The following is a 144,179-nucleotide window of genomic DNA, read 5'->3' on the forward strand; positions in this document are numbered from 1 at the left end:
TTGAGTCCGCAGGCCAACGCTCTACCCACTGAGCCAAACCAGTCAGGGCTAGAAGATTCTTGAGTTACCTTATAACTGTGGTTTTGAACTCTATATCCAGTAGTTTGCTTTCATCAATTTCTTTCATTTGTGACATGTTTCTTTGTCTCCGCATTTTGGCTGCTCCCCTGTATTTGTTTCTATGTACTGGGTAGCTGCTAAGTCTCCTTGAGTTGATAGAGTGGCCTTTGTGTAGTAGGTGTCCAATAGGGCCCAGTCACCTGTGGTGGATGCTCTTGGTGCATTCCTTTGTGGGCTGTGTGCACAGTCTTGTAGTTAATCCATGATTGCTGTTGGTATCACTGCAAGGAATTGACCTCCAAGCCAACTGGCTGTGAGGACCAGCTGTGTCTATAATGGAAGAGCTGCTGTGCAGGAGACACCCTTATGGGGCAGGACTTGCTTCAGTGGGGCTTTGGTGCTGAGTCTGCCCCTTGAGTGTGTCACTTATGGATGTGAAGAGTTGTAATCTGGATGGTCTCACACTGACCACTGGGTACACTGGCTCTTGATCTCCAAGGAGGTGCAAAGTCAGCCACTGCCTGGGGCCACCCAGCAGGAGCTACAGAGAGATCTGTAGATTCCTCCTCTTTGTATGGGGTTTGGAAGTGCCCAGATGAGGCCCAGCTGTAAAGCAAGGCAGGCTGCTGCTGGTGCCGGCCTTGGGCCTTCTTTTGATAGCGTTGGGGCTCCCTGACCCAGCTGCAGCTTGTTTGACAGATTTTAGGCTGAGAAAGGACAGGCCATTCATATGCAAAAGCCACTACACACAGCTTGGGTGGCGTTTTAAATTGGGTTGGGCGGGGTCTCAGGGAATCTCTAGGGCGGAGCAAATAGCAATGGCTGCCAGTCAGCTCTGCACCAGGGAGGTCCCAGCACAGGAACAATGACCATTGTGAGCACCTCCATCTGGAAAAAAGCCATCCCCGAGTTCCTGTCCCAATGCCTCACAGTCCAGTTTCTCCCCGTATGTGTCTGGGTCCCCCAGAGGCTAGCTTGGCACTGGAGCTCAGAGCAAGTGGGCGCTTTTATCTCCCTCCTGATTAAAAAAGCTGCACACTTGGGTGCCAGCCCATTCTGCACCTCTGCACCTCCTACCAGTCTCAATGTGCTTTCTTCTTTAACTCTTTAGTTGTAGTACTTTCACTCAGCCAGCTTTCCTGTGGTTGTGGATGATAGTTATGTATTTTAGTTTTAATTTTAATGTGGTTGCGGGAGGCAGCAAATACAGATGTTTACCTATATCGCCATCTTGGTTCTCTCCGAGTTCCAAACTCTTACCATGTCCATCTTTCTGGAGCTCAGCCTGCATTTGGGCCAGCTCAGAGCCCACCTCCTGCAGGGATGTCTGGAAAAGGAGTGGTGGTGGTTGGTTCCTATCTTGGTCTAGTGTTTCCCTCAGGACATCACCCCATCCTGGTCTCAGAGCTCCATACCCACGGGGGCCTGCCTGGGACTATACCTTGACTCAAACAATGGGCATAATGGCTGGGAGATGCTGATGGAACAGCACTGGGGAAGGGAGCAAGATGCCTTATTGTTCCCCTCCAGACTGTACAGGTGACCAAAAATTTCCTGAATCCAAAAATATTGCTGGGTCATACTCCTTAGTGCTCTCTGTATGATGAGTATTGCCTAGTCTGAGGGCAGGCCCAGGTCTGCAACCCCCTCCATCTGTAGACCCTCCCCTCTGGCTGGGACCACAGGGCCTTGGCCCCCACCAGTGTTTGGTAATTAGTGGTTTCACAGCACAGTAACTACCATCAGTATTGTGGGTCTCCTGGGGCACACATTCAGAATTAGCAGAATTGTTGGGTCCCAGGGGAGGTGCATGTTCTACTTGAATGCCGGTGTTTTCCAAACTAGTTTGACTAATTTACACTCTCCAAGCAGTTCGAGTTCCCATTGCTCCTCATCCTCATCAAGACCTGGAATGTTAGCACTAAAGTTTGTGTTGATCTGCCGAAACCGGTTCGGCTCAGTGGATAGAGCGTCAGCCTGTGGACTGAAGGGTCCCAGGTTCGATTCCGGTCAGGGGCATGTACCTTGGTTGCAGGCACATCCCCAGTAGGAGGTGTGCAGGAGGCAGCTGATCGATGCTTCTCTCTCATCGATGTTTCTTTTTTTTTTTTTTTTTTAATATATATATTTTATTGATTTTTACAGAGAGGAAGGGAGAGGGATAGAGAGTTAGAAACATCGATGAGAGAGAAACATCGATCAGCTGCCTCCTGCACACCCCCCACAGGGGATGTGCCCGCAACCAAGGTACATGCCCTTGACCGGAATCGAACCCGGGACCCTTCAGTCCGCAGGCCGACGCTCTATCCACTGAGCCAAACCGGTTTCGGCTCATCAATGTTTCTAACTCTCTATCTCTCTCCCTTCCTCTCTGTAAAATATCAATAAAATGTATTTAAAATAAAAAATAAAAAAAAATAAAGTTTGTGTTGATCCAATGGTGTGGAATGGTTTTCTGTGTATTTACCTGATCACTAGTGAGGTCCAGCCATTTGTATTTCCTCTTCTGCACACACCTGTCCATAACTTTGCCCCATTCCCCCTTCTTTTTGCTTTTATCTTAATAAGCATTAAAAAGAATTCATTCTGGCTACGATGCCTTTGTTTGTTGCAAATATCTCTTCCCAGTTTGTCTTTTTTTTAAAAAAAATGTATTTTATTGATTTTTTACAGAAAGGAAGGGAGAGGGGTAGAGTTAGAAACATCGATGAGAGAGAAACATCGATCAGCTGCCTCCTGCACACCTACTGGGGATGTGCCCGCAACCAAGGTACATGCCCTTGACTGGAATCGAACCTGGTACCCTCCAGTCTGCAGGCCGACGCTCTATCCACTGAGCCAAACCGGTGAGGGCCCCAGTTTGTCTTTTTCATTTATGATATCTTTTGATGAACTTTTTGGGAGGGTCTAGTTTGAGAAATTTTTCTTTTTCTCAGTCTTTGAGATAATCTTCTATATTTTCTTTTGAGAGTTGAAATGGGATGGAGTTGCCGTGGCCTGGTGCCTTATTTTCCCTATTCTCTCACTAACCTGCCACTTATCTCTTAGCAATGCCTCCTGGTTCTTAGGTTGATTCTCAACCACTGAGCCACGCTCGCCGGGCCAAAAGATTTTTAAAAACCAGTGAGACGTTCAAGACTGTCCCATTGTCACCCTCCTTTTCTAGCACTTCAAAATGGCAGAGAAAGGGATCCCCACTTTGCAACCAGAGGGTTGAGACAAATGAGGTGCATGGTATGGGATGGAGGAGGGCAATTACAAATCTACCCAATCCTTTACCTCTGCTCATTTCTTTTGGTTTTGCCAAAACCAGGTTGGAACCATAAAATGTACATCATGGTAGCCCGGCTGGTATGACTCAGTGGTTGAACGTCAACCCATGCACCAAGAGGTTGCAGGTTCGATTTCTGGTCAGGGCACATGCCCCAACTGCTGGCTCGATCCCCAGCAGGGGGCATGCAGGAGGCAGCAAATCAATGTATTTCTCTCTCCCTCAATCTCTAAAAATCAATAAAAACGTATTTTAAAAAAGGAACATGGTAAAGAGCTCTATAAAAAAGTGTGCATTGGGGGAGGGGGGGTAAGAGATCAACCAAAGGACTTGTATGCATGCATATAAGCATAACCAATGGGCACAAGACACTGGGTGGGGGGTGAGGTGAGGGCATGTGCCGGGGGGTTGGGGAGGCCAGGGTAAGGTCAATGGGGAAAAAAAGGAGACATATGTACTACTATTTGTAATACTTTAAACAATAAAATAAAATTAAAAACAAAACAAAAAAGTGAGCATCATGGCAGAGAAAAGGACTAAGCACTGACTGAGTGCCAGGGGGTATTCCAGGTATTCACACTCAGAATGTCTCCCTGCTCCAGATCAACCTTCTAGAAAAGTGGCTTTCCTAAAAACACATTGGCTGTGACCTCCTCATGCTATGAGAATGGAGCCCAAATCCATTAGCTTGGGATACTCTATGGCCCCAGCAACACTTCTACCCCCTTCTCCTCCACTCCACCCACCAACCCCAGGACTGGCCAGGGCCACAATACCAGATCTTCTGAAGCCACCACGTTTCCATATATACATAGATATACATATACATCAGTTCCTCTGCTGAGACTTCTTCCTCATGTCTTCAGTTGGCAAATCTTATCTTTCCAGCTTAAACGTCACCACCTCTGAGAATCCCTAGTGAGCTGCCCCAGCATCTATCGGGCAGCTCGTCTACTTCAATTGTCTGTCTCAGTCATGCTATATTTTAAAGAATTGGTTGTGTATGCCTCCCAGATAAGATTGTGAGCTCCACATGCATGGGGACCCCTTATTCAGCAGGAGCTCAAAAGAGCTTTCCAGGTCCTGGAAGGGTAGTTCAGTTGGTTACAGCATCAGCCCAACACACCAATGTTGCAGGTTCAATCTCAGGGAACATATAAGAAAAAACGAATGAATGCATAAATCAATGCTTCTCTTCTGTCTTTCTAAAGTCAGTCAATATAATTGTTTTAAAAGGGGGGCTTGTTATATGGAGGCTACCCCACAGGCCTGTGCCTGCCAGGACACTGATGTGACACCATTGGAGTCAGTTTTGGTTATCAGGCATCGCCAGAGGTCCCTGCTGATACAGAAGACAGGTGAGTGAGTACTTAGGGGAAAGGATGGGTGAGCAGTGAAGGCGTAAGAGCTCAGGAAAAAGTGGATCGGAGGAGCAGTTCCCTCAGTCCCTTTTTATTCTGAAGGCTTTGGCCTCTCCCCTAGTACTGTCCATGGAAGAGTCACTGAGAACATCCACCTGCTTGTGTGAAGAGGTAGAGGTTTATTGAAATATAAACATTCAAGAACATGTAAGATAGAAAATAATCACAACATATACAGACACTTGCTGCAAGACGTCTGAGGTATTTATCCACTGCCTGGGCTACCCATGTGCTATCACGTTTTTCCTGGCTAGAACACACACAAGATGGTGAGGGCATGGGACAGAGCTGCGCGGGCTGCCTGCCTGTGGGGCCTTCAGGACGGCACCTTCAGGGTTCCTCGTGGCCCAGGCCCTGTTCCTAGAGACACCTACTGGTGCCCCTACTCCCAGGCTTTTAGGCTGAGACCGTGCTGTTGTCCTGAGGACAGCAAGGCTTCACTGAGAGGGGAGGCCGGGCCAGCTGCCTAAGGAATCGAATCCAATGACCAGAAAGACAGTGTGCTGTCCCTGTGTCCTCTGGGTGGGAAGAGTCCATCCTTCGTGACCAAACCCCTGAGAAACACACTGGCAAATGTCTGTAACACCTTCAGGTGGGCCCAGTGCCAGCCATTGGGCTCCTCCCGGGCACCAGGTTCCAGATCCCTTCTCTGCCCACACCCTGCACTTGTCTGGTAAGAGGGTCAGCTCTGGTGGAGGGCCAGGGGAGGGGTGAGAGAAGACAAGGTCCAGCAGAGCTGCCGCACATTTTGTGCTCAAGCTCTGGAATTCTCTTTCCTTTCGTAGACAGGACTGAATGTTAGCCAGGTGTGGGCTCGAGCCAATATGGGCTTGTACAGCCCAGCAACGTCACAGCGCATGTTGTCTATGGCATACCGTAGGGCTTATCCATTTCCAGGAGAGCCTTGTGTGAGAACCCCCAGCTCTTCCTTACTGGAGCAGCCTGCTCCACTCCAGGGTTCAAGAGAAGATAAAGCTCATCTTCTAAGGGCCATGGCCTGCCTGTCCTGAGGTGGGAGTGTGAAGTGGAGACATCCCACCCCCACTGGAGAGTAGGGGGTAAGGGTTGGGACTAGCCCTGCTATGGCAGGAATTGATTAGAGGACCATCTTCAGAACTGGTATGGTTTCAGGACCCAGCCCGGCTTCCACTCCACCTCCTCCCTGCCGCTCTGATCCCTGAGTCATCTCTCCTGCCTGCCTTCTGCTTCCTCACCAAGGTTGCAAGGAAGGGGCAGAGGGGCTGGGGTACCAAGTCATTTGTTTGGCTTTGGGGTGATCTGCTCTCCTATCTTTGGTGTTATAACAATAAAAAATTTTAAATAAAAAATCTGGTCAGCAAAACACATACAAAAAGACTTCAGAGATGCAAATACTTCTGAAGAATCAAACATCAACAATTACAAATCTGAGGTATTTCAATGAACCTGACGTTAGCAGGCTTGGGGATGTTAGGGCTAAGATGGCCCCAAGAGAAGACCGGCCAAGGGGCAAGTGGGCTATTCTTAGCATAGCTGACCAACAAGGGCAAGTGGGAAGCGTAGGGTCCAAGAAGGTCAGAAAAGGGTCAGTTTGAAGTGGGTGCTAGAGCCTGCCTGGGCAGCCCTCCAAGACTCTGCCTCTCAGCAGATGTCCAATGGGCCTTCAGACCTGAGGACTGCTTCAAGACCTGAATTGGAGGGACCCATGCCCCAGGAACCAATATGTTAGGTAAGGAAAGCCCAATCTCATGCTCAGCAGATAGGGATAGGAAGGCAAGCGCTTGGTTCCTAGCAGACCCACATGAGAGTTAAAGATTGGGGCACTGAGCAGGGGAAGGGACCAGTGACCCTGGGGTCATGGTAGAAGGCAGGGGAAGGAAAATAAATTAAAGGAGAAAGGATATGGAGGGCCTCCAGCCTTGTGTTGGCTTACAGATTGTCAATACACTGTGCCCAGGATGGGAGGTGGCCTGGGAATCCCAGGAAGCTGGCTGCCCACAGACCCCACCCATTTCTCCAGGACAATCCCTGATTGGACAACGCTGCCCTGTCCTGCCCCTCCAGCCTCTCTCTGTCCCCTGAGTACAGCAGGACCTGAATGAAGCCTGGACAAGTGAACATGTCCAAACTTGCAACATCTGGTATTTGACATGGGATCCGTGAGATGAGGTAAATTTTGTGCATCGACTTCCTTCACTCTCGACAGAAGAGTGGGGAGTGGAAGCTGGGTCCTGCCCCTCAGAGGGACCAACTGGTGGAGGGCTCTGCACTGGGGGTGCCCCGTGATGAGGTAGGACTTGGTGAGCAGTGAGAACTACTGCTGCTGCTGCTGCTGCTGATGCTCTGGGTTGCAGACCCTGCGATGAGGTGGACCACAGGCTTCTGGGCAAACAGCACACCTGGGGTGGGGAGGAGAAGCAAGTGTGAGCAGACCAAGAGAGAAGGGTGGTTCCATTGATTCCACTGATTTAACTGGGTGAGGCCCCACTCTGGACACCGTGCCGGGTACTAACAGAAGTCCCAAACACTGTCCTGCTTCCAGATGCTTACAGGCTGGTGGCAGAGACACAGGTGGGCAGAGTAACTTTGCTGAAATGTCACAAATGCTCCAAGGAAAGTGTCCCCAGGGTGCTGTGGGAACAAAAAGGTTTTGGACAGCAGGGGAAAATTGGTCAGGAAAGGCTCTAGGGGAAGGCTATGCCTGCACTATTAGAAAACGTGGCCAAATGAAGAAGGGAAGAAGAGATCTGAGAGAACAAAGAACAGAAAGAGGTGGCAATCGTGCTGGAGGCCACGCCATCGTGTGGTCTGGAGGCAGTGTGGAGGCAGATGAGACTAGAGAGATGGGAAGACAAAGTAGTGAGGTCTGTACACCCTAAGGAAGCCAGGTCCTACCCTGTAGGTGTCATGAAGCCCCTCAAAGTTTTAAGAAGGGAGGGGTCTCATGATATGTACGTTTTAGAATGCTCTCTGTGGGGTTGGGAGGAATATGGGTGATGGAGGTCTGCAAGAGAGCGGAGAGACTTGACCCAGGGCACTGGCAGTGAGGAGAGCAGGGGAGGAGAAGGAGAGCACAGAGTAGTGAGGTCTGCTCTGCTCTGGGGGACCAAGATGAGCATGAGGGGCTCTTGGGAACGACTTTCAGGTTCCTGGTCCGGGCGACTGCAAACCCACTGAGAAAGGGCACTGGTGAAACAGAAACTAAGGCAGGTGAAGTTTGGGGAACTTTCAACTCTCTTCTGAGTGCTCCTCATTTTGAGAGAAAAGCGTTACTTCTCCTTTCTCCCGAAAGAGGACAAAAAGATGTGGAGATCAGGCCCCAACATCCTCCTTCCCTGCTTTTTCCGTGAATCCTCTCTCCCAACCCCCAAACCTCCTAGAGCAGCAGTCGCCAACTTTCGGACCTCACGGACCACCAGTGTGGTCTGCAAACCATTGGTTGGCGACCGCTGTCCTAGACCATCACAGCACCACCAGAATGCAAAGAGCACCCCAGCCCTACCCACTGGCTTGCCCCGTCTCCTTGAGGGCCCCCCGTATCAGGCAGAGCCCTCTGAAACACTGTATGTGGTGATGGGGAGACAGCCTGTCATGGCTACCTCTCTGCAGGCTGCTCCCAGGAACTCTGTCCCTTTCCGGTGGACCCCGATGCCCGCAGTAGGTAGCCCAGTAGAGACCCAGAGCATGAGGCCTGCAGGGTGGTTCCCTGAGGGGGCCTTGTCCCTAGCATAGGAGAATTCAAAGGACTAAAAGCATGCCCTGAGGAAATACCCCCCTTTTTGATGTTAAGGACACCTCTCAAGCCCTCTCTAAAACAGGTGGCTGATGCTGGGGCTTCTGGCAGAAGGCCACTGGCCTGAATGTCTGAACTCTTTAGCCCCAACTCATCAAGCTGTGCTTAACAAGTCGGCTGGGTTTATTCCCAAACTCATCCGTAAACCAACAAAACAGGAGTGGAAAGAGGTTTGCTGCTATGAAAACTAAGTTGACGGCTTTGGGAAGACTGGTTAAACCAACCACTACTGCCAAATTAGACTAAGGGAGAGAAAACTGTAAGTGACAGGAAAAATCACAAACATATATAGGTCAATTCTGCACACTCAGATCCCTTTGCCTGTGTCTGTCCTTGATCCATTTTAAAGGAAAGGAATGACAGAGGTTTCGAAAGAGAACAGTTGAAGCACAAAGAAAGGAGGCCCGAATATTAGACCATGATGGTGGATTTAGAATATAATGTTTAAGGCATGGATATAGAATTGACTATGATTCTTCACATTAGATGATTTTTTTTTTTTCAATTAGCAAGCCAACCATTGTCCAAAAAGGTTCAGCGTAGGGTTTCTATCGTCTGTCAAAGGTGGAGGGGGATCTGTCATCATGTTAGCAATCCTCAGCCTTTGCTAGTCCAGAAGAACCACTTTACCTACGGAAGCCAGCCCCGGGAAGGTGTGCGACAGGAGGGTGACAAATGGGGCCCTTTGGGCAGCTGCACTGATGCTGGCCACCAAACGGCGCCTCCCTGGAGCTCCAAGGGCCTCACCTGCATAGGTGGTGCCATCGATATCCACAGACATGTTAATGCTCCCAATGCTGCCCGAGGTCAGATTCAGTGCTGTAGCCGAGGCCTCTGATCTGTCTTCTGCTGGGGACAAGGGAGAGAGGGCCTGGTCAAGCCTTCTGGCACTTCTGTTGTCCTTTCTGTGGCGCTCCCATGCCCCTGGTCTGGCCACAGCAGGCCAAGGCCCACTGTTAGAAAGCATTTACATAATCTTCTCCAAGGACTCAGACTTGCTAATGTCCTGTTGCTGCTTTCTCCACTGAGCCATTTCACCTCCCCAACTCTCTCTGATTGAAGAAAAAAGGGATCACCATCAGCAAGGAGGTTTCTCTTGGCTCACAACTGTGTGCTGGCGCTTTGAAAGAAATCTGGCAAACTTCCCTGAACACACTATCCATCAGCTGGGGAACTGGAGATCAGGAAGATCCAGTCTCTGCCTGAGGCCTCACCTTGCCGCCACCGCCTCCCCCTTCATGGGATGGGAGGTCCTCAAGGAGAGGGTCTACCTACCCAGTACTTGGTGTTTCATCTCAGCCTGGGCATCGGGGGCTTGCGGAAGGCCTCTGCCCAGCTCACTTCTGCCCGCTCACCATACACAGGGCCAAGAATTCCTCCAGGTAAGTTGCCTGTTCTGTTAGCCTCTGGCACGTGCAGGACCAGGGCACCTGGCCTTGAATGGGTAACAGCAGAGCCCTGCTGTCTGGGTTGTTACCCCAGCCTCCTTCTGCTCCTCAACCAGGGGAAGGTGGAAGAGGGACAGGCTGCCTGGGAATATGCACAGCTCCCTCCCTCCACACCTGGTTTCTTCCGCACACACACTTATTTCATGTTTGTTCTGAGACAGCATCAAGGGCAATAAATGGCAAAGAAAATGTGTGTGAGGAGAGAAGGGTGGGGAGAGGAACAAGGGACATGGAGTATGTGGTTCAGGGGATATGAAAGTGGGTCACCTGAAAAATGCAAAGAGGAAGGGAAAGGTTGTCAATTATGCTGCCAAACTTGTGCTTCCTGCTTCCCACTTGTTCTGAGGGACACTGGCAGCTTGGCCTGAGGCATCAGAGCCCCTCTAGAGTCTCAGGAACAGAGGTGCTGACTTTCTCCCAGATCTGCCTTGCACTTGCATACAATCCCTATATCTGGTAAGGTACTGGAGTGAAGGCTGAGCCCTTTAATTTAGACAGATCAAAAGGCTGGGGGTGGGGGTGGGAGGGAACGGACACACAGCTACTGTCCCTAAAGTTCTCTGGTTCCTCCTCTAGAAAGCACTGCTTCTTATTGCTAAAGAATAGGACACTGCCTGAGGCAATTTCTGCTCCTCTAGAAAATGACCTTGGCTTGGTGAACTGAGATCTATCTGGAGGAGCGCCACTCCAGTCCTATGGGATGCGATGGGCTCCTGAATGGGTCCAAGCCACACTCACCCTTGCCAGTGACCCGGATCTTCATGGGTAGCTGCCGGGCCATGCTGAAAAAGTTGCGCTGGAAGGCCTGCTGCACTAGGCGCTGCTCCTCCTCCGACAGCCTGGAAGCCTTCTTCTCAGGGGGCTCTCCTGACTCCAGCCGTTCCCGCAGCTGCTCCAGCGTGGCCATCCGGGTGCTAGCCTGCTGGCCTGTCAAGGTCATGGGCACAGCCAGACGATTTGGCACAGGTACTGTTGTCACCGGGACTCCATCACCTGGCAAAGGCACCAGAGCTAGACCGACCCACAATCCACCCTCCCACCCAGGTCCTACACACAGAAACTTGGCTCCATTTCTCCCTTCTTCCCCCTCCTTCAGAGCCCTGCAAACCTTTCCTGAGAGTAGTTGCTGGGGATATCCGAGGGCTGCTGCCACTGGTACCACTGCTGGAGCCCAGCCCAAGGACGGGGAAGCGGATCTTGGGTGTGGAGAGAAGGGCAGGGGCCCTGGTGGCAGCAGCTGTGGCAGTGGGCGAGTAGCTAAAGAGGGAGGAGCTGTAGCTGGGCCGGCGGCCCTCCCGCCGGTTGCCATCAATGGCTGCCTGGAGCTCAGCTGGGGAGCTCAAGGCTTTCTTCTCACACTCGTAAGCATAGAGGTACTTCATGTACCTGGAAGGAAGCAAGCAAGCAAGGGCAATCAAAACATGGCACCAGAGACCGTCCATCTGAGCTGTTTGGTCTGTGGGAACAGCCTCTAGGACAGAGGACCACCACCTGGAGCACCCAGTGGAAGAGAAAGCCGGGGACTGCTGACCGCCCTGGTCCAGGCCCGTCTAACTGCTACTCAGTTCTGAACACTGCTCAAAGTGGAGGCGTCATTGACGAAGGGAAATAAAGGAAAACTCCGCCGATGGTCATTTTGGCACCTTTTTAGAGCCCTGGCAGAAACCAAGCCCGTGCTGTGACATGACTGTCTTGCTTCTTATCTCCTAACCATCCCAAGTCAGGCTGGTCAGACAGGGGCAATTCTGCCCATTGTGTGTCAGATGTCCCAGGAGGCAATTCTCTACCCAAGAACCTTGAAAGAAGGCCTGCTTTACTGGTTCAGCGCTAATCACCACTTCTGCTGGAACAGTTCCAATAGATAAACCCTTTCAACTTTTCAACAAGGACATGACATGCTACCTAACTGGTATGTCAGTTACATATTCTTCACAGAGCAACTTCCAGAGTGTTATGAAAGCAACAGAATGCTGAAGCAGCAGCACGCAGGCCACTCGGGAAATGACAGCTCTCATCATTACTTTGGTCTAGTGAGGGATTGACCTCAGAAAGCTCCTGGCTGTCTCAGGAATCCCACACGTCTTGTTCACTGTACACTGGAATTTTCTTCCTTTCTCTCCTCTAAGTTAAAACATCCCCTTTCTCCAGTATCAGCCTCCTTTCCCCAAGGCCCTGGCCACTCACTGGGTCCTCAGGGTAAAGGCAGCACTGGTGATGGATGTGGGCAGGTTCAGGCCTTTGGTGATCTCCCTCCATATCTTCTTGTTGATGATCTCCACCAGGCCACCCTTCTCTGTCACCAGCTTGTACAGCATATACAGGTCTAGGATCTGCTTGGCCATGATAGGAATTCGGTTGATAGGGGTCCCTGTGATTGTCCAAAGAGAGAAACAGAGGGGTGCATCATCAAGCAAAGAAAAAAAGACACCTGTGGAGAGAACCAAGATGGCGGCATAGGTAATCACCTATACTTGCTGCCTCTCACAACCACATCAAAACCACAACTAAACAGCAGAACAACTACCATCCAGAACCACGGGAAAGCTGGCTGAGTGGAAGTCCCACAACTAGAGAGGTGAAGAAAGCGCTGGCATCTGGACGTGCTGCTCTTTTAACCAGAAGGGAGATACAAGCTCCCGCTTGCTCTGAACAGCCAGGCGAGACTCTGGGGGACCCAGACACATATGGGGAGAAACAGGACTGTCTGGCATCGGGACAGGAATGCGAGGGCGGCTTTCTCTCAGAGGTGCTCGCAGCGATCATTGTTCCTGCACTGGGACGCAGGATGCGGAGAACCGGGGACCTCTCCAGTTCAGGCTGACTGGCAGCCATTGCTGTTTGCTCCACCCTGGTGATTCCCAGAGACCCCACCCCACACAATTTACAACCCCACCCAAGCTGTGCCCACCAGCTTTTGCATATGAATGGCCTGTCCTTTGGCCTAAAACCTGTCAAACTGCAGCTGGGTCAGAGAGCCCCAGAGCTTCCAAAAGAAGGCCCAAGGCCTGGCACCAGCAGCAGCAGCCTGCCTTGCTTCACAGCTGGGCCTCATCTGGGCACTTCCAAACCCCATACAAAGAGGAGGAATCTGCAGATCTCTCTGTAGCTCCTGCTGGGTGGCCCCAGACAGTGGCTGACCTTACACCTCCTTGGAGATCCAAGAGCCAGTGTACCCCATGGTCAGAGTGAGTCCATACCAGATTACAACTCTTCACATCCATAAGAGAGACACTCAAGGAACAGACTCAGTGAGCACCAAAGCCCCACTGAAGCAAGTCCTGTCCCATAAGGGTGTCTCCTGTGTAACAGATCTTCCAGTGTAGACACAGCTGGTCATCGCAGCCAACTGGCCTGGAGGTCAATTACTGTCAGTGATACCAACAGCAATCAAGGGTTAACTACAAGACTGTGCAAACAGCCCACAAAGGAATGCACCAAGAGCGTCCACCTCAGGTGACTGGGGAGGCTGAGCCACTGGGCCCTATAGGACACCTAGCACACAAAGGCCACTCTATCAACTCAAGGAGACTTAGCAGCTACCCAGTACATAGAAACAAACACAGGGAAGCAGCCAAAATGCGGAGACAAAGAAACAAGTCACAAATGCAAGAAATGGATGAAAATACTGGACATAGAGTTCAAAAACACAGTTGTAAGGTTACTGAAGAATCTTCTAGGGTGGGGGGGGAGGGCAATGGTAAGATATGTACACATATAATACCTTAATAAAAAAAATTTAAAAAAAAAGAATCTTCTAGAAACCTGAGAAATTTAGTGAGACCCTCAAGAATATGAAAAAGGACCAATCAGAAATTAAGCATACAATGACTGAAATAAAGAATAATATACAGAGGTTCAACAGCAGACTAGAGGATCCCAAGAATCAAGTCAAAGATTTGAAATACGAAGAAGCAAAAAACACCCAACTGGAAAAGCAAAAAGCAAAAAGAATCCAAAAATATGAAGATAGTGTAAGGAGCCTCTGGGACAACTTCAAGCGTACCAACATCCGAATTATTGGGTGTGCCAGAAGAAGAGAGTGAGCAAGATATTGAAAACCTATTTGAAGAAATAATGACAGAAAACTTCCCTTACCTGGTGAAAGAAATAGACTTTCAAGTCCACGAAGCACAGAGAACCCCAAACAAGAGGAATCTAAAGAGGACCACACCAAGACACATCATAATTAAAATGCCAAGAGCAAAAGACAAAGAGAGAATCTTAAAAGCAGCAAGAGAAAAACAGTTAGTTACCTACAAGGGAGTACCCATATGACTGTCAGCTGATTTCTCAACAGAAACTATGCAGGCCAGAAGGGAGTGGCAAGAAATATACAAAGTGATGAATAGCAAGAATCTACAACCAAGATTACTCTACCCAGCAAAACTATCATTTAGAATTGAAGGTCAGATAAAGAGCTTCACAGACAAGAAAAAGCTAAAGGAGTTCATCACCACCAAACCAGTACTATATGAAATGCTGAAGTGTATTCTCTAAGAAGAGGAAGAAAAAGGTAAAGATAAAAATTATGAACAACAAAGTGACAACAAATACATATCTATCAACAAGTGAATCTAAAAGTGAATAAAAAATCTGATGAACAGAATCCACTGGTGAATATAATAGAATAAGGGGCACAGAAAGGTAGTGGACTGACAATTCTCGGGGGGAAGAGGGTGTGGGAGATGTGGGAAGAGATTGGACAAAAATCTTACTTCTATGGACGAGGACAGTGCCGGGGCGGGGGGTTGGGGGGGGGGAGTAAGGGCACAGGGTGGAGTGGGAACCAGGTGGAGGGGAGCTATGGGGGAAAATAAAAGAGGGACATCTGTAATAATCTGAACAATAAAGATTTATTTTTTAAAAAAGATACTATACAAAACATCCACAGGGGGGAAAAAGAAAAATAAAAAGACACCTGTGTATGCCCACTTTTTGCTCAGTTGGAAATATGTTCATGAATCTGCTTAGAAGTATAATTTAACTCAAACTCCCAAAGCCTGGAAGCTATCAGACTAGCTGCCACTTCTCTTGTGATGAACAGAAAGACAGGTCCTACTCACAGGCTGTGTGGCCTTGGGTAAAACACAGAACCTCTCTGGATCTGTTTTCCATCTATACTAATAATAGGGTAATATGCTAATTAGACCAGGAGACCTTCCGGGAGACCTTACAGATGTCCTTCTGGACAAAGCCATGGTGGCGGGGCCGAGGCAGAGGCGGTTAGGGGCAATCAGGCCAGGAGGGGAGGGCAGTTGGGGGTGATCAGGCCGGCAGTGGGGGGGGAGCAGTTGGGGGCGAGCAGGCTGGCATGGGGGGGGCAGTTGGGGGCAATCAGGCCGGCATGGGGGGGCAGTTGGGGGCGAGAAGGCAGGCAAGTGAGCAGTTAGGAGCCAGAGGTCCTGGATTGTGAGATGGATGTCCAACTGCCGGTTTAGCCCCTATCCCACAGGGATCGGGCCTAAACTGGCAGTCAGACATCCCCCGAGGGGTCCCAGATTGGAGAGGGTGCAGGCCATGCATGAATTTCATGCACCAGGCCACTAGTCTACAAATAAGAGGGTTGGACTGGATTTTTTAATTTTCCTAGCAGTACTGAGTCCAGATTCTTAATGATGTGGCAGCTCACTCCTGCCTTCACGTGCCAAATGGCAGCCTTCACATGCCAATCAGCTCCTTCTCAATTTGGATGTTGGTATGCTTGACAGGGGAGCTCCTGCCTGGTTCATCCCCCCGGATAACTGCTTCCTTCTTCCTCTCTTGCTGCACCACAGCGAAATGGGCTTTTGTCTCCTATATCCCCACCATATCAAAGGAGCTGCAGGAAACACAAGTTTCCAGGGCAGTGAAAAGCCACTCAACAATTCTCTCTTCACTAATCACTCCACCCCCTCTCTGGCCTTTGAAAGGGAGGGGCAGCTTCTGCCCCCTGGCCTCGAAGGGAAGTAAGAGGAGCCAGAGCTGTGACTAGGAAACCTGGCACTGAGCAGGAAGGCCCACTAATGAGCACCAGGAGATGCAGGGAGGGCGGAGCCAAGTGCCTTTCACAGGTACTAGTCAGGAGGCATGATAGATGACTGTCATTTGGCAGCCTTCAGATTAATGATCTGGAGGTCAGAGGGGAAAATTCCAAAGGGAAGGGTCACCGTCTAGGGCAGGGTATGAGACTTGTTGCCTATTAATGGCAAATTCCTTGTACTGTACAGGCTGCTCCTCCTCTGGCCCCTCCCATTGTCCCAACCTCACTGACTGCCTGGTAGATGTTAGGCCAGCCTGACTAGAGAAGGGCTGTTTGTTTCGGCTCCTCCTGCTTCTTATCCCTCAAGGAATGACATTCTCTTTTCAGCCCTGGAATGTTGGCCTCACCAACTCTTTTATAGGATAACTCAAGTCAGAGAACGGAGTGAATACTCCCACATTTATGAAGAAGCAGCATGAGCATGAACAAGTGGAACTGTTATGGCAAGACCAGGCCTCTTTCTCAGTGTGGGGAGGGAGTGAGAGGCCTCCAAGGCCTTTGTCTTGACCAAGCGGTCTTTGGAGGGTCAAGGACAAAGAGGTCATAGAATTAGATTCAAAGTCTCATAGGTAAGCTCTCAAGGATTGCCAGTACGTTCCTAAGATAGTTTGTATGTTAGTTAACTTTTTCTCTCTGCGGTTCTGGACAGTCAACCTTACTCCTGTCATAAGACAAGAGCCTGATGATGCATCAGAACTAGTCTCCTGGCAGCATAGGACCAAGGTCCATCTCCTTCTCGATGCCTGTCTGGCCTGAGCTCACTAAAGGCCTTGGCGAGTTCACACTGCGCCATAGCACTGCCTGGAGACCCAATGAAAACTACTCCCAAGGTCCCCTCACATAGGCCCCCTAAGCTCATATTTCCAGAAGCTTTCAGGACATCTTCACGTGTGACCTGCTCACTCCAAGTCAGAGTGTTCACAATGAGCTCACCTTTATCCTCTAAGCTAGTTCCCTTTTCCAATTGCTTCATTCTTCCAACAACACATCATTCTCTGAGGTTTTAGGCAGGAAGGTCAGAGGCTGCACTGACTCCTCTTCTCTCCTCTATCACCAACCTTTAGATTGTTAGGAAGCTCCACTGATTCTTCCATTGAGGTACCTTGCAAAGGTGTCTTCCTTTCCAGCCTGCAGCCACCACACTAGACCAGGCCCTCACTGGCTCACAATTAGATGTCTGCAGCAGCCTCTTATCCATGCACTCAACTTGCACACTTTCACCATATTACTCAACTCCTTGTTTCAAAACCTATAAAGACTCTTACTGCCTACCCATCCCACCCCACATGTTCAATCTCATGACCAAGTTCCCCGACACTCGGTAAAAGATCATGTAGGCAGTATTTCCAGCACATCCCAACTACTCACTCTCCAATTAGTTGGGTCTCCTCACTATTACCTCCAAAACCAAGTTCATTTCTCCTCTACCTTTTGTTTTGTGCTCTCCCTCTTCATCAAGGTTAAAGTGACCTGCTTTTGCTCAAAACCTTTCCACACTGGCCTTCAATGTTCACTGCATCCAGGAATAATTTTCTAACTACCCCAGTTTATGTGGATGCCTTCCCTTTTTGGAATTTCTATTAAAAATTTCAGCAAATAATTACTTTCTCATTGTTTTGTGTGTATTCATCAGGTATCCCAGGAGGACTGTAGCTCTCTGAAGACAGAGATTGTTTTTCCTTCACCATGGCTTGAACATTATAATGTTTACTAAACTAAACCACCATGCAGATTAAAAAATTTAAAAAGCTGCTCCTTGGTAACCCAATTGGGAATCTCTCCACCAGCTTTAAGTGCTTAATGCTGATAGCCCTGAAAGATGTCACCTTTCCCACTCAGGCCCTAGAGGGTTCATTATTAAACAGACTAGGGAACTAAGGCCCAGAGTGGTCAAGCTATTTGCATCCAAGTTCCATAACAAGATGATGAGCAGCAGAAGAAATGGCTCGAGAGTTGGGAGATTTTGAGAAGGTAAAGAAAGCATAACTTCGCTCAGTGGGGCCAAAGAGAAGGGGAAACAGCTGTTAAAGAGGGGAAAGTGGCCAGGTCTGTGATGTGTGCAGAACAGACGTGACCACCAAGCAGGGCTTTGTCCAGTTGATAGAGTGCCAGCTTGGAGAGCCAGCTACCACGAGGTTTTGGAGCTCCATTTGCGAATAGCTTTTAGAGTCTGCACTATTTTCTTTCTTTTTTTAAAAAAATATATTTTATTGATATTTCACAGAGATGAAGGGAGAGAGATAGAGAGCCAGAAACATCGATGAGAGAGAAACATCGATCAGCTGCCTCCTGCACACCTCCCACCGGGGATGTGCCCGCAACCAAGGTACATGCCCTTGACCGGAATCGAACCCGGGACCTTTCAGTCCGCAGGATGACGCTCTATCCACTGAGCCAAACCGGTTTCGGCGAGTCTGCACTATTTTCATCTGAGTCTCTCCAGTGGTGGTAAGTCAAATGTAAAGAGTGTAGAAGTGGTCATGCATGGAGGCAGCCCAGCAGAATAGGATGAAGTGATTTTTATACTGATTTTGTTTGGCCATAAATCAAGAGATTTTCTAGTGTGGCTCCATTGATTCTGCCATTGAGGTACCACACAAAGGTGTCTTCCTTTCCAGCCTGCAGCCACCACACTGGACCAGGCCCTCATTTGGCTCCCAATTAGATGTCTGCAGCAGCCTCTTATCCATGCACTCAACTGCCTCTGAAGGCCAGCTCCCAGAGATGAATTGTAAATTCACTCTGAATAGTCACTGCACTAAAAGTCTAGCCATCTGAGATGGCTTCTTTGAAAAACAACAATGTTATAGATGTAGAAATTTCATTAAAAATTCACCTTTTTATAGTCACATAGAGTGTGACTGCATTCGGGTGAGAACTGTTTGGGAGCAAAGGAAACGAAAGGTAGAGACAGGACCTGAGAAGGCAAGGAAGGGGCAAAGTGTCGTTTGAAGTCAAGGCCGTAAACCTAACCGAAGTGACCTCTTCCCAGCACCTTCAGAGAAACCACAGGCTAGGGTTGTACTGGAACCCTGCTGGAGGTCCTTGCAAACCTGCGCTGGCCCAGCCTTACTCTGGGCATACGAGGATCTTGTGTTTCCTCACACAGGCCCGTGTGTGGCCCCAGAGATTAGTGGATGAGGGGAAGGAGTGCATTCTTCATTGTGGTTGGCCCTTTGCAAAACAGCTAAAAGTAGCTCCCAGTGCAGGTGGATACCCTGGAACTGTGAGAAACAAAGCTGAGCCTACTCTAAGCACAAGCTCTTGGACGATGGTCTGGTTTTCTCACATTATCCAGATAATCCAGACACAAATCCTGTCCTGGCCTTATTCTCCTGACAATTAAGAGAGAAGCAAGATATTCAGGATAGTCTGTCTCTGCAGTCTGCTCTGTCCCTAATGGACCTGGTAGACATTTCCTTTGTCCCAAGGAGACTCAACTATAACAAGAGATGGGGAGGGGCCTTTTAGCTAAGTTTACCCTGCCTGAATGAAAAAGAGAACAATACATCATACTGGTGTGGGGGTGGGAGGGTGACATATTCATGCCTAATTTTCTCCATCTGTGAAATGAGGATTTTGGATTAGATGACTTTCAGCTCTGAAGTCCTATGAGACCATGAATAATTTTGTTTACTTAAAACAAAAATTGATAGTTGTGATTATTACCAAAGGGAGGGTGACCTGATTTTAGGAGTTTGCCTGAATTATGAAATAATGTTGCCAAGTGACCTTGAGATGCAGGGTTTGGGATCTTCTGTGCAGAGCTTTGGGTGGCTTAGGACCATCTGTGAAGTTCAAGGCCACAAGCAATGGTTCTTTCCCAGCCTTGAAGAGAAGGGGCAGTCTTAGGACTGCTCTCTGGGCTGGATTATAACTAAGGAGGCTCTTCACCTGAGAGGGAACAGGCCTCTTCCCATGACAAATACAAGAGCATCCTACCTAGAACCAGGAAAGAAGCAAACCACCACTGCAAAGAGCTTCTTGCAGGTCACTAGTGTTGGCCTAGCAGGAGGCTGAATCTCAGCCCCATCTAGCCTCAGAAGGGGCATGAGCACCTGATGGGGAAGCCTGTGAACTGTCAGTAACTGGTATCAAAGCAAGCGCCAGGATTCAGAGTAATTAATCATCCTCCCTCTGACAGGAATCCAGGGCCTTATCAGTATCCCAATCCCAAGAAATGTTGCTGTTCTCCAGTTCCCTCCTCAATAAAGGAGACTGACAGTCCCAACAAAGAGGACCCTTATCAGATTTCTGCCTGGGAGCCTGAGGCAGACCAGGGGCTGTGTAGAAAAGGTTTTTATGAGGCCCTGGATGCAGGGAAGCTTCAGGGCTCCTGGGCTTTAACCCTTGGTGGTGGGAATGCTGCTGGGCATTGCACCAGCAGACCAAAGCCATGATGGGGAGCTTCCCGCGCAGATGAGCCAAACACTGTCCCCTGGCACTTGGCACTCCTTCCTACCACTCAGACTATGAAGACAGAGCTGGGGAAAGAGGTGGGAAGAGACAGAAAACAGCCTCCTCTGGCTCTAGAGATAAAGATGGGGCTGGTGGGAGTGCTGGAGGGAGGGCCACTTCCTCCCCAGGAGAGAATGGGCACTTTCCAATGAAGACAGAGAAGCAATCACAGAGCAGGCCCAGGACCTAGGGTGTAGCCCTTCCAGGGACCCTCACTGCTTCTTCCTGGCTTTGTCATGTCCATAGCCCCATCAAGAGAGGCCAACTAGGAAGCCTGGAGAGTTAAGACCCATGTTAAGCAGGGAATGTGAGCAGGCAGACAAGCAGGCAGGCTTTCTACTGGTTCCTCTGCATATTAATTCTTACCATGCTCCAGTCCAGGAACAAGCAGAGAAATGACTGGTGATATCCGATTTGTTTATGTGTAGAAAATACCTGCCTCTGGGAAACTGAGCAGCAATGTCTGGCATGCACTGCAGTGAGAAGTTGACCATTCAGCAAGACAGGGCAGAGGCCAGGGTGCACAAATATCCTAGAAATGGAGTGATGCATACCCTAAACCTTCCACTTCTGATTTCCAGTGAATGGGTCTAACTGACATACAGTATAGTGATTGCACTTATCTTAAGTATACAGCTCACCTGTACTCTGTGTACACCCCATAACCATTTCTCAGATAAAACACAGAACATTTCCAGCACCCTAAACATCTCTCATTCCCAATCAATACACACTACCCCCACTAGCCCACCCAGTAGGTAACCACAGCTGATTTTCTAGAACTTTAAATAAATGAAATCATGTAGAAAATACACATCCTATGTAATAAAAACCTAATATGCTAAGTGTCTGGTTGTCCATTCAACCAAGCAAAGCGTAATATGCTAATGATATACTAAGGCCACTCAACCACTCGCTATGACATGCACTGACCACAAGGGAACAGATGCTTTGACCAGTAGGTTAGCTTGCTGCTGGGGTCCAGCTGATTGGGACTGAGTGAGATAGGCTGGACGTGCCCTGGAGCCCTCCCGCGGTCTCTCCTCAGCCCTGATCATGCACCGGTGGGGTCCCTCGGCCTGGCCTGCGCCCTCTCGCAATCCGGGACCCCTTGGGGGATGTCAGAGAGCTGGTTTCAGCCCAATCCTGCAAGCCAGGCTGAGGGACCCCATTGGTACACAAATTCGTGTACCGGACCACTAGTAGTATATAATCTTGTGTCTATGAGTGTCATCCCTGATGGGTACAAAAGTTCATTCTTTTTTACTGCTGTGTGGCTGATGCACCATTTATTTAACCACTCTATACTGGTGCACATCTGAGTTCTCTCCAGAGCTTGGCTATAATGACTATTCTTACATGTGTCTTTCACTGAACATAAGCACTCATTTCTGTTGGGGGTACACTTAGGAGCAGAATTGCTGGGAAATGGCATATGTTTAGCTTGTGTAAATACTACCAAACAGATTTCCAAAGTTATTATGCCCATTTATATTCCCACCAGCAATATGTGGAAATTCTGGAGGCATCACAACCCAAGAGGCTTATTTGAAATTCATCACCTTTTTTGATACTCTGGCTTAGATAAATTGCCTTAGATAAATGTGCAATGCTGTATTCTACTATGGCTGATAATAAAATTAGGGTTATGACTGTGCTATCTCCTTTAAAAACTGTGTTCTGACAAGTTGGCCAAGGAGTTAGAAGGACTACCAAGTCTTCTCTGTTTTGTTTGCTGCTGAACCACAGACCTAGCTGGTGCCTCTAGGAGAGAGTGGAAGGCTGGCAGGGGAGAGGCACAACTCCAGGGCCTTCTGGCCTGGGCACTGCATAGCTGTCTGAGCTTCCATTGCCAATCCATGCCATTATCCTCTCAAAACCCAACAGATTTTCTCAAAGTGTAAGTGAGCCAAATCCTTACTTCCAACTTTCCCCTACACCAGTGGTCGGCAAACTCATTAGTCAACAGAGCCAAATATCAACAGTACAACGATTGAAATTTCTTTTGAGAGCCGAAAACCGACTTCTGCGCATGGGCCATGAAGTTTCAATCGCACTGTACGTGCGCGTCCGCACGTGGTATTTTGTGGAAGAGCCACACTCAAGGGGCCAAAGAGCCGCATGTGGCTCGCGAGCCGCAGTTTGCCAACCACTGCCCTACACCAACCCTTGGACGATTTCTACTGAATATAAGCTCATCTTGGAACAAAGGAGACAAAACTACCAACCCAATTTTACCAAGTGCTAGAAGTATCAATAAAAGATATTGAAGGAGAAGATGCTGAATTTAATTATAAAAGTGGGCCTTTCAAAAACCAGGATCCCTCCCCACTATCATAAATAACTGGGTAGTTATAGAGTATTAAATAACTACTGAACCTGGAAAAGAGAGTCTATTTCCTTCTCCCTCTCTTCTCTCTCTCTCTCTCTCTCTCTCTCTCTCTCTCTCTCTCTCTCTCACCTATCCCGTTTCCCTTCTCTTCCCCCCAAGGTGCATTACCTTTACCCTTCTCTCTCCCAAGCTCCAAGGGCCCTTCTTTAACTTCTACAGAGCCCATTTCTTCTACAGCTCACTTCTTCTACCTCTGTGACTTTCTAAATAAACTTTCTCTTATTAAAAAAAATAAATGTGGAAAAAAGATAAATAGCATATCAACAGTACTTGGATCACCAGGGGAGAGAAAAAGATCAGGCCTCAGACAAAGGGCTAATCCTATGACAAAGATTTGCATTTTAGCCTGGCCAGCATGGCTCAGTGGTTGAATGTCTACCTATAAACTAGGTCACGGTTTGATTCCCAGTCAGGGCACATGCCCAAGTTGTGGGCTCGATCCCCAGTGTGGGGTGTGCAGGAGACAGCTGATCAATGATTCTCTCTCATCATTGATGTTTCTATCTTTCTTTCCATCTCTTTCTCTCTGAAAGCAATAAAAAAAAATATTTTTAAAGATTTGTATTTTAGACTTTCATTTGGGGATAAAGTTAGGAAATGAAGTCCCAAAGCCTATTTCATCTGACAAAACAACATATTTTAGTCTACCAGGATAGAGTGTCCACAGCACAGACCATTTACCGCAAGATACAAAGAATGAAAAAAACAAACCAAAAAAACCTGCCTCCACCAAAAGGCAAAGCAATATATGTCACGAACATTTCCTTGCCTAAGATGGATAGATAAGTATACAACAGAAGGAAAAACACTCAAATTGCACTTTGAGGTAGACCAAGCCCTTTTCCCACAGTAAATTCTTTGTATGTACACATCAAAAACAGATCCAACAATCCATTGGGAAAAGCAAGGTCAGTTTGCAGCCTTGAACAGAACTGGTGGAGGAGGGATGGAGGTCTTGACAAAACTTTTCTATATAACCAAGCAGTGCCTTAGCCTGTTGTACCCAGCTGGGGCAGCGTCTGGAGAGGATCCTGCTTGTGGGTGCTCCACGTGAGTGCAAGATCTTGCTGTTGGGGGTTCTGTCTCCTGTGCTAACTCTAACTCATTCCATCTTGCCTTGACAGATGGCAGCCTCTGTGCCACTGGGAATCTGCCCTTCCCTGAGAGATAGGCCTTGCACAAAGAGTTCCACCCTATGTTAATCAGCTAGATGTTATTAGATCCTACCGGATAGTGGCCTGTGGAGACAGACCAGCATTCTCTGTAGGAAGGCTGGAGAAACAAAGCTTATCCACTGCCCCAACAGGAAGTGATGGAGCTGCTGGTGCTAGGGCCCAGTTTCACAAAGGCAGTGCTGAGAAGAAAAGAGCACAGGCCTGGTAGTTAGGAAACCAAGTGCTAAATCTGCTCTGTGGCCTCAGGTAAGTTACTTAAGCCAATGATTCTTCACTGGATAAGTGATAACCTTTGGTCTCTACCCCAGAACTGGAGCTATGGGGAGTAGCAAGTCAAATAATGGGTTGAGAGGGTTCTGTAAAGTGCATGGGATGATAATAATAAAAACAACAGTAAAACCATTGTCCTCCTCCTCTTCAAATGACCACTGCCTAGGGAACAAGAGAACAAACCTTTCTTCCTCACTGATGAAGGAAGAGTGGAATTGTTTGTAAATGTTTGCTTATCAGACTTCCAAATTAGCACTCCCCACCCCCATTTCCTCCTGGAAAATCTACCAAGGAATGCCATCTCAGAAACCACACACAGTGAGTTCAATTAACCACAGAATTTTATCTACAACTGTTTCACTTTATTTTTGGCAGAGAAACGAGTGTACACATGCATGTGCACATGGCAAAAGGTGAGCAAAAAGGAGTACTAGAGTTCTGAAATCTAACCAATCATTCTAGAGACAACATTTGGGGGAACAGAACCAGGGCAAATTGTTTAATTCAATTTGGCTTCAGTCAGCAAAAGAAGAAATACAGTCAGCAAGAAAAGGGGAGAAGCATTTGGTCTTGGGGATCCTTGGTCTAGTTTTTACTAGGTGTACAGATTAATAATGCAGATTTTTTCAATAGACAGAGTTACACATATGTTGATATATATGCGATTTGATATGTATGCTATTTTGTTGTATTGACAAGCTTCAACACTTCATTTGTCAAATTTGCTGAAGGTGTTAACATCATAGATATTTTTACACTTAAAAATGTCGAATTTCGTACCCAAAAAAAGAGCATTTGCGGGAAGTTTTAATTCATTACTTTATTTTGAAAAAAACTGCTGCTGAATACTTTGGAAAGCTTATGGTGAACATGCTCCATCTCAAAATACTTTTGAACGCTGGTTTAAATGCTTTAAAAGTGATGATTTCAATGTGAAAGACAAAGAATGTCCAGGTCAACCGAAAAAGTTTGAAGACCAACAACTTACAAGCATTATTGGATGAAGATGCGTGTCAAACTCAAAAACAACTTGCAGAAAGATTAAATGTTGCTCAGCAAACTATTTCTCATTGTTTACAAGCAATGGGAAATATATATATTTTTAATATATTTTATTGATATATTACAGAGAGGAAGGGAGAGGGATAGAGAGCTAGAAACATCGATGAGAGAGAAACATCGATCAGCTGCCTCCTGCACACCTCCCACTGGGGATGTGCCCGCAACCAAGGTACATGCCCTTGACCGGAATCGAACCCGGGACCCTTCAGTCTGCAGGCCGACACTCTATCCACTGAGCCAAACCAGTTTCGGCCAATGGGAAAGATTTTAAAGGAATGAAAATGGGTGTCACACATCAAATGAACTAAAGACAAATAAATGGAAAACCGAAAAGTCATCAGTAAAATGTTGCTTCAACGGCACGAAAACAAGTCTTCTTTGCATTGAATGTGACTGGCGATGAAAAGTGGATTTATTTTGAGAATCCCAAATGCAAAAATCATGGGCTGATCCAGGTCAACCATCAACATCGACTGCAAGGCAAAATCGCTTCAGAAAGAAGACAATGCTCTGCGTTTGGTGGGATCAGGAAGGTGTGGTGTAGTATGAGCTTCTAAAACCAGGTGAAACCGTTAATACTGATTGCTACCGACAACAAATAATCAATTTGAACCACGTTTTGATCGTGAAATGACTAGAATGGGCCAGAAGACACGGCAAAGTAATTTTGCTTCATGATGACGCACCATCACACACTTCAAAACCAGTTAAAGACACATTAAAATATCTTGCCTGGGAAGTATTAACCCACCCACTGTATTCAACAGACCTTGCTCCTTCAGATTACCACTTGTTCCAATCGATGGCACACGCACTTTCTGAGCAGCACTTCAAAACATACAAAGAAGTGGAAAATTGGGTCTCTGAATGGTTTGCCTCAAAACAGAAAAGTTCTATTGGGACGGTATCCACAAATTACCTGAAAGGTGGGGGAAATGTGTAGCTAGTGTTGGACATTACTTTGAATAAAGCACTCTTGAAACCATCATGTTTTCTTTTGATTACAAAATCCGCCATTATTAACCGGTACACCTAGTACATAACTATTTTAATAGAAATTGCTTTTAAAGGCTTTTTTTTTGCTCTTCAAGCGTGAGTCTTCTCTTTTGTTAGCTCAACAGACACAACCATGGACACATACTAAAGAACACAGAACTTGGAAGAAACTTCCAGATTAACTCTAACTGAACCCTCTCATTTTATAGATCAACAAACCATGGCCCCAGAAAGGGAAGGATTTGCTAAAGATCATGGGGAAGAGTGGGATGACAGCCCTGACTTTATGTAGAGCCCTTTCCAGAGGCAGGCAGGAGATAGCTCGCCTGGGCACAGCCTGGGCCTCTTCTCAGGCTCCTCCTAGGACAGTCTGCTCTGTTGGTGGGGGAGGGTCACCAGGGTGCAAGTCACCCAAGTCTGGCCTAGAAACCAAGATGCCTGACAGGCTCATCTGTTATAGTCAATTTTGCCAAATGCATTAATAAGCAAAAGAGCCAGCACAAAGTAGCAGTTACAGCTGGCTACCTCCTACTGAACAGCAGGTTCATCACCTGCAGTTGTTTGGGGAAGTCTGCTGTGTGCTGCCTCGCAGGGAGCCCCGTCCACTTCCTCTGAGGTGCAGCCTGCCATGTCAAAGCTGCCCAGCCTCACTCACAGCCTACGTGGGCATCACCAGGCTTTTCAAACTCAGGCAGTTTTCAGTGGCTCCTGTGAAATCTACCACTTATCCTTCATAATAGCTCTGGAGGATGATCTGCTGCCAAGGTCTATGTAAGGCTTTTCCTTGGACCCAGCTAACAAGATTTGGCTCCTGAGTGCCTCACATACTCCAATTTGGGAGTGACAAATAAATCACAAATGTCTAGGAGCCCTTGTTTTCACCATTGTATGAAAAGCAAATGACAGGAAGCTTCACATTAAAAGTGCAATCTGCTCCCAACTCTCTTGAACCACCCACTCTAATTCAGATGATCAGACACGAGTTTGCCAAGGAGATCACTGAACTTAAGGGAACAGCCCACACTGTCCCCCTGCCTCAATCTCCCCTCTCCATCCCAACTATACACTGCTCACCACAGCAAGTGAACTAAAGGCACAGTTTTGGTCCGCCCACCCCCCTCACCCCCGCCCCATATTTTAACTTCAGTAACTCCACTATGTACATAGACAGGAGTGCTAACTTCTTGGCCAAATATGGCTCTTCACAGTTTGGTAACAAATGACATCCAAGATACAGACAAGGATTCTTCCAGCTGTGCCTGGGCCATGTACACTCCTGTATTTCTGCCTCCACTCCCATGACCCTGGAGCTCAGTTCCTCTCTGAGGCCTGCCTTACACTCCAGACCAGGATTGGGGGTCCAGCACCCTTGCCTTTGGCATTCAGCCACAGAAGGGGCACTCTCAATATGACTTGATACAGGCCTTGCCGCCAGAGGTGGAAGTAAGAATGTTTCCTAACAGTTTCTCTGCAGATGAAATTTTAGATCTTTACCCTCTTTCCCATCTGGTCTCATCAGGTGGGGGCAATTTTGTCCCACAGGGAAATTTACAATATCTGGAGACATTTTTGGTAACCACAACTAGGGGAGGGTACCCCCACAACAAAAGATTATCCAGTACCGAAAGTTATATGCTAAGGCTGAGAAATCTTGTATTAGAGTAATTAACAAATAGCAAAACTGACTCAACCAGTTCCCTTCTATTGGTGATGCCAGCAAATAGTGAAATATCTAATATAAGTGCTGAAGACAGGAAAAAGGTTTACTAAGGGCCTGAATAACCATAAATTGACACAATCAAAGGGAGTCACTTACTCCTACTTTGGATTCATCCAGAAATATACCAGATGGCAGTCTGGCAGCCCCCAGTGCTGCAGAGTAGCAGGAGACTTGGCACTCACTGCTCTCTACTGATGACCTCCAATTATGGCCTGAGCACCTCCCTGTCTAGCCCTGAGCTAGCAGTGGGGGCCCAAAGAAATGACAAACTGGCTGTCCTCACGTGGATGTGAGAGAGAAACATCAGTGTGTTACCTCCATACACATCCTAATCTAGTGGTGACATACAGTACTAAAGAAGCAATTATGAATTTTCATTCTTGGCTAGGCTGATATAAGTTCCATTATCCTCCAAAATTCCTTCACCCTGGCATGTGTGGATCAGTTGGTTGGAGCACTGTCCATGCACCAGACGGTTCAATTCCCAGTCAGAGCACATACCTGGATTGTGGGCTCCATCCCCAGACAGGGTGTGTATGGAGGTAACCCACTGATGTTTCTCTCTCACATCGATGTTCTCTCTCCTTCCCCTTCCTGTTCCTAAAATCAATTTTTAAAAAACCTCCTGGGAAGGGAGAAAACAATAAAATGGAAAATAAAGCAGTGGTAGCTACGGCGCCAATTATAATCTATATTACGCCCAGCCAGTGTGGTCCAGTGGTTGAGCGTTGATCTATGAACCTGGAGGTCACAGTTTGATTTGTGGTTGGGGCATGTGCCCGGGTTGCCGGCTCGATCCCCAGTAGGGGTACGGGGGGCAGCCAATCAATGATTCCCTTTCATCATTGATGTTTCTATCTCTCTCTCCCTCTCCCTTCCTCTCTGAAATCAATAAAAATATATTTTTAAAACTCTATATTGCTATATCAGCCCCTGAGATCAGCTCCTGGGTTTGCACCAGCTGGGCTTATGGAGCTTGTAAATAATTAAAACGCAACTGAAAGGGAAGATCAAAGTATTAAGTGGATTTCTCCCTCTCAGGGCAACCAGGGTGTTTCACTGCTGCTAGTCACATTATCTTTTAGGACTATTCTTGTTTTTCACTGACACAGGCAGCTCCAGACAACAGCTGGAGGAGTAAACTATGAAGGCTGCTTCAACTGTTTTGATATGCATGGAGATGGGGGACACACACCAAACCTCAAACTTTTGATTGTCTTTTGTGAACAAAGAAATGACAAAGTAAGTGATAGGCATGCTACTAAGAAGGTAATTTGGATTTGGAAGGTAAAGGAAGGGGAAGGAGAAGAAAAGACAGGGTGATGAGGGTGACTGGAGATGGAAGGAGGGAGAGTTCACTTAGAATATTTAGCAGCTGGGGCTGCCATTATAGCTCACCCTTGGATAAGAGGAGCATTTCATTGCCAGATCTCAATGAAGGAGCTGACACAAAAATCAAGGGATGCATAATCATAGGGAAGAGGCTAGTGGGAGTAGCATTCCTCCCATGGCTTTGTCCTGGGGAGCTACACAGGTTGCTGAGGACCTTCTCCTAGAGATGCTAGGGTTCTGGCCATGTTTCCTGAGTGCTGTCCCAGTTGGTGAACCCATTGCTATGAAAGGCTATAAAGACAGGAGGTTGAGTCACTGGGCTCAAGACTCAGTCATGCCATGGTCCATAGTGAGATGGATGGGGGTAGGTGAGGGAGAGTGAAAGGAGAGAAGTGAGAAGGTGTAATCAAGCAGACACCTATGTACCTACAGTTAAACTGCAGGAATGCCCCCACTAAGCCAGTGGATGCAAAAATCAAAGAGCTAATGGGTTAGAAAAAGAGTTAGCTTGTCCTTTTCATGGGTCATTTCCGACCCTCCCAACAAATCCTGAGGGGCCTCTATTCTCTCATTGGCCTTTTTCAGTCTCTCTAAGGCTAGATGTATCAGTAGGAAGCCTCACATACTAGTTTAAGTGATGTCCAAGGAAGCTATAAAGATAAGAAAAAAGTATATTTAAATTTGAAATGACTCCAGAGACCAGTTAATCAGAAGAGTGACAAAAATAAGACAGGATCAAGCCTGAACGATCAGTCCCTTCATTTTCTGCAAGGCCCTCTCTGCCCTCTTCAATCTGGTTGTCAATTGTTCAGCTAAGTTCATAACCAATAAATGCCTTGTCTTCCTGAGCTGACTCTGGCACTCTGTGGGGAGGAGTTAAGCCAAAGTGTGAATTGCACACGGTAGGCACTCAATAAATATTAACAGAATTGAAATAATGCACACTCACCCCTCTTCTGCATAAAGATGAAGAGGTCATCCAGGAATTCTTTCCTTTCCGGATCACCGTCCAGTTCATACAGCTGCAATCCCAGTCCCCCCACCCCCCAAAAAAAACACAATGAAAAAAATTCGTCTCATGCAGGAAGCCTTACACCAGAGATACACAACCATCTGAATGACTACAAATATGACTCATAGGCCACTCCTGTCCTATTCTTTGGGGATCAGATACAACAACCCACTGCAGAACTGCCCTTTTGTTATCACAAAGGAAACATTACAGACCTTGGCAAAATCTCGAGAGATCTCTCTTCCTCGGCCTCCATCTGCATCATCACTCCAAGCCAAACCACCATTCTAAAAAGGAACAAAGCACAGAATTCAGAATGAGTAGGAAGAGAGCATTAGAAAACAAGGCAATCATTTAGGAGGAAGATGAAGAGCATTAGCAATTGTGCTATCCTGGCTTACACTGCTCAGGTCCATATCTCTGCCACCCTTATAGGGAGAGCTTGCTGTTGTTTTTATTTCCAATTATGATTCCAAAATGAGGGGAAATCAGGTGGAATAATCATCTCCATTTGTTGAAGGAGGGTGGGCATTACTTATACCTAAGAATTCTGGAAGAGGAGGACACAAAGGCCCAATTTCCTGAGAACCTTCTCCTCCTTAGTTGATCTTCCGAAAGAAGCCACCACTTGAGATGCACCACTTTTCTGCAGGTTCTTTATGGTATACTAGTGTCCCAGTGCATGGATTCATACACATTGAAAGGAAGTTAATTAGAAGAAATATTTTAATGTTGCTATTTGCCCTTTCTCTATAATAGAAGTGTCAACCAAATTCACGATTGACAATGACAGATTGAAACACACGCGTGCAATAGGTGCCAGTGAGAGCTTTATATGTATTGCACATGCACAAGTCAACTTAGCCATACATACACACACACACACACTAGAGGCCTGGTGCACGAAATTCGTGTACTGGGGGGGGGGTCTCAGCCTGGCCTGTGCCCTCTTATAGTCCAGGACCCCCCAGGGATCAGGCTTAAGCTGGAACTCAGACATCCCTCTGCGAGGGGTCGTCTGCCTACTTGATCACCCCTAACCACTCTGCCTGCTTGCCTGATTGCCCCTAACCACTTGCTTGGAGGTGGGGCCAGCCCTGTGAGGGGCCGTCTGCCTACCTGATCACCCCTAACCGCTGGTCTGCCTACCTGATCACCCCTAACACCTCTGCCTGCCTGCCTGATTGCCCCTTACTGCTTCCTTGGGGGCGGGGCCAGCACTGACTTCTGGTTGGTCAGCCTCCGGTTGTTACTGGTCATTACGACCCAGGGTTTTTATATATGAGGATGTGTTTGTACATTTTATATAATGTTGTAAAGATAGCTAGCCTGGCTTTCCATACAACACTCTAAGTGGGGGTTAAAGGGTCAAAGGCAGCAGGCCACAGATACCACAGTTGTGGTATCTCAGCCAAGCCTCACTACTAGAAGCCCTAAGTCTAGTAATGAGAACTCCCTAGTGATGTAAGGATCCCCAGGGCCTGAAATTATTCCCAAGGTACAGAGACCCTATGCCACTTGGTTGATGTTCATTTTCTTTTTTTAATATTATATTTTTATTGATTTCCAGATTGTAAGGGAGAGAGAGAGAGAGAGATAGAAACATCAATGATGAGAGAGAATCATTGATTGGCTGCCTCCTGCATGCCCCCTACCAGGGATCAAGCCCGCAACCCAGGTTTGTGCCCTTAACCGGAATTGAACCCAGGACCCTTCAGTCCGCAGGCCAATGCTCTATCTATTGAGCCAAACCGGCTTGGGCAGTTGATGTTCATTTTCATTAGAGAAATAGCAAAAACCTAATTATGATTCAATTGATTAGGTTAAATACCACATAATGGAAGGAAGGAAACTGCAAATATAAATATGCCTTTATGTTCTTGAAATCTGCTTCTTAGCCTTATTCAGTTGGGTAACACTTATTCCTCAAATCAAGCATTGTTTTCTATGGGCAGCCTCCTCTTCACCCCAAGCTGTTCTAAGTACTCTGGAAACAATCTCTGTACATTTTGAGCTCAGAAATTAACATATTACAATTTTGAAACTATCCTATATAATAAAAGGGTAATATGCAAATTGACCTAACGGCAGAAAGACCAGTCGTTATGGTGCGCACTGACCACCAGGGGGCAGATGCTCAATGCAGGAGCTTCCCCCTGATGGTCAGTGCGCTCCCACAGGGGGAGTGCTGCTCAGCCACAAGCTGGGCTGATGGCTGGCGAGCGCAACAGTGGTGGCAGGAGCCTCTCCCGCCTCCATGGCAGCTCTAAGGATGTCCGATTGCAGCTTAAAGCCATCAGTCCGACATCCCCCGAGGGCTCCCGGACTGCTAAAGGGCACAGGCCAGGCTGAGGGACACCCCCCCCCCTCCGCCCAGTGCGCGAATGTCATGCACTGGGCCTCTAGTCTGTATTATAAGCTCCTTGAGAGCAAAGGTGTCTTATTCATCTTTGTATTGCAAGCACATAGCACATTGCTTGGCACTTCTTAGGCCCTAGTGCAGTGGTCGGCAAACTCATTAGTCAATAGACCCAAATATCAACAGTACAACGAATGAAATTTCTTTTGAGAGCCAAATTTTTTAAACTTAAACTTCTTCTAATGCCACTTCTTCAAAATAGACTCGCCCAGGCCGTGGTATTTTGTGGAAGAGCCACACTCAAGGGGCCAAAGAGCCTCATGTGGCTCGCGAGCCGCAGTTTGTCGACTGCGGCCCTAGTGAATGCTTAATGAACCACAATCATTGTTAAAAGGCTATTTGAGCCAATTGAACATCTTTTAAAAATATACAAACAAAACACATATACCATACAGGAGAGTAAAAACCACCCTCTGCTAGGGGATATATAAAATGTCCTTTTAGCCCTAGCTGGTTTGGCTCAGTGGATAGGGCAGTGGCCTGTGGACTGAAAGGTCCCCAGTTCCATTCTAGTCAAGGGCATGTAACTTGTTTGCAGGCTCCTCCCCGGCCCAGGCCCTGGAACATGCAGGAAGCAACCAATCGATGTGTTTCTCTCACATCAATATTTCTCTCTCTTTCTCTCTCTCTTCTACTCTCTAAAAAATTCAATGGAAAAATATCTTTGGGTGAGGATTTAAAAGGGGGGAAAAAAAAAGATTAAAAGACTGAATTTAAAAAAAAAAATTAAAAAGTCGTATTAGAAGCCTGCTGTTCACCCCTGATCCAGTGGATGGGATTGGACACAGTGAGTCCGTCACATTCTCTCATTTCTTCCCCAGGACCACAGGTGCATGCACTCACACAATGTGCACACATAGGCAAATGCCACCCAGCTGGCTGGGGTGTTTAAGAGGTTGGGGAGGGGCATATGGGAACAGAGAGCAGAGGTTTCTTGGAGGACAGTCTTTGGACTGCATAAGGATCTTGCTGTGAAGCTATGCCAATAAAACTGAAGCCTGGTCAAATTCCATTCTCTCTTTCCTCTCCCTTTAATAAAGCTTGCCTGAAAGCAGGAGATCTTATCGGTTATATTTGGGGGCCATCCTTTTCTTCTATTACTCCAAGTGGGATCTGAGGTGTAGACCTGCTTTCTGACAGCAACAATCTAGCACAAAGAGAGGTAAGCATAATCAAGAAGCGACACTCTGTCAGCTGAAATGAATAGGCTACACCGAATTGTTTCTCTGCTGGAAGTGCTCAGTAAATGCTATCTGACTATGCACTCCTCATGTCCCCAGCAGATGCGGTGGAAATCTGCCTACTGCACCTTCAGCTCAGGGAGTCAGATAACCAAGTTGGTGGAACACTATAAATAAAAAAATTTCAAAAGCCAAAACTTACCCCCACATTGTAATTACAGTCAACAGAAATCTGGCGGCAACTAGGATAATGAATAATCAAGATGAATAATGTCTGTCAGGTCAGCAAAACCAGACACAGTCCTCCTTTCAAAGGATGTAGCAGCTTCCCTAATGCCCAGTGATTTCATTTGAGCCATAAATTCCTGCTGGAAAGTCAATTATCCTGGGAGCTCCTATAGGCTGAAAGACATTTACTTAACCCGTGATCACTGCTGCTTCTGTTATGTCAGCTGTTTACTGTGGCAGCTGAATTCCGAACTCTCTCTCTAGCTGGAGATCTGAAGCTGGTTCTTCACAGGATTCTTTATCAGGAGGGATGAAAACACGGGGTTGTTTTTTTTGCTAATTACAGTAACTTCCAGCACTGTGTATACTCACTCAGAAACTATTTAACACTCAGGTGGAGAGGATGGAATCCTCAACCCAGAATCTCAGACAGGGTTTTCCAAAGCAGGAAAGGAGTGTAAAAGCAGGCAGGCCAGTCCAACCACTGTGCGCCTAGTATGACAATAAACACCTAAGTGTGAGAGCTCTCCGTTCTAGGAACAGAAGAGAATGCCTTGTAGGATGGGAGTTGGGGGTCACTTGCTTCAGCTCTGCCTACTAAGTGTGAACCACTTAGTTTAAAAACCTGCTTAGTGATGGGATTTTAGTCTGAAATGCCCCTACCTCTATGACCAGAAAGGTCAAGGAGACCTACCCAAACAGGAGAGAAATGGCACACTAAACTCTTTCAGCAATCCACTGTTTGACCCATTCTACAGATAGGACAGTCAGTTACTATTTAAAGAAATGCAGGGAAAACAGTTGGCCATAAGAGAGGTGTTCCCTGTTATCCAGTTCCAAAGCCAGGACAGTCCATTACTTAGTTTAAAATATTCAGTTGGGCCCATGGCCAGTGTGTTGAATGGTTAGAACATCGGCCCACACATCGAAGAGTATCAGGTTGGATTCCTGGCCCCGGTTGGGACATGTCGGGGAGGCAACTAATCAGTGTCTCTCTTTCTCTCTCTCCACCCCTCCCCGCTTAAAAATCAATGGGAAAAATATTCTCGGGGAGGACTAACAAAAAAAAAATTCAGTTGGGGCTGATGGGGAAATGTTTACTCTCTTCAAATTACTCTCTTTGTATTGGAGCAGTTAAACTTCCACCCTGCTTCACATGATTTTCTGGCTGAGGTGAGAGTAATTCCTAAACCCTGCTCACCCTTTACAGTCCAGTTGAAATGCTCTATGAAGCCTCCACCTCTGCCCACCAGGCAGAATTAACACTGTTCTCCTCTGGGCTGTGTCACTTGGGTTCTGGTTACCTGTGCCCCTGTCTATGTCCCCAGTCTATAAGTTGTCCTGTCCCACGCCCCAGCATATAGAAAGCATTGACACAGCTGCTGAAAGACCAGGATGGGCTCCCCCATGAGGGCTCAGACGCCACAGTTCTGCTCTTCCCTCCTTTCATTGGGAGAATTACAAGCTTCAGCAATTATTTTCTTGGTTCTTAACTGACCAACTGCTTGTGGTCAGCAGGTTTCTTGGCCTATCAACAGGGTATGAGTGTGACTGCTGGAAAGTTATCAGCCCAGAAATGATTTTTTTCTTGAATGCTCAGTGTGGCTGACTGAGACCCGAGCGTGGAGAAAAGCAGGGGGCAACAGAGGCAAGTTTGGAGAAAAAAAGCCCAAAAGAGCCAGCTCAACAGTTTAGGGATCAAGAGGGTGTCCCTGAGAAAAGCCTTCCAGTTGAAAGTCTGCATGCAAGTCTAATGGCCAGAGGACAGCCTCTGTCAGCCAATGGGCAGCATGCAGTGTTCAATAGCCTAGCAGCCAGAATGACACTTTATTTTACAACGTTCTCAGCTTCTCCTATTTGAGAAATCTCTTAACAGCTTTGATCTCACTAGGAGCTCACAAGAAAATGACAATTTGTTTCCAAATACCTGACCAAGTCAAGCTTTGGCTACTATACACACATTTAGCTCATCTTCCCTAGGAAGCCACATAGCATTTTGCCTTTAAATCCCTCAAAAATGGTGGTGAAAGAAGGTTGGGGAAGGAGAAAAGGGAGCAGGAAACTAGTGTTTATGCATCTTCTACATAGCAAGACTGGGAAAAAAGCTTACAAAATATTTTCTTACTTAATTCTATAATGTAGAGGTGGTGGTTTTAGAGATAGAAAAACAACAGCTCAAAAAGCTCAAGTAACTTTGCCCGAGCCTCAGAGTAAACCCAGGCCTATCTGGCTCTCTTTATTACATCATGCTGCCTGGTGGCTTAAAAGAACAGTAGAAAGTGTTCTGGGTTGGGATACCAGGAAAGGGAGGAAAAGAAGAACCAAATCCTCTGTCCATAGAATGCCTACAATGCCTAGTCATGGCCCTGGGCGGCTCCTATCAATGGGAGGTCTTTTATTCCGTAATTCATCTCATGGGCTTAAAAGTCAGTCCTAATACAACACTTGTCCAGGAGACTTCCCTGGGGTACTGGAATAAGAACTGCTAACCTCCAAAATACAACATCCTGGGTAGAATGGGCCCTCATCTTCCCCCTGGAGGATTAGAAGGTAGAGAGACAAGTGGTTACATCTCTGAGGGGACTGGAAGAATATGGCACCTAGCACTGTGACATGCACATAAAAGGCCTTCAAAAATAATGAATTAGAGTTTAAGCTGACTGCTACTCAAAATTAAAATACCTCAACACCTCAACGCTGGAAGATCGAAAACACAGGGGAAATGGATCACTGTCTTTAAAAATATAGGCGGCTGCCTTGTGGAAGAGGAAGCAGGTAGTTTTTTGTTTTTTTTTGTTTTCTCTAAAGCCCCAGAGGGCAGAACTACAATCACTGGGCAGAGTAACCAGGAAGAAGATTCCAGGTCAAAGAAGGACTTTTCTAGCAATCAAAACTGCCCAGTAATGGAGGTGGGCAGCTTCATGTCCCTAGATGACCATCTGTCTGGGATGTCATGGTGTGGAATCCAACATGAGATAGGGGTGGACAAGAGGGCCTCTAGAGGTCATTTCTGTCTTGAGAAGGGAAGATCCTTTGACAAATTCATTCAACACTGTTTTCCTGAGAACCCATCCCAGATAGAGAGCATTGTGCAAACTGCTGAGGAGAAAAGAAAAAAGCTGCCCTGTGTAGATGGAAAAACAAGCTGAGCAGACACAGCCATTTAATAGAGCAAGGCAACAAGAACCAAAACACAAAGTGCACAGGAAGGGGGCAGGGTGGGGGTGGGGAAGGATTAGAGGTGGAAAGAAAGCTGGCCTGGAAGAAAGGGTCCAGGGGAAGTTTACAGTTTAAATGAACATGGAGTGAAGGATAAACAAGGTATGTTTTGGCAGGGAGGATACAAGTCTGAATAGTTAAGGTGAAAACAGGTTGTGAGATACCTTGAATACCAGAAGGAAATTTAAATTCTGAACTGTGAACAACAAAACAAATGCTTAAACTAGCATTTCAGAAGATTTTTGTTGGAAAAAATATAATATACACATACAAATGTATGTAGACACCTAATTGGATTGAGATTATGGGGAACTTTCACTTTTCCTTTTTTTTCTTCATTATATTCATTCATGCCCAAACATTTGATCCCTTAGGATATACTAGATACTGTGAAAGGTTCTGAGGGAAAAAGAACACAGACAAGAGCCTCTGACCTCATGGAGCTTACAATTTAATGTAAAGAGACAATTTAAAAAACTGTTTATTTTTTCTAGATTTACTTTTGAATCTTTTGTCAAGACACATCACATGCTCTCACCCCAGACAAAGAAAATTTGGATTGCACTGAAATTATAGAATAATTTTAGCAAACTGATGACATCTCCACAATATTTAGTCTTTCTCTCTCTTTTTTAAATACTTTTATTGATTTCAGAGAGGAAGGGAGAAGGAGAGAGAGACAGAAACATCAGTGGTGAGAGAGAATCATTGATCAGCTGCCTCCTGCACTCCCCACACTGGGGATGGAGCCTGTAAATCAGGCATGTGCCCTGACCAGGAATAGAACCTCAACTGAGCACCTGGTTCATAGGTCAATGTTCAACCACTGAGCCATGGCAGCTGGGCTTAGTTTTTCAAATAACAGAGCAGTATTGAAGCATCCATCTTATATAAAAACTGCTGTTTGAAATTTTAACCCTGCTATTTGGCTTCTGTAATTGCTTGCTTAAATAATAAGGAAAATAAGACTACTTCCACTTCAGAGAGGCCATTAAACCTTCCATGGATGAAATTATCAGTGCTGGCACCAGGCCAAGCCTTTGGTTGAGGTCTCAAGGCCCCAGCACATAGGGGCTCTTTAAGAACTTGCAAAGGGGGCTGGAAACACCCCATATTTGGGAGACAAAGAAGGTAAAAACATATAAATAGGGAAAATTCCTCCATGTTGGGGCCCAGAATTTGAGAGACATTTTCCTCTGGACCCGCGCGTAATAAATGTAAGTAACTCCATCTCTCTAAGTATTGCTTGGTTCTTCTCCAGTTTTCTGTAACATTATTGGTTCCCTGAGATTCCGGGAAAACCAACCCATGCTTGGCTTTTTAGCCTCTGGTGAGTGGACTGGGTTTGGGGCCCGGGGGAGCTGGACAGGCCTCTGGGAGGTGCCGCTCTGCTGATTTAGCAGAATTGAACCGGGGGGACTCCCAGGTGCTCCTGGACCTCAGCCCAGGACCCGACCAGCATCTGGAGAGAGTGGATGGACACTTCTGGACCTGTCGACAGAATCAGTAAGGTAGGGGCCCTTATCAGTCAGGCCCACTCCAAGTGAGTGGAAGGGGGGAGCTTGATCACCTCCCCAGAAGTCAAGGACTTCCTCAGGCAAATAAACCAGGAATCAGGTGGACTGTTTAACCTCTGGGTAAATATCTGGTAAAATTTCTCTCTATGTTTGTATCTTGGACCCTGTTAACCCTGGTTGTGTGTCTTGTGTGGTCCGGTATCTTCGTGGTTGTGTGTTTTGTTTGACTTGCTGTTTTCAGTTATTTATTAGGATCCTCATAGAGGACATAACCTGGTCTTTCCCTTCCTCCCTCATCCTGATTCAGATAGCATCTGTAACTGGATTAAAGATCTTTTCTTTCAGGAGGCCCTCCAGGCTTTCAGTCCCTACACACCCTTATCCTCATCCGCTATCTTTCCAGACTGACTAAGAGTCATTTTTCTCCACAGGTCGGAACCCAGCATCCAGGAGGAAGGATTACTACAGCGGTATCTGTAGTTTTCTCCAAAACTCCCACTGTTTCTATTTCTCCCCTCTGAAGGAATTGTCTTCCTCTGACTCACAATCGGAAGGGAGACAAGCAACTGGACTAGGGGATGGGACGGGGCGGGGGGGGGGGGGGTAGCAGGAAGACGGGGATGGTCGGAGAAATCAAGAGTGGTAAAGGAGGAGGATTTAAGATACTCTAGGGCAGCCGTGGGCAAACTACGGCCCGTGGGCTGGATCCGGCTGTTCTATCCGGTTCTCTTGCTCTCCCCTCCACTCCTTTACTTTGAATTTATATTAGTTCACACAATCACTCCATCCATGCTTTTGTTCCGGCCCTCCGGTCCAGTTTAAGAACCCATTGTGGCCCTCGAGTCAAAAAGTTTGCCCACCCCTGCTCTAGGGGCTGCCGAAACCGGTTTGGCTCAGTGGATAGAGCGTCGGCCTGCGGACTGAAGGGTCCCGGGTTCGATTCCGGTCAAGGGCATGTACCTTGGTTGCGGGCACATCCCCAGTGGGAGGTGTGCAGGAGGCAGCTGATCGATGTTTCTCTCTCATTGATGTTTCTAGCTCTCTATCCCTCTCCCTTCCTCTCTGTAAAATATCAATAAAATATATTTTAAAAAAAATAAGATACTCTAGGGGCTTAGAGTAAAGAGTAAAAATCTATGAGGGAAAACAATGGTTATAGAAAGAAAAAAGTATCCTTAAATGTAAAAAGCCTAAATATACAGGATCTCAGACCATTTGCCTTGTTTCAGGACATAGTAAATGGTTAATGCAGAAAAAAGGGGGTGGTGGTGTCGGCAGTTAATTACAAAGCAGGGAGAGATAGGTTTTTACTGGCTGCAGACCGCTCTGCTGGCATAGGGGTCTGGTCCAGGTGTCTTATCAGAACTTCACTAGATTCAAGGTCGCAAGTTTTCTGCAAGCATAATTAATCTAGCTGCCCCGTTCTAATCTTTTTAACCCTTCCATTACTAAATTAGACCAATACAATATACTTGAAATTACATAAGGAAGAATATAGCAGTTTTTACTAGATACCTGCTCTTAGTTTTATTACTGAAGGTCTAGTTATATTTTCTTGAAAAAGTACATTTTAAATGTGTTCATAAATATTAATCTAAAAATGCTGACTGTTCACTTTTGGTAATCATTAAAGGATTGAGGTTTCTAAGGATAAAGAATTCTAATACATTAAAAAACTAAACTCCCAGGAGCCAAGCGGAGGAGAAACGGAGCTGAAGTCCCCGGCTGCCCTGGTGATTTAAAACTGGTTGCTAGGCAGACTCAGCCCCCGAGAGCCAGGTAAGAGAAGGGGGGCTGGATGCCCGAGCTGCCTGCAGTGGCCCTGGAAGAAGACGCAGCAGCGAGAAAAGCGGGGGACAGCAGATATTTACCTGACACTAGAGCTGCCCCGCTGCTGCCCAGTGAGTAATGAGCATTTTACAACAAGCAATACAAGACTTAGGCCTTTGGCTTACTGGCTACAAACCAGAAGCCAGTGACTGCTACTGGCCTTCCAGCAGCCCCAGGAATAGAGCAGCAAGCCCGGGATCTGTAAAAGCAGCAGACAGAGCTAGTGGAAGCTCCCTGTTTGCAAATGTACTGAAAGGGTTCAGTACCTGTTGCTGCTGGAAGAGGAGGAGTCTGACTGAGGGATGGCAGAGACCCTGTTGGGTTGGAAGGACCTAAGGCCGCATGTTAAACTTATAGATCACGGCTTTCTAGGCAGATGTCCAAGCCCAGTTATATAGGGGTTAACCTGCCTGTGTACAGCAAAACAACTTTCTCCCGTGCCAGAATAAAATTTAGGGAAATTAGACAGGCTGTGTTTGTGGCTACAAAGAACTGGCCACCATGCACAGCCCTGACAGTGGCCTGCAGAAAACTGTATAATAGGATACACCTATGGGAGAAACCAAGATGGCGGCATAGGTAAACACCTAAACTGCTGCCTCGCACAACAATTTCAAAACTACAACTAAAAGACAGAACGAACACCATCCAGAACCACAGGAAAGATGGCTGAGTGAAAATTCGACAACTAGAAGGAAAGAGAAAAGCTCACAGAGAATTGGAGGTACGGCAAAGGGTCTTCGTGCGCGCAGAGAAGAAGGGCAGCTGAGAGCCTGGCTGACTTTCTCTGGCGGAAGGGGAAAGGAAGCCCCCGACCGCACTGAACCCCAGTTCTGACTGCACTGAACCCCAGTTCCAGGCGAGCCCCTGGGGACCCACGCTCTTACAGAGGGAGTCTGGACTCTCGGGTGGAGACTCGGGAGCCGGGGAAGGCGGAGGACTGAAAGCGCGCGCGCGCCAGTGCGCACAAAGGCTGCGGAGGTTGCCACAGGCTTTCCCTAGTGGAAGGGAGTCAGAGGCTCCTGACTGCACTGAGCCCCAGTTCTGACTGCAGTGAACCCCAGTTCCAGTCGAGCCCCTGGGGACCCATGCTCTGTGGGGGGAGTCTGGACTCTCGGGCGGAGACTTGGGAGCCGGGAAGGCAGAGGTCTGAAGGCACGCACGTGCGCGCAAGGGCAAGGCTGACGGGAAGCCAAGACTGAGACTCCACCCCATCCAAGCTGAGCACAGAGGCTATTGCAATTTGGCAAGTCTAATCCTATAAGGCTGTCCCCAGCACCGAACTTCTCCCAGCATAGACACAGCTGATCCTTACAGCCAACTGGCCTGGAGGTCAATTCTTCCCAGTGATACCAACAACAATCAAGACTTAATTACAAAAAGGCTGTACACACAGTCTACAAAGGGGTACACCAAGAGTGTCCACCTCAGGTTAACTGGGGAGGCCGACCCACTGGGCCATATTGGAAACCTAGCACACAAATCTACCTTACCAACTCAGGGAATCAGTGAAAATGCGGCGTCAAAGAATCAGATCACAAACGAAAGAAATGGAGGAAAACAAACGACTGGATATAGAATTCAAAACCACGGTTATAAGGCTTTTTAAGAATATCCTAGAAAAGGCCGATAAATATAACGAGACCCTCGAAGATATGAAAAAGGACCAACTAGAAACTAAACATACACTGACTGAAATAAAAAATATTATACAGAGACCCAAAAACAGACAAGAGGAACACAAAAATCAAGTCAAAGAACTGAATTACAAAGAAGCAAAAAACACTCAACCGAAAAAGCAAAAAGCAAAAAAAAAATCCAAAAAGTTGAAGATAATGTAAGAAGACTCTGGGACAACTTCAAGCGTACCAACATCAGAATTATGGGGGTGCCAGAAGAAGAGAGAGAGCAAGATACTGAAAACCTATTTGAAGAAATAATGACCGAAAACTTCCCCCACCTGGTGAAAGAAATAGACTTACAAGTCCAGGAAGCCCACAAAACCCCAAACAAAAGGAATCCAAAGAGGACCACACCAAGACACATCATAATTAAAATGCCAAGAGCAAAAGACAAAGAGAGAATCTTAAAAGCAGCAAGAGAAAAACAGTTAATTACCTACAAGGGAGCACCCATACGATTGTCAGCTGACTTTTCAACAGAAACTATGCAGGCCAGACGGGAGTGGCAAGAAATTTTCAATGTGATGAATAGCAAGAACCTACGACCAAGATTACTCTACACAGCAAAGCTATCATTCAGAATTGAAGGGCAGATAAAGAGTTTCACAGACAAGAAAAAGCTAAAGGAGTTCATCACCACCAAACCAGTATTATATGAAATGCTGAAAGGTATTCTTAAAGAAGAGGAAGAAGAAAAAAGTAAAGATAAAAATTATGAACATCAAATACATATCTATCAACAAGTGAACCTAAAAATCAAGTGAATTAAAAACCTGAGGGACAGAATAATCTGGTGAATATAATAGAATCAGGGGCATAGAAAGGGAGTGGACTGATAATTCTCAGGGGGAACGGGGTATGGGGGGTTCATGAAGAGACTGGACAAAAATCATACACCTATGGATGAGGACAGTGGGGGGGAGGTAAGGGCAGAAGGTGGGGTGGGAAATGGGTGGAGGGGAGCTATGGGGGGAAAAAGGAGAAATAATTGTAATAATCTGAATAAAGATTTATTTAAAAAAAAAAAAAAAGAAAACTGTATAATAGACTTAGATGATGCCTGCATCTTCATGGACATGGCTCCAGAGAGACAAGGACAATTTTGCTTTGTGTAGAAGGTCAAGAATAGACTTTAGTCACCTCCCTAAGATATTTGTATAGCCCTACCATGTGTCATGTTGAGTAGCAAAAGATTTAGCTGTCACAAGTGGCTGCAGTGCCAATATTACTGGCTTGCAGGCCTGTGTGACCATACCCATATCAGGTGTGGCACAAACCTCAACTTTAGGAAACTGGGGGAGTCTTGTTTAGAACAGAGAAAAGTAGTGAAGTAGTGAGTACTAACCCCCTGCTTACAGGAATTACAGACCCCATGAGGTCCTGTGACACGTGAGACTACAAGTCAAGTAGGAGGAACCCTACTACAAGGACAATTGTAATTGTCTACTTGAATATAGATACATTTTGAATTTCTTCTTGCCATTTGAAGACATTTTTATGTTACTGTGAAGAATCCATAGAAAGGACAATGAAACTCAGAAGATCTTAAAGCAGGTCAATATATTTTTCTCCTTATACAATTCCTCTGAAATTTGGCAATTTTTTTAAATTTAATAAATCTTTATTGTTCAGATTATTACAATTGTTTCTCCGTTTTACCCCCATAGCTCCCCTCCACCCGGTTCCCACCCCACCTTCTGCCCTTACCTCCCCCGCACTGTCCTCATCCATAGGTGTACGATTTTTCTCCAGTCTCATCCTGAATTCCCCCATACCCCTTTCCCCCTGAGAATTATCAGTCCACTCCCTTTCTATGCCCCTGATTCTATTATATTCACCAGATTATTCTGTTCCTCAGGTTTTTAATTCACTTGATTTTTAGGTTCACTTGTTGATAGATATGTATTTGTTGTTCATAATTTTTATCTTTACTTTTTTCTTCTTCCTCTTCTTTAAGAATACCTTTCAGCATTTCATATAATACTGGTTTGGTGGTGATGAACTCCTTTAGCTTTTTCTTATCTGTGAAGCTCTTTATCTGCCCTTCAATTCTGAATGATAGCTTTGCTGGGTAGAGTAATCTTGGTTGTAGGTTCTTGCTATTCATCACTTTGAAAATTTCTTGCCACTCCCGTCTGGCCTGCATAGTTTCTGTTGAGAAATCAGCTGACAATCGTATGGGTGCTCCCTTGTAGGTAATTAACTGTTTTTCTCTTGCTGCTTTTAAGATTCTCTCTTTGTCTTTTGCTCTTGGCATTTTAATTATGTGTCTTGGTGTGGTCCTCTTTGGATTCCTTTTGTTTGGGGTTTTGTGGGCTTCCTGGACTTGTAAGTCTATTTCTTTCACCAGGTGGGGGAAGTTTTCTGTCATTATTTCTTCAAATAGGTTTTCAGTATCTTGCTCTCTCTCTTCTTCTGGCACCCCCATAATTCTGATGTTGGTACGCTTGAATTTGTCCCAGAATCTTCTTACACCATCTTCAACTTTTTGGATTTTTTTTTCTTTTTGCTTTTTCGGTTGAGTGTTTTTTGCTTCTTTGTATTTCAATTCTTTGACTTGATTCTTGTATTCCTCTAGTCTGTTGTTGGGTCTCTGTATAATATTTTTTATTTCAGTCAGTGTATGTTTAATTTCTAGTTGGTCCTTTTTCATATCTTTGAGGGTCTCGTTATATTTATCGGCCTTTTCTAGGATATTCTTGAAAAGCCTTATAACCGTGGTTTTGAATTCTATATCCAGTCGTTTGTTTTCCTCCATTTCTTACGTTTGTGATCTGTTTTTTTGCCACCGCATTTTCGCTGCTTCCCTGAGTTGGTAGGGTAGCTTTGTGTGCTAGGTTTCCTATATGGCCCAGTGGGTCGGCCTCCCCAGTTAACCTGAGGTGGACACTCTTGGTGCACCCCTTTGTGGACTGTGTGTACAACCTTGTTGTAGTTAAATCTTGATTGTTGTTGGTATCACTGGGAGGAATAGACCTCCAGGCCAGTTGGCTGTAAGGATCAGCTGTGTCTATGCTGGGAGAAGTTCGGTGCTGGGGACAGCCTTATAGGATTAGACTTGCCAAATTGCAAAAGCCTCTGTGCTCAGCTTGGATGGGGTGGAGTCTCAGGGCGGAGCAGACAGTCTTGGCTTCCCGTCAGCCCTGCCCTTGCGCGTGCACCTCCAGACCTCTGCCTTCCACACTCCCCTGAGTTTCCGCCTGACAGTCCAGATTCCCCCTGTAAGAGCGTGGGTCCCCAGGGGCTTGCCTGGAACTGGGGTTCAGTGCAGTCGGAACTAGGGTTCAGTGCAGTCAGGAGCTTCAGACTCCCTTCCGCTAGGGAATGCCTGCGGCAACCTCCACATTCAGCTTTCTCTGCGAGCACTCCTGTGTGGGCGTGCGCCTCCAGACCCGCCGCGGCTCCCCCGGGTCTCAGAGTCTGTGAGTCTCCATGTTACTTTCTCTCTACCTGACAGTCCAGATTCCCCCTGTATGAGCCTGGATCCACGGAGTTTCGCCCGGAACTGGGTTTCAGTGCAGTCGGAACTATGGTTCAGTGCAGTCGGGGGCTTCCTTCCCCCTCCCGCCAGAGAAAGTCAGCCAGGCACTCAGTCGCCCTTCCTCTCTGCGCGTGTCTCCATACCTCAGCCCTCCTTTGCCACTCCTCTGATTCTCCGTGAGCTTTCCTCTTTCCTTCTAGTTGTAGAATTTCCACTCAGCCAGCTTTCCTGTGGTTCTGGATGGTGTCCGTTCTGTCTTTTAGTTGTAGTTTTGAAATTGTTGTGCGAGGCAGCAGTTTAGGTGCTTACTTATGCTGCCATCTTGGTTTCTCTCTCTGTTGCTCTAAAGGACTCCGGAGGCCGCCATGCCAGGCCCGACAAGCAGCCTGGGCGGCAGTTGGGGACCCTCCCTGCGGTTAGCGCATGCGTGGCTCAAATTTGGCAATTCTTAATTAAGAAATCATGGCAATACATTTCTTTGCATAAATTCAATAAGACCGGTTTCTAATAGTGGTTTTAATAACTTAAAACTTTGACTGGAATATCATGTTTTAAAGACCCCTGTCTGAACTCGGAAGACTTGAAGCCAATAAGGGTGCCAAGGAAAAGCCTGGTATCCTGCTTGGGAGCCCTGAAAATGTGTGGCGCTGGAGCATCAGGCCCATACCCTATCATTACTGGCGGTTGGTCAGAGTAGAAGGGGAGCAATAAGGACACCTCTGCGTCCCTGGGGAACCCCCAAGCACTCTAGGCCGCGGCGAGTAGGAGGGCTACTGAGATGAACCTTAAAACCTAGGGCGTGGGCCCAGGTAGAGTCGCTGCAAGTGAGGACTTCACCTAATTCAGCAGATACTACAGGTAGGCCGGACGGCAGCTAGATGACTTGGCTTCCTGGCTCTACGGGGCACACTAAGATTCAATCATGAAATTCCAGCAAAGGTAGTTAGTTACCATTCTTGTTGTGTTTGTGCAAACAATCAGGCCAAATTGAATACAATAGATAAATTGGTCCTGATCTGGCTCTTTTGATAAACATAGAGGTAATTTTGATTTTAGGAGAAAAATTCTATTTCAATAGAGGTTATTAAAACTGAAATGTTTTCTTTCCCTTCCACGGGACCATTTGTTACAGTTTGTCTCTGTCAGGTCACAAGCCCACCTCCTTCTGTGCCCAGGCCTCATCGTCCCTCTGACAGACAGCAAGGATCTCTTGGCTCTGAGAGAAAACTCTGTCCCTCCTCAGCACGAAGCAGCTACAGAAGAAATTCAACGTCTATTTTCCCTAAAAGAATTCAGAGCCAGGATCCTTGAGGTAATATATTAGGCAGTTAGACAGACATGAGCAGAGCAAGGACAATGGGCCAACTAGCACTACCAGATGTAACTAGGTATTTCCACCTCTACGTATATGAGACAAGGGGCATAGCCAAAGAGGTATTCACCCCCTCTTTGAGTCTCAGCCCCTAGAAAAGGCTGGTAGCCTATTTGTCCAAAAGTCTCAGCCCCTAGAAAAGGCCAGTAGCCTATTTGTCCAAAAGACTTGACCCCTTTGCATTTGGGTGGCCTACCTGCCTCCAGGTGGTAGCAGCCACAGCTATACTTATTGAAAAAGCAAATAAGTTAACCCTAGGGTAGGAACTAATCCTAACTGTCCCACATGAGGTTGAGGCTTTACTCTGGAACACACTGGAGCGCTGGATGTCAAACACTCGAGTCACCCAGTTTCAGGCTCTCCGGTGGACAAAAGAAAAATCAGTAACAATTTATACTGATAGCAGGTACACATTTACAATAGCTCATATACATAGTGCTTTTTACAAGGTAAGGGGACTCCACAGAAGCAAGCGGGAACCGGGCCACAAATGAAGCTGCCCGGAAGACTGCCCTAAAACCAGTGGGGCCTCTACAGATTCTAGTGACTCTTCCAGACCCTGAACTACCCAATCTAGAAAAGCTGAAATCCATAACCAGCCTTTACTCAAGTTCTTACAGGCTTTACCGTCTACCCAGGAAGCAATCCAGAAGCATGTCCAAGACTCTCTGCCTGTACCAACTTCTGATCCAGTTCATCCCTTCCACCCTGGTGACTCTGTTTGGGTAAAGAAATTTGCCACCCAAGGACTGACTCCTACCTGGAAAGGAGCACCTCCACAGCAGTCAAGGTCGACGGAATCCCAACATGGCTTCATCACACCCGGCTTAAGACAGCCCAGGAAAAATAGAGAGTCCAGGACTTTTCGTATTCTCTAAAGATTACTCCAGGCCCTTATCTTATAAGCAGGCCACTAACTTTATTAGGCAGAAAATTAAGATTATAGTACTCAGGGGCAAATATAACTCCCTCCCTGACAATGACTAAACATCAATGATTTGACTCATGTACATAAAACCAGTGGGGAATGAAGCATCCATCTTATATAAAAACTGCTGTTTGAAATTTTAACCCTGCTATTTGGCTTCTGTAATTGCTTGCTTGCTTAAATAATAAGGAAAATAAGACTACTCCCACTTCAGAGAGGCCATTAAACCTTCCCCAGACAAAATTATCAGTGCTGGCACCAGGCCAAGCCTTTGGTTGAGGTCTCAAGGCCCTAGCACATAGGGGCTCTTTAAAAACTTGCAAAGGGGGCCGGAAACACCCCATATTTGGGAGACAAAGAAGGTAAAAACATATAAATAGGGAAAATTCCTCCATGTTGGGGCCCAGAATTTGAGAGACATTTTCCTCTGGACTCGCGTGTAATAAATGTAACTTCATCTCTCTAAGTATTGCTTGGTTCTTCTCTGGTTTTCTGTAACAGTATGACTCTTCATTTAAAAATATTTTTAGTGCTCCTCAGTAATGATTTACAATGTCAATATATTACTTATGCAAACAGTATTGAAGATCTGAGAGGGAAAGCTGGCACAGGGGCTGGCCAGCAGTGGTCAGCAGCCCACACAAAATCTGGGTGAGCAATGGGGGATGGAAGCAGAACCAGGGAGAAATGACTGTCTTAAGATGCAGCCAAGTCAGAGAATCAAGCGGATGGACTGAGGGCATGACAGAGAAAGAGAAGGATGAATCTGAATCTTTTTGTGAGAAAGGTATGTTCTGATGGAAATGGAGAGACACAGAGTAGGGGATCAAGCAAGAAGAAAGCCTTTGGTACTAATGAAAACAGACCACTGCCTCTGGATATTTGTGTGTGTGTGTGGCGGGGGGGGGGGGGGGGGGGGGGAAACGATGAAACTAATCCCACAGCCCTGGAGGAAGCCAAGTTATGCCAACTGGCAGCAGCAGGAGCCAAAGGCTTACTGCCAACCTTTCAATGAGGAGAAATTTAACCAGTGTCTCCTAACCCAAGAAGGCTGCCATGGGCCTTTCTTTTTTACTGGGATTTGGAAAAAAAGGCCAACTAGACCATGCTTCTAAGATCTTAGGAGCCAGCACTGCATTCCTTAGAACTGTACCTCTCCAGAGACAGGAGTGCCTGACTTTAAAAGCAATTAAGTATCCAGGTTATTTTAGGATTACTTCTTAGCCACCTGGAATATTTTATTAAAGCACAGTTCAGACATCCAAAGCAATTTTAGTTCCTATTCCTCACTCCTCCTCAGGGCAAGAGTTAACCCTTTCTTCAGGTATAAAGTACAGAGGCTAATGGATCAATGCACCACTTGGGCTCCCATATTCTGAAATACTGAAGAAATTGTCCTGTCCTTCGAACACCATCATACACTGACAACTTTTATAGAGATTCTTGAGTGTTCTCTGAAGACACAGAACAATAATGTTTTTCCTTCCTGTCTATTCTCTATAATCTAATAGATTCTGAACCTCAAAGTTAAGGATCTGGGCAAATCCTAGGACCTGCCTCAAAGCAGTCTTTAGCAAAATCACTAAACTTCTAAGGGGCAGATCCCAAGCCCACGGATACCAATTACTTTGACATACAAAATGTAACTAAAATATTTGGACTAACTATTATGTTGTTGTTGTTATGATTGTGTTTTTTAAATAAGAAATGCACAAACTATCTTCCCTTTGGCTAGACCAAGCATGTCAAACTCAAAGGCTAACACAGGCCAAATAAACAAGGTTTAAGTTTATGTGGGCTGCAAAAAAAGCTTCAATTATCATAGAAATGTAGGTTTATTTCAATACAGACATGCTGAATACAAAGGACTGAAATAAATGAGTAATCATTAACATAAAATAATAGAACATTTTAATAAAAATTAAATACTGAATACCTGCACAAATTAATAAGCATAACGCAAATAAACCTATTTTTCTTGTTCTCAAAAAGCGAAATATTTCCTGTTGCACACACCAAACAAGTCAGTACAAGACTAATGATGTGGCAATCTGCTGCTAATATATTTGCTGCTAGTATTAGTGGAGGGAAATGGTGCGCCTGCACATAAGGCGTATAAGGGAAATGAATGCAACACAATTATAGTAATCAGTCATTAGCGAACGTTGTAGTTCGTTATTAATAATTATGTGTAACAGGATACTGTAAAAATTAAGTCACAAAATTTTTATTGAAACGTTTCTTACATACTGTGTTATATTGGCTGGGGCACAAAAATATTCGCTGTGGGCCGTGCTTGGGCTATAGACCCAAGGCTTGTACCACACTTGTAACTGTTCCACTGCTGGCCGGGTTGATAATGTAATGTTAAAGTCCAATTCCTAGATCTTGATAGGAAGAAAAGAAAAATATATTTTTCCTTCCTTCCTCCCAGTTTTAACTGATTCCAAGAGGTAATGAGACATGCACAAGAGGATAATAGGCAAGATTATAGGAGAATCCTAAAAGGAGAAAGGAATCCCAGGAAGTAAAGCAGATACTGTTATAAGCAACACCATTGGACTATAAAACCCTCCTGATAAGATCAGGATTACTGCTCTTAACTAAATGGCTCAGGCCATGAAGGCACCAGAGTTATAATTATCAGATGCATACCTTCCGCAGTCAGGTAACCTTAGCAAGAACCAGAAAGCACCTCCCTCCCTCTTACTAGCAACAAAGATCAATTCAAACTTGGTGGCTTGGAAAAAGAGCTATGGGACACTTTTCTGATTAAGCTGTAGAAAGGAGAATGGGTGGGGGAGGGGAGAGAGGGTGCAGTTCTACCTTCCCACCTAGGCACACACTCACTCCATGCAATAAGCAAGAAGACAGCCCAGAAATGGGGTAGTCCTACAGAAGGAGGAAGAAAAACTAAAATGCAATGTTGGTGATTTAGCCACCTCTCTGCCAGAGTGAATGAACTGACCCAGTCAAGCCTGAGAGCGAGAGCCACAGAGGACAGCCCAGTGCCCTTTTTTTTGTAGAATATGAGTTGGCAGCACTGCTCATTTAACTCTATGAGCTACCTACCACTTAAAACTTCACAATGGTTGCTGACATACAGTCACACCACAAGGCTCAGGAAATCAGAACTGGAGAGCCAGGTGGCAGAGCCAAGTGGGAAAATGAGACCTGAAGAAGTCAAGAAACTTGCCCAACGTCAATACTTCAGAAAAGTTTCATAAGACTTATTTTTTTCAGTTCTGGCTGGGTAGTTCATCTGACTGGAGTATCGTCCGGATGTGCCAAGATTGCAGGTTCAATTCCCAGTCAGGGTCCATACAATAATCAACCAATGAATGCATAAATAAATGGAATAACAGATCAATGTTTCTCTCTCACTCTTTTCCTTCCTCTCTCTAAAATCATTAAGTAAATAAAAAAAATTTTAAAGACCTTTTTTTCAAACTACATATTTTAAATGTATAGAAAGAACACATTTATTTATTTGTTTGTTTCTTGTTTGTTAATCCTCACCCCAGGATATTTTTCCCATTGATTTTTAGAGAGAGTGGAAGGAAGGGAGGGGGGAGAGAGAGAAATATCGATGTGAGAGACACTTCAATTGGTTGCCTTCCGCACGTGACGAATTGGGACTGGGGATTGAACCTTGACTGAGAATGGAACCTGTGACCCTTTGGTGTGTGGGCCGGCACTCTAACCACTGAGCACATCAGCTAGGGTAGAACACATTTTTAAAAAAAATGCTGTGATGAATTATTATATAAAGTGAAAAAAAATCCCTCTTTAATGTTTCAGTTCAGGATTACACTGAGCAGGTTTCTTTGGGTAGAACAACAGCTGCATGCTGTGTTTCAGTCAGCCTCATCTGAGATCCTAAGAGCTCCTTCTAGGGCTTCTCCCAAGTCCACACCCCATTCGGGGGTTGGTATGGTAGTATACACATTCCAACTCTGATGCCAGCTGCCCCTGTGCTTCCTGCCACCTCTCCCCAGATATGAGTTTCTCTCTTATAGGAAGGCTTACTTACTCCTCTGCGAGGCTTGTGCACCTGGCAGAGGGGCTCAAATAAATGTCAGGACTTGAAGAATAAACCACAGGAGTAAACTTAGGAGAATCACCGCAGGCAGATTAAATGATGAATTTGGGGGAAATCACATAATTAAAAGAAGGTGGGTTTCATGTTCTAAAATACAAATCCATAAAAGGGAACAACTATTTCCTAAAGATAGCAGTTTAATTTTAAGGTTCAAGAAGATAAGAGGAGTATGCATTAAAAAAACAAAACAAAAACGAAGTCCATCCCTGGCTGGTGCAGTTCAGTTGGTTGGAGTACCGATTCCCCATCAGGGCACCTACCCAGGTTGTGGGTTCGATCCCTGGTTGGGATGTGTACTGGAGGCAATCGATCGATGTTTCTCTCAGCCCCCACCTCTAAAAGCAATTAAAAGATACATATAAAAAAAGTGTCCATTATTCAGATGAAAAATTAGCAAAGCTTTAAAAAATGATAATACTCGAGGGATTACAAGGGTTGGGACAATGGAGTCATCTATATTTCTATACTGGAAATATAAAAATGGCATAACCTTTCCAGAACATCACAATAAAAACAGCAGCAACAACTAATAATGATCGAGTACTTACTATGTGCCAGGCCCTATTCCAGGTTTTACGTGTATTAAACACTTAAATTTCAGCACAATGCTCTGAGGTAGGTACTATTATTACCCCCATTTTTCAGATGACAAAACCAAGGGACAAGGAAGTTGAGTGACCTGCAGAAGGTTGCAAAGCAACCAAAACAGTGCAGCTGAAAATCAAAAGTAGGCACTGCAGCCCTAACTGGTTTGGCTTAGTGGATAGAGTGCCGGCCTGCGGACTCAAGGGTCCCAGGTTCGATTCCAGTCAAGGGCATGTACCTTGGTTGCAGCCACATCCCCAGTAGGGGGTGTGCAGGAGGCAGCTGATTGATGTTTCTCTCTCATCGATGTTTCTAACTCTCTATCCCTCTCCCTTCCTCTTTGTAAAAAATCAATAAAATATATATATTTTAAAAAGTAAACACTGCAGCTTTTTTAAAAAAAATATATCTTATTGATTTTTATACAGAGAAGAAGGGAGAGGGATAGAGTTAGAAACATCGATGAGAGAGAAACATCGATCAGCTGCCTCCTGCACGCCCCCTACTGGGGATGTGCCCGCAACCAAGGTACATGCCCTTGACCGGAATCGAACCTGGGACCCTTGAGTCCGCAGGCCGACGCTCTATCCACTGAGCCAAACCGGTTTCGGCAACTCTGCAGCTTTAAGTCTCTGTTGGTAACTGTCTCACTTTCCTAGTCTTCTGATCTCATAATTCTGGTCTATGAATCTACCCTAAGGAAATAACTAGAAATACAGTACAACTTAACAGTAAAAAAAAATCAGAACTAGCCTAAATTTCTGACATTAAGGGAACAGGCAAAACACAAAGCTGCTGTCCATTTGCTAGAAAATAACACTGCTTTTTAAAAACGTTCAATCACGCTAGCCGGTTTGGCTCAGTAGATAGAGCATCGGCCTGCGGACTGAAGGGTCCCAGGTTCGATTCTGGTGAAGGGCACATGCCCAGGTTGCAGGCTTGATCCCCAGTAGGGGGGACTACAGGAGGCAGTCGATCAATGATTCTCTCTCATCACTGATGTTTCCCTCTCTATATCTCTCCCCCTCCCTTCTACTCTCTCTAAAAATCAATGGGAAAATATCCTTGGTTGAGAATTAACAACAACAACAAAAAGTTCAGTCCCTACTTCTCATCCTTCCCATTAATTCAAGGTGGAGTAAAGATCTACATATAAAAATACAACTACAAAATAATATGAATTTAAAAAAAATCCTAGAGAGGGAAGTATGACAGAAACCATAAAGGGAAAGATCAGTTTTTAGCTACATCAAAATTTTAAATTCCTACCTGATGAAAGAACTACAAATCAAGCTGAAAGACCAACAACTGTAAAAAATAGCAGAAACAATGACAAGAGACAATGCACAAGAGCAATAAAAACTGAGATCAACGTGAAAAAGAAAAACAGCATAGAAAAATGAGGAAAGGCAAAAAAATACAACATACCAAAACTCACAGAGTGCATCAAAAGCAGTTATTAAAAGGGAAATGATAAACACCTACATTACAAACAAAGATCTCAAATAAACTGGGAGGCAGGGGGTAAAAAACAAACAAAAAACTAAGCCCAAAGCTTGGCAGAAGGAAGGAAATAAAGATTAGAGCAGAAATAAAACAGAATAGAAAAACATCAACAAAACTAATAGTGGAGTTTTTCTTTTTTTTAAAGACCAACAAAATTGACACACCTTTAGCTAAACTAAGGGAAAAAAGAAAGGTGTCAAAATCAGAAATGAAAGAGGAGACATAACGATTGCCACAGAAATAAAAAGAACCTAAGAAATTACTATGAACAATTAGATGCCAACAATCTGGATAACCCAGAATAGCAATTTCACCCCTTCTCATCTCATGGCTCACATAAACTACTAAAATTCTGCAGCTGAAATGTATATATATTTTGCTGATCTGACAAAAAAAAAAAAAAAAAGGTTTAATTTTGATTTATTCACACCAAATGCCTATTGTTGTGTTGGCTGTTGTCATTTTTAAATTTTACAATCTAAGGAAAAAGAGGTCAGTGCCCCTGACTAGTCAGGTAGTATTGCATATTTTAAAAATTCTTGCAGCACTGAAGAAAAGGATAAATTCCTAGAACCTGACAACTTACCAAGACTGAGTCACGAAGAAAAAGAAAATCTGAACAGAACAATATACTGGTAAGGAGACTGAATCAGTAATCAACTGATTCAACCTTCCAACAAAGAAAAGCCCAGAGCCAGATGGCTTCACAGGTGAATTCTACTAATATTTAAAGAAGAATTAACACCAATCCTTCCCAAACTCTTCCAAAAAACTAAAGAGGACAGAATACTTCAAAACTCATTTTATGAGGCCAGCATTACCCTGATACCAAAAACAGAAAAAGATACTACAAGAAACTACCTGATGAATATAGATGCAAAATCCTTAATAAACTATTAGCAAACCACAGTTAACAGCAAACTAAGCCCTGGCCAGTGTGGCCCAGTTGGTTGAATGTCATCCCATGCACCAAAAGGTCGCTGGTTTGATTCCTGGTCAGGGAACATACTTACATTGCAGGTTGATCCCTGGTTGGGGTTGGGTCAATCCCTGGTCAGGGTGTGTACAGGAGGCAACAAATCAATGTTTCTCTTCCTCTCCCTGTCCTTCCTCTCTCTCTAAAATCAATAAAAACATCTTTCTTAAAAGGTTCATAAACCACGATCAAGCAGGATTTATCCCGGGAATGCAAGAATGGTTCAACATACAAAATCAATTAATGTGATACAATGTACATTAAAATGAAGGAAAAATCCTATGATTATGTCAATAGATGAAGAAACAGTATTTGACATAATTTAATATCCTTTCATGAGGAAAAAACACACAAACAAACTAGGAAAATAAGGAAAAAACCCTCAACATTATAAAGGCAATATATGAAAACCCCACAGCTAACATCATACTCAATGTTGAAAGACCAAAAGCTTCTCCTCTAAGAACAGGAACAAGGCAAGGATGCCTACTCTTACCACTTCTACTGACATAGTATAGAAGTCCAAACTAGAGCAATTGGGCAAGAGAAAGAAACAAAAAGCCTCTAAATTGGAAAGAAGTAAAATTATCTGTTTGCAGGTGATGTGATCTTACATGTAGCAAACTCCAAACATTCCACAAAAAATTTAGTTAGAACTAATAAATGAATTCTGGAAAGTTGCAGGATACAAAATCAAATCAGCTGTTTGTAGATAATAATAATAGCATCAAATAGAATAAAATACTTAGGAATAAACCTAGCCAAAGTGGCAAAAGACTTGCAACACTGAAAACTACAAAACATTGCTGAAAGAAATTAAAGACACAGATCAATGGAACGACATCCATGTTTATGGATTGGAAGAGTTAATATTGTTAGAATGTCCATGCTACCCAAAGCAATCTACAGATTCAATGTAATCACTAGCAAAATCCCAATAGCATTTAATTTTACGGAAATAGAAAAAGCAATTGTAAAATTCATACAGAACCACAAAGACACCCCAAACAGCCAAAACAATCTAGAGAAAGATGAACAAAGCTGGGGCTGCCCTAGTCGGTGTGACTCAGTTGGTTGCACATCATCCTATGCACCAATAGGTTGCCGGTTTAATTCCCAGTCAGGGCACATGCCGGGTTGTAGGCTCAATCCCCAGTATGCGGCATGCAGGAGGCAGCCGACTGATGCTTCACTCACGTTAATGTTTCTCTTTCTTCCACTCCCTTCCTCTTCCTCCAAAAATCAATAAAAAACCTTTTTTTAAAAAAAGAAGCTGAGGCCTCACACTTTCTTATTTTAAAATATTACAAAGCTACAGTAATAAAAAAGTATGGTACTGGCTATGAACATAGGGGTGCATACATTCTTTCTGACTGGTGTTTCAGGTTTCTTAGAATATACTCCTAGAAGTGGGATCAACTTGGTCAAACTGGGGAGCGGCAGTTGCTGGGTTAAGGGGGGGGGGGTCAATGGGAAAAAATCAAAGGGGACATCTATAATACTATCAACAATAAAAGATTTTTAAAATAAAAAATAAAAAATATATATATGGTGCTGGCACCCTTTCAGGGTGGCTCAGTTGGTCGGAGCATTGTCCTGATGCACCACGGTTGTGGGTTCCATTCCCAATACCATCCTATCTAATAAAAGAGTAATATGCAAATTAACCATCACTCCACTACACCCACCAGACACGCCCACCAGCCAATCAGGAGCAAATATGCAAATAAACCCAACCAAGATGGCTACGACCACAGAGAGCAGGAGGGAGGCTTGGGTTTCCCCGGCAATGGAGGAAGCCAAGCTTTCCACCTGCCCTTGCTGGCCTAGGCCTCCACTCAAGGCTACAAAGTTTCAATGATAGAAGATACATAAACTCAAACAGAAATGGCAGCAGCCATGGAGCTGGAAAGAGCAGGAGGCTAGGGTTGTCCCCGGTGATGGAGGAAGCCAAGCTTTCCGCACACCCTGGCCGGCCCAGGCCTCACTTAAGGCTACAAAGTTTCAATTATAAAAGATACATAAATCACAATAGAAATGGCTGCCGCCACGGAGCAAGCAGAAGGCTTGGCTCCGCTCCAGGCTACAAAGTTTCAATTGTAGAAGATAAATAAACCCCAGATCCCAGGGCCTCCACTTGGGTCACCGGGGGGCGTGGCTGGCCTGCAAACCACCACAGGCCCCTCGCCCAGGCCTCCCCATGCCCCAAGGGAACCCCCACCCTGATCCGGGACACCCTTCAGGGCAAACCAACTGGCCCCCACCCATGCACCAGGCCTCTATCCTATCTAATAAAAGAGTAATATGCAGATTGACCATCACTCCAACACACAAGATGGCTGCCCCCATGTGGTCAAAGATCCTGCCCCCATGTGGACACAAAATGGCTGCCACAAGATGGCCAGCAGGGAGGGCAGTGGGAGGGACCAGGCCTGCAAGGGAGGGCAGTTGGGGGTGATTAAGCCTGCAGGGGAGGGCAGTTAGGGGTGACCAAGCCAGCAGAGGAGGGAAGTTGGGGGCAACCAGGCCTACAGGGAAAGGCAGTTGGGGGCAACCCAGGTCTGCAGGGGAGAGCACTTGGGGGGGACCAGGCCTGCAGGGGAGGGCAGTTAGGAACAATCAGGCTGGCAGGGGAGCAGTTAGGCATCAATCAGGGTGGCAGGGGAGTGGTTAGGGGGTGATCAGGCTGGCAGGTAGAAGTGGTTAAGAGGCAATCAGGAAGGCAAGTAGGTGAGCAGTTGGGAGCCAGCAGTCCTGGATTGGGAGCGGGATGTCCAACTGCCCGTTTAGGCCCAATCCCTAAACAGGCAGTTGGACATTCCTCGAGGGGTCCCAGATTGGAGAGGGTGCAGGGTGGGCGGAGGGACACACACCCCCGTGCACGAATTTCGTGCACCGGGCCTCTAGTCCTATATAATAAAAGCTAATATGCAAATTGACCCTAATGGTGGAACGACCAGTCGCCATGACACGCACTGACCACCAGGGGCAGATGCTCAACGCAGGAGCTGCCCCCTGGTGGTCAGTGTGCTCCCACAGGGGGAGCTCTGCTCAGCCACAAGCTGGGCTGACGGCTGTGAGCACAGCGGCAGTGGCAGGAGCCTCTCCTGCCTCCTCCTGGGCTGCCAGAGGGATGTCTGACTGCCAGCAGGCCCGATCCACTGGGGAGTGGCTTAAGCCGGCAGGTGACATCCCGAGAGGTCCCAGACTGCAAGAGGGCACAGGCTGGGCTGAGGAACACCCCCTGATTGCACGAATTTTTGTGCACCGGGCCTCTAGTACTTAATATCCTATATAATAAAGAGCTAATATGCAAATGGTCATCATACTCTCATGCCCTCATGCCAGGGCCGAGGGACCTGAGGGCAGGCTGGGGGACCTGAGGCTGCGCCCTCTCTGCCTGGCGGGGTTTGACGGGGGACCTGAGGCTGTGTGCGCCCCCACCCCCACCCCCGCCTTGAGGGGCTTGACAGAGGTGGGGCCAGCCAGGTCTGGGATCTCACACGATTTCAAGGCACGAGCCGGTGGGCGGGGCCTTGACTCTGGGTCCCGTGATGCGCCCCAGACTCTGACAGGAGGGAGATTTTCATATACATTTCACTAATTTTCTTTCATCTCTGACACTTCTATTATAGAGAAAGGGCAAATGGCAATATTAAAATATTCCCTCTAATTCCCTTTTAATGTACACGAAGTTTGTGCACCAGGCCACTAATGTATATATATTAAGTATGGTACTGGCCTAAAGACAGACATATAGTACAATGGAACAGAATACAGAGCCCAGAAATAAATCCACACAGATACGGTTACCTGATCTTTGGTAGAGTGCCAAGAATACACAATGAAGAGAGGATAATCTCTTTGACAAATAGAGTTGGTAAAACTGGATATCCATGTGCAAAAGAATGAAACTGGATTATCTTACACCATACATAAAAATCAACTCCAAATAGAATTAAGAACTGAAACTGTAAAGCTCCTGGAAGCAAACATAGGGTGAAAGCTTTGTGAAGTTAGTCTTGGCAGTGATTTCTTGGATATGACACCAAAATCATAGGCAACAAAAGCAAAAATAGACAAATGGGACAAACTAAAATCAACAAAGGAAATAATCTCAACAAAGTGAAGGTAAAATATTTGCAAACCATATATCTGACAAGGGACTAATATCCAAAAGATATAAGGAACTCCTACAACTTAACAGCAAAAGTATATATAATCCAATTTAAAAATGAGCAAAAGACATGAATAGACATTTCTTAAAAGAAGACATATAGCTGGCCAACAAGTACTAGTATATGAAAAGATGCTAAAAATCACTAATCATCAGGGAAATGCAAATCAAAATCACACTGAGATATCATTTTACTTTTATTACAATGGTGATTATAAAAACAAACAAAAACAGAAAATAAGTGTTATAGAGATTGTGGAATCTTTGTGCACTATTGGTAGGAATATAAAATGGTTCAGCTGATATGGAGAACAGAATGCAGGTTTCTGAAAAAATAAAAAGTAGATCTACCATCTGATCCAGCAATCCCACTTCTAGATATTTATCCAAAAGAATTGAAATTAGGATCTTAAAGAGATATCTGCACTCCCACCCATGTTCACTGTAGCACTGCTCTCAATAACCAAGATATGGAATCAATCTAAGTGTCCATTTACAAATGAATAAAGAGTATCCTATACATCCTATATAATAAAAGGTAATATGCAAATTGACTGAACGGCGGAACAACTCGAACCGAACAACCAGTTGCTATGATGTGCGCTGACCATCAGGGGGCGTGTGTGGAACATGGTGGGCGTTGGCCGAGGTGGGATGGTGGAGCAGGTGAGTGGGCTGGAGCAGGTGAGTGGACTGGACCAAGATGGGCGCCGGTCGCTGTCACTGGGGCGAGCCTCTGGTGGTTACTGAAAATTCTTTGCTCCTGTGCACCGCGATCCTGCCCAGCACTCGCACTGCTGCCAGTGCCGGCCCCGCTCACACCCGCTGCCAGTGCCAGAGCCGCTGCTCGCACCCACTGCCAGTGCCGGCCCCGCTTGCACCCGCAGCCGGCACCGCCACTCTCACCCACTGCTGGTGCCAAATGGCAAAAACACCAGAACATCCGAACAACTGGTCGCTATGATGTGCACTGACCACTGGGGGGGCGTGTGCAGAACATGGTGGGCATTGGTCGAGGTGGGATGGTGGAGCAGGTGAGCGGGGGTGCCAGACCAAAGTGGGCACTGGTCGCTGTCATCTGCTGGTTACTGAAAACTCTTTGCTCCCGTGTGCCACGGTCCTGCCCGGCACTCGCACCTGTTGCCGATGCCAGAGCCACGCTTGCACCCGCTGCCGGTGCCCGGCGCCGGTCCCGATCACTTGGCGCCATCACTGGGTGCGAGTGGCAGCTGCCGGCCCTGATCACCCGAGGGCTTCTCCACCTCCCCCTGCTCCTGAGGAGTGATCGGGACAGCACCTGCTGCTGGCGCCAGCCCCAATCACTCCACGCTGTCAGCAGGATCGAGCGGGACCAGTGTCATCAGCATGTGGAAGTGGCGGCAGCAGGAGCAGGGCTGTCGGCAGACAGGGGACCGGAGACCGTGGCAGGAGGGGCCAGGCAGGGGTGTGAAGGATGGGTGCCCCTGTGTCTACCACAGCCTCGAGGCCCACAGTTCCTTTCAAAGTGCACAAATTCGTGCACTGGACCCCTAGTATATACATTAAATGGAATATTATTTAGTCATTAAAAATAAGAAATCCTACAATGTGTGATAACATTCATGAACCTGGAGGACATTATATTAAAAATGTAAATATTTAAACAAAAACTTAAATAAATGTAAATAAAGTGAACTAAGCCATGATTCCATTTATAGGAGGTATCTACAGTAGCCAAATTCACTGAAGCAGAAGGTAATTGCCAGAGGCTGGGGAGAGGGAGCTATGAGGAGTTACTGTTCAATGGGTAGAAGTTTCAGTCATGCAAACTCAGAAAGTTCTAGAGAGCTGCTGCACAACATTGTGCTTATAGTTAACAATGTGTACCATGCATTTAAAAATATGTTAAATGTGTTTTCTACAATAAAAAAAGAAAGAAAAATTGACAAAGCTACACAAGCAGATAACTCACAGAACAAATACAAAAGGCAAACCTATGAAAAGATAGTAACATGATGATACAGCAAATTCAACCTTCAGAATAATCTACCACAGAAATAGACACACAAAGGCATAGATAGGGTTACAAAGCATCTACAAAGATAGTCTGTATTTATGTTACACACACACACCACACACTGTGACTGCACACTTACAGGGGTAAATATACAGAAATAGCCCTAGAAAACTGATTCATGGTTAACTGTGGCCTCCTTCAGGAAGGAAGGGGGGAGAGTGGGAGAAAGCACTATAATATTTTTTTAAGTATACATTTATTACTTTTAATTTTTCATGAGCATCTATTCATCTTATATAATTGAGATAAGTTGTTATAAAAATATTAATACAGAGATCTTTATGAACACACATGGAAGAATAGCGGTTATCACTGAGTAAAAAAACTACTTGTAGAATAATACATAGTTTCAATATATGTTTGTGAAGAAAAAAAAGCTCTGAAAAGGTTTAGACCAAATTGTTAACAACAATGACTCATGGTTGACTTTTACCTTGTACATTTCTACATTTCTAAAATTATTTGAGTCAATATAACTTCTATATTATATTTTTAAAAAATTAAACTACTTAAAAATAATACTTCAAAATAAATTTTAATGATAAAAATTGCTTATGGTCTCTTAGGTGATAAAAGTTACACACAAAAGTAAAAAATATGCCGGTAAAAGGCATTTTTAAAAAAACACAAAGGGAAGTCCTGGCCGGTGTGGCTTAATTGATGAGAGGAAGGTTCGCAGGTTTGATTCCCAGTCAGGGCACATACTGGGGTTTTGGGTTCAATCCCCAGTTGGGGCGCATACGGGAGGCAAGTGATTGATGTTTCTCTCTCTAGAATCAATAAAAAACATGTCCTCTGGTGAGGATTAAAAATAATAACAACAACAACAATAACAGATTAATTTAAAAATCACGAAGGGGGAGAAGAAACCAAGATGGCGGCATAGGTAAACACCTGAAATTGCTGCCTCGCACAACCACTTCAAAACTACAACTAAAAGACAAAATGGACATCATCTAGAACCACAGGAAAGCTGGCTGAGTGGAAATTCTACAACTAGAAGGAAAGAGAAAAGCACACTGAGACTCAGAGGAGCTGCAGAAGGCAGAGGTACAGAGGCGCGTGCGGAGAGGGCTAGCAACTGAGTACACGGCTGGCTTTCTCAAGCGGGAGGGAGACAAAAGCTCCTGACTGCGCCTAACTCCAGTTCCGGGCGAGACTCTGGGGACCCAGACTCATTCGGGGAGAAACTGGACTGTCTGGTAGCGGGTGGAACTCGAGGGCGGCTTTCTCTCAGAGGTGCTTGCAGCGATTACGGAGGGACACTGAGACCTGGGGGCCTCTTCTGGGCAGGGCTGAGGATCAGCTATAGCTGTTTTCTCTGCCCTGTTGATTCCCTGAAACCCTGCCCCACCCAAGCTGTGCGCAGAGGCTTTTGCATATGAATCGCCTGGCCCTTTGCAATCTAAAATTACCTAACAAACTGCAGCTGAGTCAGAGAGCCCCAGAGCCTCCAAAAGAAGGCCCCAGGCCCCACAGCAGCTTGCATTGCTTCACAGCTGAGCCTCATCTGGGCACCTCCAAACCCCAAACAAAGAGGAGGAATCTGCAGATCTCTCCGTAGCTCCTGCTGGGTGGCCTCAGGCAAAGGCTAAATTAGTACCTCCTTAGAGATCCAAGAGCCAGTGTACCCCATGGTCAGAGTGGGACCATCCAGATTACAACTCCTCAGATCCATAAGGGACACACTCAGGGGGCAGACTCAGTGAGCACCAAAGCCCCACTGAAGCAAGTCTTGCCCCATAAGGGTGTCTCCAGCACATAAGTTCTCCCATCGTAGACACAGCTGATCCTCACAGCCAACTGGCCTGGAGGTCAATTCCTCCCAGTGATACCAACACAATCAAGGCTTAACTACAACAAGACTGTGCACACAGCCCAAAAAGGGTGCACCAAGAGTGTCCACCTCAGGTAATTAGAGAGGCTGAGCCATTGGGCCCTATAGGAGACCTAGCACACAAAGCCACTCTATCAACACAGGGAAGCAGCCAAAATGTGGAGACAAAGAAACAGGTCACAAATGAAAGAAACGGAGGAAAGCAAACTACTGGATATAGAGTTCAAAACCACGGTTATAAGATTTTCCAATAATCTTCTAGAAACTGCCAAGAAATTTAGTGAGACCCTCAAGGATATGTAAAAGGACCAACTAGAAATTAAGCATACACTGCCTGAAATAAAGAATAATATACAGAGATCCAACAGCAGACTTGAGGATCCCAAGAATCAAGTCAAAGATTTGAGATACGAAGAAGCAAAAAACACCCAACCAGAAAAGCAAAAAGAAAAAAAAATCCAAAAAGTTGAAGATAGTGTAAGGAGCCTCTGGGACAACTTCAAGTGTACCAACATCCGAATTATGGGGGTGCCAGAAGAAGAGAGCGAGCAAGATATTGATAACCTATTTGAAGAAATAATGACAGAAAACTTCCCCTACCTGGTGAAAGAAATACAAGTCCAGGAAGCGCAGAGAACCCCAAACCAAAGGAATCCAAAGAGGACCACACCAAGACACATCATAATTAAAATGCCAAGAGCAAAAGACAAAGAGAGAATCTTAAAAGCAGCAAGAGAAAAATAGTTAGTTACCTACAAGGGAGTACCCATACGACTGTCAGCTGATTTCTCAACAGGAACTATGCAGGCCAGAAGGGAGTGGCAAGAAATATCCAAAGTGATGAATAGCAAGAATCTATAACCAAGATTACTCTACCCAGCAAAGCTATCATTCAGAATTGAAGGTCAGATAAAGAACTTCACAGATAAGAAAAAGCTAAAGGAGTTCATCATTGCCAAACCAGTATTATATGAAATGTTGAAAGGTATTCTTTAAGAAGAGGAAGAAGAAGAAGAAAGTAAAGATAAAAATTATGAACAATAAATACTTATCTATCAACAAGTGAATCTAAAAATCCAGTGAATAAAAAATCTGATGAACAGAATAAACTGGTGAATATAATAGAATCAGGGGCATAGAAAGGGAGTGGACTGACAATTCTTGGGGGGAAAGGGGTGCGGGGGTGTGGGAAGAGACTGGACAAAAATCGTACACCTATGGATGAGGACAGTGGGGGTGGGGTAAGGGCAGAGGGTGGGGTGGGAATCAGGTGGAGGGGAGCTATGGGGGGAAAAAAGAAGAACAACTGTAATAATCTGAATAATAAAGATTTATTTAAAAAATCACGAAGGGAATAAAAGAAAATGTTTATAGTTATATATCTAAGTAACGTGGTTGTGGCAATTATATTTTCTTCTTTACAAATATTTACATTTTCCCTATTTTCTAAAGTGAGTCTGAATTACTTTGACAATCAGAAAAAATAAACCAGTACCTTTAAAGTAATGAAACCACTAAGAAAAGATTATCCTTGCTGTAGTCGGTTTGGCTCAATGAATAGAGTGTCTGCCTGCGGATTGAAAGGTCCCAGGTTCGATTTTGGTCAAGGGCACATGCCTGGGTTGCAGGCTCGATCCCCAGTAGGGGACGTGCAGGAGGCAGCTGGTCAATGATTATCTCTTATCATTGATGTTTCCATCTCTCTCTCCCTCACCCTTCCTCTCTGAAATCAATAAAAATACCAAAAAAAAAAGAAAAAAGAAAATATTATCCTTGCCCTGCTCTATCTGGAATAGAGTGAGAGGGAGTCTCAGATGAAGTGAGGCTGAAGTCAGACTGCATGGGTTCATAGCTCAACTTTCCAACTACAAGTAAAAGCAGCCTACTGTCACCTTCTTCCCTTACCTGTAAAAGAAAACAAACACATAAAGGGAGATAATATCAGGGCCTGCCTCACACAACCCAATGAAATAAGGCAAGTACCCGGCACACGAGAGGTCAAAAAGTCTTAAGTTATTAATCAAAATCGAAGCAAAAAAACCATGGATGAGGATAATCTCCAAAGAAAACCTCACTTAGAAATGCAAGATAAAATTTAACATTGCACACCTCCTAAGTTTAAAACCAAGAAAGAAAGCAGAGTGCACAGTGTAAGAAACAAAAAGGAAGAAAGCAGCGAGCAGTGAGCAGGCCATGAAGCTGAAAGGCTCAAGGCAGAATAGGACAGGGACAGAGTTTTTAAGAGCTGAGGGCTGAGGAATGGGGATTTAACCACCCACAGAGGAGAAGAGTCTAGGCTGAAGGTCCCCTGAACACCAGGAACCAGAACTTAGATGCATAAAGCAGAGGTCCATGAAGGACTACACTCCCATTCCCTGTAACTGGGGCCTAAAAAACTGCCCACCAGCCTGGAGAAGAAGCAAGGAACCTTGCCATCTGTCAGAGTCCTTATGGAAAAAGAGGATCTATAAGAAATGAAAACCCAGGCTCTCCCCAGGCACAGATGTGGACTCCAAATTCATATTACCCCAAACCCAGGACAGCCAGCTAATCTTGCTGGCACCAGCAGAAGAGAAAACAAACTCCCCTTAGGAATGCTTTTGTAATACAAAGCACATGAGACTCCCATGAAAACAAATTACAATTCAAAATGAGCTTACATTGGAAACAAAAATGAACCACAAGAGGAAACAAACCATCAGTAAGCTAGAGTAACATGATACAAAGAGAACTTTTATACTAATAAAACATCTGAAAGCATCTTTATAAGAATGTTTAAAGAATGGCAGAGCCCGGTTGAAGTAGCTCAGTGGTTGAGCTTCGACCTATGAACCAGGAGGTCACAGTTCGATTCCCAACTAGGGCACATGCCCAGGTTGTGAGCTTGATCCCCAATAGGCAACTGATCAATGATTCTCTCTCATCATTGATGTTTCTATCGCTCTCCTTCTCCCTTTTTCTCTGAAATGAATTAAAAAACATGTAAAGAATGGCAGAATGTTGGTAATTGTTGAGAAAGCTGGGTAAAGGACACAGATAATTCATTACCATTCTTCCTTTTTTGCATGCTTGAGATTTCCATAATGAAAAGTTTCAGGGAAAACAGAAGAGGATATAGGGGGTATAAATGGTGATGGAAGGAGACTTGACTGGAGGTGGTAAACACAATACACAGATGATGTATTATAGAACTGTACATCTGAAACCTATACGATTCTATTATCCAACTAGAGGCCTGGTGTTTGAAACTCGTACACAGGTAGGGTCTCTAGCAGCTGCAGGTTAGGGGCACTTCCCTTCCCCTGGCCACCTGCTGCCGCCGGCCCCGCCCCTGGTGGAACTCCTGGTCGAACTCCTGTTCAAACTCCCGGTCGAACTCCCAGTCGAGGGGACAATTTGCATATTAGGCTTTTATTATATAGGAGGATGTCACCCCAATAAATTTTTTAAAAAACCTTATTCACCTGTATGTTCTAATAGAGAAGACTCTAGAAAGGCAGGAGAGCTTCAAGGAAGTAGGAGGACGCTCCCACTTGCCCTTTCCAAAGTGATTCTTCTTTGTCAAGAAACTGATAGCCCTATTAATCCAAACCATCACAAGAACATAAGAAACTCGAATAAATGACTCTATGGAAAATGCTAACTTGCCTTTCCAAAAGGAGCCATTTCTTGGAGCTGAGAGTAAAGGATTTTAGTGGCATGAGTGCAGAGACAGGAAGATACTCTTTCCTTGCACCACTGTACCTTTAAATGCCACATTCTTAGAATTTTTGTGGATTTCCTTGCAGTTTTTAGCAGCTTGTATACAAAGAGTCCCTATTAGCATTCTCATTTTTGGCAAAAAAAAAAAAAAAGTTTCAACAGTTCCATAATATAAAGTTTTTTAACAGTTAAAGATGTTCAAAGAGCTAAAGGAAAAAATAGAAACCATGAGATAAGAACAGGCAGATTTTTGAAAGCCAAAAAATGTATACAAATTAGACACAATACTAAGATAAACAATTTTTAAAAAACATATAAAATAGAACAGACAGAACTGAAGATAATTAAAAATTGTAAAATAGAATGTGAATATATCCCCAAAATATGGGTGGATGACATCTATTATAATAAAAGTGTAAATGCTAATTAGACTGGACGACCTTCCAGACGAAGCCGGGGCTGTGAGGGAAGCCCAGGTCCTAGATGCCTGCCAGCAGTCAGAGGGAAGCCCGGGTCCCAGGTGCCAGAGGGAAGCCAGTGCCGGCAGCCGGGGGGAAGGAAAGCCTACTCTTCTGCAAATTTTGTGCATCGGGCCTCTAGTAAGGTTATAAAAGAAAAGGTACATAGAAGATTGAATGAGAAGGTTCAAATACTTCTATTAATGTAATGGTTAAAAAAAAACAGTCATGAAAGAACTACCCCCCTCCCCGCAACACACACAAACATATCAGGTTGAAGGAGCAGACCAAGGTCCAAGTGGGATAAATAAAATTAAGTCCAAACCTAAAATGCTGCAGTCGGTACAAAATAACAGAGTCAAAAATAAAATATTTTAAAGCTCCAAGACAGAAAAAGATTCACAAAGATGACAATTAGACTTACAATAAATAGACTTCTCAACAACAAAAATAGTTGCTGGAGATAATGGAATCTTATCCTTACAGTGTTAAGAAAACTAATGGTCAATCTAGAATCTAAAGCTGCAAATAATTGTACAAAATAAAAGTATAAATTTAAGTAAGAGCAAAATAAAGGTATATATTTTAAAAACTCTTTTCAGACATACCAAGACTGAGTTTACTACATACAAATCACTAAAAGAGTTAGTAAAAAAGGAAAAGACAGAGCCAGTCAAAAGGGAAACAGGGGCATGTAAGAAGTAATGATGAGTAAAGAAATGGATAAACTCCTGGGAAGTCTAAATAAATATTGACCATGGGGAAAGCAGAGGGACTAATTTGGAGGAGGGGTTAAAACAAATTGAAAGTAAAATGCTGGCAGAAAAACTAGAATTCCTAGCATTATTTGAAAGTAGTGTTAAAAAAATCAAGAATGCAAGTTAAAATATAAAAGTAACTAACAAATATATCATCAATCCTAACAATGAACCTAATTAAACCTAATTAAATTAACCTAATAAAAAAGACAGATTATAAGTCTTTTAAATGTGATCTCATAAAGACTGGAATGTGTAAGAAAAAATGTACATCAGAAGATGAGTTAAATACACTAATCAAAACAAGACCAGTCTTAAACTGGAGTATTTTGATTCACCTCTCCAAAACTGATCACACAAACAAAAGGATTAGGAAGATTTAAATAATAATAAGCTTGATCCAACACAGATTTACAACCCATATCTATCAAATACATTCTTTCCAAGCACACATGGAGAGTTTAAAGAAATTGATCATACAAAGGATATTATCATAAATTTCAGAAAACTGACACCATACCAGTTCTCTAAACTGACACCATACCAGAGAACTGAGCTTAAGATATCTTCTATACCTGTGGTTGGCAAGCTGCGGCTCTCGAGCCACATGCGGCTCTCTGGCCCCTTGAGTGTGGCTCTTCCACAAAATACCACGGCCTGGGCGAGTCTATTTTGAAGAAGTGGCGTTAGAAAAAGTTTAAGTTTAAAAAATGTTGCTCACAAAAGAAATTTCAATCGTTGTACTGTTGATATTTGGCTCTGTTGACTAATGAGTTTGCCGACCACTGTTCTATACTAATAAAAGGGTAATATGCTAATTAGACCGAGAGACCTTCCGGATGTCCTTCTGGACAAAGCCATGGTGGGGGGGCCAAGGCAGAGGCGGTTAGGAGCGATCAAGCCAGTGGCGGGGGGGAGGGGCCTGTTGGGGGCGAGCAGGCCAGCAGTGGGGGGCAGTTGGGGGCGATCAGGCTGGCAGGGGGAGCAGTTGGGGGTGAGCAGGCCGGTGGCGGGGGGGGGGGGCAGTTGGGGGCGAGAAGGCTGGCGGGGGAGCGGGGGGGCGAGCAGGCTGGCAGGCAGAGTAGTTAGGGGTGATCACGCACAGGCAGATGAGCAGTTAGGAGCTAGCAGTCCTGGATTGTGAGAGGGATGTCCCAGATTGGAGAGGGTAATATGCTAATTAGAGAACGCAGGAGCCGCCCAGAGGTTGGACAGGCCCTTCAGCTCCACTTCCAGCTCAGCGGCCTTGCGCTCCAGGGCCCTGCGCTCAAATCTCTCTAGCTCCAGGAGGGCCGGCCTCTCTGCAAAGCACTCCTGCCTCTGCATGGTGCGCTCCAGCTCCACCTTGAGCTGCGCCAGCCAGCAGCTTGGTCTTGGTCAGGGCCTCACAAAGTCTCTCATTCTCAACACAGCTCTGTGTAGAGCTTCCTGAAGCCTCCCTTGGACTCTTCCCATTCAGGCTGGGGTTCTGGGTTGAGGGCCAACTGCCTCCGGAGGGAAGGGCTGGATTCTGGGCTGATGTCTGCTGGCTTTGCCTCCTCCCTCTCTGCAGGCCCTCTCCTCTCCTTGCCAACTCTGCAGTGCGCCCTGGACACCTGTGGTCCCTGTCCCTGCCCATCAGGCGCCTCTACGCTCTGGGCAGGGCCATCAGAATTAACCCCAGGGACTTGGGGCTGCCAGGAAGGGTGCAGGCTTTGTGCAGCCCGCTCTTGATCGGGATAGGAGAGTCCAATCAGGGGCAGGCCGGCAGGGGGGAAGGGGCTGTGAGGTGCTCAATGCACTGCATAGTGACCGGTCATTTTGTCGTCCTGGTCATCATGAATACTGGCTTTTTATATATAGATAGATAACAAAAGCGTAATATGCAACTCAACCAAATGACCAAACAGCAGAACGACCATCCGGACGACCATGCTATGACATGCACTGGCGACAGGCCAGCCAAGGCAGGTGTGATGTGATTGGTCAGGGGCCCCACCATTGCCCCATGATAGTCCCGCAGAGGGAGGCCCAGGCCAGCCAAACGATTGCACCCCATGCCTGTTGCCCGCAGAGGGAACCAACCAGTGGCGGGGGAGGTAGGGGGCAGCGCCACACAGATGGCAAGCAGTGGCAGTGGCGGGGGCAGGGCCAGCTGCCAGCAGCCAGGGCAAGGAAAGCCCCAATAGGTCCTGATTGCTGCCCAGGCCTAGGGACCCTACCCGAGGTGTCCCGGATTGCAAGAGGATGCAGGCCGGGCTGAGGGACACCCCCCTCCCCCCGTGCACGAATTTTGTGCACTAGGGCCTCTGATAAAAGTATAATCCTATCTAATAAAGAGGGAATATGCAAATTGACCATCACACTGTAACAAAGATGGTGGGTCAACAGCAGAGGCAGGGGTTCTATAACACAAGATGGCTGCACCCACAGCAGAGGTGGGGATCCCGTAACACAAGATGGCTGTGCCCACAGCGGAGGCCGAGTTTCCGAAACGAGCCTTAACGAGCAATCAGCAGGGACCTGAAGCTGCATGGTGCTGGGCCAGGGCAGGGGACTGGAGGCTGTGTCCCCCACCTGGTAGGGCTTGACAGGGGACTTCAGGCTGCGCCCCCCTGCCCCAGCGCCAGGCTGGGGGACCTCAGGCCACACCCCCTAACCGGTAGGGTTTGATGGGGGACCTCAGGCTGTGCCCCCCACCTGGCAGGGCTTAACAGGGGACCTCAGGCTGTGACCCCCGCCCTGGCACCCGGCCAGGGGACCTGAGGCTGCACCCCATGCCCCGGTGCCGGGCTGGGGGACCTCAGGCCGCATCCCCTGTCCTGGTGCCAGGCTGGAGGACCTGAGGCTGTGCCCCCCGCCCTGGCACCAGGCCGGGGGACCTGAGGCTGCGCCCCCCGCCATGCGGGGCTTGACAGAGGACCTGAAGCTGCGCCCCCCCCCCCCCCACTCAATCCGGCAGGGCTTGACGGGGGTGGGGCCAGCCAGGTCTGGGATCTCACACAATTTCAAGGCACGAGCTGGTGGGTGGGGCCTTGACCATGGGTCCCGTGACACGCCCCAGACTCTGACAGGAGAGAGGGAGATTTTCAAATACATTTTACTAATTTTCTTTCATCTCTGACACTTCTATTATAGAGAAAGGGCAAATGGCAATATTAAAATATTTCCTCTAATTAATTCCCTTTTAATGTGCACAAATTTCATGCACCAGGTCACTAGTGTTCAATAACAGCATACAACCTGATCTACCCTAAAGGTAAAGACAGTGCCTCTGAAAAAGTAATTTTTTTAATTACTTTTAAAATTATTTTTTATTTTTCAATTACAGTTGACATACATTATTAGTCTCAGGTGTACACTCCAAGTATTTACCAAGTGTTCATCCCGATAAATCTAGTACCCCTCTGACACCATACATAGCTATTAGAATATTACTGACTATACTAGAAGCCCGGTGCACGAAATTCGTGCACTGGGGGGGGGGGGTGTCCCTCAGCCCAGCCTGCACGCTCTCCAATCTGGGACCCCTCGGGGGATGTCCGACTGCCCGTTTAGGCCTGATCCCACAGGCAGTCGGACATCCCTCTCACAATCTGGGACTGCTGGCTCCCAACTGCTCGCCTGCCTGCCTGCCTGATTGCCCCTAACTGCTTCTGCCTGCCAGCCTGATCACCCCCTAACCACTCCCCTACCAGCCTGATCAATGCCTAACTGCTCCCCTGCTGGCCTGATCGTCCCCAACTACCCTCTCTTGCCAGCCTGGTCTCCCCCAACTGCCCACCCCTGCATATTCCCTCTTTATTAGATAGGGTTTTTTCCTTAACATATTGGACAGCCCTAACCAGTTTGGCTCAGTAGATAGTGTCGGCCTGCAGACTCAAGGGCCCCAGGTTCGATTATGGTCAAGGGCATGTACCTCGGTTGCAGGCACATACCCAGTGGGGAGTGTGCAGGAGGCAGCTGATCGATGTTTCTCTCTCATTGATGTTTCTAGCTCTCTATCCCTCTCCCTCTCTGTAAAAAATCAATAAAATATATTTTTTAAAAAACATATTGGACACTGTACCTGCCGTGGTCTTGACAAACCAGTAAAAATGTAAACCCAAACTAAAAGTGTCATAAAATAAACTCCTTAAACAGGAATTTCATGAGACCTTGGAAAGGTGATATCATGTGGTTGTTTCTTCCTTTTTTCCTTCTCTTTTTCTTGATGTTTCATCTTTTGTCCTTTCTTTCTTTTCTCCTTTTCTGTCCTCTCTTTCTCTTAACTTTTCCGTTGGTAGAATTTTCAGTAATTGAATCTGTCTCGCTTCCAGAAGACGAAGAAGAGGGAAACACACCGTCATCTGAAGAAAAAGATGATCTATGTTGGGATCGGTGGTGTTTCTGGTTTTGCTCTTTTCCCTGTTTGTTTGTCATTTCTGCTGGCCCCGGCATCTTCAGGACTTGTGCGTGGACACTTCTTATTCATGTCTACAAAACCTCCCTGCCTTGGTGAAAACTGTAGGGGAAAAGGCCTTCCAGGGTGGGCTCAAACCCTGCCCGAGGTGCTGAGGAACCAGGGCAGGGAGCACCCACCACCGCCGCTGCAGAGCCCAACCTCCAAACCACTACATGTATCTACAATGTTGCAGTTTGCCTTCAGAAATTAGTTGTATGTTACTTCCGATGTGAAACCCTACCTCAGACATTTCCTTTGCGGTTTGTAAAGATTTTAAACAAAACCCATTTACCTCCCTAACCCAGTCAGAAGTTTCTATCCAATGGGAGAAGTTTGCTGGGCAGCATCGCCCAGATACCGCCCCCGCCCTCTAATCACTCGGCTGGGGTCAAGGGAAGTTCCAAGGCTGCCAGTGGGGCAGGATCACTCCGTGGGAATGTGCAAGGTTCCTAGGTTGAGACCCCAAGTCTACCGCTGCGAGGCGATCGCTCCGTGGGGGCACGGGCACTTTCGAGGCTGAGACCCTAAGGCTGCAGGTGTAGGGGTGTGTGTGTGTGGTGTGTGTGTGTGTGTGTGTGTGTGTGTGTGAGAGAGAGAGAGAGAGAGAGAGAGAGAGAGAGAGAGAGAGAGAGAGAGAGAGAGAGAGAGATCATTCCGTGGGGATGCGCAAGGATCCTAGGCTGAGACCCTGAGGCTGCTGCTGGGAGGGGATTGCTCCGTGGGGGCCCGAGCGCTTTTGAGGCTGAGACCCTAAGGCTGCAGGTGTGTGTGTGGGGGGGGATCACTCCATGGGGATGCGCAAGGTTCCTAGGCTGAGACCCCGAGGCTGCTGCTGGGAGGAGTTCGCTCTGTGGGGGCATGGTCACTTCTAAGGCTGAAACCCTGAGGCTGCAGGTGTGTGTGGGGGGGATCACTCCGTGGGGGTGTGGGCGCTTCCGAGGCTGAGACACTGAGGCTGCAGGTGTGTATGGGGGGATCACTCTGTGGGGGCGCGGGCGCTTCCGAGGCTGAGACCCCAAGGCTGCCGCTGGAAGGGGATCACTCTGTGGGGGTGCAGGCGCTTCCAAGGCTGAGACTCTGAGGCTGCAGGTGTGTGTGTGAGGGATCACTCTGTGAGGAGTGAATTTGTTTTTGTTTTTTATAAAGGATCAGGAGGGCCTCTGGGCAGCATTCCGCCAGGCCGCTCATGCTGCCCGCTCTCAGCGGCCACCCTCCCCAGGACTGGGGGACTCCGGCAGGGCTGAGAGGACTGGGCACTGCCATCTTGTGGCTATGGGCGCCACCATCTTGTGGCTATGGGTGCCGCCATTTTGTTGCGGAGTGATGGTTAATTTGCATATTACTCTTTCATTAGATAGGATTTGCTTTGCTGTACTTTACATCCCCATGACTCTTCTGTAACTACCAATTTGTATTTCTTCCTTTTTTTTTTTCTAAATATATTTTATTGATTTTTTACAGAGAGGAAGGGAGAGGGATAGAGAGTTAGAAACATCAATGAGAGAAGCATCCATCAGCTGCCTCCTGCACACCCCATACTGGGGATGTGCCCGCAACCAAGGTGCATGCCCTTGACCAGTATCGAACCCGGGACCCTTCAGTCCACAGGCCAACGCTCTATCCACTGAGCCAAACCGGTCAGGGCCCAATTTGTATTTCTTAATCCCTTTGCCTTTTCACTCATACCGCTAACCCCCTCCCATCTGGCAACCATCAAAATGTTCTCCCTACCTATGAGCCTGCTTCTTTTATGCTTCTTCAGTTATTTTGCTTTTTTAGATTCGTTTGATAGATATGTATTCATTGCCATTTTATTGTTCTATTTTCTTTTTTTTAATCCTCACCAGAGGATATGTTTTTACGGATTTTAGAAAGGGGGAGAGAGAGACAGAGACAGAGAGACAGAGAGAGAGAGAAAGAGAAAGAAAGAAAGAAAGAGAGAGAGAGAGAGAGAGAGAGAGAGAGAGAGAGAGAGAGAGGGAGAGACATTGATGTATGAGAGAAACATTGATCAGTTGCCTCCCATACACTCCCCCACTGGGGATTGAACCTACAACCTAGGTATATGCCTTGACCAGGAATTAAACTGGCAATCCTTTGGTGCACAAGACAATGTTCCCACCAACTAAGCCTCACTGGCCACGGTTTACTGTTCATATTTTTTATCTTTTTTTTTTCTTCTCCTTCTTAAAGAAGACACTTTAATATTTCATATAATGCTAGTTTGGTAATGATGAACTCTAGCTTTTTCTTACCTGTCCTTCAATTCTAAGTAAAAGCTTTGCTGGATAGAGTAATTTTGGTTGTAGGTCCTTGTTTTTCATCACTTTGAATACTTCTTGCCAATTCCTTCTGGCCTGCAAAGGTCCCTTGCAGGTAACCAATTGTTTTTCTTTTGCTGCTTTTAAGATTCTCTTTGTGTTTTACCTTTTGCATTTTAACTATGATGTGTCTTGGTGTGGGTCTCTTTGGGTTCATCTTGTTTGGGAATCTTCACACTTCCTGGACTTGTATGTCTATTTCCTTCACCAGGTTAGGGAAGTTTTCTATCATTATTTTTTCAAATAGGTTTTTAATATCTTGCTCTCTCTTCTTCCAGCAGTCCTATGATGCAAATGTTGGTATGCTTGAAGTTGTTCCATAGTTCCTTATACCATCATCATATTTTTGGATTCTATTTTCTTTTTGCTGCTCTGTTTGGGTGTTTTATGTTTCCTTATAATCCAAATTGCTGATCTGATTCTCAGCTTTATCTACTCTACTCTTGATTCCCTGTAAATTATTCTTCATTTCTGTTAGTGTATCCTTCATTTCTGACTGGTTTTTATGATTTCCATGTCCTTTCTTATGCTGTTGAAGTTCTAAGTTCAAGTACTCTTCCTTTAAATTCATTGAACATCCCTATAACCAGTGTTTAGAACTCTGAATGTGGTAAATTGCTGGTCTCCACTCTGTTTGGTTCTTTTCTTGAAGTTTTGTTCTGTTCTTTCATTTGGGATGTGTTTCTTTTTTTCCTCATTTTGGCAACCTCCCTGTGTTTGTTTCTATGTATTAGATAGAGCTGCTATATTCCCTGGACTTGGCCTAATGTAATAGGTGTCCTGTAGGGTCCAATGGCACAGCCATCCCCAGGCCAATCTGCTGCAAGGACTGTCTGTGACCACTGACCATCATGGAAGATCAACTGTGCAGAGGCCCACTCCACAGAGTAGGACTTACTTCAGAGGGGCTGTGGTGCCCACTTAAGTCTACCCCTTGAGTGTGTCACTGTGAAGGTGGTCAAGCAGTGTTTTGACATGGTCTGAAGCTGTCCACTGGGTGCACAGGCTGGCTCTGGGATCCTCCAGGAGTTGCAGTCCAAGGTTATCCACTGCCTGTATTCTGCCCAGGGCCACCAGGCTTGCGCTACAAAGTGATCTTTAGATGGCTGCCACTTGTGCTGGGCTTGGAGGTACCCAGGAGAGGCCAAGCCACAAACTGTGGCTGGCTGCTGCTAGTGCTGGGCCTGGGGCACTTACTTAGTGAGTGGTACAGGGAACAGTGTGGCTAGATGCTACTCATTTGAGAGATTTTAGGAAAGTGTGAAGTGCAAGCCAAGATGGGTAACTCATATGGAAAAGGCAGTGGGAACAACTTGGGTGGGCCCACAAATTTGGTGGGGCAGGGTCTCAGGGATTCACCAGGGCAAACAGTGATAGCCAGGTTGAGGAGACTCAGATATGGTGCCTGCCTACCACCTCTGTGGGGGAAGGACTCATCAAAGAAGCAATGGCCTCTGACACTACTTTTGTCTGGGAGAAAGCTGCCTCCCCCCAGCTCTCATCCTGATGCCAAACACTTCAGTTCCTCTCCATATGTCCCTGGTGCCTTTTAAGCTGCTATCCCAGCACTGGAGTTCAGAAAGAGTGAGTCAGAGTAAGTCCATGTGCAGATCCTTTAAGAGGAACATTCGCCCTGGCTGGTATTGCTCAGTTGGTCGGAGTACTGTCCTATACACCAAAAGGTGGTGAGTTCAATCCCCAGTCGGGGCAAGTATGGAAAGCAACCAATCAATGTTTCTCTCTCTTTCTCCCTTCCTCTCTCTAAAACCAATTTTTAAAAAAATTAAAGGGACTGTCTGGGACTCCAGCAGCCCTCTGTCTCACTTAACTTTAATTCCCACTGGCTTTTACAGACAGAAGTTATGAGGACTTCTCTTCCCAGCATTGGAACCCTGGGCTTGGGACCTGGTGTGGGGCTGGGACCTTTGCTCCTCAGGGGGTACCCCTTTATCCAAGATATACCTCCCAATTTTTATCCACCACACATGGGTGTGAAACCAGCCCATTTCTTGCATTTCCGCCCCTCCTACTAGTCTCGATGTGGCTTCTTCTTTAAATCCCTTGTTGTAGGACTTCTATTCAGCTAGATTTCACGCAGTTCTGAAATGATGGTTGTTCTATAGTTTATCTGTAATTTGACATGGTTGTGGGAGGATGCCAGTATCGCATGTACGTATCTGGCCATCTTGACAGGAAGTGAGAAAGTGATGTTAAAGTGAAAACTAAAGACTGGGTAAGAGGCTGGAGGAGTGTTCTAGGCAGAAGGAGTAGCATATACAAAGGCCAGGGTAGTTGGAGCACAGTGATATGTTCGGACATTGACAAAAATAAGGCTGGAGAAGCAGGCAGGGATCAGATTATGCAGATTTGGAGCCTTTACAATTAGAAGGGAGAGGGAAGACAAACTAGTTGATATCTATAGCAGTAGGTAGATAGCTTGGATTAAGTAGGTGACAGCGGGGACAAAAAAGTGGCAGGATTTTAGATATTTAGATGGAACAATTGATAAGACTTGGTGATGGATTGAACATCACCAGATGGAATAACAGAGTAAGAGGTATGAAATATAGTAAATACTAAGTTTTCTGATATGAATGACCAACTCAATAGAAACGTATTTGCAGAGAAGAAAAATAAAGGAGGAAATAATTGTGGGGGAGTAAGTCGGAAACCAAGTGTTCAATTTTATATGTGTTAAACTTGAGATGCCAATAAAATATTTAAGTGGAATGTCAAGAAAACAGGTGGGGCCTGGCCAGTGGGGCTCAGTGGTTGATCGTCAACCTATGAACCAGCAGGTCACAGTTTGATTCCTGGTCAGGGCACATGCCTAGGTTGCAGGCTCGATCCCCAGTAGAGGACGCGCAGGAGGTAGCCGATCAATGATTCTCTCTCATCATTGATGTTTCTAGCTCTCTCTCTTTCTCCCTTCCTCTCTGAAATCTATAAAAATATTTTTTAAAAATAAATAAATAAAATAGGTGGGAATATATATATACATTGGAACATGGGCTCAAACAATGTGTACAGGAATCAAAGGCTTGCAGACCAGTATTTAAAGCCATGAAAGTGAAAGGAATTGCCCCGGGGGAACATGAAAAGAAGGGAGTTTAAGACTGAGCCCTGGGGAACTTGGGAGTTCTAGGTCAGATGAAAAAGAAAGAGATAAGGGAAGAAAAAGAAAATAAGCTAATAGAGGGGCTCTAGAAAGCAAAAGGGAATGTTTTAAGGAGAGGGGTCGACTGTATCTGATAATGCTGAGAGATCAAATAAAGTGAGGGCAGGCTAGGCTTACCAACATGGTGGTCATTGGGCAGCCTTTCGAAATGTAACTTCAGGGACATGGGAGAATCCAGACTGAAGAATGTTGAAGAGTGAGTAGGAGGTGATAAAGTAAAGGTAAGGAGTGCAAGCAATTCCTCTGAGAAGCTTTGTTGTGAGGAATGGGTAGACAGGACTATAGAACAAGCTGGAAGGAAAAGGTTTTTAAGTGACCTCTCATTTCCTTAGAACAATCAAATCAGGCAGATTTATTAAGGAGTTATTTTGTTTTTTTAATTTGGGAAATAGTAGAACATTTGTGAATGTGGAAAGGGCTTCAGAAGAGAGTTAGTCCAAAGAGTCAGGGAAATGTAGGTTCACTAGTAGAGCAAGTCCCTAAAAATTAAGAAAGCATGAGATTTGGGACACGGGTGCAAGAATTAGGACCCAAATCACTGATCTTGTATTTATAAGACTTTAATATAAATAAAGTTTACCTCTACCTAAAGAAATATGCACACATCCTATTTTAATATTGAAGAAGCAGCTACAAAAGTGCAATGGATTCAGCTCACACAATCCTAAAATGTTTCAGAGAACTCTAGAATACTAGAATTTGGTCACAGCTGTAGAAAAAAGAAGTTGTTTTAGAGCAGTGTCTAGGATTTATGGAGCATCTAATCTACAAAGGTAATAAAGACTGAAAAGTTATAGCTCCAAAAAGTATTCAGATGCTAATGACAATTCAACCTAACTTTTGTATGACAGCGTTCATTTTAAAAAGATCTTTCACACTCATAATCTCTCTCTCTCTCTTTTTGTTAATCCTCACCCGAGGATATTTTTCCATTGATATTTTAGAGAGTGGTAGGGAGTGGGAGAGACTGAGAGAGAGTAACATCAATGTGAGAGAGACACATCCATTGGTTGCCTCCCACACTCATCCCAACCAGGGCTGGGGAATCAAGCCTGCATCAAAAGTACGTGCCCTTGACCAAAATCGAACCCACAACTCTTCAGTCCACAGCTGACATCTATCCACTGAGCCAAAGTGGCTAGGGCCACACTCATATTCTCCTTCCACCTTTGAAATTATCTTTATTTTTTAAACATAGGATCTAGAGCTTAATGAAAAAATACATGAAAATGTCTGATTCCAGATAATTTTGAACTCTTGGGGGAAAAGTCTAAATGGATCCAATACAGAAGAAATTTTAGGAAAATCTGAAATGACTCTGAGAGGGTGCAGATAAATGGCTTGGGTATTAGCAAATATAAAGAGAAATTATAATTTGTGTTTATAGGAAGATGGCTTTTAGTTGCTTGCTATACCTTGGGAGGAAGGGAGATAATAAAATAAATCAAAACAAATACACCACATCTGTGTAATATCTTTAAAATCAATCCCTGATTATGGTGGGAGAGGATTACCATTCTTTGGGACATTTTGGACCAGATAATTCTTGGTTGTGGGAGACTTTCCTGTGTATTGTAGGCTGCTTAATACTATCCCTGATCTCTAGCCACCATTGGCCAGTGGCACATCCCCCAATCCCAACCTCATCCCAGTAATGATAACCAAACATATTCCTGACATTGCCAAACAACCCCGGAGTCAGGAAGAGGTAGGGAATCGCCTTCAATTGAAAACTGTTGACCTAGATGGATTCACTGTGATTCTAGATGCTAGGACAGGCAAGATAATCCTACAAAGAAAGTGGGGAAAGCTTTGACCTTACTTTTTTCCAGGCAATAGTTGGCACAATCTTTACAAAAAGCATCTAATGTTCCAAAGACATGCATTGCAGAATGCACCAAGAAAAGCAGGCTGAACCCAAGAGAACACACCTTACTACTTAGAGGAACTCTTTGTAACAGGTTCTGGAGACCAAGCAGTCAGTCATCCTTTTTTCCCTCTACACTCAGTAACTGAAGTGACTGCCAAAAGTATGCAGAAAATCAGACCCATGCACTCTGGCTCCCACATGCCTATCAAGCTATCACTCATGTTTCTATTCTATGGGAGGGAGTCTGTGCTCCCTTTGGAAATTTGGCTCCACTAATGGGCTTAAGACAAACAATGCCTGAACTACCCTCTTTTCAGGAGGACAGAAAACCAACCCTAAGAAGGCCAGTAATACCCCCCCACAGTCAGTTGTATGCTGACAGGGCTCTTCTGATCTCCCTTGAGAGAAGAGCCACTCAGCTCTTTGTCTCTTGACTTGTTTTACAATTATTAACTCTGCCCACTGAAATCTGATTGGCTTTAGCACCCTGGGCTCAGTGGCATTATTCATCTTGCCATCACTCTGGTGCCAGAGAATCCTACACTCTTTCTAAAGATCCAGGCTTGAGAAGCAATTATTTTCTAAAAGTTTTTTCAAAGAGAATTCATTAAATTATTTTGACTTCACATGCTCTAAAAAAAGATTTCATTGATGTTTCTCTCTCTCCTTTCCTCTCTCTCTCTCTAAAATCAATAAAAACATATTTAAAAAATAAAAAATTATTTTAAAAATTAAAGTATCTGTAGTATAGCCCAGATTGAGCAGCTGGGCTTCAAGAAAGAGTGAAATTGTTGCAACCCAAAACCCATCCTCTCTTGAGGTTCCCACACTGCCTCTGCTAGACCATGATGAGGTCTTTGAGGGAGAAGCATGCCTTAGTCCATGAAGCACAGGCCTGGCCCAGAGAAGCCTCTCTAAAAGTTTGTTGTGTATAAAAGAACAAAATGAACACTGCAGCACATTAACAATAAGATCATTTGTGTCAATCTTTGTAATAATCACTGGAGCAAGAGATCCTTTATTTCTGTTCTCTACTAAGTAACTGCTTAAGAAACAAAAGACTTTGGACATTTAAAAAAACAAAAAACTAGTCTTCGTGGATCCTAATGGTTTCCATAGGCTCTCCCAATATTATCTTTATAGCCCCTCTTTCAAAGCACAACTTAAAAAAGGTTTTTAAATCCCCACATTGTTTACTGCTTCAAAAGCAGGATCAGAAAAAGAAGGAGGGCACAGACCAACTTGATTTGGTAAAACTAAATTCAGAAGGATAAAAAGGTATACGTTTAAGGTTTTAAGTCACTGTTACCCAATTCCTAATCTCCAAATCCAGGGGGAAGGTAAATTCAGGGGGCGAGATTAGGGCGGCTAAACTGGCATTTATAAAACATTTTGGCAGTGCTCTACCAGGCAGTCTATAATTAGTGAGTATGCATCAGAGACTTAAAATGAACTCAAGAGTTTCAGTAGCCAACAGCCAGTCCCTCTGAGCACTGAGCTGTGAGCCATGGGGCTACTGCTGTCTAGAAAACAGCACTGGGTGTCTGCCATTGAGTGCACATGTGTGCACGCACACGCCAGTTCTGAAGAGTCTCTTTTTTTCAAAGCTCTAATGGCTTGACCTCAACACCTGCCGCACTTCCTGGAGACAGACAGGCTCTGGAGCTCCACTTGTTCCTCGCACGCGGCTGCACTTTCTAAGAACAACTGCACACACGTAAAGGCTGGCCAGCTGCCAAGGCAGGGGCAGCCCAGCTGCTCTGGCCTGAACTTTCCCAGTGCTGTCAGGGCAGGATACCACTATGAGCTGACTCATCAGCCAGCATGGAACCCTGCCAACCACCCAGCAGTGGTGGGGGCTGCCGGCAACTCACAGATGTTTTGCTAAACCAGAGCAATCAGCTGGGAGGCAGGTCTGGGCTAGCGGCCAGGTTGCTGCTGTCGTGGAAGCTGGGCTTTTCTGATCCTTGTCCTATCTCTGTCACTACCTCCCTGGAGATCTGAGGGAAAACCTCTATGTGTCTCAGCATCTTCCCTCAGAGCAGGTCTGTACAGAATCAGCAGAGGTGGCACTGATTGCATTAAAGAGCACCTGGAACCCAGGCTGGTTGTTCAGTATTTAAAGCGTTGGCCTGCTGACAAAAGGGTTTGATTCCCAGTTAAGGGCACGTACTTCAGTTGCAGGCTCGATCCCTGGCCCCAGTAGCGGTGCCAATGGGAGGCAACCAATCAATGAGTTTCTCTCACACTGATGTTTCTCTTCCCCCCTTCCACTCTCTAAAAACAATTAATGGGGGAAATATACGCTGGTGAGGATTTAAAAAAAAAAAAGAGCCCCAGGAGCACTACTACCAACCACATGCTAGCTCAGTTAATCCTCATGACATACTCCTGTCCTCCTATTCCCCAGCAGGCCTGATAGAAGTCCTTCGCTTGAAAGAACTTTCAGTACAGACTCTCTCCGGCAGCCCATTCTAGGCTCCCTACAGACAGTATCAGAATAATACATGAAAATTCAAGTCTGTAAAACATGACAGTGTGCTGTCATAAGTCAGGAAAGAGAAGAGAGAAAGGACAGAAACCTTTATTTTATTAATATTTTTTTGCTATCTCTCTCATTTTACATTTCTTTTCAATTAACAAAGAAGGTGCCATCTTTCATGCATTAGACCTGTCAGGATGTGCTAATGTTCCCTGGTACACTCTGCACTCTCTTCTGCTTCAGTTCACTCACCTTTTCACAATGTGGCACTTCTTTACCAATGAGTTCAGCATTGGATCACACAAGAGAAAAGGTATGTCAACAGGAGAATGAAAACATGGAGCCATAAAATGCCTTTACTCCCCTTCTATTTTTTTTCTCCTGTTGGCAAGTAAATTCACAAAATATTTAAATATCTCTCTGTTAGCAAGTAAGTTTGATAACTTCTATAAATTTTTCATAAGGGTGTATTATGATTGCCATTTCACAACCAGTGATTACAATAAAATTTCCCTTTTAAGCCACTAAAAAATTTAAAAATCTGTGAGAAGACACAGGTTCAGAGAGATGTAGAGTCCTAGCCAGTGTGGCTCCGGAGTGGAGTGTCGACCTATGAACCAGGAGGTCACGGTTCAATTCCCAGTCAGGGCACATGCTTGGGTTTCAGGCTCAACGCAGGAGGCAACCAATCAATGATTCTCTCTCATCAATGATGTTTCTATCTCTCTCTTCCTCTCTGAAATCAATAAAAATGCACAGCTTTTCAAAACTGATTTCTAAACAGCACCATTGGACCACATGAAGAGTATGTGCTTTTGGGGAACATGCAGATATTACTAGCTTTATCATGAGCTCCCTGCCTAAGTACCAATAAGTCACTTTACCTGGAACAACTTAACTTTGCTCCCATTCTCCCATTCTTTGGGAGAGGAAAAATTGCTTTGAAGGTCAGAAAGAAAAGAGGAACTAGAATCAAAGGCTTGGTTGAGAACAGATTCCATAGGCTCCACCTCCAAATATAATTCATTAGGACCCTGCAATCTATATATATATATTTTTAAAAAAATATTTTTATTGGGATCAGAGAGGGAAGGAGAGGGAGAGAGAGATAGAAACATAAATGATGAGAATCACTGACTGGCTGCCTCCTGCACGCCCCACATTGGGGATTGAGCCCACAACCCGGCGTGTGCCCTTGACCAGAATTGAACCCAGGACCCTTGAGTCGGCAGGTCAACACTCTATCTACTGAGCTAAACTGGCTAGGGCTATATATTTTTTAAAGCTCCCTAGATGATACTAATGCTTAGTTATGTTTAAAAATCACAAGCTAGCCTTGGCTAAAATGGGAGTTTTGATGTCTGCCCTTTCCTGTGAAATGAAATCTTGTCTACAAGGCTCTTTGTTAGAAAACATACACAATGCAAGTTCTTCTTATCAGCTACATTTAGCAGCAAAACAACAAAACTGTCCTTAAAGAGCATGATCCCCCTCCCCCCCAAAAAAAAACAAAACACACACAAACACAAAAGAGCATGATCCTGGTTAGTCTGGAGCTAAGAAACTGTCTTAGGCAAGATTGTTCTTTTACATTATTACTAGAAAAACTGTAATTAGAGTTATGCATCTCATTTTTAGATATCCCTCTTAAGTGTTGCAACCTTATCCTTCCTTTAAAAAAAAAGATTCTATTGATAGTCTTTTACTTCAAACTTGGAACAATCTATATGAGTAGTAACTTACACATTTCTTTGCTTTAATCTAGAAAACAAGTATGACGAAAAAATTGAAAGTCAGATCATGCCTAGGCTACTGGTCACTGAAGTAGGGTGAGAAGGCATAGACTGGCACAGACCCTTGGCCCTGACAGTCCAGTATCCCTCTCTGACTAGCCTTTAGGAAGAACAAATGACCCCCACACCAGAAAGACTGACCTGCTTGAGATGCTCATCCTGATTCCAGCCTGGCTGCCCAGCTGTGGAGACTGAAGGTGGGGCCTTGGCAGCATCTTTGGTATGGTCTTCTTGAGCTTGCTGTCCATGTGGTAGGAGCCCTGGTGCTGGAAGGAGACCAGATTTGGGTGCCACTCTGGGGTCTTGGCGAGCAACTTTCTGCCCATGGAAATATTTTGAAGCGGCCTGGGCCTCTTGCTCAGCCACCTCTACAATGTCATCATCCCCATCCTCATCTTCCAAGCCTCCCTCCTCTTCCTTAGGCTCTGAGTTTGCGTTGCTCCGTTCAAAAACTCGGGTCATTGCTGTGGTTGGAGGAACTTTGGCTACGGGACCCTGGGAAGGGCTGCCAGAAGGCCGCCCAGATGTGGCAGAAAGGAGAGTCTGTGTGACCAGCTTCTGGGCAAATAAGAACTGGGCTTCTCTTATCTGCTGTCCCTGCTTCTCTCTGGCATCCATCCCCAGAGGAGCTAGGTTTGGTGGCTGCTGCTGCGGTGGCTGCTGCTGCAGCGGTTCCATCAGGGCCTCAAGTGCTTCACCCACCGATTGGCATGGCTCTGAACCTGGGCACAGCCCAGCAGGCACACTGGGTCTAAACCTTAAGTGATTAATAGAAACCACAAAGAAGGAGAAAAAAGGGGAAAAAAAACACAACTATGTAAAACAGGTATAAAAGGCTTTCTTTTCTCCAGTAAAGGGTATGAGTTCTGAACACTAAACATATGCTCCTAAACCTGAATTTTAAGATGAGTGAGTGGTGAGAGTTTCAGGGGTGGGTGGGTAAGTAGGGAGGCTGTGAAGAAGAGGAATAGAATTTAAGAGGGGAATATGGGATGAATCTCAGTAGTGATGTACTGCAGGTTTAAAAAGAAGTAAATCAAGACAAAATCAAGTCTATAAACATTTGTGTTCTGATCTCTCTCCTTCAGTATTACAAAACATTAATCTGTTTATTACTGGAAAGGCAACTGGTTCGCACTGTACAAAGGTTGTGTTTACCACCCTGGCCGGTGTGCTCAGTGGTTAGAGCATCAGCACACGCACTCAAGGGTCTCAGATTCATTTGATTCCCAGCCCTGATTGGGGTGTGTACAGGAGGCAACCAATCTATGTGTTTCTCTCACATCAATGTTTCTTTCTTTCTCTCTCTATCTCTCCCTCCCCCTTCCCATCTCTCCTTTCCACTCTCTCTACAAATCAATGGAAAAAATATCCTCAGGTGAAGATTAACAACAACAAAAAGGTTGTGTGTGTGAAAACCATAATAATAAAGGAAAAGAAGGGCTTGCTTACAAAAGAGAAAATACTGCTTATGTTCTCAGGCCCATTAGAGAAAGAAATTATCATCCAAGCTAGACACAGAGCTATCAGGCAGACAGAATGATTTCTTTCCATAGAAAAGAAGAATTAGCAAACTGCTCTTGAATCTAAACTTTTCAAATTTTCCAAATCAAACTGCCAGCCTGCTGTACAAGTGGGCTAGGCCATACCAACTGGACATTATAGCCTCAAAAAGTATCCAACTTCAACAACAAAAGAAAGTATGCCCCCCCCCCCCAAAGGAGGCAAGAACAAATGGGAGAATTCCTCTGGAGATTTTAAAGTTAATCAATTTAAAACAGATATCAATATTATATAAAGAAGTTAATGGTTCTTATTTATAAACAGCCAAGTAAATGCTTCACATCCCCTTTCCTTCTGATTCACTTCTACTATATTCTGTGACGAATACAAAAAGAAAAGGCTTTTAGGTCAAAAGTATTCTGGGGGCTGATTCATCGGCATTCTTACCAATCAGTCCCCAAATCACACCCCTTTCACAGGCTCTCTTCCTCTCACTCCCCAGTCCCTTCTCTCCAAGTTCCTACCCCCAATAATAGTCACTTGAGTTGTTTCGTCGGCAATGATCCATAACTGAATGGGGATTACTACTATGCCTGGGCAAAATTTAGGTGAACAGGGCTTGCAATATGGCGTACAATGTTATCATCACATGAAAGGAGAATGCACTGAACAAGTTGGGACTTGATATATGCATTGTTCCGTTGTTTTAGGATTGGGTAGAAAGGTTAAAAAAAACTAAATGCCTAGCATCTTCAAAAATTCATGGGGAAGTAATCACATCCCTAGCAATAAAAACTGCTTGCATTTATAAATATTTTAATGGGTTAAGGTCTAATTTTTAAAGCTAGGAAAAAAATAGAGATAAAAGCCGAATTTTCTGTTTATCTTAGAAGCACTGCCTTTGCCTTTTGTATTCTGAGAGTCAAATTCCAACTTGCCTCCTACTACCTTTAATTCTCTCTTAGCCCTTAGAAAGTGTGTTATGCCTGTAGCATAATTTTATTCCGCTTTAGCCCTTTTTATAGTGTAACAAAGCAGAAAAAGATTTACACCCACATTAAATCCAGTTAGCCAACGTGTTCATTTAAAACAAAAACAATTTGCATCAAAGAAAATTAAACAAAAAATAAAGGAAATAATTCGTTGACCATTTAAAATTTATTTATAATCGTTACAATCACGAGCAGGAATTTTTTCAACCAAGTCCTGCCAGTCACTGAACAAACTGCTTCTGGTGGCACCGTCTTTTCTGTATGCTGTTCCCAGCAGAGGAGGATGTCTCACAGCCTCTTTAGTAAGAATGAAATGATTCATTTCTACAACTCAATACACACCACCCCCCAAAAGCCCATCTTTTCCCGTTCCTAAGCAGCCAGTGGGTCCAAGCAACAATACCACCTACCTACATTTAGAAACTTGTCTCAGATACCTAAGCCACTTCATCCTTTCACACGGCCCCCTCCCCCATTTCCCCTAAAGTTCCCGGACCACCCGAACGAAGCAACGGACTGTTCGCAGCTTTGAACCCAGCCTCGCTTTGAACCATTCCCTCTACCTTCGCCGCTGATCTCTCCAGCCTCGGTCCCCTTCAAGGCCCATACCTCCCTCTCTGGTTACTCCCCCACCCCGGTTCTTTATTGCCCCCACCCAAGCCCTAACACTTTTACTTCTACCAAGCCTTCGTAGCCAATTCGCTGACTCTTCTCTGATCGCCCAATCCCACCTATCTTGCCTCCTCAGTTCCTGTGGGCCTTTACTCGGCTCATCCCTTTACCTCCAATCACCCTAATGGGCGCTGGGCGTCTCCGGTCTCTTCCCAGCACTCTCACTTTTCCTACGCAGCCCCGCAGCCCCCCGCGCTCCTCCGGCTGGCGCCTTCACATCTACCCCAGCACACCTGCCTCCCTTTCATCACTCCGTCCCACCTGCTACCGCCCTTGCTCCCGCGCGGCTGAGAGACCCGGGTCCGCGCGGCTTACCTCTGCCGGGCGCTCCAGGACCTGCAGCGGAGGAGGAGGCATCGGCTATGGCCACGGCGCGGCGGCAGCGTCTCGGACTGGTCCGCAGCCAGGACCACAGCCGGGGCGGGGCCCGCACCGGAAGCGGCGCCACGGGGCCCGCCTGTCGGCCCCGGGCGGGGGGAAGGGCGGGACCGCAGGGGATGGGATGCGGCCTAAAGCCCAAAGCCGCCAAAAAAGGGATTGAGGGGGCGGAGTCAGACGGAAGTGGCTTTTAAGGAAGGCTCCGCCCAACTAGGACGTGAGCGGAAGCGGGTCGGAGCTGGCGGAAGCTGCCGCCAATGGGAAAGCGCGGATACCGGAGAGAGCCTCTGAGAGCACTTCCGCGGGGAGTTGAAAAAGAAACGTATTTCTACAGTTTTCTCTGCGCGTTTTCTGGGTTGTGGAAGCTGGTGTGGCGCGGGCGCAGGTTGGGAGGAAGGTACATAAAGGACAAGGAGTGTCAGTGTTTTCTGTTGCTTCGGTCCCCTTTCGGTCTTCCTCTGAGATTTCCGCTTTCAGATCAACTTTTCTCTTGAGTTCCACTACGTGTACTGAGACCTGGCTGTCCTTTGAGGCATCCCTTGGAACCCCCTCACATGGATTAGTAGTCTCACTTCCCAGGTTCCAAAGGTGGGATTATGTGCCGAACACTGTCACCTTGTAAAAACCGTTACTTCTCCGACGCTTATTCTCAGGACTCTCCACCCACGTAACCGCCTCTGTCAAGAGCATCTGCTTATTCGTGCATCCTGCCCCTTACATTCTCTTCTGTTTCCCACCTTGATAATTTCATAGCCAATGTGTACAACCCATTTAACATCCGTGCGTCATCTCTAGCGGCTTATATCAGCCTCCCAACCCAGTAAAAAACCTGGACCTTATCACCAGAAACGCTATTACGTCAGGAATCAATAATTGGAACATCCCTCTGTCTAACCACAGCCTGATATCCTTTCACTTTGTTTGCTCAAGAACTTCACCAAATCCTTGGCAGGTGTGGCTCAGTGGTTGGACGTTCTCCCTCCCTCACCTCCCCTCCCCCGCAAACACAAGGGTCGTGGTGGGCTCGATTATCGGAACCGGTCATCTCCCCCCCACCCCGCACTCCCTTGCTCCCTCCCTTCCATTCCCTCTAAAAATCCAAGGAAATGAATATATCCTCAGGGGAGGATTAACAAGAAAAAAGAAGTTCACCGTAACTGGTTTCTTTTTTCGCTTTATCAGGACTGCCAATCTGTTGAAAGCCTGTACTTAAGCTTCACTCTTCACTTCCCTCCTTATCCATCTTAGATTCAATGCTACAGCATTACAATCCTGCTCTTATTTACCCTTAAGCCTGCCCAACACTCCTTTTTCCCCAACTAAGTCCTCTATCCTGGATGTACTAAAATGCTTCTCCATGCCTATGCCTTATCATAGAAAATTGTCCTGCTGAACAGATTGGCATCACTAAATTAATAATTTCAACCTTAAATGGACTGTGAACAGTGCCTGGAAATTTCATTATATTTTTCTAGTTAACTTGCTCTCCACTATCTCTGCAGATCTCTAACCCAACACTTACTGTACCCCTTCCTCTGATTATCTTACTGTACATATAAGTAACAGAAAATGTAGAATGCCCTAAAATCTAGAAATCTACATGTATTCCCATCCTGTCTTTTCTTCCTATAATTTATTCACGAAAAAAGGTTCAGTGAACTCCCACTATATGCCGGGAAAGGCATTCATGTAGGTGCTTGTTGAGTATTGAACAAAAAAGTTCCTTGTCCTAAAGCAGTGGTCGGCAAACTCATTAGTCAACAGAGCCAAATATCAATAGTACAATGATTGAAATTTCTTTTGAGAGCCAAATTTTTTTAACTTAAATTTCTTCTAACGCCACTTCTTCAAAATAGACTCACCCAGGCCGTGGTATTTTGTGGAAGAGCCACACTCAAGGGGCCAAAGAGCCGCATGTGGCTCGCGAGCCGCAGTTTGCCGACCACGGTCCTCAAGTATAGGAAGACAGAGAAATATATATCTGCTATGAAGGGATATGTGCTAAGAATAAGAACAAAGCATGGTAAAGTTTGACAGTGGTGTCAGGTAGCTGGCATTTTATTTATTTATTTTCAAATAAATCTTTATTCAGATTATTACAATTGTTTCTCCTTTCCCCCCCATAGCTCCCCTCCACCCGGTTCCCACCCCACCTTCTGCCCTTACCTCCCCCGCACTGTCCTCATCCATAGGTGTACGATTTTTCTCCAGTCTCTTCCTGAACCCCCCATACCCCTTTCCCCCTGAGAATTATCAGTCCACTCCCTTTCTATGCCCCTGATTCTATTATATTCACCAGATTATTCTGTTCCTCAGGTTTTTAATTCACTTGATTTTTAGATATGTTAATAGATATGTATTTGTTGTTCATAGTTTTTATCTTTACTTTTTTCTTCTTCCTCTTCTTTAAGAATACCTTTCAGCATTTCATATAATACTGGTTTGGTGGTGATGAACTCCTTTCGCTTTTTCTTATCTGTGAAGCTCTTTATCTGACCTTCAATTCTTTTTTTTTTTTTAATATATTTTATTGATTTTTCACAGAGAGGAAGGGAGAGGGATAGAGAGTCAGAAACATCGATGAGAGAGAAACATCGATCAGCTGCCTCCTGCACACCCCCCACTGGGGCCATGCCGGCAACCAAGGCACATGCACCAGACCGGAATCAAACCTGGGACCCTTCAGTTCGCAGGCTGACGCTCTATCCACTGAGCCAAACCGGTTTCGGCTGACCTTCAATTCTGAATGATAGCTTTGCTGGGTAGAGTAATCTTGGTTGTAGGTTCTTGCTATTCATCACATTGAATATTTCTTGCCACTCCCGTCTGGCCTGCATAGTTTCTGTTGAGAAATCAGCTGACAATCGTATGGGTGCTCCCTTGTAGGTAATTAACTGTTTTTCTCTTGCTGCTTTTAAGATTCTCTCTTTGTCTTTTGCTCTTGGCATTTTAATTATGATGTGTCTTGGTGTGGTCCTCTTTGGATTCCTTTTGTTTGGGGTTCTGTGCGCTTCCTGGACTTGTAAGTCTATTTCTTTCACCAGGTGGGGGAAGTTTTCAGTCATTATTTCTTCAAATAGGTTTTCAGTATCTTGCTCTCTCTCTTCTTCTGGCACCCCCATAATTCTGATGTTGGTACGCTTGAAGTTGTCCCAGAGGCTTCTTACACTATCTTCAACTTTTTGGATTTTTTTTTCTTTTTGCTTTTTCGGTTGAGTGTTTTTTGCTTCTTTGTATTTCAGTTCTTTGACTTGATTCTTGTATTCCTCTAGTCTGTTGTTGGGTCTCTGTATAATATTTTTTATTTCAGTCAGTGTATGTTTAATTTCTAGTTGGTCCTTTTTCATATCTTTGAGGGTCTCGTTATATTTATCGGCCTTTTCTAGGATATTCTTGAAAAGCCTTATAACCGTGGTTTTGAATTCTATATCCAGTCGTTTGTTTTCCTCCATTTCGTTCATTTGTGATCTGTTTCTTTGACGCTGCATTTTCACTGCTTCCCTGAGTTGGTAGGGTAGATTTGTGTGCTAGGTTTCCTATATGGCCCAGTGGGTCGGCCTCCCCAGTTAAGCTGAGGTGGATACTCTTGGTGCACCCCTTTGTGGACTGTGTGTACAGCCTTGTTGTAGTTAAGTCTTGATTGTTGTTGGTATCACTGGGAGGAATTGACCTCCAGGCCAGTTGGCTGTGAGGATCAGCTGTGTCTACGCTGGGAGAAGTTCGGTGCTGGAGACAGCCTTATAGGATTAGACTTGCCAAATTGCAAAAGCCTCTGTGCTCAGCTTGGATGGGGTGGAGTCTCAGGGCGGAGCAGACAGTCTTGGCTTTCAGTCAGCCTTGCCATTGCGTGCGCGCGCGGGGCTCCAGACCTCTGCCTTCCCCGGCTCCCGAGTCTCCACCCGAGAGTCCAGATTCCCCCCGCAAGAGCGTGGGTTCCCAGGGGCTCGCCTGGAACTGGGGTTCAGTACAGTCAGAACTGGGGCTCAGTGCAGTCAGGAGCTTCCGACTCCCTTCCACTAGGGAAAGCCTGTGGCAACCTCCGCAATCTTTGTGTGCACTGGCGTGCGCGCCTCCAGACCTCTGTCTTCCCCGGCTCCTGAGCCTCCGCCCAAGAGTCCAGATTCCCCCCCATAAGAGTGTGGGTCCCCGGGGCTCGCCTGGAACTGGGGTTCAGTGCAGTCAGAACTGGGGTTCAGTGCAGTCAGGAGCTTCCGACTCCCTTCTGCTAGGGAAAGCCTGTGGCAACCTCCGCAGTCTTTGTGCACACTGGAGCGCGCGCCTCCCGACCCCTGCCCACTGGGGCTCCCCTGGGTCTCTGAGTCTCCGGGTGCCTTTCTCTCTACCTGACAGTCCAGACTCCCCCTGTATGAGCCTGGTTCCACGGGGTTTTGCCCAGAACTGGGGTTCAGTGCAGTTGGAACTGGGGTTCAGTGCAGTTGGGGGCTTCCTTCCCCCTCCCGCCAGAGAAAGTCAGCCAGGCTCTCAGCCGCCCTTCCTCTCTGCGCGCACCAAGACCCTTTGCCGTACCTCCAATTCTCTGTGAGCTTTTCTCTTTCCTTCTAGTTGTAGAATTTCCACTCAGCCAGCTTTCCTGTGGTTCTGGATGGTGTCCGTTCTGTCTTTTAGTTGTAGTTTTGAAATTGTTGTGCGAGGCAGCAGTTTAGGTGCTTACCTATGCCGCCATCTTGGTTTCTCTCACCTCTATGTCATTCTTTATTTCATAGTTACTATATCTTTTCTCATGCTATTGAACATCTTTACCATCATTATTCTGAACTCTGTACCAGATACATTTCTTATCTCTATTTTGTTTATCTTCTTCTGGAGAAATCTCTTCTTTCTTTCTTTCTTTTTCTTTTTTTGTCTCCCCATTTTGGTTGCCTGTTTGCGTTTGTGTCTATGTATTTGGTAGATCTGCTATGACTCCCCATCTCTACTGTAAGACAATGTCAGACTCTTTTTCTGATTGGCCCCGAGTACCCTGTTTGGAGCTATCAGCAATCCACAGCTTGTGACTCCCTCTGCTGGGGCTGAGTGTCTTTGGAAAGAACCAAGATGTGCACTAGGATCTGCTTTTCCTAGCCCCAGGCCTGTAAGGAGATCCGGCAAAGACTCAAAGCCTCCAGAGATCCACCTCTGCCTTCAGTCTGATTTTATCCGGTCTTCCAACAGGGTGGGGCAACTGCCTTCTCCCCAAGCAAAAAGTGCCTGAATAGCAAAGGTCTGCAGAGAAAGATGTCCTCCACAGCATGAGGGAATGACTCAGCAAAGGACTCTGCGGTGCCTGCCCTCCAAGCTCCAACCCCAGAGGCCCCAGCCCTAGACTCTCCTCATACAGCACCAGTTCACTCTGCTCTCCCTCTGCCGGAGCCCAAGGTGAATGGCTACACACAAAATTTTGCATGTTGGCCCTTTAAGAGAGTGCCTGCATTTCCAGCCATCTCTAGCTGGCAGATAGCAACAGTGCTGTTTTTTACAGCCATATGTTCTGTGGCCACCTTTCTCAGTTTCAGTTCTGTGGGTTGGGGAGCCCAGCTTGAAGTTTAGACCCCAGGGTTCTCAGCGGAAACCCCCCACAGCTAAGACTTCCTACCAGTCTCTATGCAGTCTCAACTTTCCATCCTTGGTTTTCAGTGTTCTCTCCAGATAGTCTTCAGTTGATTTTTTCAGGGTGTTTTTTTTTTTTTTTTCTATATTTTAGTTGTAATTCCAGTTTGGTCCTGGGAGTGTGTCAGTGTAGCTTCTACTTACTCCACTGCCATTTTTAAGACCTGCAAATATTACTTTTACTGAACAAGTTGAAATGTGTTTCCTTTCAACAGACACAATGTGTATGATTATCCTTGTTATAAATAAGAAAAACTATGTATGATAAATCTGATGGGGGAACTTAAGGTAACATATGCCAATTATATGATGATGATGATGATGCATTGCGGTTCTCTTCTTTAGGTGCTCAGTGGCTCCAAGAAGTACACTCAAAGAAAACCAGCCCAATAGATGCAAAGAAATGTCTTGAGTATCAGTTATCTTTGATTTCAAAACAAATCACCTCAAAACTTACTGGTTTAACTTTAAAACAATAAACATTATTTGTCACTGTTCTGTGGGTTCTCTGGGGGTTTCTATTGTTCTGGGCCAGCCTAGCTGAGCCTAGATCCGTGGTAGGCAAACTGCGGCTCGCGAGCCACATGCGGCTCTTTGGCCCCTTGAGTGTGGCTCTTCCACAAAATACCACGGCCTGGGTGAGTCTATTTTGAAGAAGTGGCGTTAGAAGAAGTTTAAGTTTAAAAAATTTGGCTCTCAAAAGAAATTTCAATCGTTGTACTGTTGATATTTGGCTTTGTTGACTAATGAGTTTGCTGACCACTGGCCTAGATGATCTACAGTGGTCTGGTTCACATACCTGGTGGTTGGCAGGCTAGTTGATCAAAGGGGCCACACTCATCTGGCGGTTGGTTAGTCAGATGGGATGGTGACCACATGTGTCGCATCATCCATCAGGTTAGCAGAAGTTTTTCACAAGGTGGTGTAAGAGTTCCCAGCAGCATGAGAGAGCAAGTCATAAAGAGAGCAAGCACTTCTTAAGACTTTCCTCATATCAGATTTGCTAATATCCCATAGAACAAGCCAAGTAACATGGCCAAGCCTATATTCAGAGAATGGAGAAATAGATTCAACCTCTTGATGAAAAAAACTGAAAAATATAGTAAGTCCACACTTAATGTTGTTAATAGGTTGTGACTTTAAGCAAAACAACATATAACTAAACCAATTTTACCATAAGCTAATTAATATAAATAAGAGTTAAGTTCCCACAGCACCTCAACAACATTATAATGAAATGTCATTCAAAGACTTGCTGTACTGTGGTTATTCTGTTTAATCTACCATACCTTGGAAGCCAAAGTAGAGAGATTAAATGATATTCCTTGTGACCAGAATTGGTGCATGTCTCTGGTTGGAACATATTTCTCTGAAGGGGGTGGGGGCTCTTCTGCTTTAACTACTGAGTTCATCTAGTAAGGCTGCTCTCTTGGGTCTTCTATTATACTTTAGGCAAAGATAAAACTAGAGGTAGGCAGAAGCTTGGGCTCTATAGGCTACATGAAGAAATTTAGGTCTGGATCCCAAGAGCAATGGGAAGACATAGAACATTTTAGGAATGAGGGAGATAAGATTACCTGGGCTGCATTGAGAACAGTAATTCCAGAAGCTTTGCTAGGAAGGGGAATAGTGAAATAAGGCTTAAGTCACAGAATATGGGGTGAAGGGACAGGTGTTATTTTTATTATTCTTTAAAAATAGTTTATTGCTTTTTAGAGAGGGAGAGGAAGAGAGAGAGAAACATTGATGTGAAAGTGTAATATCAATCACTGCCTCCTGCACACCCCTGATAGGGTATGAAGCCCTCAACACCAGCATGTGCCCTGATTGGGAATCGAACCTGAAACTTTGGTGCACAGGACAATGCCCAACCAACTGAGCTACACTGGTCAAGACCAGGTGTTTTATTTAAAGTTGGGTTTTTGTTTGTTTGTTTGTTTGTTGTTTTTTCAGCAAAAGATGGTTTAAACTAGAGCTTGTTTGAATACTGATGAAAGGATCCAATATTGTAAAAGGTTAAATGAAAAGCCCAGAGAATTGGGAAGGGAAACTTCAGCATACATGGGAGTTGGCTAAAAACAAAAAATTTATCAGATAATAAAATTGATTGTATTTTTGTCATATAGTTCTATTGATTTTAACATGTGTAAATTCATGTAACTGTCAACAAAATCAGTGTACAGAAGTTTTCTGTTATAACCCTAAGTTGTTGGGTACATCAATACTTTCTTTTTATTCCATTGGGATCAGCTTCTTGATAGTATTTCCTGGGTCAATAAATGATATCACTATTCTACCAGTTACTTGGGACAAAATCCTTGGCATCATCCTTGACTCTTTTCTAACCTGTGCGTCCTGATGGCTTTATTTTCCAAACACACCTAGAATCTTCTTACCACTCCATTGCTGTCATCTAGTTCAGACTACCACCATCTTCTGTCAAGACTAGTGCTTCCACGCTTCCCCTCCGCACCCCCCCATTCACAGTCTATTCTCCATACAATAGAATTATTCTTTCAGAGACTTAAGTCTGATCAAGTTACTCTTATACTAAAAACTTTCAAGTGAGTTCAGTAGTAACAATCCAAAGACATCATCATGGGCTACAAGATGATTGGGCCCCTGGCTACCTCTCTGATTTCATCTCCTACCACTCTCCCTGTCACTCTCTATCAATTATAGTGGTCTCCTTGCTATTCCTATAGCATGTCAAGCATATTCCTGCCTCAGATCATTTGAATTTTCTATCACCTCTGTCTGGGACACTCTTTCCCTAGCTGTCCACAAAGCTCACTCCCATCAAGTCAATTCTAGTTTCTGCTTAAATTCCCTTACCAATGAGTTCTTCTCAAACATTTAAAATACCAGCTACCTGAGAAACCAAGATGGCGGCATAGGTAAGCACCTAAACTGCTGCCTCGCACAACAATTTCAAAACTACAACTAAAAGACAGAACGGACACCATCCAGAACCACAGGAAAGCTGGCTGAGTGGAAATTCTACAACTAGAAGGAAAGAGGAAAGCACACAGAGAATTGGAGGTACGTCAAAGGGTCTTTGTGTGCGCAGAGAGGAAGGGCGGCTGAGAGCCTGGCTGACTTTCTCTGGCGGAAGGGGAAAGGAAGCCCCCGACCGCACTGAACCCCAGTTCTGACTGCACTGAACCCCAGTCCCGGGCGAAACCCCGTGGAACCAGGCTCATACAGGGGGAGTCTGGACTGTCAGGTAGAGAGAAAGGCACCCGGAGACTCAGAGACCCGGGGGAGACCGGGGGGAGCCCCGGCGGGCAGGGGTCGGGAGGCGCGCGTGCCAGTGTGCACAAAGGCTGCGGAGGTTGCCACAGGCTTTCCCTAGCAGAAGGGAGTCGGAAGCTCCTAACTGCACTGAGCCCCAGTTCTGACTGCACTGAACCCCAGTTCTGACTGTACTGAACCCCAGTTCCAGGCGAGCCCCTGGGAACCCACGCTCTTGCGGGGGGAATCTGGACTCTCGGGTGGAGACTCGGGAGCCGGGGAAGGCAGAGGTCTGGAGCCCCGCGCGCGCACGCAATGGCAAGGCTGACTGAAAGCCAAGACTGTCTGCTCCGCCCTGAGACTCCACCCCATCCAAGCTGAGCACAGAGGCTTTTGCAATTTGGCAAGTCTAATCCTATAAGGCTGTCTCCAGCACCGAACTTCTCCCAGCGTAGACACAGCTGATCCTCACAGCCAACTGGCCTGGAGGTCAATTCCTCCCAGTGATACCAACAACAATCAAGACTTAACTACAACAAGGCTGTACACACAGTCCACAAAGGGGTGCACCAAGAGTATCCACCTCAGCTTAACTGGGGAGGCCGACCCACTGGGCCATATAGGAAACCTAGCACACAAATCTACCCTACCAACTCAGGGAAGCAGTGAAAATGCGGCGTCAAAGAAACAGATCACAAATGAACGAAATGGAGGAAAACAAACGACTGGATATAGAATTCAAAACCACGGTTATAAGGCTTTTCAAGAATATCCTAGAAAAGGCCGATAAATATAACGAGACCCTCAAAGATATGAAAAAGGACCAACTAGAAATTAAACATACACTGACTGAAATAAAAAATATTATACAGAGACCCAACAACAGACTAGAGGAATACAAGAATCAAGTCAAAGAACTGAAATACAAAGAAGCAAAAAACACTCAACTGAAAAAGCAAAAAGAAAAAAAAATCCAAAAAGTTGAAGATAGTGTAAGAAGCCTCTGGGACAACTTCAAGCGTACCAACATCAGAATTATGGGGGTGCCAGAAGAAGAGAGAGAGCAAGATACTGAAAACCTATTTGAAGAAATAATGACTGAAAACTTCCCCCACCTGGTGAAAGAAATAGACTTACAAGTCCAGGAAGCGCACAGAACCCCAAACAAAAGGAATCCAAAGAGGACCATACCAAGACACATCATAATTAAAATGCCAAGAGCAAAAGACAAAGAGAGAATCTTAAAAGCAGCAAGAGAAAAACAGTTAATTACCTACAAGGGAGCACCCATACGATTGTCAGCTGATTTCTCAACAGAAACTATGCAGGCCAGACGGGAGTGGCAAGAAATTTTCAAAGTGATGAACAGCAAGAACCTACAACCAAGATTACTCTACCCAGCAAAGCTATCATTCAGAATTGAAGGTCAGCCGAAACCGGTTTGGCTCAGTGGATAGAGCGTCAGCCTGCGAACTGAAGGGTCCCAGGTTTGATTCCGGTCTGGTGCATGTGCCTTGGTTGCGGGCATGGCCCCAGTGGGGGGTGTGCAGGAGGCAGCTGATCGATGTTTCTCTCTCATCGATGTTTCTGACTCTCTATCCCTCTCCCTTCCTCTCTGTGAAAAATCAATAAAATATATTTAAAAAAAAAAAGAATTGAAGGTCAGATAAAGAGCTTCACAGATAAGAAAAAGCGAAAGGAGTTCATCACCACCAAACCAGTATTATATGAAATGCTGAAAGGTATTCTTAAAGAAGAGGAAGAAGAAAAAAGTAAAGATAAAAACTATGAACAACAAATACATATCTATTAACATATCTAAAAATCAAGTGAATTAAAAACCTGAGGAACAGAATAATCTGGTGAATATAATAGAATCAGGGGCATAGAAAGGGAGTGGACTGACAATCCTTGGGGGGGAAGGGGTGTGGGGGGTTCAGGAAGAGACTGGACAAAAATCATACACCTATGGATGAGGACAGTGCGGGGAGGTAAGGGCATAAGGTGGGGTGGGCACTGGGTGGAGGGGAGCTATGGGGGGAAAAAGGAGAAACAATTGTAATAATCTGAATAAAGATTTATTTTTTAAAAAATAAAGAATGACATAGAACTAATAAAGAACACATTGAGGGGAAAAAGAACACATTGGAAGGAGTACACAACAGATTAGGGGAAGCCAAAGATCAGATCAGTGAATTAGAAGACAGGGTAGAAAAAAAATTTAATCAGAGAACCAAAAAGAAAAAAACAATTACAAAACAGGAGGACAGTTTAAGGGAGCTGTGGGACAACATGAAATATAACAATATTCACATAATAAGAGTGCCAGAAGGAGAAAAAAGTGAGTAAGGAATAGAGAACTGTTTGAAGAAAAAATGGCAGAAAACTACCCTAACCTGGTGAAGGAAAAAGTCACACAAGTCCAGGAGGCACAGAGAGTCGCAAGCATAAGAACCAAAACAGATCCATGCCCAGACACATCATACTTAAAATGCCAAAAATTAAAGACAGAGAATCTTAAAGGCAGCAAGAGAAAAGCAATTTGTTACCTACAATGGAGCTCTATAAGGCTGTCAGCTGATTTCATATTAGAAACTCTATAGGCCAGAAGAAATGGCATGAAGTATTCAAGGGAATAAAAAGCAAGGATCTGAAACCAAGATTACTATATCCAGCAAGGCTATCATTCAAAATAGATGGTGAAATAAAGAGCTTTCCAGACAAACAAAAAAACTAAAGGGATTTATCAGCACCAAACCAGCATTGCAAGAAATGCTAAAGGGACTGCTGTAATGAGAAGAAGAAATGGAGAGAGAAACCGAGGCATACAGAATAAAAATGGCAATAATTTTAAATGTAAATGGATTAAATGCATCAATCAAAAGACATAGGGTAGCTGAATGGATAAGAAATCAGGACCCATATATATGCTGTCTACAAGAGACCTACCTCAGGACAAAAGACTCACACAGGATGAGAGTGAAGGGATTGAAAAAAAAGTTTCCATGCAAATGGAAACAAAATTAAAAAGCTGGGGTAGCAATATTGATATCTGACAAAATGGACTTCAAAATGAAGGCCATCACAAGAGACAATCAAAGTCACTATATGTCCTAGATGGTTTGCTCAGTGGATAGAGCATTGGCCTGTGGACTAAAGGGTCCCAGGTTCAATTCTGGTCACGGGCACATGCCTTTGGGGGTGGCGGGCTCAATCCCCAGTGTGGGGCATGCAGGAGGCAGCCAATCAATGATTCTCTCTCATCATTGATGTTTCTATCTCTCTCTCCCTCTCCCTTCCTCTCTGAAGTAAATAAAAATATATTTTAAAAAAGGTCACTATATAATACTAAAGGGATCAATCCAACAAGAGGATATAACCCTGTAAGCATATTTGCACCCAATATAGGAGCACCTAAATATATTTTTAAAGTTCTAGAGGACTTTAAGGGGGAGATCGACAACAATACAGTCATGGTAGGAGACTTTAACAACCCTCTGACTTCAGTGGATTGACTTCCAAACAAAAAATTGATAAGGAAAGTGACCCTAAAGGACACACTGGATCAGATGGATTTAATTGGCATTTATAGAACATTTCACAACAAAGATGCAAAATACACATTCTTCTCCAATGCACATAGGTCGTTCACAAAGATAGACCACATGTTAGGACACAAAACAAGTCCCTACAAGTTCAAGAAGATTGAAATCATATCAAGAACTTTCTCAGATCACAGTGGAATGAAATTAGAAATCAACTACAGTAAAAACATCCAAACACATGGAGGCTAAATAGCATGTTATTAAACAATGAATACATTACCAATGAGATCAACAAAGAAATCAGAAAATTCCTGGAAACAAATGATAATGAGCACACAACAACCCCAAATCTCTGGGACACAGCAAAAGCAGTCCTGAGAGAGGAGTTCATAGCACTACAGACCTACCTCAAAAAATAATAATAATAATAATAAACTATTTAACCCTACAATTTAAAGAATTAGAAAGAGAACAACAAGAAAAGCCCAGAGTAAGTTGAAGGAAGGAAATAATAGATTAGAGCAGAAATAAATGAAATAGAGACTGAAAAAAAAAACAAACCACAATACAAAAGAATCAATGAAACCAAGAGCTGGTTCTTTGAAAAGGTAAACAATATTGATGAACCTTAAGCCAGACTCCTCCAGAAACAGAGGACACAAATAAATAGAATCAGAAATGAAAACGGTGATGTAACATCTGACACCACAGAAATACAAAGGATTGTAGAAAAAAATACTATGAAAAACTATATGCCAACAAGCTGGACAATATGAATGAAATGGACAAATTCCTAAAAAAAAATACACTCTACCAAAACTGAATCAGGAAGAATCAGAATAGGCAAATAATAACTGATGAAATAGAAGCAGAAATTAAAACACACACACACACACAAAAAAAAAACTCCCAGCAAACAAAAACCCTAATCCAGATGGCTTCATAGAGGAATTTTTGTTTTGTTTGTTTGCACAGTGATATTTCCATTTAACTTTTAGAAATAAAATTTTTCTATCTCATTCATGATTGAACACATATTGTGCTTTAAAATTAGCAGTCACAATTGAAGAAACAATGGTTTATTTTTCTAATCAAGTGACTAAGTTCATGAATCATAAGGCCTCAACAAATGTTGCATCTTACTATTTTGATTGGACAATAAGACCTTCTATTTTGATTATCCCTGGTAAATAGCAATTTTGTTTCTCCAGTGGTTTCCATTGCCAAACAGTCATGACAGATGGTAAACATGGTGGCTACTGCTTTCAGGGGATTCTATCAGATGAATCCTCACTTCCAGTGCAAAGCCATTGGCAATCTTTCAGGGAAAGTCCACCCATCAGGATGTCTCTATCATGGCTGGCCAAGGAGTCCTGCTTTGGCTGCCAGGGCTTCATTCTGTTGAATATGATATTCCTTTGCATCATTTTAAAATATTTCTGTTAGCAATGTTCTAAACAGGCGGTCTCTTCAGGTTTTACTTCTCTTGTTGTGAAGTCTTTAACACAGTCCAAAAAGCAGGTTTCTGTAAGTTTATTGTAGACTCCAAGAAATTCTTTAAGCTGTTTTATCAGATTCTGGAATTTGTGCAGCCATATTCTTTTGGTACCTTTATTAGTTACCTTTTCTGATACATGAGTTTCCGTTCTGTTCTGGAAAAGTAGTTGTCCAACTTTTGCTTGAATGTCTCCAGTGAGGCCTTATTTCTCATTTAAGCACAGGCTCCCACTTCCGACAGCAGTAAGAGGCTGGGGGGACTGCGCTGCCAGTCTGGTCTGGGTGCGGAGCGTCAGGATCTCAGCGGGTGCCGCCGCTGCTGGATCTTCATAGGGGAGTTTTACCAAACATTCAAAGAGGAACTAACACTGATACTCCTCAAACTGTTCCAAAAATTCCAAGAGGAAGGAAACTTCCAAGTGCTTTTTATGAGGCCAGCATTATTCTAATTCCAAAACCAGAAAAAGACACCACAAAGAAAGAGATTACAGGCCAATATCCCTGATGAACATAGATGCTAAAATCCTCAACAAAATATTAGCAAATTATATCTGACAATATATTAAAAAGATCATACACCATGACCAAGTGGGATTTATTCCAGGGATGCAAGGCTGGTACAATATTCGCAAATCAATAAACATGATACATCACATAAACAAACTGAAAGACAAAACTCACATGATCATATCAATAGATGCAGAAAAAGCATTCAACAAAATCCAACACCAATTTTTGATAAAAACTCTCAACAAAGTGGGTATAAAAGGATCATACCTCAACATAATAAAGGTCATATATGCCAAACCTTCAGCAAACATCATGCTCAATGGGCAAAAACTAAAATCATTTCCCCTAAGAGCATGAGCAAGACAGGGTTGTCCACTTTCACCACTCTTATTCAACATAGCACTGGAAGTCCTAGCCACAGCTATCAGACAAGAAGAAGAAATTAAAGCCATCCAAACTGGAAAAGAGGAAGTAAAACTCTCATTATGCACAGATGACATGATATTGTACATAGAAAACTCTAAGGACTCCACGAAAAAACTACCAGATTTAATAAATGAATTTGGCAGTGTATCAGGATACAAAATCAACCCCCAAATACCTATGGCTTTTTATACACCAATAATGAATTCTCAGAAAGAGAAACTTAACACACAATCCCATTTACCATTGCAACAACAACAACAAAAAACTAAGCAAGGAGGTAAAACATTTGTACTCAGAAAACTACAGGAATTGAAAAAGGAGATAGAAGAAGATATAAACAAGTGGAAGCATATACCATGTTCATGGATTGGTAGAATTGACATCATTAAAATGTACATACTACCCTAAGTGATCTACAGATTCAATGCAATCTCTATTAAAATACCCAACAACATTTTTCACAGGTCTAGGACAAATACTCCAAAAATTTATATGGAACCAAAAAAGACCCCGAATAGCTGCAGCAATCTTGAGAAAGAAAGTTGGAGGGTTCACAATATCAGATATCAAATTATACTACAAATCCACTGTACTCAAAACAGCCTGGTACTGGCACAAGAACAAGCATATAGATCAATGGAACAGAACAGAGACCCCAGAAATTGACTCAAACCATTACACTCAATTAATATTTGACAAAGGAGGCAAGAACATTCAATGGAGTCAAGACAGTCTCTTCAATAAATGGTGTTGGGAAAATTGGAGAAATACATGCAAAAAAATAAAACTAGGCCACCAACTTACACCATACCCAAGATTAAATTCAAAATGGATAAAAAGACTTAAATGTAAATCGTGAAACTATAAAAATCCTAGAAGAAACCATAGACAGCAAAATCTCAGATATCTCTCATATCAATATGTTTACAGATACATCTCCTAGGGCAAAGGAAACTAAGGAGAAAATAAACAAATGGGACTACATTAAAATAAAAAGCTTCTAGATTGCAAAAGAAACCATCAACAAAACGAAAAGGCAGCCTACTGTATGGGAGAACATATTTGGGAATAATACATCTGATAAGGGGTTAATATCCCAAAAAATATAAGGAACTCATGCAACTCAACAAAAGGAAGACAAACAGTCCAATTAAAAATTGGGCAGCCCTAGCAGGTTTTGCTCAGTGGATAGAGCACCGACCTTGTGGACTGAAGGATCCCAGGTTCGATTCCGGTCAAGGGCACATGCCCGGGCTGTGAGCTCAATTCCCAGTGTGGGGTGTGCAGGAGGCAGCCAATCAATGATTCTCTCTCATCGTTGATGTTTCTATCTCTCTCTTCCTTTCCTTTCCTCTCTGAAATCAATTAAAAATATATTTAAAAAAAATGTGCAGATGACATAGACATTTTTCCAAAGCAGATATACAGAAGGACAAGAGACATATGAAAAAATGCTCAAAGTCACTGATCATCAGAGAGATGCAAATTAAAATGACCATGAGGTATCATCTCACACCTGTCACAATGGCTACCACCAACAAATCAGCAAATGACAAGTGTTGGCAAGGTTGTGGAGAAAAGGGAACCCTCAGTACACTGCTGGTGGGAATGCAGACAGGTGCACCCATTATGGAAAACAGTATGGAGTTTCCTTAAATAATTGAAAATGGAATTGACATTTGACCCAGTGATCCCACTTCTAGGAATATATCCTAAGAAACCCGAAGCACCAATCAGAAAGAATGTATTCATTCCCTATCTTCATAGCAACACTATTTACAATAGCTAAGATCTGAAAACAGCCCAAGTGCCCATCAGTAGATGACTGGATAAAAATGTTGTGGTACATTTATACCATGGAATACTATGCATCAATAAAAAAGAAGAATCTCTTACCCTTTCAGACAGCATGGAGGGACCTGGACACTATTACGCTAAGTGAAATAAACCTGCCAGAGAAAGACGAGTATCACATGATCTCACTCATATGTGGAATCTAATGAACAAAATAAACGATGAATGGAGTGGATCCAGAGATATAGAACCATGGAACAGACTATGGAATCTCAGAGGGACGGCAGGGGAGGGTGGGTGTGTGGGAAGAGATCAACCAAGAACTTGTATGCATATATGCAAAGCCTATGGACATAGACAATGGGGTGGTGAAGGCCTGGGGTGGGGGGTTCTAGAATGGGTCAATGGGGGGAAAAAGGGACATATGTAACAGTTTCAACAATAAATAACTAAAAAAATAATATGTGCTTGATTTTCATTGATTTTATTTTTAATGTATTTTTATTCATTTCAGAGAAGAAGGGAGAGGAGAAGAAGGAAGAAGAGAGGTAAAATATGAATGAAGAGAGAGAATCATTGATTGGCTGCCTCCTGAATGCCCCCTACTGGGGGTCAAGCCCCCAACCCGGGTATGTGCATTTGACCGGAATTGAACCCAGGACCCTTGAGTCCATAGGCCAACGCTCTATCCACGGAGCCAAACCAGCTAGGGAATTGGTTTTATTTTTTTAAATAAATGTTGAATTATATAAATATTTGGTATCATTTGTATGTGTATTCTTATAAATTTAGTCTTTAATGTGTACATAAAAACTAAGAAACAACATGTAAATGGCCATATTATCCTATATAATAAAAGGCCAGAGGCATCACGACTGAAATGACCAGAGACCAGACCACCACAGCCCCTCATGGGCTGGCCCCGCCACCAAGCAAGTGGTTAGGGGCAATCAGGCAGGCAGGCAGAGTGGTTAGGGGTGATCATGTAGGCAGACCAGTGGTTAGGGGTGATCAGTAGGCAGGCAAATGGTTAGGGACGATCAGGTAGGCAGGCCAGAGGTTAGGGGAGATCAGGTAGACAGACGGCCCCTCTTGCAGGGCTGGCCCCACCCCACCCCAGCAAAGAAAGAGGGAGGCCCAGGGCAGCCAGGCCATCGCACCCCAGCCTGTCATCCGCAGAGGGAAGCCACTGGTGGTAGGGGAGGGGGGGCAGCACTGCACAGATGGCAAGCAGTGGCCGTGGCGGGGGTGGGGCCAGCTGCCTGCAGCCTGGGGAAGGAAAGCCCTGATAGGCCCTAATCTCAGGCCAGGCATAGGGACCCTACCCGAGGGGTCCTGGATTGTGAGAAGGTGCAGGCTGGGCTGAGGGACCACCCCCCTGCCCATCCCCGAGTGCACAAATTTTCATGCACCGGGTGTCTAGTTGAATCATAATATTAGTCATAACTAGTGAAGGGAAAATGCCCTTAGTTTGTGGTTATGATATCCAATGTTAATTATTGATGTAATTGTGCCCATCTTAATCATATTTAGTGTTTTAGCATGAAAGGGTATCAATTTTGGAACTCAGGGAACATATAAAATGTTTTTCTGTTGAAATGAACGATGATTACATTTTTAACTTGCATTGGCCTCACAAGATCTTTTTTAGAATTGATTACCCTGAGTAATGTCCTACAGTTACTTATGTTTTACTGTCATGGAAAATTAAAATGTAGCCTGATAAGTAAGGTTTCTTCTTGTCCATAGATTAAGGTTTAGCCTCAGGGAGCCTCAATTAGCTTGTGTAACTGTGCTGACCAAATGGTATTAGCAGGGTAAAGAAAAAATATGACAAACCAAAGGGAAGCCTGAAAGGGGGTGTATCAAATCTACACATTCCTGAGAGGACCTCTTTCAGTGTCCCGTGTATTTTCCTGGGGGATGGGGAAAGTGTGAGAAATGCTCACCTGTCCAAATTCAAATACTGGACTCGGAGACAGAAGAATGGCAAAAACGAGACTTTTAATACATTCTCGAGAGTGGGTGTCTGTTCAATTGTACTGGCACACCTGGGGTAGCAAACACAGCCGATTTATTCAGTCCCTCCTCTGGTTCCTCATTGGTTGAGTACTATGGGGTAACCTGTTACCTCATACTTCACCTAGGTCTTATTGTTTCCCATTGGGCCATTTAAAAAATTGGGCTGAGGGCTTTTCTAGTTGCATCTACCTCCCCCTGTCTAGTTGACGCAGGTGCTTGACGGGGAGGGGTTGGTTTCCACCCTGATGCTGGCCCATGTCCACAGTTCCTTGCTCTTACCTCCTTTTCCTTCCTACATTCTGTTTGCTCTGGGGGAATTCAGCAACAGTTTCCATCAAAAGCGGACTATGCTGGAGATGGATCATAGAGGCCCACTTCCTACAGGGAGGAGGGGAGATACGCCCATCAGTCTGACTCTTGGGTCCTTTCTTTCATATTTTGAATCAGGCAATTGGTATTTGGTGTCTGATGTCTTGAGTTACATGATGTGTCAGCCTCCACAAGCCAGTCAATCCTGGGGCCTCCTGACAGGCAGCCAACATTCCCCTGCAGGTGGCTGCTCTCATTGCAAAGGTCCTTTCCAATTCCATGACTCTGAGATTTGCCAACATTCTGAGAACTACCTTGACTATATTACTCTTTCCCTCACCTGGGAATGTAAGAGGTCAGACCTCTAAGGCAAGTACAAAGGCCAATCCCAAAGTGGCTCATCTTTGAAAACATTGGATCATTTCACTGTCCTTGATATTTAATTGAAAGCTGTCTTTGCAAAGCTCCACCCAGATTTCTGTGGTGGACCCAGCACTCAGCTCTCCTACAGACTGCCAGGACAAAAGGGAGCAGGAGGCAGTGTAAGCCTTTTGTCCCAGAGCAAGACATCTGCACAGGTTTGTGCCTCTAGTTGGGGCTCTTTGGGAGCCACCTGTCTGGCCCATCTGACAGAGCTGTTATAAACCAGACTTATAACAAGTGCTGGTGAGACTAAGGAGAGGGTGCCTGAGCAGTAAGCTTGGTTAGCTGGGAGAATCATGGGGACACATTGCTACAAATGTCTCCACAGACACCTCACATGCCCAGGGGCTTCACATCCTTCAAAAACCGTTACTTCCAAAACACCAATCAGAAAGGACATATGCACCCCTATATTCATAGCACAATTCACAATAGCTAAGATTTGGAAACAGCCTAAGTGCCCATCAGCAGATGAGTGGATCAAAAAACTGTGGTACATCTACACAATGGAATACTACGCTGCTATAAAAAAAAAAGGAACTTTTACCATTTGCAGGGCTGGATGGACCTGGAGAGCATGATGCTAAGCGAAATAAGCCAGTCGGAGAAAGATAAATATCACATGATCTCACTCATTTGTGGAATATAATGAACATCATAAACTGATGAACAAAAAATAGATCCAGGGATGGAGAAACACCAAATAGACTGTCAAACCTCAGAGGGAAGGCAGGAGAGGGCAAGGTGGTGTGTAAGAGAGCAACCAAAGGACTTGTATGCATGCATATTAGCATAACCAATGGACAGGACACTGGGGCCGTGGGGGCTTGTCCTGGAGGGTGGGAGTGGCCAGGGAGGGGTCGATGGGGGAAAAAGGAGACATATGTAATACTTTAAACAATAATTAACAACAACAAAAAACTGTTACTTTCACGCACCAACTCTGAATGTTGAGTTAACAAGGACGGTAATATGCAAAAACTTTGTCTTCTCTGAGTTAAACACACACACACACACACACACACACACACACACACACACACACACAACACAAAACTACGTCAATTTTAAGAGAAAAGCATAGAGAAGTTATGGAGATACCACACAAGTATTTGAAAATATGAGCTCAGAGGATGCACGGTGTCCTGGGAGAACTTAAGTGGAAAAAGTTTCTTAAATACAGGGTGGGAGCACTTGCTTCTGTTAGGTTTGCGGCGGTTTGGTCCCTGGCTCATAGTGTCTTTATTGCCCCCACATAGCACATGCCACACAGCTATGTTCCTATTGAAGCTTACTGCTGTTTTATCCCTGATTCTTAACTAAAGGAAACTGAATATGTATATGTATGTATGTATGTATGTATGTATATATATATATATATATATATATATATATATATATATATATATATAATGGGAGTTCCTGATATTTTATTAAGGTGAAATATATTCAGTGCCAGAGAGGTTGAAAAGGTTGTTTATATCCCAGGCCCTCATTTACTACTTTATAGCAAGAGCATATGTCGAATGCTTTGATTGATTCAAACCAATCTTAACACATGTTTTTAACCCTGCTGCAATTTCAGGAATTAACATATAACCTCATTTGAGAATCTGATTCAGAAATTTCATTGTTAAAAACTAAGCTGGGTGTTTTCAGTCTCTCCAATTAAGGTGAAAATTTGATTTTAGAGTGCTTATAACTGCCCTGAGATTATGTTGGAAGAGAATAGAGTGGATATAAAACTAACTGACCTATAATAATATCTTCCTGACAAATTCCCTTCCATGCTTCTCCTTACCCCCATCCCCGTCCACTGCCCTGCCCACTGTCGGAGGTGGGGAGGAGGGCAAAATACTTAGTTTAACACTGTGGTTATCAAACAACCAGTTATTTCCTAATATGGACAGTTCAGCCCTCCAGTTTCACTTCTGGAATTTAAGTGTTAGGAGAATGGCATTTACATTTGTGTGTTTTCTACAACCCCTTCCCTCCCACTCTCTAAGGCTAATGAAGCCTCTGTGTTTGCTTTAACATTGATTATGGCATGCGCAGTGCCTGAATTTCCTGCATCTACAATGTAGGATCAGCCCTGACCCAAAACTAACCCCAATAGTTTGATACAAAATTAAAATGGTCCTAGCTGGTTTGGCTCAGTGGATAGAGTGTCAGCCTGTGGACCAAAGTGTTCTGGGTTTGATTTTGGTTAAGGGCACATACCTTGATTGCAGAAGGCAACCAATAGATGTATTTCTCTCATGTTGATGTTTCTCTCTGTCTTTCCCTTTTCCACTCTCCCTAAAAAAAAAAAAAAAAAGAAAGAAAAAGAAAAACAATGGAAAAATATACTCTGGTGAAGATTAACAACAACAAAAAAAAAAAGCAAACAAAAATATTAAAATAAATTATCACAAAATTAGAGAGCTCTCTTTTTTAAAAAATGAAAAAAATTGAATGATTTAATCTTTTGAAAAACATTTTCCCATCTTGACAATATAGTTATAATACATATCCTAACCATAGACTCAAATTTAATTTTTGCTTTATTTGATAACTAGAAAAAGATATATATTAAAGAAAAATCTAGGGGATTGGGAGTGACCAGAGAGAGGTCAATGGGGGGAAATGGAGACATAGTAATACTTTAAATAATAAAGAATTTAAATTTAAAAATCTACAGTACTTATTAACTGGTAGTTGTCATGCACTAAGCACTTCACTTAAATTTTTATTATTTAATCCTCACAATATCCCCATTTTACAGGTGAGAAAACTAATACAGGAGTTAAGTAACTTGCCCAAGATTAAGCTATATGTGATAGGTAGCAGAGCTGAGATTTGAACCCAGGGCTGTCTGACTGCAATTCATGCTTTTAACCACCATGTTATATTTCTCTTATCAATGTAAATATTTTACGTGTAACCATTTGAGTTTATTTTTCAATATACACTTTACAATAGTGGGCCACAGAGAATGGATATGGTTGCATATTAGCTTTGTGATTTGGCTGAAAGAAGCTATATGAAGTCCTACACTGAGTGGCCAGATTATTATGATCTCTGAATGCATAATAATCTGCCCACTCAATGTATATCCTCTATAATAAAAGGCTAATATGCAAATTGTCCCCTTGACAAGGAGTTTGACCAGCAGGCAGGCTGGCCAACCGTCTATGTCCCCTCCCCTTGGCCAGACTGGCCAGACCCCAGCCATGCATGAATTCATGCACTGGGCCTCTAATATATATATATATATATATATATATATATATATATATATATATATATACACACACACACACACTGAGTGGCCAGATTATTATGAGTTCAGAGATCATAATCTGGCCCCTCAGTGTAAATTAGAGAGTAAAACCAGATCATGCTGGACATAAAGCTGACCTGTACCTTGCATTTGCAGAGTACCAACTGAAAGAACTGGAACACAGGACACTAGCAAAAAATTAGGAACAGCTGGATTATTCCCATCGAGGGCATGCTTCCCACTTCACTATAGCCAAGGAGAACAATGGCTGAGAAAGGACTTGCCAGAGGGCAGAACCAAGGAATAAAGAGAACAATGACAAGATAATTTTTCCTAAAGAGCAAAATTGGATTTAATCTAGGAACTTTCCAGGAAAGGGAGTCTTCATAATGTACATCTACCAGGATTCCATAATTGCTTTGGACATGACTTGGTCGTGTTTCCCATTCTCCCCTTTCCATTTCTTTCTCTTTTTTAATGTTTTTTTTTTAAATTGATTTTAGAGAGAGAGGAAGGGAGAGGGAAAGAGAGAAACATCAATCAGCTGCCTTCTGCACATCCCCTACTTGGGACTGAGCCCACAACCTGCAACCAGGGCATGTGCCCTGACTAGGAATCTACCTGGTGACGTCTCAGTGCACAGGAGGACACTCAACCAACTGAGTTACACAGTCCAGGGCTTTCATTTATTTCTTTATTTCTTTACTCCATGCCTGCCTCTCTCTTCCAACTTCATGGAAGTTATAGTGAAGCCACATGAAAGCCTTTAAACTGTTATTTGCAATAGTGCTGAATTCCTCTGATTAACTGAAATATCTTAGTGTATCTTTGTTTCTCAAAGCCTTTTCTGTCTTTTTTCCTGCTGTTGGGGTTCAGTGTCTACTCCAATCTTTCAAGGCCCCACTTCTGGACTCCTATTTCTTTTCATTTCTGCTTGCAAACCAGTATGTTCTTGCCTGAGCTTATCTCTTACAATATCTTGTTAAACACAGTTAAGGAACAATCAACACACTCTAACATTCTGACTCGTAGTCCATAATTTCAGAATATCATGGAAAGAAAGAGTTGTGTGTGTGTTTTTAACCTTCTCAAGTATCGCTATTAAAAATGGACACCAAATAAATGAGTTTCCTGATATCTTGGAAATTGCTGTCATTAAGTAGAGGTTCATATTAAAAAGAATTAGAGGAAACACTGTAGCAGAATATTATGCTAACAAGCTGCTGTCTGAAATCTTTAAACAGTGACTTCTTTTATTTGTTTGAAATTTTTTAAAAAAGGAAGTTTAAGCCCGGCTGCCGGTGTATCTCAGTGGTTGAGCGTTGACCCATAACAAGCCCTGGTTGCCGGCTCAATTGCCAGTAGGGGGTGTGCAGGAGGCAGCCAATTGATTGACAATGTTTCTATCTCTCTATCCTTCTCCCTTCCTTTCTTTCTAAAAAATCAATTTTAAAAAAGTAAAAATCAAAGACATTTTCTTATATAACCACAATGCAAATGCATCAAAATTAGGAAATTGACCTTGATAAAACACTGTTATTCAGCCAACAGACTATTCAGATTTCACCCATTGTCCTACTTGTCCTCTGCAATAAATATTTTTCAGGTCCAGGATCCTATCCAGGGTCACCTGTTGCATTTCAGCTGTCATGTCTCCTTAGCCTTCTTTCATCTGGATCAGTCTAGTCTTTTTTTGTCCTCTTAACTTTGATATTTTGAAGAGTTGGGGCCAGTTATTTTGTAGAATGCCCCTCAATTTGGGTTTGTCTGATACTTCATTAGCTTCAGGTTATGTATGGGTGGCAGGAATACCCCAGAAGACACTGTGTTCTCATTGATCCTATTGGCAGGATATTGTGGCTTGTTCCCATATTAGTGATGTTAACTTTGATCACCAAGTCCTAGACATGTCCTCTAAGTTTCTCTACTGTAAAGTTACTATTTTCCCCTTTGTAATAAATAATCTGTGGAGAGATTATTTGACATTTTTTTAATATCCTGTTCCTTACAGTACTTTGATGGTTCTTGCTAGAATCAAATTACCATATGATTGTCATATAATTATTTTTAAACTCTATCATCCCTTCTGCATTTATTACTTAACATTTACTATAGGGTCTTTCCTTCTTCCTCATAGTGACTGGTCTACCGGTCATTTCAGTCATTCTGGTCGTTCAGTCATAACAATTGCTTAGGCTTTTATATATATAGATGCTCCTATATTTGGTTTTTATGTATCAGAGTTATAGCCTCTTGTTGTATTGATCCCTCTAATATTATGAAGTGGCCTTCCTTATCTTTTGTTATGAGTTTCATTTTGAGGTGTATTTTGTTAGATATAAGTATTGCTACCCCAGCTTTTTTTTTTATTTCTATTTGCCTGAAAAAATTTTTTTCCATCCCCTCACTTTCAGTATATGTAGGTCATTTGTTCTAAGGTGGGTCTCTTGTAGACATCATATATATGGGTCATGTTTTCTTATCCATTCAGCTACCCTATGTCTTTTCATTGGAGCATTTAATCCATTTACATTTAAGCTTGTTATTGACTAGAGGCCTGGTGCATGAAAATTCATGCACTGGAGGGGGGTCCCTCAGCCCAGCCTGCCCCCTCTCACAGTCTGGGAGACCTCAGGGGTGGGAGGCGACCCGGCGATCAGGGGAGGGCAATGCCCCATCACACCTCTGCTGCTGCCACTGCCGGCAGTGCAAGCCTCGGCCGGCCCTTGTTACCTGAGCCTCAGGCGGCCCTGGGCAGCTGGGCAGCTGCCATCCAAGGCTTGCCTGTTGGGGTTGAGGGGACTGGGTGCCACCATCTTGTGGCTGTGGGCACCGCCATTTTTGAGGGTGTGACAGTCAATTAGCATATTCCCTCCTTATTGGCTGTGGGCACTGCCATCTTTGAGATGGCGTGAGGGTCAATTAGCAAATTCCCTCTTTATTAGATAGGATAGGTACTTATTTGTTGCCATTTTTATTCTTTTTTTTTTTGCTTTTAACAAATTTATTTTCATTTCAATTTTCATGATATATAAAATATTTTCTAATTATCAAAATAAGCATCTCTATGGTACAGGTATATACCATGTGTTATCTTTAACTTTAAAAAATTAATCAAGCACTATGAGTTAATATGCAAAACAAAACTATATGCCCATCCATTTGTCCCCTTTCATGGCCCCATTGTGGAGTTTTAAAATACAGTTTTGTACACATCTCCATAACTACAAAGAATACGTTGCTGTATCAAAGATGTCCAGCGTTATATAGTAGAGAATTAGTGGGCTTAATCATTGACATATGATATAAACCATCAGAGAGAGAGAGTGAAAAGCAACATAAGACACAGGACAAGTAAAATAGAACATTTTCAATAAAGTCAAATAATATGAAAATAATCACATCATTTAAATTTGATGCATTAAAAACAAAGTAACTTCTTTAAAATTATTATATTTAGAACTAAGAATTATTATTTACAAAGCTCCAAAAGTAATAGTACAGAGCCATAATTGTGGTAAGGCACTTTAAAGAGAACAGTCAAAGACCTAACAACATGGAATGCAAGAATTATCTGTAGAAGCAATTAATCTTAGAAATAATATGAGGGGAAATATTCTTTCTATACATACTTTCATTTTCTGAAGTAAAAGCTTTTTAAAAAAGCACCCTAGAGGGAAAAAATATTTAGCATATATTTTAAAAAGCTGTCATCAGTAAAAGTTCAAATCTCCATTAAAAAAAATGTTTTCCTTCAAGTCAATGAGGCTGACTCTTTTATGTGACACTATCCTAGGTGCTGGGGGTTGGTCTAGAGAAGTTAGCCTAATGGAGCTGGATCTAACATTACTAACCTTAAAGTTACCTTCTTTGGTAACTTTAAACTCTGCCATTCTTGGCATCTTCTTGCAAGTCAAATAAAATAATGTTCTACCTCGTTTGCTCCTGGTAACACTGTGGTTTTTTTGTCTACTGATGAAATTAACTTTCATAAAAGATTCTATGAAAGTTTAGTCAGAAGATTAAACAAATACTAGCCAGCATGAAAAATAACATCAGGAGAGGAACCAAGATGGCAGCATAGGTAAACACCTGAACTTGCTGCCTCGAACAACCACTTCAAAACTACAACTAAAAGACAAAACAGATAGCATCCAGAACCATGGGAAGGCTGGCTGAGTGGAAATTATACAACCTGAAGGAAAGAAAAGCACACAGAGACTGGGAGGAGGTGTGGAGGTGCGGAAGTGAAGTGCAGAGGTATGGAGAGGCGCGCGAAAAGGGGCTGGCAACTGGGTACGCTGTTGTCTTTTTCAATGGGGAGGGAGATACAAGCTCCCAACTGCTCTGAACTCCAGTTCCAGGCAAGACTCTGGGGACCCAGATTCATATGGGGAGAAACTGGACTGTCTGGCATCAGGCCAGAACACGAGGGCGGCTTTCTCTCAGAGGTGCTTGCAGTGATCATTGTTCCTGCACAGTGCCTCGGGACACAGAGACCCGGGGGCCTCTTTGGGGCAGGGCTGATGGGCAGCCATTGCTGTTTGCTCCACCCTGGTGATTCCCTGAGACCCCACCCCACCCAATTTACAACCCCACCCAAGCTGTGTGCAGAGGCTTTTGCATATGAATGGCCTGGCCTTTTGTAATCTAAAACCTAACATACTGCAGCTGGGTCAGAGAGCCCCAGAGCCTCCAAAAGAAGGCCCAAAGCTGGATAGAAGTTTGCATTGCTTCACAGCTGGGCCTCATCTGGGCACCTCCAAACCTCAAACAAAGAGGAGGAATCTGCAGATCTCTCTGTAGCTCCTGCTGGGTGGCCTCAAGCTGTGGCTGACTTTGCACCTCCTTGGAGATCCAAGAGACAGTGTACCCAGTAGTCAGAGTGAGACCATCCAGATTACAACTCTTCACATCCATAAGAGACACACTCAGGGGGCAGACTCAGTGAGCACCAAAGCCCCACTGAAGCAAGTCTTGTCCCATAAGGGTGTCTCCAGCACAGAAGTTCTCCCATTGGCCTGGAGGTCAATTCCTCCCAGTGATACCAACAACAATCAAGACTTAACTACAACAAGGCTGTAAACACAGCTCACAAAGGGGTGCACCAAGAGTGTCCACCTCAGGTAATTAGGGAGGCTGAGCCACTGAGCCCTATAGGACACCTAGCACACAAAGCCACTCTATCAACGCAGGGAAGCAGCCAAAATGCAGAGACAAAGAAACAGGTCACAAATGAAAGAAACGGAGGAAAGCAAACTACTGGATATAGAGTTGGAAACCACGGTTATAAGGTTACTCAATAATCTTCTAGAAATCCCCAAGAAATTTAGTGAGACCCTCGAGGATATGAAAAAGGACCAACTAGAAATTAAGCATACAGTGACTGAAATAAAGAATAATATACAGAGATCCAACAGCAGACTAGGGGATCCCAAGAATTGAGTCAAAGATTTGAAATATGAAGAAGCAAAAAACACCCAACTGGAAAAGCAAAAAGAAAAAAGAATCCAAAAATATGAAGATAGTATAAGGAGCCTCTGGGACAACTTCAAGTGTACCAACATCTGAATTATGGGGGTGCCAGAAGAAGAGAGAGAGCAAGATATTGAAAACCTATTTGAAGAAATAATGACAGAAAACCTCCCCTACCTGGTAAAAGAAATAGACTTACAAGTCCAGGGAGTGCAGAGAAACCCAAACCAAAGGAATCCAATGAGGACCACACCAAGACACATCAAAATTAAAAGGTGGAGGACTAAGAGAGAATATTAAAAGCAGCAAGAGAAAAACAGTTAGTTACCTACAAGGGAGTACCCATACGATTGTCAGCTGATTTCTCAACAGAAACTATGCAGGCCAGAAGGGAGTGGCAAGAAATATTCAAAGTGATGAACCTATAACCAAGATTACTCTACCCAGCAAAGCTACCATTTAGAATTGAAGGTCAGATAAAGAGCTTCACAGATAAGAAAAAGCTAAAGGAGTTCATCATTGTCAAACCAGTATTATATGAAATGCTGAAGGTATTCTTTAAGAAGAGGAAGAAGAAAAAGGGAAAGATAAAAATTATGAACAACAAAGTAACAACAAATACTTATCTATCAACAAGTGAATCTAAAAATCAAGTGAATAAAAAATAAAAAATCTGATGAACAGAATAAACTGGTGAATGTAATAGAATCAGGGGCATAGACAGGGTGTGGACTGACAATTCTCGGGGGGAAAGGGGTGTGGGGAGTGTGAGAAGAGACTGGACAAAAATTGTACACCTATGGATGAGGACAGTGTGGGGGGTAAGGGCAGAGGGTGGGGTGGGAACCAGGTGGAGGGGAGCTATGGGGGGAAAAAAGAGGAACAGCTGTAATAATCTGAACAATAAAGATTTATTAATAAAAAAAATAAAAATAAATAACATCAGTATTCTGCTTTCACAAAAGTGAAGAAAACCAAAAGAATTCCATTTCGAGTGTACAGAACTATTGGGGATTCTCCTATACATATCATACATGTGAAAATATCATAAATGAGTTATGAGTTATTCCACAGCTAAATCAGTTGTCGGCTTCAAAGAATTGTAGCCTTCTTTCAAGAGGTCCCGCCATGTTTTCAGAAAGCGTGCATATTTTGTACATTTTGAGATAAGCTCTTCCACTTGAGCTGATACTGCAGATGTGGCTTCAAGCAGTTTGGTTAATGAAAATGCTGCAGCTCCACTTCCTCCAGCCGGTCCACTGTTGGGCTCCTGCTCGGAACTGTCCAGTCCAAACTCACTGGGATGCTGGGGGAAGATGTGGAAGAGGCTTCAGAAGATGAGGGATGGAAGGAAGGTGGCGGGGGCTGCGAAGAAACCCGTGCTTCCTCAGGGTTTGCCATGGAGAAGTGCTTGGACAGCTGAATTGGATCTTATCAGAACCGACAACAACCGTCTTTCAACTCACCATTTTTATTCTTTATGCCTGTGTTCCTTCTTTCCTTTCTATTTCTTCTTTTACAACAGCCCCTTTAGCATTTCTTGTATTGCTGGCTTGGTGGTAATAATCTCCCTTAGCCTTCTTTTGTCTGTGAAGCTCCTGATTTCACCTTCAATTTTGAATGATAGCCTTGCTGGATACAGTATTCTTGGATTCAGTTCCTTGCTTTTCATCACTTTGTATACTCCTTTCTATTCCCTTCTGGCCTGACGAGTTCCTGTTGGGAAATCAGTTGATAGTCTAATGGGAGATCCCTTGTAGGTAACTTTTTGTCTCTCTCTGGCAACCTTTCAGATTCTTACTTTGTCATTGATGTTTGCCAATTTAATTATGATGTGTCTTGGTGTTGGTCTTTTTAGGTTTATCTTGTTTGGATTTTTGTGACGTTTTTCTTCCCAAAGTCAGGGAAGTTTTCTGTCATTCTTTTTTCAAACAGGTTTTCTATTCCTTCCTCAGCTTCTTCTTCTTCTGGCACCCCTATTATGCAAATGTTGTTTCATTTTGTGTGTCCCAGAGCTCCCTTAGACTCTCCTCCTGCTTTTTACATTTTGTTACAGTTGCTGCTCTGCTTGGATTTTTTTTTTACCTTGTCTTCTAACTTGCTGATTCATTCCTCAGCTTCTTCAAGTCTACTGTTGAAACTTTCCATTGTGTTCTTTTTTTAAAAAAAAAAAATATTTTATTGATATTTTTACAGAGAGGAAGGGAGAGGGATAGAGAGCCAGAAACATTGATGAGAGAGAAACATCTATCAGCTGCCTCCTGCACACCCCCCACTGGGGATGTGCCCACAACCAAGGTATATGCCCTTGACCGGAATCAAACCTGGGACCCCCCAGTCCGCAGGCCGATGCTTTATCCACTGAGCCAAACTGGCCAGGGCTCTTTTTTTTTTCTTTTTAATATATTTTATTGATTTCTTACAGAGAGGAAAGGGAGAGGACAGATAGTTAGAAACATCAATGAGAGAGAAACATCAATCAGCTGCCTCCTGCACACCTCCCACTGGGGATGTGCCCGCAACCCAGGTACATGCCCTTGACCAGAATCGAACCCGGGACCCCCCAGTCCACAGGCCGACGCTCTATCCACTGAGCCAATCCGGTCAGGGCCATTGTGTTTTTTATTGCAGCTATGTCATTCTTCATTTCCTCTTGATTCTTACACATGGTGAATTTCTCATCCAGTCGTTTGAGTATCCTTATAACCATTACTCTGAATTCTTTCTCTGACAAATTGCTTGCCTCCATTTCATTTAGTTCCTTTTCTGGTGATTCCACCTTTTCTTTCATTTGGGGTTGTTTCTTTATCTCCCCATTTTTGCTGTTTCTTTGTAATTGTTTCTATGTATTAGATCAAACTTCTATGCCACACAGATTTTTGAATTGGTCTTATGTAGTAGATATTTTTTGGGATCTAGTGGTGCAGTCTCTCAGGTCTCCTGGGCTGGGTGTTCTAGGGAGGTCCCGTACTTGAGATATTTGGGTTCTCCTGATGAGTTGGGTCTTGAATTTATTGTCCTGTTTGTAGATGGAGTCTCCTCTCAGGGTGTCTGATTATGTGGCTCACCCCCTACCACATCATACTAACCACTGTGGAGATGCTGACTGAACTGCAGAGAATACAACATAACAAGACATGACACAGAAGGAACAGAACACAAATGTACCCAAGGACCTATAACATCAATAAAAGTGACCACCAGAGGAAAGAGAATTAGGAAAGAGAAAAGAAAGCAAGAATGATAGTGAGAGAAAAAAAAGGAAGGAAGGAAGAAAGAATATGGATCCCTAACTGGTTTGTCTCAGTGGATAGAGTATTGGCCTGCAGACCGAGAGGTCCCAGGTTTGATTCCGGTCAAGGGCATGTACCTTGGTTGCGGGCACATCCCCAGTAGGAGGTGTACAGGAGGCAGCTGATCGATGTTTCTCTCTTGATGTTTCTAACTCTCTATCCCTCTCCCTTCCTCTCTGTAAAAAAAAAAAAAAAAAAAAAAAAAAAAAAATCAATAAAATATATTTTAAAAAAGAAAGAATATGGAGAAAAACCATAGCAAAACAAACAAATAAGCAAACCAAAAAGCACAAACAAAAAACACCCAGAAAAAAAGGGGGGGGCAGAATCTGTAGATGCAGAGCTTAAATAAAGAAAATAAGGTTAAGAAATTGGAGGACTAGTGGAAGGACCACAGTTTAGAATGGAGGAGAGAGAAAAGAAATGAAAAGATAACAAGAAAAAAAATAATTTTTTAAAGGTGAATAGAGGAAATATCAGATAGGTCTAAATTTAGGAAGTGAAACAAGTTAAAAATTTAGGAGAAGAAATGATTAAGAGAAGAGAGAAAAAAATTGAGTAGTGAAGAAAAAGAAAGGAGAAGGGGAAATGGAGTATGAGCAGGGAAGAGGAAATTAGATATATGAATAAACCAACAGAGCCTAGAATAATAACATATTAATAAAGCAGATAAAGAAGACCAATTTTAAAAGGGGGAAAAAAGAAAGGAAAGAGAAAGAGAAGAGAAAGGAGAAGAGAAACAGTAGGAAAAAAGAGACAAGAGGAAGAAAAAGTAAAAATAAAATAATATAATAATAAATTAAAATAATAATAAATTTTTAAAAAGTAAAAAAGTTAAGTGTCATTTGCTTCAGCCAAGTTTTAATGCCAGATGGGAGTTGGTTTAGGACTCCACTCTTTTGTTCTGTCTGCCAATTCTGGGCTTCCTGTTAGGTATTTAGGTGCTAACTACTGTCAGGCACTGTCTTTTGACTTTTAGCACCCTGCTTGAAGCTTGAAGTGATCCATAGTTCCTCTGCTTGTGTCTGTTTCCACAGGCCTTGGCTGCAAGCAGGTGGGGCCAATCAGCCCTCTTTTCCTGTCAGCCAGTGGTCAATCTTAATCACTCAAGCATCTGTTTATGACAGGGCTTTAGGTGGGGTTGGTGCTGGTTTGCTTTCAGGGAATAAAATGGATGTTTTTTTTTCCTGACCCAGAGCTACTCCTCTGCGTGTGGCCCAAAATATTACTCTGGCCTTGGTTGGACAGAGATCCTTGTATGAAGACCAATGGGGTTGGCTGGTAACCTGGAGGTTTTATCAGTCTGGGTCCCAGATAGTGGGGTGGACGGCCCCTCTTCCAATCCAGTCACTGAGGGCTCCTTGAGACTGCTGACTCATAAGCCTGGCCTATGCCTTCGTTTCCTCTGTAAAGCTCAAAACGCAGGATATGACAGGCTGTATCACCTGTCTTGAGGCTACTGGGAAGGGCTAGCTCCTCTGGAGAGAAATGGCTGCTTAGGTTTGGAAGCCTTAAGTATGTCCCATTGCAGGACTCCTGGCCACGGCTCCCGGCCCTGCTTCTCTCCCCAGCCTCTCCTCAGGCACCTCAAGTCTGTGCCTCCCTCCCTGCGCCAAAGCTTTGGGTGAGTGATTGCAATTGAAAAGTTCTATGTTCTGGGTTAAGAGAATAAAAACAAAGACAAAACAGAACAAAAACAAGGAAACCTCTGCTTTCTCTATTCCCAGCACTTCGCTGCTTTCCCCTTGCAGAGCAGCCTTTTGAGGCTGTGGTCTGGGGCCCAGACACCTCGGCAGCCAGCAGCACTGCGGCTTTTCCTTTTCATATTTGGATGTTATACCTGTAGCCAAGAGACCTGGCTTTGTTGCTCAGCCTGGGCTGGCTTCTCTTTTTCTGAGGGAACTGATACTCCTTCTCCTTCTCGGCCCGCAGGCCTGTCACCCCTCTTGAGCCCTTGCCATCCTTCCTACCGGTCTCCAGGCGTTTTCTGCCCTTCCGTTGTAAGTTGCCTCCTCAGCTAGGCCTAATTTGTTAATTCCGGGTGGATATTCTCCGATTTAGTTGTATTTCAAGTCTGGCCTTGGGATGAGGTACATGACATGTTATGCCCAGATTTCGTGATTCCCAAAGACCACGAGGGAGCCGAGTCCGATGCAAAAGCAAAGAGCCTTTTAATCGAGCTAGCTCGAGCTCAGTCCCACACACACACACACCGGCGCAGCGGCGAGGTGGAGAGAGAGAGAGAGCGTCAGCCCCCAAACGCGCTGATTTATAGGGGGCCTGGGAGAGGTAGGAGGGGTGAGGTAGTGTGGTCTCTGCTGATTGGTCGGGATCAGGTTGCACATGGGGCAGGGTGCGGCTTACCTTCCCCTTGCATTTCTATTGGCTAATCCAAAAGTGTGGGTTGGGCTCTTGAAGAGGTTCTAGGGCAGGAACCTGACTCCACGAGGTGGAGGACATAGAACAAAAGGAACATGGAGTCTCCCCGCCCTTTCAGACACATCTACCTATTCGGTCGCTATTTTTTCTTCCCTCAAGCAATAAATTCTTAATGACTAGTAACAACCCATCACAAATCTAACAATGCCATGCTGGCAATACCTTATTTATTTATTTATTCATTCACTTATTGTATATTTTTATTGACTTCAACAAAAATATATAATAAATGAATAAAGGAGAGGAATAGAGAAAATAGAAACATCAATGGATGCGAGAGAATCATTGATTGGCTGCTTCCTATATGCCCCCTACTGGGGATGGAGCTCACAACCTGGGCATGTGCCCTGACCAGAATTGAACCATGATCTCCTGGTTGATAGGTCAATGCTCAACCATTGACCCTCATCAGCCAGGCATTCCAATACCATTTATTACCATGCCTAAAGGAGGACGATTTAGCTTACACAGAAATCAAACTAAAGGGTCTAAGGTGGGAATCAATTTGTGTGATCAAACTTATAGAATTGATAGCCCAGTGGAAGAATCATTGATATGGTTCATAAAAAAAAAATGCTTAATCTATGGAGCTCTGATTACAGAAGCATATCAAAGCATTCTTTCAGACATTTTAATTAGCTTAAAATGGAAATAGCCTCAGGTCCACTAACTTTACCAGGAACCCCGTTCCAAAATAGCTCCTAATGAGTGGTATAGTACTTGATTTGTGAAATAAAAGCATTCTGGTTACTCCTTGCAAACTGGCAGTAAGTTTCTACTTATGAGACTATTGCCTGCTTTTGTTTATCCATCCATCCATCCATTTATTTATTTAGAATGTTCATGGCAGCTTAATTTATAATAGCAACTGACTGACAGAAAACAAATATCCTTCAACAAGAGAGTGATACAATCGACCATTATTATTCATGGATTCCACATTAGCAAATTCATCTACTCACTAAAATTTATTTGAAACCCCCAAATCAATATTTGTGGTGCTTTCAAGGTCATTTGCAGACAAGTACACTGCCCAGAGCAGTGAAAAATCTGAGTCACTCAGAATGGGTGGAAGCATATCCTTGCATTTAGAATAATTCAGGACCTCACTCAAAGACCCTTTGGGTCAACATTACACAAAGGGAAATCCCTTCACTCCTGATATATGTGAGCAAACTTTGCCATATTGGCTATGGACACAGGTGTGAATTTAACTTGGAAAATGGAGATCACCGAAAGAGAATTTGCAAAGTATTTTTCTGCCCCATGCCTTGCAGGGACTTATACTGGTAAGTTTGGGAGAGTTCTTCAAGTGTATGGCTCTACAAATGACTGAAAGCTTAACAAAGACCTCCCAAGTTTTACATTTGTTATTGCAAGAAGTCACTAAAATAGGAAAGAGAATAAGCCAAAATAGGGTGGCCTTAGACATCCTCCTTATCTCACAAAAAGGAATTTGTACTGCACAGAGAAAAATGTTACAGTTATAGTCCCAAAGATCTTTCAGAGAGATTTTCAATATCAAAAAAGTTAGAGAAATTACAAAATATTTCACCCTGGAAGGAATACCATAACCATATCTAGTCTAAATCTAGAGTTCTAGATTAGATATAGAGTTCTAAACCAGGGTTTGGCAAACTGTGTCCTATGGGTTAAATCTGGCCCACCACCTGTTTTTGTAAATAAAGTTTTATTGCAACATAATTATGCATATGCATTTATATTTTGTCTATGCTGCTTCTGTGCTGCTCCAACAGAGTTGAGTAATTATGACAGAGACAGTATCTTTTACAAAGCCTAAACCATTTACCTGTTAGCCCTTTACAGAAAAAAAATAAAAATCCCTGATTAGCCTTTCTTTCTTCCATGATTTATCAAAGAGGACCAAAAGGGAGATTATAATGGAAAATTCCACTCTTGTCTGAAGATCCTTTTCATGCCCTCAGGTACTTAAACTGGAAACTGTCAGACCAGACAATATCAGTCTTGGGCTGAATTACCCAGACACCAAAACCTGCTTCAGTAGGTCTGCTCTTGAAACCCATCCAATCATGATTAACCCCACTTCACTTCGAGCCAATCAAAAGCAATCATTGGTAATTAACCTATATTCCACATTTCCCCCAAGCCCTATATAAATCCTATCTTATACTTTGTTCACTGAGATTACATGTCTCCTTGTCGTTCTTTCTTGACTAGCAAGAAATTCTATCTTTGTTCTTTTAGATTTGAAAGATTTATGATTCCTTTTATACAAGCAAACCTAATATATAATGACTTAACAAAATTGAGGTTTCTTTCTGCTCATATAGTAGTCTTGGAAAGGTGTTGAGCTTGGTGGAACAGCTATCATTCTTGCTGTCATTCATGGACCCAGCTTCCTTCTGTCTGTTATCTTTTGTGCTCTGTCACCATATACATCTAGCTTGGGGTGGGGTGGTGGATGCTAGGCCAGTGCTGGAAGTGGCACCTATCAGATTACCCCTAACCATCTCAAATTCCATTGGAGAGAATTTACTCTAAAGGTTATATCAAATTGCAAGAAACACTGGGAAAGATAGCCTAGCTTTGTGCCTAAAGGAGAGAAATTATATTTGTAGGAAACTAGAGGTCTCCACTATAGGGTGGAAAGCATCTTAACTTTTGTCTTCCACTGGCACATTAATTTATTTTCTTTTCTTATTTATTTAATTGATTTTAGAGGGGAAGGGAGAGGGATAGAGAGATAGAAACATCAATGATAAGAGAGAATCATTGATCTGCTGCCTCCTGCATGCCCCCCACTGGGGATTGAGCCTGCAACCCAGGCATGTGCCCTTGGCCGGAATCTAACCTGGGACACTTCAGTCTGCAGGCTGACACTTTATCCACTGAGCCACACAGGCTAGTGCTAATTTATTTTCTATGCTAGTTTTCCCTTGCCCCATTAAATGAAACTTTTGTCAAGTCTCTCAACTCTGCTGATCACTCACATCCTCCTGTCACACTTGTCTCCTAAACAGCATCAGTTAAGTAACAAAAATGCTTGGACCCCTCTAATATTAGTAGTCATCACTCAAAAATGTATTTAAAACTGAAGCTTTTCCCTCTCTCCCAGCTTGGGCCTTTATGAGGTAGGTCACCACCTATGGAAAAGGAGTGTTGGCTGGTTTCACTCTTTCCTCATTCAGTGCTTCCCCTTCTTTCTCATTCTGCTAGCTACAGTCTCTGAGCCCTCCAAGCTGAGTGGCTGCTAGTCCATCTATCTTTGCATAGATTAGAGAAAGGTTCCCCTTTTGGGATGCAACCCTGTGGTGAGAGAGCTGAACCTCTGTCGAGTAGAAGAAGGCAACTCTTCCCCCAAGTAGACACACCCTGCCAGAGTAAATGGTTTGGAGAGTGAAAAGTAGGCTGGATTTCAGCTCCCATTGCACCTGTATCCAGGCACCCTTTTCAGTGAATGACTTACACAACCATGAGGCCTGTTGAAGGGACTTCATCTCTGCAGTTTTTTCTACATAGATGAATACTTTGCTTTTTCAGTTGTTTGTTTACAATTATTTCTTGAGACTGGCCATCTGGGGATATGCCTCCACCTTCCTTCCTCTGAAGTCCACTCACTTCTCTAGGCAGCTTTCTTGAATGGGACCAAGGACGCTTCTTCTCCAGAGCTCCTGTATGGAGGTACCATATTTAAGCTAGAGAAAATATCCCAAACCATAGCCTTATCTTTACTCCACAGGATGCCAGAGCCAGCCTTTCATCCTTTACTATATCCCAGGCATAATTCAGACATTGGCTTCTGTGTCTCTTAAATAGGAAGCAACAGATATTATGTATTTCCATGTGATCCCTGTAAAGCGTGAGGTGAGGGCATACACTTCTGATGGCGAAGCTAGAAGTGGTGGCAATGACTCAGAACACTAATAGCTTTCTCTAAAAATCTTGAATCTCCTATCTTTTTCACTCTTTCCATCATCTTTTGTAGGCTGGAGATGGATGGTGAACAAAGAATGAAAAACCGGCCCTAACCGGTTTGGCTCAGTGGATAGAGCATCGGCCTGCGGACTGAAGGGTCCCAGGTTCGATTCTGGTCAAGGGCATGTACCTTGGCTGCAAGCACACCCCCAGCAGGGGTTGTGCAGGAGGCAGCTGATCGGTGTTTCTCTCTCTCATCGATGTTTCTAACTCTCTATCCCTCTCCCTTTCTCTCTGTAAAAAATCAATAAAATATATTTAAAAAAAAAAAAAAAGAATGAAAAACCGGTTTTCTTCAATCTCTTGGTGCAAATCCTGTGTTGGTGGATTTGCATCTAACTTTGAATATGACTTTACTGTTTTGGGGCCTCAGATGAGACTAACTGAGATTCATTTAAACATCTTATGTGTAACATATCTCTGGAAATACACATATAGAACAGGAAATATTAGTTACTTTTGGTGGGAAATATATTGGCTCAGGGAAGCTGTGGGAGGGAGAATTTTCACATGTACTCTTTTGAACTGTTTTAATTTTTAGCTATATGTATGTAGTACCTATCCAAGAAATTTAAATAAGAAATATACCTTCTAAATATATTAAAGTACATTATACAATTCAGCACTTTCCAAATCTTAAGAAGAATGAGTTATGTAGTCTTTTTTTTTTTTTTTTAATATGGAACGCTTCACGAATTTGCGTGTCATCCTTGCGCAGGGGCCATGCTAATCTTCTCTGTATCGTTCCAATTTTAGTATATGTGCTGCCGAAGCGAGCACTGTAGTCTTTTTTTAAAAAGAATTTTTAAGCCCCTATCTGCTGTGGCTCACTGGATAGAGCATTGTCCTGTGGACTGAAGCATCTCAGGTTCGATTCCAGTCAAGGGCATGTACCTCAGTTGCACGCTCAATCCTCAGCCCTGGTCAAGGCACGTAAGGGAGGCAACCAATCGATGTGTCTCTCTCACATCGATGTTTTTCTGTCTCTCTGTCTCCCCCGCCCTTCTACTCTCTCTAAAAATCAATGGAAAAATATCCGTGGTGAGGATTAACAAAACAAAAGAGAAGAATTTTTAAAACTGATTTGAGAGAGAGAGGAAGAGAGAGAGAGATTTGTTGTTACACTTATTTATGCATTCATTGGTTGATTCTTGTATGTGCCCTAACTGAGGTCCAAAGCCACAACCTTGGTATAGCAGGACAATGCTCTAACCAAATGAGCTACCTGGCCAGGATGAGTATATATTCTGATGTAGAAAAATCTCAAAGATGTTGTTAGGTAAGAAAAGGAAGATACATAATATTGCATAATATATCTATATACAGCCAATAAAATTATGCAGAAAATACATATTTTTTATGTGAGGAACATATTTTAGAAAAATTTTATCAGGATAGGCTAAATAATGTTGTAGCAAGCAACACATTAAACTGAAAATATCAGTTGCTTACCACAGCAAAGGCCTCTATTTCTTGTGCATGCACATGTCCAATGCAAAGTGGGCTACTCTTCAGAGAACCTGTTCTCCTTATGATGACTCAGGGACCCAAGCTGTTTCCATCTTGTGGCTTCACCATCTAAAGGCAAGGCCTCCACAATTGCTGCAGCAAAGGAAGGGAGAGCCGGGGATCCACACACTGGCACTAAATGCTTGGACCCAAGAGTGCATGTATCACTTCTGTTCATAGCCCTTGAGCCAGAACTAGTCTCATGGGCCTAGCCTCACTACAAGGTAGGATATTAAATATTGTCACCTTTCAGGCCCAGGAAGAAGAGAGTAAAATGGATTTTAGTATCATGTACCACAAGTCTGTGCCACTGGACACACAAACAACAGGTAACAGGAGGAGGGAGTCTGAGGATCTGATCTCAGAAGACTTACTTTTACTGTACTCTTCACTATAGTCACTATGTTGTTTGGATTTTTTAAGCCATTGGATTATGTATACTTTTCTTTCTTTCTTCTTTTTAAATTTTTATTATTTTTGAGTATTACAGATGTCCCTCTTTCCACCCTCCCCGCCCCCATTGCCTGCCTGCACCTGGTTCCCACACTGCCCCACCACAGGCCTTGACCACCCTTTTGTCTGTGTCCATAGGTAAGATCTTTGGTTAATCTCTTCCCACCTTCCCTCCTCTCTTCCCTCTGAGAGTCGCCAGTCTGTTCCATGTTTCCATGTGCCTGACTCTATTTTATTCACCAGTTTATTTTGTTCATTAGATTTCTTATTTGTTTATTTTGATTTTTAGATTCAGTTGTTGATAGATAAGTAGTTGTTGCAATTTTATAGTTCATATTCTTTATCTCTTCTTCTTCTTTTCTTCTTCCTCTTCCTCTTTCTCTTTTTCAAGAATACCCTTCAACATTTCATGTAATACTGGTTTGGTGATGATGAATTCCTTTAGTTTTTTCTTGTCTGAGAAGCTTTTATCTGACCTTCAATTCTAAATAATACCTTTACTGGGTAGAGTAATTTTGGTTGTAGGTTCTTGCTATTCATCACCTTGAATATTTCTTTTTAAAAAAACATTTTTATTGATTTCAGAGAAGAAGGGAGAGGGAGAGAGAGATAGAAACATCATCAGCTGCCTCCTGCATGCATCATACTGGGGATCGAGCTCACAACCCAGGCATGTGCCCCTGACTAGAATCAAACCCAGTACCCTTCAGTCCACAGGTAGATGCTCCATCCACTGATCCAAACCAGCCAGGGCCACCTTAAATATTTCTTGCCACTCCCTTCTGGCCTGCAAAGTTTCTGACAGTCATATGGGCACTCCCTTGTAGGTAACTAACTGCTTTTCTCTTGCTGCTTTTAAGATTCTCTCTTTGTCTTTAACCCTTGGCATTTTAATTATGATGTGACTTGGTGTGAGCCTCTTTGGGTTCCTCTTGTTTGGAACTCTCTGAGCTTCCTGGACTTGTAAGTCTATTTCTTTCACCAGGTTGGGGAAGTTTTCTGTCATTATTTCTTCAAATAGGTTTTCAGTATCTTGCTCTCTCTCTTTTCCTTCTGTCATCCCCATAATGTGAATGTTGGTAGTTGAAGTAGTTCCAGAGGCTCCTTACACTATCTTCATATGTTTTGGATTCTTTTTTCTTTTTGCTCTTCTGAGTGGGTATTTTTTGCTTCCTCATATTCCAAATCATTGATTTGATTCTCAGAATCCTCTACTCTACTTTTGAAGCCCTGTAAATTATTCTTTGTTTCTGTTAGTGTATGCTTAATTTCTGACTGGACTTAAAAAAAAAAAAATCTCTTTGACACTCTCACTAAGATCCGTGAATGTCCCACAAGTTCCTTTATGCTGTCTTTGAGTCCCTTGAAGATCTCATTAAGATCCTTGAGTAACCTTATAACCATTGTTTTGAACTCTGTATCTAGTAATTTGCTTGCTTCCATTTCTTTAATTTGCAACCTCTTTCTTTGTCTCTGCATTTTGGTGGCTTCTATGTGTTTGTTTCTATGTATTAGGTAGAGCTGCTATGTCTCCTGGAATTCTTAGTGTAGTAGATGTCCTGTAGGAACCAATGGCTCAACCTCCCTAGTAATCTGAGCTGGGCACTCTAGGTGCGCCCCTGTGTGGGCTGTGTGCACAGTCTTGTTGTAATTGAGCCTTGATTGCTGTTAGTGTTGCTGGGAGGAGTTGATCTACAGGACATTTGGCTGTAAGGAACAGCTGTAACTACAGTGGAAGAGCTGCTGTGCAGGAGACACTCTTATGGAGCAAAACTTGCTTTAGTGGGGCTTTGGTGCTCACTAAGTCTGCCCCTTGAGTGTGTCTCTTGTGGATGTGTAGAGTTTTAATCTGGTATGATCTGAAGCTGTCCACCAGGTGCACTGGCTATAGGGCCTCCAGGGAGGTGCAAAGTCAGCCACTGTCTGAGGCCATCCAGCAGGAGTTACAGAGAGATCTGCAGACAACTGGTATTTGTATTGGGTTAGGAAGTGTACAGGCCAAGCCTAGCTGTGAAGCAAGGCAGATTGGTGCTAGTGCCAGGTTTTGGGCCTTTTATTGATAGGTATGGGGCACACTGACACCAGCTGAAACTTGTTTGAGAGACTTTGGCAAAGTCTAAACCCTGATCCAGGACAGACAATTCATATGGAAAAGCTGCTGCAAAGAGCTTTGGTGGGATCTCAGGAAATCACCAGGGCTGAGTGAACAGTGTGAGTCACGCTGATAGAAACTCAGATATGGCTGCCAGTCAGCTCTGTGTTGGGGAGGTCCCAGCACAGGAACAATGACCCCTGCGAGCACCCCCATCTGGGAGAAAGCTGCCCCCGAGTTCCTGCCCTGATGCCAGACAATACAGTTCCTTCCCATATGTGTCAGGATCCCGCAAAGCTGCCTGGGATTGGAGCTCAGAGAGATCGAGTCTGAGTAAGTTCATGTACCAGCCCTTTAAGTGGAACACCTGAGTCTCCAACAGCCTCCACAATCCCTGCTGGTTTTTACAGCCCAAAGTTATGGGGACTTCTCTTCCCAGCTCTGAAGCCCTGGGATAGGGCTTGGTGTGCAGCTGGGACACCTGCTTCTTAAGGGCAGCCTCAGCAGAGATGGTCTCTCTCCCAATTAAGAAAACACCACATGTGGGTGTTGGACCAGTTCTTTCTGTGCCTTTGCCCCTTCTACCAGTCTCAATGTGCTTTCTTCTTCTCTAGTTATAGGACTTCCATTCAGCCAGCTTTCAGGCAGTTCTGAATGATGGTTGTTCTTTATTTTAGTTGTAATTTTGATGTGGTTGTGGGAGGTGGTGAATATAGCCATTTACCTATGCTGCCATCTCGGTTCTTCTACCAGGTCATATATACTTTTTCAATGAAAAGAATTAGTAATTTTAGCATCAATAAATACTAAAACCAGTGGGTGAAATTTTTATGAGGAATAGGATATAGTATAAAAATGTCTCCCCACATGGTACTTATTAATTACAAATGGGCAAAGAATAACTTTACAATGGAAAACCTGGCAAACACCATTTAACCTAAGAATCAAAGTTACTTAACAACACTAGTAATGGGACAGACATCATGTTCATCCTAATTTAATGAACTGAGAAGATCAGAGCACCACTTTTGTGATATTCATGCTCAAAATCTATAGCCTGAATTTAAATTTAAATTGAAGGACTTTGTACAAAATAACTGTCCTGTACTCTTCACGTGTCAAGGTAAAGGAAATAAAAGGAAGACAGCCGAGTTATTCTAGATTCAAGGAAACTAAAGACTTGTCAACTAATGCAATATGTGATCCTGAACTAGAAAAAAAAAAAACACCTTTTTTTCTTCACTACAAAGAACACTATTGAGATAACTGATATCTGAATAAGATCTGTAGTTAGATAGTATTATAGTAACAATGCTATTTTTATTATTTTATAATTGTGCTATTTATGTATAAAAGAGCCAGGGTCCGTCACATCCAAAACGACCGGAGGGATGACCGAACGCCAGGAATCCCATTCACCTGCACTGCGGACCCTGACAGGAGGGAGGAGGGAGCCCCATTCCCCGCAGAATCAGCCATTGGACACCTTGCTGTCAGCGGCCATCCAGCCAGGAATCCCATTCACCTGCACCCCGGACCCTTACAGGAGGGAGGAGGGAATATGTCTAAAGACCAACTATTGGAACAAAGTACCTCTGAAGCTGAAAGAAGCCATTGTTGGCGACACAATGTTTCTGAAGGACAACTATTGGCACAAGGTATCTCTGCAGCCGAAAGAAAGCATCGTTGTTAACAGATGTCTGAAGAGCAAGTATTGGCACAATGTACCTCTGCAGCTGAAAGTAAGTGGCAGTGTCAACAGAAAATGTCTGAAGAGCAACTATTGGCACAACATACCTCTGAAGCCGAAAGAAGCTGGCGTCATCGACAAAAAATGTCTGAAGACCAAAGTGCCTCTGAAGTTGAAAGAAGGCGGCATGATGACAGAATATGTCTAAAGAACAGTCATCAACAAGTACTACCAATACTGGTAGGAACTGCCTTCTCAGCAAAAATGGAGTACATGAGGATGCAATTCTCGAACATAGTTGTGGTGGAATGACTGTTAGATGACAATTTTGCCTATCACTAAATTTCTCTGATGAAAACCCATCTGATGGAAAATTTACTCGATGTTGTAGCAAAGGTAAAGTTTGTCCAAATGATATACATTTTCCAGAATACCCGGCATATTTAAAAAGATTAATGACAAACAAAGATTCTGACAGTAAAAATTTCATGGAAAATATTCATTCAATAAATAGTTCTTTTGCTTTTGCTTCCATGGGTGCAAATATTGCATCACCATCAGGATATGGGCCACACTGTTTTAGAATACACGGACAAGTTTATCACCGTACTGGAACTTTACATCCTTCAGATGGTGTTTCTCAGAGGTTTGCTCTACTCTGTATTTTAGATATGGCTGAAGTGACAAGTAAAAGATTAGCAATGCCAGAAAACCAGGGCTGCTCAGAAAGACTCATTATCAACACCAACAACCTCATGCATAAAACAAATGAATGAACAAAATCATACAAGATGCTACATAAGGTAGAAAAGGAAGCCCAATCTGAAGCAGCAGCAAAAGGTATTGCTCCCACAGATGTAACAATGGTGATTAAATACGATCGTAACAGTGATCTGGGTAGATATAATTCTACCCGTGTAACTGAGGTTGCCGTCATATTCAGAAATGAAGATGGAGAATCTCCTTTTGAAAGAGACTTGCTGATTCATTGTAAACCAGATCCCAATAATCTGAATCCACTAAAATGAAACAAATCAGTATCCTGTTTCCTACATTAGATGCAATGACATATCCTATTCTTTTTCCACATGGTGAAAAAGGCTGGGGAACGGATATTGCATTAAGACTCAGAGACAACAGTGTAATCAGCAATAACACTAGACAAAATGTAAGGACACCAGTCACACAAATGCAGTATTATGGATTTCATCTCTCTGTGCGGGACATGTTCAATCCTATTTTAAATGCAGGAAAATTAACTCAACAGTTTATTGTTGATTCATATTAAAAAATGAAAGCCAATTGAATAAACTTAATTAAAGCAAACCAATCTAAGTTGAGAGTTGAAAAATACGTGGTTTGATGGATTACCTCACATCTAGATCTCAAAACGACAATGTGCGTTTGGTAAAATGATAATACTTTCATCATCTTTTGAGGGTAGTCCCAGAAATATGCAGTAGCGAAATCAGGGTGCTATGGCAATTGTAACAAAGTTTGGCAAACCCGTTTTATTCATAACCATGATGTGCAACCCCAAATGGGCAGATATTACAAACAATTTACAACATTGGCAAAAAGTTGAAAACAGACCTAACTTGGTAGCCAGAGTTTTTAATATTAAGCTGAATGCTCTTTTAAATGATATATGTAAATTCCATTTATTTGGCAAAGTAATAGCTAAAATTCATGTCATTGAATTTCAGAAATGCGGACCGCCTCACACTCACATATTATTGATATTAGATAGTGATTCCAAATTACGAACAGAAGATGACATTGACCGTATAGTTAAGGCAGAAATTCCAGATGAAGACCAGTGTCCTCGACTTTTTCAAATTGTAAAATCAAATATGGTACATGGGCCATGTGGAATACAAATTCCAAATAGTCCATGTATGGAAAATGGAAAATGTTCAAAGGAATATCCAAAAAAATTTTTAAATGCGACAACTGGAAATATTGATGGATATCCCAAATACAAACGAAGATCTGGTAGCACCATGTCTATTGGAAATAAAGTTGTCGATAACACTTGGATTGTCCCTTATAACCCGTATTTGTGCCTTAAATATAACTGTCATATAAATGTTGAAGCCTGTGCATCGATTAAAAGTGTCAAATATTTATTTAAATATGTCTGTAAAGGGCATGATTGTGCAAATATTCAAATTTCTGAAAAAAAAATATTATCAATCATGACAAAGTACAGGAATTTATTGACTCCTGGCATGTGAGCACTCCTGAAGCTGTTTGGAGACTTTTTGCAATGTGAATGCATGACCAATCTCATGCAATCACAAGGTTAGCTAATCATTTGCCAAATGAACAAAATTTGTATTTTCATACTGATGATTTTGCTGAAGTTATAGATAGAGCTAAAAGGCATAACTAAACTTTGATGGCTTGGTTTTTATTGAATAGAGAAGATTCCGACGCACATAATTATTATTATTGGGAGACTCCACAACATTATGTGTTTAATAATTCTTTGTGGAGTAAATGCCAAAAGGACAGGAATAAAGTATTAGGTAGACTGTTCACTGTGAGCTTTAGAGAACCAGAATGATATTACCTTAGACTTTTGCTTCTGCATATAAAAGGTGCGATAAGTTTTGCTGATTTGCGAACTGTAGGAGGTGTAATTTATGATACATTTCATGAAGCTGCTAAACATCAAGGATTATTAATCGACGACACTATCTGGAAAGATATGATTGACGATGCGATCCTCCTTAACATGCCCAAACAACTACGGCAACTTTTTGCATATATGTGTGTGTTTGGATGTCCTTCTGATGCAGACAAATTACGGTATGAGAATAAATCTCATTTTATTGAAGATTTTTGTTGGAAATTATACCAAAAAGAAGGCGCCTGTGTGAACTGTGAAATGCATGTCCTTAACGAAATTCAGGAGGTATTCACATTGCATGGAATGAAATGTTCGCATTTCAAACTTCCAGACTATCCTTTATTAACGAATACAAATACATGTGATGAATTGTATGAGAGACAACAGGCAGAGGTTTTGATAAATTCTCTGAATGATGAACAGTTGGCAGCCTTTCAGACCATAACTTCAGCCATCGAAGACCAAACTGTACACCCCAAATGCTTTTTCTTGGATGGCCCAGGTGGTAGTGGAAAAACATATCTGTATAAAGTTTTAATACATTATATTAGAGGTCATGGTGGTACTGTTTTACCCACAGCATCTATAGGAATTGCTGCAAATTTACTTCTTGGTGGAAGAACCTTTCATTCCCAATATAAATTACCAATTCCATTAAATGAAACTTCAATTTCTAGACTTGATATAAAGAGTGAAGTTGCTAAAACCATTAAAAAGGCCCAACTTCTCATTGTTGATGAATGCACCATGGCATCCAGTCATGCTATAAACAACATAGAAAGATTACTAAGAGAAATTACAAATTTGAATGTTGCATTTGGTGGGAAAGTTCTCCTTCTTGGAGGGGATTTTCGACAATGTCTCAGTACTGTACCACATGCTATGCGATCGGCCATAGTACAAATGACTTTAAAGTACTGTAATGTTTGGGGATGTTTCAGAAAGTTGTCTCTTAAAACAAATATGAGATCAGAGGATTCTGCTTATAGTGAATGGTTAGTAAAACTTGGAGATGGCAAACTGGATAGCAGTTTTTATTTAAAAATGAATATTATTGAAATCCCCTGTGAAATGATTTGTAATGAATCTATTATTGAAGCTACCATTGGAAACACTATATCTATAGATAATATTAAAAATATATCTAGCCCTGGCCAGTTTGGCTCAGTGGATAGAGCGTCGGCCTATGGACTGAAGGGTCCCAGGTTTGATTCCGGTCAAGGGCATGTACCTTGGTTGCGGGCACATCCCCAGTAGGTGTGCAGGAGGCAGCTAATCAATGTTTCTCTCTCATCGATGTTTCTAACTCTCTGTCCCTCTCCCTTCCTCTCTGTAAAAAATCAATAAAATATATTAAAAAAAAAAAATATATATATATATATGATTCTTTGTCCAAAAAAGGAATTTTGGATATATTTGATGGAGATTTTCATACATATTTGAGTGATGATTCCATTGACTCAATGGATGATGCTGAAAAGGAAAATTTTTCCATTGAATTTCTTAATAATATTACTCCTTCAGGAATGCCGTGTCAAAAATTAAAATTGAAAGTGGGTGCCATCATCATGCTACTGAGAAATCTTAATAGTAAATAGGGTCTTTGTAATGGTACTAGATTTATTATCAAAAGATTGCAACCTAACATTATCAAAGCTGAAGTATTAACAGGATCTGCAGAAGGAGCGGTCATTCTGATTCCAAGAATTGATTTGTCCTCATCTGACACTGGCCTCCCATTTAAATTAATTCGAAGACAGTTTCCCGTGATGCCAGCATTTGCGATGACTATTAATAAATCACAAGGACAAACTCTAGACTAAGTAGGAATATTCCTATCTGAACCCGTTTTCACACATGGTCAATTATATGTTGCTTTCTCTTAAGTTCGAAGAGCAAGTGATGTTAAAGTTAAAGTTGTAAATACTTCATCACAAGGGAAATTAGTCAAGCACTCTGAAAGTGTTTTCACTCTTAAGTGGTATACAAGGAGATCCTAATATATAAAAAGCCAGGGGCTGTCAGGACCAAAACAACTGACAGATGACCGAACAGCAGGGTGCATGGGGCAACCAGGCCAGCAGGGGAGTTAGTGAGGGACCACCAAAGGACTGAACAGCAGGCTGCATGGGGTGACCAGGCCGGCAGGGGTGGGTAGTGAGGGACAACTAAATGACTAAACAGCAGGCTGCATGGGCAACCAGGCTGGCAGGGGGGTAGTGAGGGATGACCAAACAACTGAACAGCAGGCTGCATGGGGTGACCAGGCCAGCAGGGGGGCAGTTGGGGGTGACCAGGCTGGTGTGGGGGCAGTTGGGGGTGACCAGGTCAACAGAGGGGCTATTGGGGACAACCAGGCCAGCAGGAGGGGCAGTTGGGGTGACCAGGCTGGCAGGGGGGGCAGTTGGGGGTGACCAGGCCAGCTGGGGTGGCAGTTAGCAGCAACCAGGCTGGCAGAGGGGGGCAGTTGGGGGCAACCAGGCCAGCAGGAAGAGGTGATTAGGGGTGATCAGGCTGGCAAGGGGGTTAGTGAAGGATGACTAAACGACTGAACAGCAGGCTGTGTGGGGCGACCAGGCCGGCAGGGGGGTTAGTGAGGGACGACCAAATGACTGAACAAGCAGGCTGCGTGGGGCAACCAGGCCAGCAGGGGAGGCAGTTGGGGGTGACCAGGCCAGCAGGGGGGGAGTCGGGAGTGACCAGGCCAGCAGGTGGGTAGGGGGGAAGTAAGGGGCGACCAGGCCAGCAGGCAGAGGTGGTTAGGGGTGATCAGGCTGGCAGGGGTGTTAGTGAGAGACAACCAAATGACTGAACAGCAGGCTGCATGGGGCGACCAGGCCGGCAGGGGGCTAGTGAGGGACGACCAAACAACTGAACAAGCAGGCTGCATGGGGTGACCAGGCCAGCAGGAGAGGCAGTTGGGGGCAACCAGGCTGGGGGGGGCGGGCAGTTGGGGGAGACCAGGCCAGCAGGTGGGTAGTGAGGGATGACCAAACGACTGAACAGCAGGCTGTGTGGGGTGACCAGGCCAGAGGGGGTGGGGGGGGGCAGTTGAGAGCGACCAGGCTGGCAGGGGAGGCAGTAAGGGGTAACCAGGCTGGCAGAGGGGGGTAGTTGGGGGCAACCAGGCTGGCGGGGGGGCAGTAAGGGGTCACCAGGCCGGCAGAGGGGAGCAGTTGTGGGCAACCAGGCCAGCAGGCAGAGGTGGTTAGGAGTGATCAGGCTGGCAGGGGGGTTAGTGAGGAATGACCAAATGACTGAATAGCAGGCTGCATGGGGCAACCAGGCCAGCAGGGGAGGCAGTTGGGGGTGACCAGGCTGACAGGAGGGACAGTTGGGGGTGACCAGGCCGACGGGAGGAGCAGTTGGGGAAAACCAGGACAGCAGGGGGGCAGTTGGGAGTGACCAGGCTGGCAGGAGGGCAGTAAGGGGCGACCAGGCTGGCAGGGAGGGCAGTAAGGAGCGACCAGGTCAGCAGGAAGAGGTGGTTAGAGGTGATCAGGCCGGCAGGGGGGGCAGTTAGGGGCAATCAGGAAGGCAGGAAGGTGAGCAGTTAGGAGCCAGCGGTCCTGGATTGTGAGAGGGATATCTGACTGCCGGTTTAGGCCCGATCCTCCTAAACTGGCAGTCAGACATCCCCCGAGGGGTCCCAAATTGGAGAGGGTGCAGGCTGGGCTGAGGGGACCCCCCGTGCACGAATTTCATGCACCAGGACTCTAGTTGTTATATAAAAGAGTGACCTTGTTTTAGGAAACACATACTCAAAGATTTAGGGATAAAGGGCATTATATCTGCAATTTACTCTCAAATGGTTCAGGAAATAATTATATATTTACATTATATAAGCGACCCAGTGCACGGATTTGTGTGCTGGTGGGGTCCCTTGGCCTGGCCTGCAGGGATTGGGCCAAAAACAGCTCTGCGACATCCCCCGAGGGGTCCTGGATTGCGAAAAGGTGCAGGTCAGGCCAAGGGACCCCACTGGTGTACTACTGGGGCTGGGGAGGGTCTGCAGGAGGGCTCCAGGGTGTGTCCAGCCTGTCTCGCCCAGTCCCGATCGGCCAGACCCCAGCAGCAAGCTAACCTACCGGTTGGAGCATCTGCCCCCTGGTGGTCAGTGCGTGTCATAGCGACTGGTCAAACGGTGAAACAAATGGTTGCACACTTAGCATTTTAGGCTTTTATTATATAGGACTAGAGGCCCAGTGCACGAAATTCGTGCATGGGGGTGTGTGTCCCTCAGCCCAGCCTGCACCCTCTCCAATATGGGACCCCTTGAGGGATGTCCGGGATCGGGCCTAAACGGGCAGTCGGACATCCCTCTCCCAATCCAGGACTGCTGGCTCCCAACTGCTTGCCTGCCTGCCTTCCTGATTGCCCCTAATCGCTTCTGCCTGCCAGCCTGATCACCCCCTAACCACTCCCCTGCCAGCCTGATTGCCCCTAACTGCCCTTCCCTGCAGGCCCAGTCACCCCCAACTTTCCTCCTCTGCCGGCCTGGCCAACCCTAACTGCCCTCCCCTGCAGGCTTGATTGCCCCCAACTGCCCTCCCCTGATGGCCATCTTGTGGTGGCCATCTTGTGTCCACATGGGGACAGCCATCTTTGACCACATGGGGGCAGCCATCTTGTGTGTTGGAGTGATGGTCAATTTGCATATACTCTTTTATTAGATAGGATTACATACAATACACAATCCTATATAATAATAGAGGAATATGCAAATTGTTTGTTACGCCATCACATAATGACCAATGGCAGCAGGCATGGGTGGGCGGGGACTTGCAGTGTCAGGGGATGGATGGCGGGGCCGGGGCACACAGACAGGCCTCTGCCTGAGGGGCGGCTCCCGGGTGAGTGCCGCAGCTTCAGTGAAGTGGCTGGCCAGGAGGCAGGCAGCCCAAGGGGCGCAGAGTGGCGCCAAGGCAGGGTGCACCAGAGGAGGCTCGGGCTGGGGCAGGGGGCCGGCAGGCGGGGATCTGCCTCGCCCGTGGAGAGCGAGGTTCTGTAGTGGTCCCAAGACGCGGGTCAGCCCGGCGGGGAACAAGGGGCGATGATTGCCAGCATGGAAGGATGCTCAGGCAGAGGGTCGTGGGCCTGTAGCCCTGAGGCAGGGGTTGAAGACAGTGCCAAGGCTATGAGCGCAGCAAGGTGTGGGCGGGGCTGCATGTGCAGTGTGTCCGCAGGCACCAGCAAACCCAGCCCCTACCCCGGCCCCACCCCTGATCAGCCTCTCCTACCCCAATTGAGGGTGGGGCAGCTAGCCAACCCCGGTAACCGCCCCCCCCCCCCCCCCCCCCGACTCTCTCCCAGGCCAGCCACGCCCCCACACTTTCCCAAGGCTGGGGGTAACCCAGGCAGGCTGCAGTCACGGCATCAGTCAGAGGCAAAGGTCCTGGCTGTCCCTGACCTAGAGAGTCCTAAAAACCTCAGCAGTGACCAAGGACCAAGACCAAGTGGAAAGGTACCTGCCATTGCTCATGGCTCAAAGTGCCAGGAGGAAGCAGAGCATCTTGAACCTGCAACCCTGGTGTCTGCACACCAAGCCTTGGGGTACACCATGCAAGTGGCGCCTGTGGGTAAAAGGGGGAGAGCAGGGAGCTGGGGTGCAGAGATGGGGGGCGGGGCCTAGAGTCTTCGGGAGCAGCCTCCACACCTGCCCCGCTGGCTGTGGAGTCTGGGTGTGGTGAGAGCCACCTGCCAAGGTTGCTGTGACCTGTGAGCTCTGGCCGCCAGGCCCTGCTCCCTGCCCAAATCCGGGTTCTGACAGGAGAGCGAGTTTCACCAACTCCCAGCCTCAACTCTCCCCAGCTGCAGGAGTGGAGGGAAGCCAAGCACTGCCATGTGACACAGCATGCTGGGGGCCACCACACACCCTGGTTTCCTAAACTGGCTCTTTCAGCTTCCAGATGTCCCAAGCCAAGCTCGGGCTTGATCAAAGCCCCCAGTCAGCTCTGCTGCTTGCCTTCCAGGTGCGGCTAGCCCTGAGCTGGCTGGTGTTGCGCTCAGAGAAGCAGCTACCACTGGGCTCAGTTACATAAGAGAAATCAAAGAGCTGAGAGTAAATTTCCTCCCAGCCCCTTCCTATGTCCCCGGACAAGGAGGGCTGGGGATGGGGGTAATGGAAAATGGCTGCTGCTTTGTATTTTATAATGAAAAGACTCCTGCTATGTAGAGAGGAGAGCTGATTCATTTCCAGCAACACCTGGCGTGTTCCCTGCCCCAGCCCTGAAGCCTGACAGCACCTAGCAAAGGTGTGTCCGCACAGCCATGTTGGCCTGGCTCCTGAAACGTTGGGAGCAAGTTTGAGCTGCATAGATTAAAAAAAAAAAAGTAAAGATTGAAAAGCACCTCTTTGTACTCAAATGGCACTATAAAATGCAGATTACAGCATCTGATTTTGTCTTCTGTGTTGATTTTGAGGCAGAGCACAAATAGGTTCATGGGAAAGGCAGAAAAAAAAAAACAAAAAAAAACAAAAAAAAACAAAGGGAAAGGGAGAGGATCCTGCCATCCACAGCACTGAACGTTGTTTTTTTGGTGTGTTTTTTGTTGTTATTTTTTCTTCTGTTCTTCAAGTCAGTATATGCCATTTAAACCACTTTATGGCGTTAGGTAACGAGCTAATGCTCCCTCTATTAAGAGCAAGCAGCAGTGCCTTTCATATGAGTCACATACATTTAATTAATTCAAATGGAACATACTGAGTGGAGAGAATGGTATGTGTCATTATATAAAGAACTTGGCATTATGATGCTATCTGGCTGAATATCTTATTTATTTTGCAATTTAGAGAACGTAGACAAAGCAGGCATTGAAAATGAATGTGCATGCTTAAGTGCATGCCTTTATTTTTATCTGTTAGAACCAAACGACTGGTCACCAGGAGGTGCATTGATGGGTCCCGCAGCGCGGCATGTCTGGAGTCTTGTGGCGCGTGAAACTCTGTGGTGCGGGTCAGGGCTGGGGGACCTGAGGCCATGTCCCCCGCCCTGGCACTGGGAAGTGAGGCTGCGTCCCCCACCCAGCGGGGCTTGATTGGGGTGCGACTGGTGGGATCTTAGTGTCGCTCAATGTGGGTGGGGCCAGCCTGACACTTCAATTATAGAGAAAGGGCACATAGCAATATTAAAATATTTCCTCTAGCTTTTTCGCAGCGGGTTTGCCGCCAGAACACAGGTGTCATGAAAACCACCATTAACTCAAACCCAAGATGGGAAAGGAAAAGACTCACATCAACATTGTCGTCATTGGACACGTAGATTCCGGCAAGTCTACCACTACTGGCCATCTGATCTACAAATGTGGTGGGATCGACAAAAGAACCATCGAGAAATTTGAGAAGGAGGCTGCTGAGATGGGGAAGGGCTCCTTCAAGTATGCCTGGGTCTTGGATAAACTGAAAGCCGAACGGGAGCGAGGTATCACCATTGATATCTCCCTGTGGAAATTCGAGACCAGCAAGTATTATGTGACCATCATTGATGCCCCAGGGCACAGAGACTTCATCAAAAACATGATTACAGGCACATCGCAGGCTGCCTGTGCGGTCCTGATTATTGCTGCTGGTGTTGGTGAATTTGAAGCAGGCATCTCCAAGAATGGACAGACCCGTGAGCATGCCCTTCTGGCCTACACACTGGGTGGGAAACAGCTGATTGTTGGTGTTAACAAAATGGATTCCACTGAGCCACCCTACAGCCAGAAAAGATACTAGGAAATTGTTAAAGAAGTCAGCACCTACATTAAGAAAATTGGCTACAACCCTGACACAGTAGCATTTGTGCCAATTTCTGGTTGGAATGGTGACAACATGCTGGAGCCAAGTGCTAATATGCCTTGGTTCAAGGGATGGAAGGTCACCCGTAAAGATGGCAATGCCAGTGGAACCACACTGCTTGAAGCTCTGGATTGCATCCTGCCACCAACTCGTCCAACTGACAAGCCCCTGTGTCTGCCCCTCCAGGATGTCTACAAAATTGGTGGTATTGGTACTGTCCCAGTGGGCAGAGTGGAGACTGGTGTTCTCAAGCCCGGCATGGTGGTCACCTTTGCTCCAGTCAATGTTACAACTGAAGTAAAGTCTGTTGAAATGCACCATGAAGCTTTGAGTGAAGCTCTTCCTGGGGACAATGTGGGCTTCAACGTCAAGAACGTGTCTGTCAAAGATGTTCGCCGTGGCAATGTGGCTGGTGACAGCAAAAATGATCCACCAATGGAAGCAGCTGGCTTCACAGCTCAGGTGATTATCCTGAACCACCCAGGCCAGATCAGTGCTGGATATGCGCCTGTGCTGGATTGTCACACAGCTCACATTGCTTGCAAATTTGCTGAGCTGAAGGAGAACATTGATCGTCGTTCTGGGAAAAAGCTGGAAGATGGCCCCAAGTTTTTGAAATCTGGTGATGCTGCCATCGTTGATATGATTCCTGGCAAGCCCATGTGTGTTGAGAGCTTCTCTGACTACCCTCCTCTGGGCCGTTTCGCTGTTCATGACATGAGACAGACAGTTGCTGTGGGTGTCATCAAAGCAGTGGACAAGAAGGCAGCTGGAGCTGGCAAAGTCACCAAGTCTGCCCAGAAAGCTCAGAAGGCTAAATGAATATTATTCCCAACACCTGCCACCCCAGTCTTAATCAGTGGTGGAAGAACGGTCTCAGAACTGTTTGTCTCAATTGGCCATTTAAGTTTAATAGTAAAAGACTGGTTAATGATTACAATGCATCGTAAAACCTTCAGAAGGAAAGGAGAATGTTTTGTGGACCATTTGGTTCTTTTGTGTGTGTGGCAGTTTTTAAGTTATTAGTTCTTAAAATCAGTACTTTTTAATGGGAACAACATGACCAAAAATCTGTCACAGAATTTTGACACCCATTAAAATAACAAAGTTTAATGAGAAAAAAAAATAATAAAATAAAATATTTCCTCTAATTAATTCCCTTTTAATGTGCATGAATTTTGTGCACTGGGCCACTAGTCCTATATAATAAAAGTCAAATATGCAAATCGACTGAACGGTGGAACAACTGGTTGCTATGAAGTGCACTGACCACCAGGGGGCAGACGCTTAATGCAGGAGCTCCCACAGGGGGAGCGGTGCTCAGTCAGAAGCCGGGCTCACGGCTGGCAAGTGCAGCAGTGGTAGCGGGAGCCTCTTCCACCTCCCCGGCAGCGCTAAGGATGTCTGACTGATGGCTTAGGCAGGGAGTGGGCCTAAGCCAGCAGTTGGACATCCCCTGAGGGCTTCCGGACTGCGAGAGGGTGCAGGCCAGGCTGAGGGACTCCCGCCCCGCCCCCTCCCCCAAGTGCACGAATTTCGTGCACCAGGCCTCTAGTGTATTATATATATTATATTACATATTATACATATTGGGGTGCGGGAGATGGCAGAGGATGGTGTGTGTAATTTGTGGCAAGCCCCTAAAGGGTCCTTTGGGTTCTGGAGCAAGCCTCTGCCATCAGCATTTAACTCCTAGGTATATACCCTCAGCAATGCCTACATGTGAGCCCTGACCAGTTTTGTTAAGTGGTTAGAGTGTCAGCCCATGGATCAAAGGGTCTCAAGTTCGATCTCCAGTCCCGGTAGGAGTGTGTGCAGGAGGCAACCTGTTGATGTGTTTCTCTCCCTCTCTCTCTCTCCCCCTCCTCCCTCCCTAAAGATCAATGGGAAAAATATCCTTGGATGAGGATTTAAAAAAAAAATAAAAGAAATGCATACATGTGAACACTAGAAAACACAAACAAAAATATCCATAGCCTCACTATTCATAATAGTTAAAATGTGTAAACAAATTTAAGTGTCCATCAATGGTAGAATAGATAAGCAAATTTGGGTGTGATCATACAATAAAATACTATATATCAATGAGAAAGAATAAACTGTGGCTATATATAATAAAATGAATACATTTTATAATATAATATTGTAGAAAAGAAACTAGCCACAAGAGAATACACATGGTATAATGGTATA

At 44.5% G+C, this 144,179-nt stretch overlaps 1 protein-coding gene, 1 long non-coding RNA gene and 3 pseudogenes across 5 annotated transcripts; 2 read left to right on the forward strand and 3 right to left on the reverse strand.

The window, feature by feature from the left end:
- Positions 1 to 4,852: 4,852 nt before the first annotated feature.
- ARID3B (AT-rich interaction domain 3B) lies at positions 4,853 to 88,044 on the reverse strand. Its single transcript, XM_080659204.1, has 9 exons — positions 87,972 to 88,044; positions 84,631 to 85,246; positions 30,624 to 30,695; positions 30,346 to 30,418; positions 12,157 to 12,340; positions 11,081 to 11,358; positions 10,711 to 10,965; positions 9,272 to 9,370; positions 4,853 to 7,130 (listed from the first exon to the last, which is right to left on the reverse strand). The coding sequence occupies exons 2-9, from the start codon at positions 85,165 to 85,167 to the stop codon at positions 6,970 to 6,972; spliced, it is 1,659 nt and encodes a 552-aa protein (XP_080515330.1). The 5' UTR covers positions 85,168 to 85,246; positions 87,972 to 88,044; the 3' UTR covers positions 4,853 to 6,969.
- A 243-nt stretch (positions 88,045 to 88,287) lies between these two features.
- LOC308248154 lies at positions 88,288 to 94,139 on the forward strand. The gene is made up of 3 exons (XR_013960604.1): positions 88,288 to 88,431; positions 93,207 to 93,410; positions 93,987 to 94,139. It is a non-coding gene; the product is annotated as an uncharacterized lncRNA (long non-coding RNA).
- Positions 94,140 to 101,773: 7,634 nt separating this feature from the next.
- LOC308246247 (mitochondrial import inner membrane translocase subunit Tim9-like) lies at positions 101,774 to 102,016 on the reverse strand (annotated as a pseudogene). Its single transcript has 2 exons — positions 101,887 to 102,016; positions 101,774 to 101,836 (listed from the first exon to the last, which is right to left on the reverse strand). The product of its transcript is annotated as a mitochondrial import inner membrane translocase subunit Tim9-like (transcript).
- Positions 102,017 to 117,201: 15,185 nt separating this feature from the next.
- Positions 117,202 to 117,539, reverse strand: LOC308240901 (renal cancer differentiation gene 1 protein-like; annotated as a pseudogene). The gene has a single exon. The product of its transcript is annotated as a renal cancer differentiation gene 1 protein-like (transcript).
- A 23,830-nt stretch (positions 117,540 to 141,369) lies between these two features.
- On the forward strand, positions 141,370 to 143,050 carry LOC308245827 (elongation factor 1-alpha 1-like; annotated as a pseudogene). Its single transcript has one exon. The product of its transcript is annotated as an elongation factor 1-alpha 1-like (transcript).
- Positions 143,051 to 144,179: the final 1,129 nt, after the last annotated feature.

The sequence above is a fragment of the Plecotus auritus genome (assembly GCF_963455305.1).
Source record: "Plecotus auritus genome assembly, chromosome: 1".
NCBI lineage: Eukaryota > Metazoa > Chordata > Mammalia > Chiroptera > Vespertilionidae > Plecotus > Plecotus auritus.

Coding starts and splice junctions, on each gene's coding strand:
- ARID3B (XM_080659204.1), bottom strand. CDS start 85,167: ATGGAACCGCTGCAGCAGCAGCCACCGCAGCAGCAGCCACCAAACCTA. Junction 30,419..30,623: donor TCTCTCGAGATTTTGCCAAG/GTCTGTAATGTT, acceptor CTGGGATTGCAG/CTGTATGAACTGGACGGTGA. Junction 9,371..10,710: donor GATCCGGGTCACTGGCAAGG/GTGAGTGTGGCT, acceptor TGTCCCCAGCAG/AAGACAGATCAGAGGCCTCG.